The 142,565-nt window shown below is 37.5% G+C and overlaps 12 protein-coding genes across 17 annotated transcripts in view; 6 read left to right on the top strand and 6 right to left on the bottom strand.

The window, feature by feature from the left end:
- Positions 1–9,652, bottom strand: part of LOC116258187 (recQ-mediated genome instability protein 1) — a 12,532-nt gene extending 2,880 nt beyond the window's left edge. For both annotated transcript variants that reach the window (XM_031635338.2, XM_031635339.2), the window contains exons 1-6: positions 8,991–9,652; positions 7,113–7,283; positions 5,890–6,035; positions 2,724–2,860; positions 736–892; positions 489–628 (exon numbers count right to left, since the gene is read on the bottom strand). In XM_031635338.2, the coding sequence (XP_031491198.1) occupies positions 489–628; positions 736–892; positions 2,724–2,860; positions 5,890–6,035; positions 7,113–7,283; positions 8,991–9,632 (1,393 nt within the window). In that variant the 5' untranslated portion in view covers positions 9,633–9,652. The remainder of the gene's footprint in view (positions 1–488; positions 629–735; positions 893–2,723; positions 2,861–5,889; positions 6,036–7,112; positions 7,284–8,990) is intronic.
- A 9,195-nt stretch (positions 9,653–18,847) lies between these two features.
- Positions 18,848–20,829, bottom strand: LOC116257725 (transcription factor TCP20-like). Its single transcript, XM_031634689.2, has 2 exons — positions 19,240–20,829; positions 18,848–19,115 (listed from the first exon to the last, which is right to left on the bottom strand). Exon 1 carries the CDS (start codon positions 20,323–20,325, stop codon positions 19,411–19,413), a length of 915 nt encoding a protein of 304 aa, XP_031490549.1. The 5' UTR covers positions 20,326–20,829; the 3' UTR covers positions 18,848–19,115; positions 19,240–19,410.
- Positions 20,830–59,267: 38,438 nt separating this feature from the next.
- LOC116258060 (ACT domain-containing protein ACR4-like) lies at positions 59,268–62,563 on the top strand. Of its 2 annotated transcripts, none has more exons than XM_031635137.2 (7): positions 59,268–59,494; positions 59,796–59,841; positions 59,948–60,062; positions 60,198–60,265; positions 60,790–61,395; positions 61,838–61,942; positions 62,054–62,563. In XM_031635137.2, the coding sequence occupies exons 1-7, from the start codon at positions 59,421–59,423 to the stop codon at positions 62,396–62,398; spliced, it is 1,359 nt and encodes a 452-aa protein (XP_031490997.1). In that variant the 5' UTR covers positions 59,268–59,420; the 3' UTR covers positions 62,399–62,563. The 2 variants fall into 2 exon arrangements, with proteins under 2 accessions (XP_031490997.1, XP_031490998.1); XM_031635138.2 differs by lacking the exon at positions 59,268–59,494 and adding an exon at positions 59,519–59,687.
- Positions 62,564–65,814: 3,251 nt separating this feature from the next.
- On the top strand, positions 65,815–69,567 carry LOC116258154 (photosynthetic NDH subunit of lumenal location 5, chloroplastic-like). Its single transcript, XM_031635303.2, has 7 exons — positions 65,815–65,965; positions 66,085–66,297; positions 66,477–66,627; positions 66,767–66,855; positions 68,794–68,848; positions 68,927–69,012; positions 69,123–69,567. Exons 1-7 carry the CDS (start codon positions 65,939–65,941, stop codon positions 69,273–69,275), a joined length of 774 nt encoding a protein of 257 aa, XP_031491163.1. The 5' UTR covers positions 65,815–65,938; the 3' UTR covers positions 69,276–69,567.
- Positions 69,568–83,915: 14,348 nt separating this feature from the next.
- Positions 83,916–87,784, top strand: LOC116257401 (ACT domain-containing protein ACR6-like). The gene is made up of 7 exons (XM_031634114.2): positions 83,916–84,179; positions 84,723–84,768; positions 84,870–84,984; positions 85,122–85,189; positions 85,986–86,594; positions 86,930–87,034; positions 87,111–87,784. Exons 1-7 carry the CDS (start codon positions 84,124–84,126, stop codon positions 87,453–87,455), a joined length of 1,344 nt encoding a protein of 447 aa, XP_031489974.1. The 5' UTR covers positions 83,916–84,123; the 3' UTR covers positions 87,456–87,784.
- LOC116257400 (SWI/SNF complex subunit SWI3A) lies at positions 87,131–93,800 on the bottom strand. 3 transcript variants are annotated; one of them, XM_031634111.2, is made up of 8 exons: positions 93,627–93,800; positions 92,533–93,077; positions 90,785–91,255; positions 89,601–89,767; positions 89,454–89,503; positions 88,990–89,153; positions 88,661–88,844; positions 87,131–87,270 (listed from the first exon to the last, which is right to left on the bottom strand). In XM_031634111.2, exons 1-8 carry the CDS (start codon positions 93,769–93,771, stop codon positions 87,245–87,247), a joined length of 1,752 nt encoding a protein of 583 aa, XP_031489971.1. In that variant the 5' UTR covers positions 93,772–93,800; the 3' UTR covers positions 87,131–87,244. The 3 variants fall into 3 exon arrangements, with proteins under 3 accessions (XP_031489971.1, XP_031489972.1, XP_031489973.1); XM_031634112.2 differs by lacking the exon at positions 93,627–93,800 and adding an exon at positions 93,452–93,605; XM_031634113.2 differs by lacking the exon at positions 93,627–93,800 and adding an exon at positions 93,249–93,436.
- Positions 93,801–98,014: 4,214 nt separating this feature from the next.
- Positions 98,015–98,815, top strand: LOC116258166 (TPD1 protein homolog 1-like). Its single transcript, XM_031635317.1, has 2 exons — positions 98,015–98,097; positions 98,371–98,815. Exons 1-2 carry the CDS (start codon positions 98,031–98,033, stop codon positions 98,682–98,684), a joined length of 381 nt encoding a protein of 126 aa, XP_031491177.1. The 5' UTR covers positions 98,015–98,030; the 3' UTR covers positions 98,685–98,815.
- Positions 98,816–102,172: 3,357 nt separating this feature from the next.
- Positions 102,173–103,311, top strand: LOC116257188 (TPD1 protein homolog 1-like). The gene is made up of 3 exons (XM_031633800.1): positions 102,173–102,179; positions 102,593–102,694; positions 102,998–103,311. Exons 1-3 carry the CDS (start codon positions 102,173–102,175, stop codon positions 103,309–103,311), a joined length of 423 nt encoding a protein of 140 aa, XP_031489660.1.
- Positions 103,312–106,442: 3,131 nt separating this feature from the next.
- Positions 106,443–109,805, bottom strand: LOC116257569 (uncharacterized). 2 transcript variants are annotated; one of them, XM_031634446.2, is made up of 2 exons: positions 109,666–109,805; positions 106,443–107,422 (listed from the first exon to the last, which is right to left on the bottom strand). In XM_031634446.2, the coding sequence occupies exon 2, from the start codon at positions 107,378–107,380 to the stop codon at positions 106,682–106,684; it is 699 nt and encodes a 232-aa protein (XP_031490306.1). In that variant the 5' UTR covers positions 107,381–107,422; positions 109,666–109,805; the 3' UTR covers positions 106,443–106,681. The 2 variants fall into 2 exon arrangements, with proteins under 2 accessions (XP_031490306.1, XP_031490308.1); XM_031634448.2 differs by having other exon boundaries at positions 109,671–109,796.
- An 84-nt stretch (positions 109,806–109,889) lies between these two features.
- On the top strand, positions 109,890–113,161 carry LOC116257568 (uncharacterized). The gene is made up of 10 exons (XM_031634445.2): positions 109,890–110,164; positions 110,282–110,353; positions 110,623–110,702; positions 111,329–111,428; positions 111,586–111,639; positions 111,774–111,851; positions 112,043–112,140; positions 112,221–112,278; positions 112,532–112,653; positions 112,825–113,161. The coding sequence occupies exons 1-10, from the start codon at positions 109,970–109,972 to the stop codon at positions 112,976–112,978; spliced, it is 1,011 nt and encodes a 336-aa protein (XP_031490305.1). The 5' UTR covers positions 109,890–109,969; the 3' UTR covers positions 112,979–113,161.
- Positions 113,162–114,195: 1,034 nt separating this feature from the next.
- Positions 114,196–125,007, bottom strand: LOC116257260 (uncharacterized). The gene is made up of 11 exons (XM_031633868.2): positions 124,543–125,007; positions 122,929–122,991; positions 122,618–122,709; positions 120,888–121,739; positions 119,202–119,298; positions 119,031–119,087; positions 118,119–118,949; positions 115,601–118,036; positions 115,454–115,505; positions 114,894–115,030; positions 114,196–114,812 (listed from the first exon to the last, which is right to left on the bottom strand). The coding sequence occupies exons 1-11, from the start codon at positions 124,616–124,618 to the stop codon at positions 114,487–114,489; spliced, it is 5,019 nt and encodes a 1,672-aa protein (XP_031489728.1). The 5' UTR covers positions 124,619–125,007; the 3' UTR covers positions 114,196–114,486.
- An 8,995-nt stretch (positions 125,008–134,002) lies between these two features.
- Positions 134,003–141,759, bottom strand: LOC116256999 (uncharacterized). The gene is made up of 10 exons (XM_031633571.2): positions 141,467–141,759; positions 141,206–141,378; positions 140,591–140,749; positions 139,359–139,508; positions 138,209–138,352; positions 137,852–138,008; positions 135,723–135,895; positions 135,504–135,559; positions 134,713–134,815; positions 134,003–134,305 (listed from the first exon to the last, which is right to left on the bottom strand). The coding sequence occupies exons 1-10, from the start codon at positions 141,699–141,701 to the stop codon at positions 134,216–134,218; spliced, it is 1,440 nt and encodes a 479-aa protein (XP_031489431.1). The 5' UTR covers positions 141,702–141,759; the 3' UTR covers positions 134,003–134,215.
- Positions 141,760–142,565: the final 806 nt, after the last annotated feature.

The following is a 142,565-nucleotide window of genomic DNA, read 5'->3' as shown; positions in this document are numbered from 1 at the left end:
TTTTCAAGGCTTTGTTTCATCATTAAAATGTGCAGCAAATAGCTGGTTCTCACAAAAGAACAAAATTTGGTCGTTGCCACCCAAAACATGGACAGTCTGCTTGACTTTAGCATCATAGGTTTCCTAGAAGCAGGTGACACTATCATAATATCATTTCCTGTGCTTGCATTCTGTCACCAAACCCAACATTCAAAATTCGACTCATAGTATTATTTTCTATTATACCATTCATGATACCAGAATAAATGGATTGGGCATGTTAGGCCATCTTTGGCAGGAAGCAGAGTGAATCAATTCAGGGTTAATGTAACACCTTAAAAATTACAGGGTAGTTTATCATCTAATAATCTCTAACTGGTGCCGTTATGTGTTTGATTGCAACTCTAACAACGGATTGGAAATGCAAAACTAAAAGTTCAAACTTGGCACCATTTATCTGACCAAACTGTACTGAAGGTTCACCAAATAATAGGCAAGATCACAAAGACCTTGATGTGATGACGGCACTGTATCCGGATGTTCTGATGCTACAGCATCAGAGATTGATGAACCTTCAAATTCAACTCGATGACTTGTAGAAAGATGAGCCCGTTTAGCCAAATGAACCTCTTCTTCATTTCCATGTCTTCTGAATTAAGGGGAAAAAATGAGGCACTATATCAGAAAAGAGGACACAAGTAACCCAAAACTTACATATATGAAGCTGTGATTCACAAGACATGGTAAAGAACATACACATTAACTTGATCAATTTCGTGATCCATACTGCCATCTACACTGGTTCTGGCATTCGGCAAGTGGTTAGAGATAATGTTCTCTGTGACACTTCTAGAAGTGAATGCCTCAGAACCTCTTTCTTGGTTATCTCCGGTGGGAAAAGATGATAAATCAGCTGCATGTGTGCATGACACCAAATGCCAAATTCACATCTATAAATTTTAAAAACACACAAACACACACACCCATGCATATACATACACACTGAGTGGAAGCTGATGTATATTACATCCCAAGGAGATGACATGATGTCTCAAGAACTTGCAGATGAAAGGCAAACAAGCATTGATCTAATTTAAAATTGTACTATCAACAGCTGATGCTACAAAAAAGTAGGGAACACTAACACAACATGCTCACAAAGAAACTCCTATAGGCATACAGCTTTTAGATTGAACTAGCAGGAATCTCCATGGAAAGAACAGTTTTTAATGGTAAACAAATAACCAGCAAACTGTAAACAAATTATCCTCTTCGGTTTGAAGTTTGAAGAGAAACTATGAAATCTAAATCTACCATTCCACATAAAAAGAATGGTTTACCTAATCCCTTCTGATAGTCAGTGAAGCGCTTAAGGCAAAAGGCATGGTCATATTCTTCTGACCTGCTCAATTGTGCCAGTGCCTATGCATACAATTTTCCACTTCAGATACCGGCTGTTCTGTGGGTCATGAACAATTAAGATGCACAGTTGCACATTAAAAGAACTTAGAAAAGAGACAAGGTCGTCTCAGGATAAGATCAATACTGGTTACAGGCTGAATAACTGACAGAGGTGGTTAGTACTATGCATTTGGAGATGGGACCTTACAGAATTCAGATGCAGTAGATGGACTCCAGGTTGAGGTAAATAAGCTTCCAAATTTAACCAACAGAATCATGTTTTCAATTTTCAATACAGTTGCATCCAGTGATCCAGATAGACACAGAAAGGAATGTGAATCTCAATCAGACCATGCATCAAAATTCAAGATGCCACAACCCATAACCAGTAAGATTCTTTCCAAGCCATAGACACCAAAATACATGCAGAAAATTGGTGGATGACCTAAAATAAAAGAGATGCTCAGGCAGTGCAAGAACCATTGGAAGCCCATCTCTTAGAAAATCATGCATCTTATCCAGCCCATGGCTATAACTAAATTATGCTTGAATTACTTCAGGAGCCTAAGAGAAGGGATGAAGCATTCCCCATAGGGTCCAGATGATTTAAGGAATAAATTGTGGGACATCAGTTTAACTGTAATAATCGAGTCCGCTCCTGATGTAGTTCATTACTAACCACAATATGTGAAGTTGCCCACAGGATCAAAAAGTGACCTGTCTTGGACTCTATTTATAGAGACCTGAGTAAACCATTACAAGGTTTCAAGGCAGTCATGAGTTTGGGACTTTGTGAGTATAGACCCTGCCCACCATCATCCTCTCCAAAATCTAGACTGGGAGATGCATCAAGTGGTTGACTAAGTTGAGAGATAGAACAACTGATGAAGTCGTTGAGATATAACCATGTGATTCCTTTTCCCCATAAAAGCAAAGAAGGTTCACGTAGATGCACATACAGATTTGCGACAAGGTTAATCCTCAAAGAAACATATTTTTCTAACAGGAAGACAGAATCATGTAAACGGACAGATAATAAGAGATACATGCAGAAATAATTGCAGAACATGTCAGAAACAGCTTGACAAATTAGTTTCTGAAAGTGTGTAAGAGAGTGTTTGACTTGCTGTCCACAGAATGCACATGTTCCATGGACAGATAAACAATGCAAACATTGGATGCGCAAAACACACAGTGCATTCTGCATTAACAGATGTTTCACATTACTGTCGATCATCACGTTCCACTTGATAAAAAGGCACAACCACACCTCGATGCCAAAAACAGGCTGTCTTAGTCCTGGCATCCCGGGAACAGACAATGACACATACTCTAAATGGTACCTTGGTTTGATGTTGGTGTTCGTAAATTCAAATGTTCTGATGAGCTAAGGTCTGCCAAGTCATCTAACATACTTGGAGGCCAAGCAGCAAGACGAGCCCGTTCAACCAAAGAAGAAACCACTTCTCCTCTAGGCCTTCTGCATTAACAAAATAATACAATTGAATAAGAAAGTGGACAATTGCCTTCAGGCTTCAATTAGTCATGAATCTCACATGATTCAAAACTTTAACATCACTAGCAAGACTGAATCAGCATAAGCAGTAAGCACGCTTTCCAGTCTTGTAATAAGAAATAGATAAGAAGATGATGGAAAAGCAAGAAAGCTCAGTAATAATAAGTTGTTTCAACATATATTCAATGAGGACAGTTCTACATGATCCAGCAGGGAAAACATTTCCCTAAGTATGCACTATGCAGTGCATTTTACACATAACTGACATAAAAAATACCAAAAATATGCAGGCAACTGTCCGAGAAAGCACAGCTCATTCCATAAGTTAATTTAACATAGGCACAACTCTGTGAAAATGCAACCAAGGTGAATACAGTGACTTCAGATAAAGTGCTTATGGTTATAGCTCAAGGCACTTGAGAAAAAAGATATTTTTATAGTTTGAATACGGGCTGATTTATAAAAGTAGGGTTACAAATTGATGGGATCTGATTTATAGATTTTTGTTGTCTTCCATTGTGATCCAATTCTGACCTGCCCCCTAATAATTTAGCAGTTCTGAATCTGACCCATTTGTAATCCTATACAGCAGCCATCAGCCTCCTATAGTCTTACAGATTTTGGAGACTGGCATTTATGAGTATCGAAGAGCTACTTAATCAAGGCAGTTGACACTAGCTAGTAGCCAACTTAAATCAGTGTTGCATATATATGACCTTAGGCCTCACTTGCATTTTTTTTGCTTTTCAAAAATGCTTTTAGTTAATTTGTAACATGCAGAATATTTACATACTCTGGTTCTTGTTAACTCTGTGTGGATTTTTTTCACACATCACACTGATCTCGCAGTAGCAACATGAAGTAACGGGTGATAAAATTTGAAATCTTATATCTGGCACCAAATTACAGTTATACATACCACTTACCAGCTCTTGTGGCCTATCAGAATCTAATGGTTTCACCAAATGTTTTTGCCTATGACAAATATTGAAATGCCAGAATAGATCCAAACTAAGTCACCAGGGTGTGCCCTTTTTGGCCTCGCACCCGCGTCGACGCGATGAGGGTGAGCCTCCGATGCGCACCCAAAGTGGTCAAACAAGACCCGAGTCGGGTGCAGTCAAATGTGAGTCGATCTATTTTCGTCCAATTTTTAGGTTTTTTTTTAATTTTTAACAAAGTCAACCGCCCACGTCGACCTCGCCCCTTGTCTCTCGCCCCTCCTAGATGTGCTTCACAATATATGCTAGAAAATTTTGTCGATGTCCTGTTACTGAATTTTAAACTGTTGCTACTGCTTTTAACTATCATTTGCTATGCAGTCTAAAATAAATGGCGAACTTGTATGTTTTTTTAGTTTTCCCTAATAATGAAACTGGCTCAACTACTTAACATCAGCTTGATTTTATTGGAATGCTTATTTTCTTCGTCTTCAAACTTTCAAAACTACTGGGTGGAGACTAACTGAGTTAATTCTGATTTTCGTATATGAATAAGGTTGTGTAAATTAATGTGTACTTGTATAATTGTGTTATTCAAGTGCATGTGCATTTGTTAGTTCATGACTGAGTGAACTATAGAGACTATCTATTCTTAAATTTATTATATTTAAAAAATTTTATTTTGAACTTTGAAGGTAAAACCATAAAAGATAATAATAATAATAAAATATTCTCACCGCACCGCTGCACCTAAATTTTATGAGATGTGCCGTGCGGGCACCCGCACCCACATTCAGGTGACACAGGTTCCAAATACAAGTTGCCATGACAGAAAGTAGTAAACTATGTAAATAAAGATAAAACATATCCACTTCATCCATGTCTAGATCTTCAGCACCCCGCTTAGTCTATAAGGTAGATTAATATTTTACATATATAATCTTTAAGAACTAATTTCAACCACAGTCACAAAAACTTTCTCAGGTTATAACCGGCAAGGTTTTTCTTGGGTATAATACAACAAGCATGACAAAAAAGGAAAAATGAAAAAAATAAGGTAAATTTTTAAAAATTAAAAAAAAAAACTAAAAATGAGAGAAAATAAAATAAGTGAGAAACAAATAACACAAACATCAAAAAACAAGTAGATTTGCAACAAATAAAAATTAGAAAACAAAAAAACACTGTTTAGAATTAACAAAACATGAAAAAATAGGAAAAAACGTGTTTTTTCACTTTTTTCATTTTAACATTTTTTTCAAAACAACAGCATTTTTTTAAAGTTTAAACGGCAAATTTATTTACCGCTTTTTTTTTTTTTTTGAAAACATGTTTTTTGTGACTACGATTTAGACATCCATCATGGAAAAAAATGTGGTGAAAATTCTCAAGTTCCAAAAGCTGCAAGCATGCACAGACACTCTCACACATCTACATGCATAGACCAGCACCTACATACATTCACATGTCCATACACCTAAGGCTTTATATAGATAAGAATGCACAATTGCAAGCTGCTTACTCAAGTATCAATAAACTTGTCTCGGAAAATAAGATAAAGCAATTTTGATATCGGTCATATGTCCTGTTCATGCTTCAAAGTTCAAACATCACAGCATAATAACAAACATGACAGTGAAATGAGTAAAAGATGACAGCAATGCCATATCCTGCAATGTCAACGCTGATAGTCAGTAAAATGATCACTTCCAAGTAAAGAAGCATGTCCATATGCAGATACAAACAGTGGCTATCATGACATCGATAAATGATAATGATGTTTTAATGCTGCCGACAGTAGCAGAAGCTTATGTGGCTGGGGTACTGCTAAAGATGGCAGTGGAAAATGATAATGATGCTAATGGATAATATGATGAGGCCACGACATGGGGCCAAGATAGACTGGCAATCACAATTACTAGCATGAGATGATGATGACTAGATCAGTGATGGTTTACACCAAGTGGAACATTTTTTGTTACAAGCCGAGCCTACAGTTCAATCCCTGACCTTGATTTAATTAATCAAAAAGAAAATCATACATATGTTTACCTTCTTCCTCTTGGAGGCTTATTTACTTCATCAACAAGCCTCCTTCGAGCTGCATCCAAGTATTCAACTGATCCTCCTAAAACCTCCAAAACTTCTGCAACCAGCATGAGAAGTCCACGTCGTACATGAACATTCTGAACTGCAACCTGCAACCATAACATAGATCCTTCTCAACCAGTATAAGACAAGTTCATTGACATAATTCTTTGTGAGTTCATTGTGTTTTCATATTGCAACTACCTATCAATTTGCAGATTCTACCAAAGCATATCTCAAGTACTAAGTATCCCTTTAGAAAGCATGCAAGGACCAGTATCAAGAAAATATGATCATAGCTTTTTCTCAAGAACGTTTAAATGCACAGGATGAGTTAAATAGTTTTTCAGTCATTTTCTGGAAAACTTAAGGCATTTTTCAAATGAACATCTCAAGACAACATTAATAGGCATGTCAAGAAAATGTCCAACAAGTATTGGAAAATAAAAAGATTTTGGAGTTGTTTTAGGATTCATTTTTAGATAGCTGTTTACTAACAAAATCTCTAAAACAGGAGCAACTTATGTCTTTAATTTCATGAATAATAAATCATTGAATTGTTGCTTGCCAGTAAGCAGCTTCAGTCTGATAACAGTAGACACTGCATGCACATACAATGTGTAATAAAGGGCAATCCTCGCTTTGTGTTTGCTTCTGCAAGGATCTGACATTACACAGCAGTCTTCGACTCTTCAGATTAATGATGCCAAAGTTTCGTAAGAAATTGTGAATGGTTAGCTAGTATTGCATGAGATATCAACTACAACATGCGTGATTGGCCCTTCAAATGACGTAGATGAAGCAGTCATCTGCTGTGGGCAAGCTGAGCTTGGAGGTATTTGAGAAGCCATGATGCTAAGGAATTTAGATCCTTCCCCAGACCTATTCAAAATAATTTAGAAATACACTTTCAATTATTCTTCAGTTATGTCATTCCATCTGGTGTTACTGTCACAGGAATCAACTTACATGAAGATACGTACATCAGCAGTTGACAAACAGAACTATGAATAACCCTTACCCATGTAGTCGTCTACTAAAGAAATTTAAATGCACCAGGCCAAGCAAATATTAGCCCAAGAGTGCACAATAATATAAGTTACTTCTTGAAAAGATGACTTCATGTTCAGAAGACACCATCATGACTATGGGCAAATTTTAAGAGGCAAGGGGCACAAAATAGTCACCTTCAAACCAGCTGGAGCCAGAACCTTAAGGTCCTTTATTGGACGGTATTCAATGCCAAATACATGCTGAATACCATCAGTCATGGACAGTTTGAGGCACCTTTTGTTACTAGCAGGGGCTTCCTTATACCTGTCCCGTAGAGGAGAACCCACATTAACTATTTCATCCACCTAGAGAAAATTCTATTCAGCATTAGAAGAAGGGACATTACTACATGTATAAAGCAACTTGAACATCTTGGAACTTAAAAAGCATCAATTCCTAAGCATGCATTTGAGAAAAACTTGGATAGTTATCTCAACCATGTTTCTTAGAAGCAATGGTATGTGAGGGAAACACCAAAGCAAGCAAATACCTGGATCTTGACCAAGTGTTGATATATATTCCATGAATCAAACCATGTATAATGTTACAATTACAAAACAATCCCTATAGCATACCAAAGAGTTGGAAGAGTCATTAACAACAAATTCTGATCAGAGGAAAGAGTTCAGTGGAAAAATATTACAAGTACTACAAGAAGTTTTTTGCATCAACAAAATCAATCTTTCAATCTTCTTGGAGAGGACCTCCATTCAAAACAGAAAAACAAACTCTAGTTCCATCCCCACCAAGGAGATCTAAACAATTAATACGGAAAGAACAAAAGCTTGATTAAGAAAAAAGGCAGCCAGTGTCACATGGAACAGACATGGACTCTTTGCACACACTTATAATGGCATGAGTTTAAGAACAGGACAGATGGAGTGTCATGCTCATTACAAATTATTGAACAATGGTTCAGAATCAGTCAAGTTTTACAACACAGCTGACAAAATATGCTGCTGTTAATAGTGTTTGTCACATGATTGACAGCATCCATGAAGTGACATGGGGTGCATTTATGGTGTCTAACATGTTGTAGTTGTTGTAGGTGACATAAGGTGCATTCTAAATGTACTATGTTGAACATTTTCAGAACCTTTGAAGGGTTTATATACTCATGTCTCATACTACCAGCTGTCTTGGTTAGTAACCTTTTCAAAGTTTTAAGCAAAGCCAGCCATTGGATGAATTGGGATCTGTTTCACTGAGCACTCGGGTTGGTTTTGAGCTGGGCTGTTATAGTTGATATCAATTTCTGAAAACCAGGTTCAACTCTCAAATCTGGGATCCAATATGCACCGATAAATGTGCCTAAAGGGTAGTGAAATCTAATATCCTGAGGCAGGAATAGTTTGGCATTGTGAAATTCACATTCCAATCAAAGACCAACTACAGGACGGGTTGTACCAGAACTTGGGTCAGTTCCGGGCCAAGTCATTAATTAAAAAAAGCGTCTGTATGATGCAAAAATATTCAAGTCCATGATATTCTGCTATAATCGGAATGAAAGAATAATAACGACCTAAACACTAAAAATGCAGAATGTAATAAAAGGAAAATATTCATCCATAATAGCACGTTATCCAGGAAACTATGTCGTAAAATCTCTGTGGCAACTTATTAATTATCGCATTTGTTAATGAATAGGTGCACAAAGAAAGTAAGGCCTCGTGCATTGGATTTAAGTTACCCCGCTATACATGACAGACAAGGGTATCATACTGCAGAGCACAAAAATCATTACAACCTAATATATTTATCTGGAAAGTGGTTTCATCTAATTTGTCCCCAAGAGAGACACAGGAGCAACGATAAAGTGTTCGCGTAGAAACTCTGAAGATGAGATGAAGCAGGAAGTGTTGAAGAACACATTAAAACATGGGAAAGAATGGTTGATCCGATGTTCTTCCGGGCCACGAGAAAGTGAAATGTAATAAACATAAATAATTGATTATCACCAAAGAGTTAGGTAAAAGCAAAAAACGAGAAACTAATTTTAGCTCAGTGGTTACCTGCAGAATGAACGGGCCGCCAATTTCAACGGCATGCATCGTGTGGATGTTAGGAGGAAGAACGCCAGCACCAGCTAAATTGAAATCGGCGAAGAGATATTGTTTAAGACAGAGATCTGCCTGCTCTCGGACGCTTAATCTGGCAAACCCGGGCCGAGCATCAGCTAACCTTCGGATGCAAGAATCCAACCATTCCCTGCGAGGCCTTGCTCCTATTCCACGAAGCAGTCCCGCCACTGGACTATCGCCAGATTCTTCTTCTAGAACGGCGGATTCGGGAGGCATTCCAGAGGAGGCGCCGCCAAGATCGTCTTGGGCGCGAGGAGGGGAAGACGAAGGGGGAGTGAAGAAGTCTGGGACATCGATGAATTCATCATCGTCTGATATCTCAACGGTGTGGTCCTCCGTCGCTGCTGCTGCCGCAGGCGGCGCCGGGGGATCAACCGGAGGACCGCCACGCGCTTCTTCTTCCTCTTCTCCGTAGGGCGAGTCAAGGATCTGGAGGCGCCTCGAAGCCCTCGCGTCCTTCCTCTGGTCGACCCTAGCTCCGTCAGGGTTCCGGCTGCTGCTCGCTCGGTTACGGACGCCTCCGCCAGAATCCTCCTCTTCATCGGAGGAGCTCGGCAGCCGGAGTCTGGCCATTTCGAGAAGGGTTCCCGCGGTTTCAATTTTTCCCTCCAATTCCCTTCCCTCTCGTGGACCCATATATATACTGCAGGCGCCACCGATATTTACGGAAATTTATCCGTTTTTATGACGATAATTTCAAAATCACTTGGAATGCCGACAAGTTAGCGGACTTTTGAAGTTATTTACACTTTTAACAACCTGTTTATTAAAAATCTTTGCTACCTTTTTTTTTTTTCTTACACACCAACTTTGCTACCGTTGGCAAATATACTCCTTCCTTCTCAAATTTTCACAGACCCACAGCTAACTTTTAATTATTACACACATAAGGGTGAAACTATATTTTCAAATTTTTTTAATATTGAAGCAATTTTTTTTTTTTAATTATGAATTCATTTTCAAGGTAAGGGTCGACTAAACTAGATAATTTATTATTATTATTATTATGCAAAATAAATATTTATGAGCTGCATAACATTTGATTCTTCAAAGGATCAACTGTTCATGGCTAGTTTAAGCACTCACCGCCATGGATTCCATATAATTAGCCAATCAGCAAATGATTAAGCAAGTTAATATGATTTTGTGTTTGATTATACCCAACTCACATTATCAATCAATTGCACATTATATAATTTAATAATGTTTAAGCAAGCACTAATCTTTATGCATTCAAAGTTAGTTGACCAAAATTTTAGTACCAATAATGTGATAGTGGCTGTGTGGGCTCTGCACACACTTAGCTAAGTTGAATCATCTTAGAAGCTTAACGTAAAGTTCAATACCTCACTATGCACCTTTGGCATTTGGTTTGTGAACGGGTCAAATGCAATCCAATATTAAATTTGAATCCGAAATAGAATAGTTTGATTTGGTAATGAGATCCAAATCACGAGTAACTGAATGAACATTATGCATGATGTATGACTTTTCTTACCAAATCTAGCACCGGAATTGATTATACATGAACTTGAATGTAGTTTATATTTTGGATGTCTACTTTTTTTTTCATTTGAATCCGAAACCTATCTCAAATCAAGTTAAGCAAATATCTAAATAGGCAGATATGGGGTTTCCCACTATTTGATAGAAGGCTACCAAATCTCTCATCTGTATAAAGTATATGGTCTGCTTTTGGTGCATCATGATGCCGCTTAGTGCAACCCTCCCTTTTACATCAAAGAGAATTGATGTTTCGAACATTTGAAACGGAAACTAACTGTCTACCAACCCCGGCCTCGTTATTATGCCAACCCCCCTTAGGGATGATAGTTAATATCATTAATTGACTTCCTTACTTTTGTCATGCATAAAGTTAAAAGGAACAGGGAAGGGGTGGGGTGCAGAGCCAGAATTTTTTTTGCCAAAGATCGCTCATTCAAGAAAATATTAAACATAATAACAAGATTAACATAATAAAAAGATTAAGGAGTACTAAATAAATAATTAAGTGCACACAAAAAATGGATAAACAAATTCTTGAAAACCACCTATGTCAAAATTAATAAAATATGCAAGATTGTGTGGGCAACTGCCCACACATGCCGACATGTGGCTCTACCCCTAGAACGGGATCAATGACCTTCCCAATAGTTTGGCTGAATGGGAACAGCATGCATTTCCCCATTTGAGTGAGAGTCGAAGCCATGTCTCCTTTCTCCTTCCTTTTGGCCGGAATGTCCAAAAATGTGTGGTGCTTAGTGTGAGGCCCTCAATGGGTGGAAGCTGGTAAACTGGTCCCACCCAATGGCAGAAGTTGAAATGTCAATATATCTGATTTGAATCGAATATCTGATAGACCGATCCAAAAAAATCGGATATAAAAAAAAATTATTATCCGATTAAGAAATTGGATCGGATTCAGATTTAATAAATGGCGTCCAATCAGATTCAGATTTAGATATACATAAATATCTGATCGGATTCAGATATAGATTCGGATTGGATTTCTTTTTAGACAAATATCCTGTATCTAATGCTATTAAATTTTGAAAATGGGCAAAATTCGGTTGAAAATTAAAATTCTGATTCAGATCGGAATTGGATTGTAAAATCAGATTTTAGATTCGGATTCGAATATGACTTTTCTTTATTCAAATTTGAATCCGAATATGTGAATATCCAAAAAAGCAGATATGCTTAATAATATATCTGATCTGAATACGATCTGTTGACATCCGTAGGCAGAAGCAAGGCCGACACCCATGTATAACTCGAACGAGTGTCCTGCTGCTTACAAACCAATGATCTGAGCAGTGCGCCAAACCCCCTAAGACTACTTTCCTCGTAGTTAAAAGTGAGGGAATTGATAGTTTTAAGCTGAGAATGAACATGATAATGCAGAAATGTTATTCATGCTTGAAGCACTAAGAGTGGTACTCAAGCCACTAGACACAAGAGTAGCAACATTAAAAGCTAAACCTACACATGAGAAAGCCATTTAAAGCAGGAGCATTGGTCAATAGTGGTGTGGCATGTGCAATTGAATGATCAAAAGACACCTCACAAAGGAAAAAGGGCAAGTGGGAATAGGTCCCACTTGACATTTCCTTTTTTTCTCTCTCCACTTTCTTTCAATAGTGGAGGTCTCATGGGGATACTAATTGCTTATATTAGACAAGGGAAACCCACATGACTTAATGCCTTCCTTACTGCTAGGTAGTACTGTTATATGCCATTTTTGAACCCTATTAGTTGTGAATAAGCAGAAAATATTTAAAAAAAATTATTTCTTGTTGAGAAAATATAAAAGAGTAATCAAAATAAAAGAAATATATTTTAAATTTGACACATGGCACTGACGTCCAACGAATCGAATTGGTCTGCCACTGATCCGAATTCATGCTGATTCTGACAACACTGCTGCTGGGGATGTCAATGGATTGGACATATCAAAGTCGTAATCTTTCAGATATTCAAGCGACCTTTGATAGAACATGTTTAGCTCCTTTTTGGGAGATGACATACTTAAGGCTCTTGTGGTCTGTGTATACTTCAAATTTCTCTCTATATGAATAATGTCACCATATCTTTAGTGCAAAACCCACTGCTGACAAAGATTCGCTTATTTGGATCCGGTAACGAAAATGATATCTGAATTCTGATCATCAAACTTGCATCTGTTTATGTTTTAGGTGAGTGGATCCACTTAATTGAGTTTGAAATCTGACAAGGATCCAGCCAGATTGTAGGTAGATGTTGGGTCTGATGCATGTGCCCTACCAAGATTTTAGAAATTCAAGCCCAAATCTGAGTTGAGTCACAATCCAATTAGGGGACCCCAAAAAAGCCACCTACACTCTCTTTTCAGGCTTAAAGTTGAGGGTTGCATACTCCATGAGAAACATGTTAGGAGTCATTTATAGGCTGGTAAAGAGACCCAATGACATAAAAAGCCATTCAGCTAGAGCTATAAAAATCGGCCGAATTCGAATCGAATCGATGGCAAACCAATTGCATTGAGTGGCTGATATAGGGGCACTGGCACATGTCATGTTTTATTCTTTTGAATATATTTATACAGGTTTTTTATTTTTTAAGTATTTTTATGTTTTTTGAAGAATATAATAATACTTTTTACGGATTCACGACCAGTTCAATCGACACCTGGCCAATTCTGTAACGACCCAAGTGGATTGGGATCTGTTGAACCAGGGGCCCAAGCTGGGAAGTGGGTCAAGTCATTATAAATTAGATTTCAATCTAATTTTATAACACTGTTTTAGGTCTTAGGCTTTAAGCCCACAATTTGAACTCTAAGCCTACTCATGAATCAAGCTTGAGTCAGCTAGGTCCAGACACACATGGATCTTATATATTTATTGCAAGAGAAATCTTCACCCACTTGTTTTACATCACACTCTATGAGATAAAATATATGATCTATGCCATTCATTGATTTTTTTTTTCTCCTCTCTCACTAACAAGTTTGATGGTGAATCCCAGGCTTAATGAAATTGATCCCTTGAGAAATTAAGGAGTAAAAGATTTCAAATTTAACCTTCAAGTTAAGGAGGTACACCACACTTGCTTCGGCTTGCGCAATGGGTGGCGTCATCCACAGGTGTCGAATCTTGACTGCCCTTCTAACTGACAAAGCCCGGCCGGCCCCACTACGGCATCCCGATTAATCGATAATCAACATTATTTTGGTTCAATCAGGCTTGTTGGTGTCCAACATGGCAAACTAAATGCATTTCATAAGCTTAAACCCATCAACTCAAACATCTATGGCTACATGATTATCATTTGCTAATTAACCATGGTTAGCGGCCGAACCGGAACTAAGCTGTCACACCATTCTTTTATTACTTGCTCATACAATAAATTGGTTGGTTGGGAATTATATAGCAATGCATCAAGTCATCAAATACGCATGCACTATTAATGCTTTCAAGATAGCAAGCTAGGTCAAAACCCAAGATATGACAAGGAGCCAGTGTTATAAATGGAGAAGCATGTGATAGAGCACCAGAGAAACAACTAAGATCATAATAATAGTGAGGGGTTTTGCAGGAGCGCTTCAGAGATGGATGACAAGAAGCATGTGATGGTGTCTGTCCTTGTGGTTTTTGTCTCTAGGCAATTTGGATCATATTGAGTACTCTTGATGCCTTATTGACATTGAACTCAGTTCATGGAAAGGCCTCAGAAGCAGCTCAGTTGTTAGCATTATGTGCATTATTGTTTAGGTTGGGACGGATATCATGTGATAGATGCATCTGATCATCAGACCAAATATCCAGATTCTGTTACTTACATCAAGTAGGGATCGAGATCTTAATAATGTTTAGGTTGACACGGATATCATGTGGTAGATACATCTGATAATTAGACCAAATATTCAGATTCAATTACTTACTTCAAGTAGAGATCAAGATCTTGAGGGTTCGTTTGATAAATGGAATAGATGTAATTGTTCCATGATTTCGGCCCAAAGATTGAAGTTGATTCGTGGAATTCCTTAAAAAAATGTTTTATGAATGTGCCCGAACATTGAGGCAGATTTATAAAACAATACAAACTATTCCATTTGTCAAACAGGACTTTTAAGAAACATATAAATATGATTATATGAAAAGTTTGTACATCAAGGCCCGAATCGAATCCACCGCTAGGTCCGAATATGTAAGTTATGTAAAGTATCTATCTAGTTAAATGTGGTAATATATTGCATCTGATTCGAATATGATATGCTAGGTCCCCTTTGTTTATTTTAATGATATATGCAAAAACAAACATTAAATGTGTGTCCACAGCAGCCTATACATTGTGAAAATTTGAAAAAATAAAATGGTGTGATTTTATTGGTAAAGTATTGATATAGAATTAATGAAAACATGTTCTAACTTCACGAAGAAATTGATTGATTTATTTATTTTTTATTTTTTACTTTATAAGTTCTTTAAGCGATGTAAAAGTAACAAAGAAAAACAAAAGACAAAAAATCTACGTATGAAACAATGAACAAGTGGATCAAGAGACGGATATCAGATAACTCATGGGCCAGTTGGGACCCATGTGCTTGGATCTGGAGCACCACAGCATGATTCAGAAGGTAATAAATGGATACCTGAAGTAAGTTGGCAATCCAAATATATTGAGACAAGCGATTCCCTCCCTTAAAATAGTTGCATCCCAAGGGACAGAGAGTTGCAGACCACCATGAATGTTTTTCTCTCACAGCACATGGCCCGATGCATTTGCTTCCGGTGGTGTGTTTAATCACAAGCTCTTAGTGTATCAGGCGGCATGCCTGCATTGGATGGCCGTGATTGGATGAAGCTCAGATAGCCAGAGGATTTTTGCTCAGTATGGGAATCCTCCAGCCATCACAATATCTATCTAACAGGCCGCCAATGGTGTGCTGTGAGGAGCTGGAAGATTTTTCCGTTCATGTTTGGATGGAGAAATCCACGAACGTATATATTGTGTGTATAAGAGAGAGAGAGAGAGAGATCTAGAGAGGGAAACCAATCAACCGGCTCGACCAGTGTTGCTATGAATACGTATATATAGATGTCCATCCAACTACGTAGATGGATGTGATCTTAATATCTGATCAAAGCGTTGTAAAATTCATGTTCTTGAATATTTAAGATGAGTTTTCTATGCCAACAGCATTAACTGTTGACTCCTCGATATATATATAAAATCTTATCTAAACCATGAGTTACGTAGATTCTGTCTCCATGAAACGCGCAGTTCTCTCTCCCTCTCTCTCTCTCTTTCTAACAATCTTACAGAAAGAGAGAGTATACAATAGCTTCATAATCTTTGAGTTTCTCAGAAAAAGTGGTAAAGAGCGTATAAGATCTCAATGATTCTACAGAAAGAAGCTCTCTCTCTCTTTCTAAGACGGTGCTGGTTAGGATGGCTTTCCATGGCTGCTCTGGGTACATGGTAAAATCGTGTTTTTTTCCACTGTACTGAACATCCTGATGGGAAACAAAGCATCTGAATCAGTGCAGAGGGTCGGACCCACAACCGGCCTTCTGCCACCTGCTCGTTTTGGCTTTCATGAAACCCAAGACGGACCAAAAGATGGAGGAAACCAACATGACATTATCATTAGCTCCTCTTCATCTCCATGTGAATATGATTCCCCAATATTTGTTCTACTGTGGAGAATCCAATATAATATGCTGTTGACTGCTTGTTCCTTCAGCATTACCCTATCCCACAGATAAGTTATGTTTTAGTTACAACCTGCAGAGTTCCATTAAAATGCAGGTCATGACAAGCTCTAATGGCCATTGCTTGACTCAATGGCAATAGTTAATTCAAGAAGGTTTCCAGCGTCGGCGGAGATTCTAGTCCTGCCGGAATGATTTCCGGCATCTGCTGCCGGTAATTCGAGCCGCACAGGCATCAGTCTCAGGCAAAGTCAGGAAGCTAACTGCTGAGAATTAGACCCATATTCTGATAATGCAACTGAAAGCCATAATAAAGAAGATCAAGCATGGGGTTAGCAACTGACCCCATGTTTTGCATGAGAGAAGACAAAATTTGCAGAATGTAAAGACCTCAGGGAAGAGAACAGTAAAGAACAGACAGGAAAAACTCAAACGTGGGTTCACAGATAAAGCACTCCATGTGAGTTTGACAGCAAACTTCTAAAGCTTTAGATTCCCAAGATCCACAAGGATCAGAGACATAATCATTCTTTCATGTGTGTTGCTTTTCCATTAGATAAGCGCGAAATCTGGACTAATCTCTAAGTTTGAGCAATCCTTGGACAGATGAGATTTCTGTGGGCTCCATTTGCCAGAATGAATCATCACCACTGTGAAATGGTGATGAGGCCAGCAAGTGATTGCGACACCAGTTCTGGGTAATTTATCAGTACTTGACAAATCAGTGACCTTTAATAATCTATTAGTGATTAATGATGCATTATTATCTCTTTGAAAGCGAAACTCAATTATAAACCCAAAATGACTGTTCGTTTTCTCATTTTTTTCATCGTAGTTTTGGGCACTCGAACACACTTACGAATGCGCGTAAAATGTCTTTCTTTTGGAAAGATGCCATTCAACTGTAAGTTTTTGCATGCCAAAACTTACAAAACGGAGGAATACATTTTCATTTCGCATTACAAAATAAGCACTTTGTATCTTAACGAGAGCTTGGAGTTTTTCTTCGTGTAAAAAACTGTTATTCCAGGAAACCAACAATGTGAATAGTGAAGGGCATGGTTTAAATGGCAAAAGAAAGAAACCAGAGGAAAACTTATTCGTTTGGCTTCGTGGTAAAAACTAATGTGTGCAAATAGTGATTCATGATATGTCTACATTTCTCCTTTCACTTACTTTCACTGAGGTAGGTTCAGCGCCAGAAGCTTAACTGGTTCATTCATGATGGTGATGCTCAGTGTCCTTTGCTCGCATAGCACAAACTATCACAAACAGTGTACAGATAGACTGTGAAAGATATTAATGATCTCGAAGTTAGGAATGATATAAAAGAATGCCAGTCTTGCCTCAAATCTTGAAAAAAGAGAAAAAACCTAACCGCTGAATCCATAGACAGATTTGACTGTGTTTATCATGTTGTTCGGAAGAAAAAACAGATAGCACAAGATTACTCCTAACAATCTAAAGAAAACAAGCTTAGGAACTAGTTTACTTGACCAAGAAATCCAATGGAATCGAACTGTTCTGTTTCAATTTTATATGCTGCATTTCTTAAGCAACCTTTTTGAACAATTTGCTCTGACAGTGCAACAGAACAGACCCATAAATAGCAAGAATTTATGACACAACAGAAAAGAAAAATAGTTATTTTCCCCGTCAGCTCAATGATAGTTGGCAACTTGGTTTCAGTGTGAATTGCATCAAGTTCTCCACTAGAAACCAAAGATTGTGGAAAGTACTGTTGCCTGATTCTAGTAGAGAAGCAGAGTTACCTGTGGATGGAAACAACTTGACCTTGAGAAGGAGAAGCTTGAGGCAAAAGGTCAGGTACTAAGAAGAAAGTGGCATCGATGAGATTGGTTTTCAAAACTAAATTTGTTCTTTGGATGATGGAGTGGATACAGAAAAATGAAAGAGGAAAACTTAGAGTAAAGCAAGAGTGAAATTAGTAAAGCAAATATATGTGGGTAGAAAATCCGCCTCAGTGAACTGGAAGGTTCAACAATTACAAATGAAGCTCTACTGATGACCAGAACATGCAGATAACAGTGTAGAAGAACCAACGTTGTGAAATCCAATAATTTAGTGTGATAACAAATGTGAAAAATTTTCAAGGCTTAGTGTTCTTGTGAAAAATCAATGCGGACTTCAAACTAAAAACCATTGAAACGAATGCCCCAAGATCCGTTCTTGCTGAAATTCAGCATCACCAGCAAGACCAACAGTGTTTTACCGTACCTGGTTTTGATCACCTGAAGAAGAATAAAAACTCACCTTTTCTGCAGTGAAGTTTCATATTGCTTTCCACCGTTCCATCTGAACTTGATATTGCAATGAGAGCAAATTGAGATATACCTTGTTCCCTCTCAAATTGGCATGGTTCTCAGACATGGAAAGAATATCAGGGTAAAGATTTCCACATAAAGCATAGAGAGGGGCACTTTAAGAGGTAACTGGGGCATAAGATCCTGCTTGGTTCTATGATCACCATCATCGTGGATTTCTTCAACTGTTTACACAGGTAGGATGATCAAATTTATAGGCAAAACAAGTAACTACTGCTTATTGATCTTTGTAGTACAACTCACATCAAATGCAAAACAGAATATATATTATTTCTGTACTTTACAAACTCTACCTTAAAAATTATATAACTTGCATACTTCTGAGTCTTGAATCCTAAGTTCTTTGAAACCAAGCCAATCACCAATCCACCTAAACTTGATAACGAATAACCAACAATGGTTTTTTTTTTTTTACCGTTTTTTGCTCTTATGAACACACCTTGACATAAAAGATCAAAGACAAAAAGGGAAAAGAGATCCAATCTCAAGAAGCAATCCATCTTTCGAGTGTTCCCCTGCAAATATGACACAAGCAAAAGGATTTTGTAACTATTTAAGCCTCAAGGAAGAGAATTCTATAAACCAGTATCAGTTATTTATAATTCAAGCAACAGCAAGAGAATGAGCAAAAGCAAGTACCTGTATTTTGAGACCTTGATGAAACCTTTGCAGGGAAAGAAAGCAAAGCACAAGCCCGATTCCAGCATAGATGGCAATTCCAACAAAGACTGGATCAGCAAGGTCTCTTTCCACTGCTTTAGAAAGATATGTGCAGCTTGTGTCTTCTCAAACCAGCAATCTACACACTCGCTAATGTCGTGATCCCTGCGAATCATCCTTACTAGTTTGCTGCTGCTGCTGCTGCTGTTGTTGTTGCTGCTGCTGCTGCTGCTGTTGTTGTTGTTGCTGCTGCTGTTGCTGTTGCTGAATTTGACCACCTCTGTTCTGCCCCATCTGATGGTAGTAATTCAATGCCTGGGAGGTTAGTACCCCAATATGACCATCAGGAGAAAGCCCAAGCTCCAATCCTGGAAGAGATTGGTTGTGGGTACCCAAGATTGAGCTCAGATTCACAGGCCCAAGATGGGTGCTTGGCAATTCAAACCCAGAAAAACCAATTCTTGGTATGAAATTGATATTTTCAGAACCCAAGTTAGATGTTGAAGGGGCAGAAGAGTGTAAAAATCCAGATGTGAAACCACTGACACCAGGCCATAGACTACCAGTAGCTGAATGAGATCTGCCCACTGTCATCGCCCAATTGCTCCTTCCACCTCCAACTCCATGGCCCAACTCATCCATCTTCTGATGGAGGCCAGCAGACACAGAGCTCCCCTGTGCAGACATGGAGCCGCCGGCAGCTGCAAGGGCTGAGGCGGGGATGGTGCCGGTTCCAGTGGCTGCTATAATGGATGGCTCCGCCTGCTGCAGTAACCACTGTATGGTCTCTCCATCAGATTTGTGGCCTAATTCTCTTGTGAGTTGAAAGATCCTGGCTGCACACAGAGCAGGCATCCTGATCCTCCTCCCTCTCCCATCCACCTTTGTGTGCCTGTCCTTGTTGGAGCTTCTTTTGGGGGCGAGCTGCTTCTTTCCTTCTTCTTTCTCGGCCGCCACTATCTGCAAATCCTTGGATTCCATCTTGTTGTCCCTCGGCAGGCCCAGCGCTTGATGGAACTTGGGCACCTCCTGAGATGGCCCCTTTGAAGAACCCTTGGGATCCATTCAGCGGGAAAAAAAAAAAAGATAGTCCTTTTCTGCGTAAAAGACGGACCTCCAAAGATTAAATTTTCATGGGTTTTCACTGTTTGTTTATACCAGTAAGGGTCTGTGATCAGGACGAACTCCGGGGGTTTCAAAAGAAAGAATAGGAAAAGCAAGCAGAAGGAAAAAGAAAGGAAACAGCAAGAGGGAAGAAGAGAGTGAGGTACCAAAAGCTATTAGAGAGAGAAGGTAGACATCTATGGTTCTAGATAGAGAGAGGGAGGGAGGTACGAAAAGCCACTCGAGAGAGAAGGTAGACTTCAATGGTTTTACCAAGATGCGAGAGAGAGAGAGAGAGAGAGAGGAGAAGACAGAGAGAGCCGAGCTTTGTACCAAGTTACTAAAGAGAGAGATTCTATCCAAAGTCAGAGAGACAGGAGCCACCGAGTTACTAAAGAGAAAGTAAGCCTTAAAAATTCTACTCTTGTGAGAGAAAAGGCTTTCTTTACCCGGATAACAAGTAGAGAAAAAGACAGTAGATTTCTACCCGAATCTACCCAGAGTCATTACAGAGAAGATGGGGAGAGAGAGAGGGAGAGAGAAGTGTGGCGGAGCCTTTTTATTTTTAACTGTCTTCTGCTGATACAACCTTTTTGACCGTTTGGGGAGAGGGGAGTTTTGACTGTTCAGCAAAAATCAACTTTTAACTGCCATACTCTTCCCTAAAGAGCCCTTTCCCACATTCCATGGATCCCCTTCTTCCCCTCTTCTCTCTCTCTCTCTCTCTCTCTCTCCCTCATTATTTCCTTCCCTCCCATGGCTGCTGCTGCCATTATTGCCACCATGTATCTCTTACAAGCAACTCAACATCCCCACGTGGCACTCTGCCAATGGTACAGCTGGTGAAAGAGTGGTAGCAGGTAGCTTTGATTGCCACTGCTCCCATTTCCACCTCCTTCTCCCTCCTCCTTTCTCCTTTACCCCTTTATTATTAGTTTCTTTTCTTTTATGCTTCTGCTGTACTCCAGAACGTCGCAGAGGTGCAGAAATAATGAACGAACCACCTCCCTCTCCCTCTCCCTCTCCCTCTTCCCCTCTCTATATCTCTCTATAAGAAAAAGAAAGAAAGGGAAGGTCTCTGCATTCATACTGGTTTTCCCCTTTTCCCTTTATTCTATGTTCATATCTCTCTTTTTATCTCTTCTTTTTCTTAAGGACCAAAGTTTGCTTTTTTCATGGCTTCAACTGTTTGGAGTGAGTAGATTCTGACAAAATGAATCCTTTACAAAGTTGCTGCTTGCCCTTGTTCTCTCTCTTTCCCCCACTTTTTCAGATCCAAAGCTGCATTGTATTAGCTAGCATGTTCACCTGATAATCCTAAAAAATGATTCCTGTGGAGGAGAAGGAGTCGGACATGATCATGTTTCTTGGGGGCCATCTCCCCACATAATCCCTAATGAATCATTCATTCATGGTGGTTTTGCCGCTGGACAGGATCATGTTTCTTCCCCCTTTCTCACGGATACTTTAGATTATTCTTCTAAATGACTTTTTAGATTATTCTAAGCCCCCTGAACAGTGACTCCCCACATCCCCATACATAATCAAGATCTACCAAACATCAAAAACAGACTCTGTTTGCCTCCATATAAATGACAAACAAGTACCATCCTCTCACTTTTCCTTACAGTGGCTGTATCATATGAAAATGATGAATAAGACTGTGGTTTTTGTGGGTTGGGCCTCTCTGTTTTCTAGTGTAGGGAACCCATGGGGAGGTCCCATGCCTGCCCTGCTTGTCAAGAACAGCACCAATTGAGGAATTGACTGTACTGAAAAAGAAGGGATCTTTCTTAAGCTTTCAGTTTCACCATTGTTGGGAGCAGGTCTGGTTTCTTATTTTGAAATTTGAAATCCACAGAGGAGGAGGTGTGGGCAGCAGGGTTCCCTCTTTTCTTCTCTGCCTGCTTTAGTGTGGAGAAGGCAGCAAGGCTGGGTGTTTTTTTTTCTTGTGGGTGTTGATAATTATGACAGGCGTGGATAGGTGTGTGGTTGGTGCTTGCATTGCTTGTCAAATTTGTTTCCCACCTTGGGGACATGAGGCCCCTCCACTTCTTTGTCATCTCACTGTGGATCACATGAATTTCAAATTTTGAAAAGGGAGAAGAAAGAAAATGCATGCCATTTATGTGTTTTTTTCTGGATCATATTCTTTCACCGCGGCTGTTGAAGCTTTCTCATGAACTTCATTTTTACTCTTGTATTATTGCTCTCTATCACTAAATTGAATTTTACCAGTATGAGTTTTTATGAGAAGTGTTGCTCTTATTAAGGAAATTACCCCCATTTTTTTATAACTAAAAACAAAAAGTATGCACAAAAAAAAAAAAGACTTTTTCTTTACTGGAGTTTTCTTATTTCCAGTTTTCATTCAATTTTGTTAAATCAAGTTAAAAGTCAAGTGTACCCTCCTCGGATTGTACGGTTTTACCATGGCATTGATAGTATTTCATTAGATCCGAGGGTTTTACTACACTTGGATCGATTCAGAAGACTATAGGCGGCCAGTCATCGTTTCAAATCTCAAATAAACCGACATATACCGAGACCATAGAGACAAGTTAGAAGGTTTATGGTTCAAGCAAATGGTTTATCCCAAGCACTATGCTTTCTTTTTCTACTATAAAAAATAAAACGTTGGGTTGTATGGTTAATTTTTTTCTCAACTCCTTAATAATCTTCCATCTGTTCTAAAAAGTTTTTTTTGGTTCCTTCTAGACACAACCGCTCCAATCTTAATGCGAGGATTTTGTTCCTTTGTTTATAATTAATATCTAATGTTTTATTCCTTTGTTGCTGCTGCAGTTGCTATTAAAGAAGGGTTAATGAATATTTAAAACCATACAAAGACATCATATCCCTTCCTTTTCTTTTTTTCATATCCTTTTCGCATCACTTTTAACCTTCTAGATACAAGGCACTAACTAACCCCATTATGAAATATATTCACGTTGTATATATATTTTTAATATCTTCCAATCTATAGCATATTAAAGCCCTATACCGGACGCATCAAGGAATACAGACCGTCGATTTTCCATTCTCAGCTCATTGGCTCGGCTGCTCGGCTAGTTTGCGTCTGGACTCGGCTCGGGCTCTTAGACCCATCTAGTGAACCAAGCTTATCGGGTCGAATTATAATTTCAAAATTTTAACAGCAGCTTATATATAATTATTCAAAATTTTTATATAGGATAAATACATTTTTTTAAAATTTACAAGACCCTGCCGGCTCCCACTCCGCCCCATGCACAAAATCAGTTATCAGGCTAAAACAAATTTGGAGAAAACCTATCTATATGCTCTCCAATGTCTATGTTGAAAAAATCTAAGTTGGGTGCCATGGGACCGCATCTACCCATTTCCACAATGAATTTATACCCTAGCATTCTTAATTAATAAAACCCAAGGCTCTATCTCCGATGAGGTTGGCACTAGGGGCGAGCTCGACTCGTTAAAGCTCAGCTCGTGAATGAGTTCGAGCTGAATCATTTGCTTAACGAGTCAAGCTCAAGTTCAGGAGTCGACTCGTTCAAATAATCGAGTTGAGTTCGAGCTCAATACGTAGCTACCGAGTCGAACTCGAACCTTAATCAAATTGATATATTCAAACGAGTTTACGAGTTTGTCGAGCCTCCATCGAGTCAAGCTCGAACTCAACATGTAACCATGAATATCAATTCTATTCAAACGAGTTTGTCGAGCCTCAATCGAGTCAAGCTCGAGCTCAACATATAACCAGGAATATCAATTCCATTCAAACGAGTTTGTCGAGCCTTAATCGAGTCGAGATCAAGCTCAACACGTAACTTCAGAGTCGAGATCGAGCTGCTTCCGTTGAGCTATTCTGGAGCTCGAGGTTTCATTAGTCGAGCCCAGCTCGAACTGACTAAACTCAAGCTCAACTCGGCTCATGTTCACCCCCTAGTTGGCACAAAGGTCATGGCAAGAGTTGGTGGACGACCATTTTCATTTCAAATTCTTGGCACAACAACTTCTTGTGCTACAAAAAAGACTTCGGCCCTCTTGTTGAGTGATAAGATGAAATATTTCTCCTTCTCATTCAACAAAAACGAACGATAGGCACTTCTTACCCTGAACAAAGTTTTGCTTCATATTGGCAGCAACAAAAATGTACCTAAAGAGGTAGAGATCATGGGCGGCCTAATCTAAATTCAAATTCAAATGCCAATGATTTTGCTGCTGGAAATCTATGCATTTTGGATTACTAGTGGGGGAGCTAGAAGTTTTGGTTGAATTCAAAAATTTAAGAACACTAATATATGTATAAATAGTAAAATACTTGAATTTATTAATGTAAAAAATAAATATATTTTGGTGGGCGGATGTAGACAACTGCCAACACCAACAACGACATGTGGGCTTCCCAGTCATTCACTATACATGAATCCGGCTGGCACGATGTCGGCTATACCAAACATCTTTTCTTTCGAGTCACATACTTGAGGTTCTCAAACACATTCTATGGTATTAATTATAATGCAATTTACACACAAGCGGTGTGTCTACGCAGGCAGCTGTGTATTCAAGGTAAGCGCGCACATGTGGGTATGCATGCACATGCGTGTTTGAGAGGATAAGTTGTCTCCAATTAGATATCTATACTGTATCAATGAGTAGAATCTTGACTATTTATGCATTTAAAGGAGATTCTGATCACCACTTTATATAAAGTGTCACATGTAAAATTATTTTTAGCAAACATAAGTAACATTAAAACTCAAAAGCTCTCTCTCTCTCCCTCTCTCTAGATACATGCATATATATCTAGAGAAAGAGAGAGAGACTCTTTCTTAAGAAAGAGTCAACTTGTTTTTAGTGTTTATTTTGAAGACATACCCCACTCAATTTAGAAAAAATTAAAACTACATTCAGCTCAGGTGAAAATTTTAAAAATTATATAATGGCACTTCTAAGGAAAAAATTTTGGCTCGGCAAGTGCTCAAGACAATATCTTTATATCTCCAAGGTTCTAGCTTAATCCGAGGACAGGGTAGACCTACGAATGTGACAACGACCATGGGATTCGAACATGGAACCCCTTTGGCTTACCACCTTATTGCTCCACTCCCCGAGATGCAAGAGAGAGTCAACTTATTTTTCTTTAAATTTAATGAAAAAGAGAAAAAAATTATTTTAAGAGTTATTTTGACAATGTATTGTCCAAATTATTACTCTATCTTGACCATCCATGGCTGCAACAACCTGTAGAAATAAGTAGGAGAAAGAGTTGGGTTTCCATTAAAGGCCAGTCAAGCTTGGCAATGGATTTTTTTGGTTGAAACAGCAAAATAAGGCCAGAAATTGTTGAACTTTATCTAGCCAGAAAATGTTGAACTTTATCTAGCCAATCCCTCATGTCTCCATCAACTAGATGTTTCCCCTTGACCCCTAACCCTAAAATATATGCATCTTAGAGAGAGAAAGAGATCTAGAGAGAGAGAGATCTAGAGAGAGAGAGAGAGAGTAATAGATGGTAAATATGAATTTTGAATCAAGTTCCATCCTGCCGCTCCGAATGCTCCACGTGTCATCCATGAGGACCCTACAGTTACCACCCACCGCAGTTCAAATCGGTTGGTTTGATAGATCAGATATGAGTCAGATGAAATTTGACCCGAATCCAGATCAACATGACAAAAAATGAGGTCGAAAAGATCCAATCTACTGGACTAAAAAAGAAAACGAAAGGAAAAAAAAAGGGGACGTATTGGAGTTTTGTATTAAAAAAGTCCATATCGATCTCTTCTATTGGTCGAGTCCATTACTTCGTCGATTCCGGGCAAAGTAGAGCTAACCCGAACCGACATAAAGTCAGATGTCGCAACAATATCAAACTCCAAATTGCCCATCTATTTCTATGTTACGATCAGCAGGTCTAAGGGTGAATACAAGCTGAGTCGAGCTCAGTTTAATTAATGAAACCTCGAGCTCGACTCAGATTGAACTCAAGAATAGCTCGAGTGAAGCATCTTGACCTCGACTCGGCAGTTATGTGTTGAGCTCAAGCTCAACTTGATTAAGGCTTGACAAACTCATTTGAATATAATTGATATTCATCATTACGCGTTGAGCTCGAGTTCGACTCGATTATTTGAATGAGTCGACTTATGAACTCGAGCTCGACTTGTTAAGCAAATGACTCAGCATGAACTTGTTCATGAGCCAAACTTTGACTAGTCGAGCTCGAGTAGCTCGACTCATTGTTCACCCCTAAGCAGGTCTAATGAAATTCAGGTTATAAATTACTATTTTTTCGAGTGAGGGGATGAGTATTTCACCTTACTACCCAACAAGAGAGTTGAAGCTCACGGCTTTCCTCTCGTCCTCCCAAAGTATCGGGCCTGCTTCCAGTATCTCGGGGGTGACACCTCCCTTACCTTTCAACTCACGTATGAGTGTTTCCTTTTTACAGTACATGAAGTTGACGCATCACAAGTTCAAAATGAAGACTAGTTGTCTATTTGCCCCTACTTGTACCGACCCATTTCATAATTTATAAATTTTGGTTTTGCCTTTAAAATATATAAAAGAAAAAAAAAGTAGAGTAAATGCAACGTTGGTTCAAATTTTACCAATCCAATATAAATAGTTTGATGTTTTGAGTTCACATTCTTTGGCGCCAACTTTTAGGGTACATCTGCAAACACGAAATCTTAAGGATCCGATGTGGCAGGAGCCAAAAGCACTTTTACAAGAATTAATTCATTTTTCTTATTACTAAAAAATGAAAAAAAAAAACTTGTCTTTTTTCAGAAAATGAATTTGCTTGTGACTGAAGCTAAGTAGCTAGGAGACTAGCAAGTTCATTGTTGGGGAGAATAAGTTTGATTCCCCTAGCTTGCCTCCCTAGGAAGGTACAATTAATTAATTATTATAATTTTAACCGCAATAATTTTCCATAAGAGTAGAATTCGATGGCTAACTTTTTAAGCAAGGTTGGTGGCGAAGCAATGTAACCAATTGCTTGGCGTTCACGGAGAAAGGGGTTCGACAGAAAACAAAATGATAAGGTTTATCCGAGGAGGGATCAAATCAATCAAGGTCACACATAGGACATTATTGATAGTGCCCCATTCTATTTTCGCTTTATAAAAGGAGAGAAAAAAAAAAGGAAAAAGCATTTGGATGCTTTACTCATTGCAGGTAAGTTTGAGACTTTTGATGCCAAGGAAAAAAAAATACCAACCTAATATTTTAAAAACATGATTATTTAAGATCAATTATAATATGCCAGATGTCGGGTAGCTAAAAAATTTATAATCTATTACTGTATTATAAGTTCTTGCTAACGTTTTTATAGGAGTAGTTTGGTAGCAGAAACATTATCTAAGTGTCTCACAAATTTATCTCAAAAATCAAATCAGATTCATAAATATGACCCAATCTTTGAAGCGAACTAATGTTTCATGAATCTGACCAAACTTTTAAGTAAATTTATAGAACACTTATAGAATGTCATTGCTGCCACATGCTCTTTGAGAAAAGTAGCATTGTGACCTATAAATTGTTTATATTTATTAGACACTTTAAAAAGTGTTTTATGAATCTGCTATACTTTTTAAAGCAGATGCATGAAACAGTAACATATTCTTACTGTTGTCGAAACAATTCCATGGTGACTCCACCGTTCAACAAATTAAAATCTTCCAAAATAGAAAAACTGAGTAAATGCGAACATTGTTTATAGTTTATCATTGAAAGCACCACATTGTACCACAAATTGTTGCTTATGCTTCCATGGTGACCATTTGTTTGTGAATCAACTTTTAATTTTTAGCGATCTGACAACAATTAGCATCTAATTAAATCTTGGAGGATCAAAGAACAAGTAAAGGTGCGCACTATTGTACCACTGAAAAACGTGAATAAAATCTGCCAACTTAAAAGACACTGGCCAACTAAAAAAAGGTGGATTCTGAATTGAATTTTTGGAAAGTTATTTTACATGTGTTTCTTATGAGTTGTTTGATGCGTCCTCATGGATCCTTGGAATTGGCATATCATTTTATATCTTGCTTCTTGTCAACTATGCATCAACCTGAGGGTCAGAACTCATAATCATCGTGTATATTGTCCTTTACTTTCCATGTTTCGAATATATATTAATAATATATACAAAAGTCCTTCATAAGAGGAAAAGAATTTTTCTTTTTAATTGGTCAACATGGGAAAAAAACCACAGTTTTAGTTGATATCTATTCAATTTATTGTTTGAGGTCAAGAAAAAATGCTATTATATCATTAATTAATTATTAATATTAATCTAGATAAGCGTTTATATTCTGTTCATGTCTTTTCTTTCTTTCTCTCTGTCACTATATATATATATACATAAAATGAAATACAAGTTAAGTTTTTGTCATGATAGATGAAAAAGAGTTGTATGAAGTGAAATTTAATCTCATGAGCAATTTTTTTAGATCATCCCTAAAAAGTTTTGTCTGCCTTGCATTAAACATATAAAGGATAAATAGTTTCTATTTAAGCAAAAAAAAAAGTTAGAATCAAATGTCAAGTCTAAAACTAAATATGACATGACTTTCCTAGGCTTGCACAGTTTTGGTTTTATAATCACATCAGAGCTAATCTTTTAAAGTCAAAGTACTAGCTATGACTCACCTGCTCAAATAGTTGCCTATGCATTTTTTCTCAATTTTTTTTTGGTTTGTTGGTAAATGAAAGTTGAATCTTTGTTTAAGCCTTCGGTGATTTTACATCAAATTAATGGTAAAATCTATAATTATAAGGACAATCTACTCATTGAGTCTATATATATATATATATATATATATAAAAGTCAAAAATCTCTTTCAATATTTACAAAGTTATAAAACCTTAGGTTGCATTTGATAGCCACGGATCTTAAATCCGAGGCTGCGTTAAAGTGTGTGTTCTTGAGAGATTCTCATTTTAGACAAACTGAGGATCTTAGCAGCATGAATTTTAAATTCATGCTAGCTGCATGTTGAAAAACACGTTTTTAAAGGTCGGAGGATGGGGGAGGTCAAACCTTAAATTCATGGATTTGAGATCCTAGGGGTCTCATATTACGGCATATCTCAGATCTGCAGTGAAACCAACACAACCTTAAGGAGGATGAGTTTAATAGCACCAGGTTTCAGATTTACGCTGATTTGAAATTCCATTTAGGTGGGCCCCACACAGTAAACAAACACTAGATTTCAGATCCGTAGAAAAATGAAGATTTGAGATCTAAGTATGTAGCAAAGACCTCGGATGTGAGGTCTGATGGGAGGATGTCTAACCTCAAATCATTGAATCTAAGATTCCCAATGATCTCAAATCAATTCGGATCAATACCAACCGCACCCTAAGGCCCTTAAAGGCTGTTTGATATTAGGAATACTGAATATCATAAATATCATAAGAGCGTTTCATGAATCTGTCTCAAAAATTAAAGTAGATTTATGAAACATGTGAACAAATGTTATATGTGTAGACTCTAATTTGATGTATATCCATGAGATACTAACATATTGCCCTTAATGTCAAAGGGCCCCTTACAAGGGCTGGCACCCTCGAAACTCGAACCAGCGACCGACTCTCTGTCAGCCACTGCACCAACCAGGTGTGCCAAGGCCCCTCGAAACTCTCCCTCCGTATTAACCATGACAACACCTAATAACGAGCTCAGTGCGTGACACTATGCCAACAATTCCTAGATAAAAATCAATAAAAGTTGGACATAAGTAAAAGCATGGAGAGACTTTTCTAGTCAAAAGAAGGGAGTGATTAGGCATCAAAGCAATTTTGAATTGGAAAAATATCAAAATAATTGAAGACAGTTGGGAATCTTTTGGAGAGAAAATTTGACACATCTAGAAAAGCCAAGATGGTTCCACCTTAGGGGTGTCTTTTTGTTTACTTTAATCACTTTTTCTTGTTTCTTTTACTTTTAAAACTAATTTAATCACTCTCTCTCTCTCTCTATATATATATATATATATATATATATATATATATATATATATAAAAGACCGCCATTGATCATCTTAAATCCTTGCGAGCTTTTAAAATCCTCCAAATGCCTTCGTAACTCAAAATTATCTTCGATTTGTTCGGATTTGAAAACCGTAGGACTCGAATCAAATTCTCCTCAAATTTGAAAAGTACGCAAATGAAACTTACTGTTTAATAATCTCTTTCAGTCAGTATGATCTCAGATCGCCGCGGATCAAACGGCATTGTCTCTTCCTATTCCTTGAACACACACAATTAGCCAAAATGGGGGTTGAGAGATTTTTGTTTTTTTAAGAGCAATGATAAAACTTTGATACCTTACTTTATAATTGATTGTGATGTTTGTCTATGGCAAGTCATTCGAGCGAAAAACCCTTTATAAACGTCAGTGCATCCATTTTGGCAGCTAGTGGTCAAGTAATTTTCGCTTGGAATATGATATTTTTAATATTTGCTTCGCTTGGGATTTGGAAAATTGCATTTATCAAGTCCCTTTTTCATAACAATACAAGTCATTTCTTTGAGTGAATCCCATCCCATCAATCCTTTTGCCCTTTAACTGTGGTTTCTTCGATGAGATTAATCTAGTTTAGCACTTTCTTAATTTGAGACTTTTGAACCAACTGAACTGTTTCGGGTCAGGTGTGGAGCTAGGATTTCGTCCATCAGAGATCAAATAAATCTGGGTAGGGGTGAACAACAAGTCGAATTACTCGAACTCGGCTTGTTAAAGCTCGGCTCGTGAACGAGTTCGAGTAAAGTCATTTGCTTAACGAGTCGAGCTCGAGTTCATAAGTCAACTCGTTCAAATAATCGACTTGAGTTCGAGTTCACGGAACTCAAACTGTTAAAGCTTGACTTAGCTCAAAAATGATGTGTAGCAATTTTTTAAATACCGGACTCGTTTTTTTAATTAAAAAACCGGTGTATTGACGTTAATTAATTATGTAAGTTTTTACAAAAGCTCCTTCAAGTTTGTCGAGCCTTAATCGAGTCAAGCTCGTTTTGTAGCAAAGTAATAGTCCATACATTCAAACGAGTTTGTCGAGCCTTAATTGAATCGAGCTCGAGCTCAACACGTAACCGATTCTGTTGAGCTATTCTCGAGCTCGAGGTTTCATTAGTTGAGCTGAGTTCAAGTTGGCTGAACTCGGGCTCGGCTCGGCTCGACTCATGTTCACCCTTAATCGTAATTTTTGAATTTTTTTTAACAGAGGCCAACTTCTAGTTTTTCAAAAGCTTTACCAAGACAGAACTAAAATAATGAAAATTTCAAAACTTGGGGGAGGTCCATGGCCCCTGCTAGCCCCTTTCCTTGCCACTTGTTAAGAAAATAAACGAAAGGGCAAGCTCATTCTCGAGCCAAGCGCGAATCGTGTGAGTTGTTTGTCTCATCTCGACTAGGCTCACATGTACATTTGTATTCATGCATATGCATTTGTAGAATCTGATTAATTGATTGTATTTGATGGATTTGGTAGACATAATTTACTTAGAAAACAAGTTTTGAATCACATCACTGGAATGCGCAAGAAGGAAGATAACAAAGACAAAAGATCGGCGACTTTGATTGACTGCTGGACCAGCTAAAAGGACTGATGTCACTTGAAAGAACTCGCTTCAAATCACAATCATTAATGATCAAACTTTGACGAATTTAACAGCACCATTAATAAAAGTAAAAATAATTGATTTTTGAATCTAGGACGCACGAGAGCTTGTTAATGAGACTTCTTTTATTTGGTGAATTATATATATATATATATATTAAAATTGAATGTCGGCTTACCATTTAATGAACTTCTTCATTCAAGATGATTAAAAAAAACAAAAGAAAAAAATGACAAGTATTTTTTATTCTATAATAGCTCACAATTCTCTGCTAATGTTTTTCTATTAACCATCACTATGCTTGGCCTTGATTATATATATATATATATATAATTTTTTAAATCCGACAAATTGTGCACAATATTCAAGATATTAAATAGCCCATTGAGCAATTGATGAGACATGACAAGTCCATGCAGATTCCATGCACAAAATTTTGGCCTCTAAGTTTTCCTGTCTTTTAGCGATGGCGGCAAAACCGCCACCCAAGTAAGAGACCTTGTTCGCTTATGGTCAGATTTCGACAAGTAACAAATTTCATGCTTCGTTCAGGAAAGGAAAAGGCGTAGTCCTTTTTTCTAAACTCGAAGTAATGTCAGATGTTAAAACTCGACAATTTCTGTATGATGATGAACTTACAGATTTACTATCGTCGATATCTGTTTTTTCTTAAATAATTTCTGAATTGGGAAGATATATATGTGTACTATACTTTTTTTTCCTTCCTGTTGTTATAAAGCCCTCGGATACCCCTTCCCGATAAGTACCCCCATCCCTGTAGCCTGGTTGTACGGTATGAAAGATTCGAGTCAAGAATATTTTATTGTCTTCTAACTAGAACAATTTAACCATAAGGCGGCTGATATGGTTTGGTAATTATATGTGTAGTTTTGAGTGAAAATGAGTAGGGTTGAAGTCGATCTCGAATTCAATCAGCTCAAACTCAACTCAATTAATGAAACATCGAGCTCGATATAGCACGACATAAATAGCTCGAGCTCAACAAATCAGCTCAAACTCTACTCAATTAATGAAACCTCAAGCTCGATAATAACTCGAGCTCAACAATAGAAAGAGTTCGAACTCAACTCGGCAATTAGGTGTTGAGCTCAAGCTTGACTCGATTAAGCCTCGACAAACTCGTTTGATTATATAGACTATTACTTTGCCATAAATTGGGCTCAACTCGATCAAACCTTGACAAACTTGAAGGAGCTTTTGTAAAAACAAAAAAAGTTACATGATCAATTAACTCCAATATACCAGTTTTTTAATTAAAAAAACGAGTTGGATATTTAAAAAATCGCTACGTATCATTTTCAAGCCAAGTCGAACTTTAAAAGTTGGAGTTCATTAAACTTAAACTCGACTCGATTATTTAAACAAGTCGACTCGTGAACTCGAGCTCGATTCGTTAAGCAAATGCTCCTTTCTTAAGATCTAAGAACTGTGGATTTAAGATAAACGCTCCTTTCTTCAATTTTGAATAAGATATTTTCTCAATGCAAAAAAGGTAAAATAAAGATTTAAAGTATTTACCTTAATCTGCACCAAGATCTTTAATTTGACGAACAGTTTATTCTACCATTGATCTTTTGTCACATAAGTAAAATCATGTCATGTCATATTCACATTAGGTCTTCAATTTGATGAACAGTACATTCTACCATTGATCTTTTGTCACATAAGTGAAATCATGTCATGTCAGATTCACATTAGGTCAATATGTTTCAAATATGAAGTAACCACACGCCCTCTAAGGGAATGAGAATATTGATGAATCTATGGACTCGCTGATTTAGTTGAATTTGCTGTGAATTAGTCAAAATAATGAAAATTTAGCTTAAAAGCAAACAAATGACACCTTTGAATCAGCCTTAGAATATAGGCTTTTGAGAGGATAGGAATATCACTAAACTCTTCATATGCCATCATGAAAAAGGATCACTACATAGCCGAGAAACATGGCTTGCTTTCGGTGCTTCAGGTTGCTGGGTTTCGCATCGCCCAACAGAAAGCCGAAACCTGTTTTTGGTGCTTCAAGTTGCCACCCTCTCTCTCTAGTGCTTCAGCTTGCACGTCAGTTGGTCCTCCATTGCAACACAAAATGTTGATGCTTCGAGGATACCAGCTCCTGTCCCAACCATTACACCAACCCCATCAACAATAAAAAATACATCTTCTTTTCCTTGATACTCTTTTATAGGACCACATGTGACAATGGTTCAAATCTCATGGGCGTCAAGTCCTTGCACAACTTAGGGCTGATGACGTGTGATTAATGATTAAATTGCTGCTTTAAAAAAAATTCTTCATGCCACTAATAGCCATCTATCCATAGACTAGACAATTGCACCTCTATTTTTTGAATTTATTCACCTCCTTATAATTACTTTTTCCCCAACTCCATTTTTCAGAAGAATAAAAAAAAAACTTAAAATTTTATAATTAAACATTCTATTTATGTATGTATGAGTTATATTGCCACAAGCAGATCTATCAGGACATTGACTTGTACCAATACATAGCTCATTTGTCAAATATGGCCTGCTTATAGCCTACTGAATTGACTACACTCTAACAAGGACAAGAGAGAGAGAGAGAGAGATCTAGAGAGAGAGAGAAAGAGACTTGGCCTGAGTCATCAATGAAAGACAAGTGGGTGTGTGGCGCCTCAGTACCAATTAATTAAATACTCACCACAGTTTGGTGAGGGTGATGAAGACAGGGCAGAGAGTTGACTCTGTGCATGTGGGCTTGGGCATCAAGCTGGTGTAGGTGCATCATGGGTCACATTCACTTCACAACGCAACTACTGCAAGGTCCAGAGCCTGATGTTAACAGTTCCTCAGTCAACCCCCTTGAAACAGTGAGGCCAGGCCAAGACAGCCTTCTCAAACAGGACAAGGACCAATTTGAGGTGGCCTAAGAAATTGCACCTAAATTTAGATCCTTGCCTGAATCTGGGCTCAGGCAATCAGCAATCTGCTTCAGACTGCAAAGCACTGGTCCAAGAGCAGCTCTAGTAGTTGGTCGATGCATAAATGCTATTTTCATTTCACAAAACCCTAATAGCACCTGATGTGTGTGTGTGTGTGCGAGTGCAAGCACACAGTATGAGCAAGAAGAGTATTTCATCCTAGTGCCCGGATGAGAGCTGAATCCTCCACCCAACCCCTTATCCTTGTAGGGTATAAGACTCGCTTTCGATGCTTCGGAGTGCCGCTCCCACCATAATTTAGCTTGTGTGTCAGTGATTTGCAACATAAAGAGTTGGCGCCCATAAGATTTGAAATGTAAACTAGTCACCTACGAACGCTCATCCCGACCATTGTGCCAACCTCCTCAGAGACAGGTTCATGCACACAATTGAACTCTTTGAAATTAGAAATTTGTGGCTGGGAGGTGCTGGTATGAAAAATCTTAGATGTGAAGGAGGGGCATCGGTATATAATACACTAAATTAAGTGGTGGAACTAATATATAGATAAAAGAAATTATGCAGACCTGTGTAGACAACTGCCCACACAAACCCACATGTAGTTCCGTTGCTGAATGTGTGAGCATGCATGCTCTTATGTGCAGGCATGCACAAGTTCTAACTTATTTGGGTAGCCCGAGATAAGCTAGGGTTAGGCAGACTCCTACCAGATTAGATTATGCCAAAAAAAGTATGCCAAAAGTATCAAATAATCTTGAGGGAATCTAATTAGTCTGGTCTTAAGCTGACTCCCTAACAAGGCGGATGGATTTTTTTGTGGGCAATTTCTTAGATGAGTCAATATTTGTCCTTTTTTTTTTCTCTAGTTAAGTGGACTCTTTCAATTATTAAATATTTTTAGGCTCTGCAGAAAATGTGTTTCTTCAGCAGTACCAAAGGGTAGGTGACAATCTCATTATAAATTTATGAATGTCCAAAATCTTATGCACCCATAGTATTAAAATATTTCTATAACAGCATTTAAATACTCAAAAAACAAAAAATTTCTCTGACCGCTTTGCATCCAGACAGACCTGATATCCGAAAGATCATGAGACCATGCACAAGACACTATAAGACATTTAATAGACACCTAATTAATCTGTCTTTATTTAAGAGAGAGAGAGAGAGAGGCTTTGCTTGGAATGAATGGAAAGAGATAAGAACAAAGGGAGGCAATCTAGCATAGCAGTGTCCGCGTTTGACATGAGCGATTTGGCAGAAAATGAACTGGCATCACCTCGTCAACTATGGGTTTTTCTCATTTGAATAAGAAAAATTTGTCCCTTCTTTTATAATATCTTTGGTGTTCCGAAGTACAGACGGCTTTTTTTTTCATAAAGAAAATGATTTGCTTTTAAGTTATTCTTAAACTCACCACTTTCTTTAAATAAAAATATTAGTACAAGAATGTATACGACATTAGCTATTTTTTATTAAAGACTCTCTCTCTTCCTATAGGGAGTGGGGAGAGAGAGAGAGAGAGAAAGAATCTCTCTCTAAAGGAGCTATCTAAATGGTATATATATATATTTAACAATTTAGATAGCTCATCTTCTTCTCTTTCTCTTTATCTCTCTCCTTTTATATATATATATATATATATATATATATATATATATATATATATATATATATATATATATATATATATATATATATATATGTATGAAATTGAACGGTCGTCTCATTGAACCATCCAACTCTCTCAGGAGACCGTCTTATTTATCATTAATAGTTGAGAAAAAAACAGAGAAAAATGTGATGGACATTTTCATTGTTTAATATTAAATCATATATTTTTCTCACTGTTATTTTTTTCTCAACCGCCAATTATTATAGATTATGTGACCCTCATGAATGAGCTGGATGATTATGGATAGTTTGAGTCACCATCCACTGTCTCTGTATATCTTTTGCTGAAAATACTGCAGACTATTGTTAAAAGCACCATGAATTGCACCATAAACCATCACCAACGCTCTTGTGGGGATCTTTTTAGCCATGATTTTTTATTTTTATTTTTAATTATCCTGTAAATTGGAAATTATATATATATATAATATATCAATTTCATAAAAGCGTCTAATCATATCAGATGACTCTTGTTTTTCATGCATGGTATTTGTATTTGTTAGTGTGTATATATATATAAATATGAGAGATTGATTGTTGACTGATGCGCAAGAGAAAGTCAAGTAACATTAATTTTCCTTGGACGGATGATGATTTTCTTTGGTCGTAATAATGATAAAGAAGGGCCACATTTCATTTGTGTACAAGAATCAAGGAGCTCTGACTGTCCACGATCCTTGTCATCTTCCTGCGGTAGATCAATGGTTTCCTCCTTCCCGCCGTTACCTACTGCACTACTGTTTGTGGGAGAGAGACATCGCATCTTCTTTCTGCAACTCCCCAAATAATTTTCTTACTGATCATGGCGGTCGTTATAATTGAGAGCTGCCACTGTCGTCCACTCCGAAATTTTAGCCGCAAATTGATGCTCTGATGTTAATGGAGGCAGAATCAAGGTGCGTATTGACCATGTCTGCGTCATTCAAGATGAGTATGTTGACCTTACACGCCTGAAGTTTCCGCAAGAAGGCTAGTTTTTCTTGCAGAGAAGAATCAATGGCGGCAATATTTTACCAAAAGTTTTGGATGGAAAAAGCACTTCTCAATGAATATTCAAGAGAGCACAGTCAATGCTGCTTGGGTCTCAAGCTTTGTTGGAATGTGGAACTCGATCACAATTTAACAGGCTTCCCTTATTTATGCAAAAGGGTATTATTATATTTTTCTCTTTTTGCTCTAAATTTTATGTTAAAAAAGAACAGGCAGGTCTTGTGTGAAAGGGGGTTATGTACACCATACCATGATAAAAACACCATTGGTTAATAAAAAAAAAGATTTTTTTAAGGGACAAGAAAAGAAACAAAAAAAAGTTAAAAAACAAAAACGACATTCATTTTTAAATAATTTTAAAAATAATGCACCTTCCTCAGCCTAAGCAATGGGCCTGAGTACCCCATGGATACCAGGTAACCGGCCCCGAAAAAACTGGTCCGATGAGGCTTGATTATTTTTTATTATTTTTAATTAATAATAATATATATTATTAAAATATATTTTATATTCAAAATTTTTTATTTTATATTTAAAAAATATTTTAATCGGGCCAAGGGAGCCGATCTCGGGCTTGGGTGTCGGGCTATGCTTGGGCTAGGGTTTTTGGTATCGGTTCAGGCCGGCCCGATGCCCAGGTCTACACCTCCCTACCCTTTTTCTTTTGGTTTACATGGATTGAGTGCCCCAGCCCGAGCGGCACGCACAACTCACTCTTTCTTGTTTTAGTTTTAGTTTTGATTGTGTTAAACTCAAATCAAAGGGAGCCGGTCACAGTGACAGAAGCATATGGTGGCCACTTCAGCCTCACAAAATTTATTTATATTTATGTTAATAATTTGATATATTTGATTGTTTATATATATATAAGTTCCCCTAAAAGCATTAAAGTAATTGAATTAGCGCTCATCCCAGCAAAAATTTCTGATTCTGCCATTGGCTGGTCGGTTTGAGTTATCGCTTTGACGGCACATTCTTAATTTGATTCCTTTGAATGCTATTTTTTTGAACTACAAACAATAACATGCAGGACACTCAATTTGAAAGATAAACCATAGGAATACACAGGTCCCGAAATAATCTGGAATCCTACAATCACGAACCACCAAATAGTGTTAAAACTCCGCGCCCAAAGCTGTAGATGCAGGAAGAATTTGATTTTTACTAACCACATAAATCCTTGTGTTCTTGTATGTTTGTTTAGTTTCTTTCTTCTTGGACTCGAGGTGCAAGAAGGTCTCCTTCTTAACCAAATCGTGATTTTTGAGTTGAAAGATGGCCGAGCAAGGGCTTGGTACGTGGGCTGAGTCTCTTGGCATAATCTTAATCAAACCTACTTATCAAACACCAAAAGGGCTAAAAGAAAAAGTTTGGGAAAACTTTTCCTCTAAATTTCTTTTTCCAGAAAAAAAGGCAAAAGAGCACCAATAGAATAATTCGGATCCAGAACAACTGTGCTCGGTTAAAATAATCGCACATGATGCGGTATAGCAGGCTCCCAACATGGGCAACATATCTGGAAAGCTTCCCCTTAAATAATTCAAAACATATGGCCTTCTAAATTAAGTAGCCATTTGGTACTGCCACCTTGAACAATGGGGAATGTTCCCTCATCCAAGTTACTTTAAACAATTATTTTTTACCTTAAAAAAAACAATGTTATTAATATCAGTACATATCAATGAAGGAGTCACAATATGCCCACTGAAACAACGGGTTGTTCTGTCTTTGCGGCATCCCCTTGATATTATTCTTCATCAAAAACTTTTCCGTAAAAAGAATAATATGTTCTGGAACACATGTTTTTAAAATATATGTTTCAAGAACGTTATGTTTTTATTTCGGCAAAAAATATTGTAAATGTTTTCAAACTTACAATCAAATATTGGACATAATCACATATATATCAATGTTCATTTAAACATAATGGTTTTCCTATCAAACGCCTTTTAAAGGGTTGAACATAAGGTCTCTTTTGATGGCGGGGTAAAATTTGGAATGGTAAATTTACTATAGAAAAAAGTTTATAGTAAAAATTTCTGAGGGTCCAATTTTTTTGCAGAGTAAAATCATTCTAATCCATCTAATTCATCAGGGTAATTTTCCTTGTGCTGAAAAGTCGTACAAAAATGGTAAGTTTTCTCGATGCAAAGTAAAATCGCTATGCATCAAACGAAACATAAAGGGCAGAAAAGAGGTGTTGGACCTTTGCTAAGGGACTGTTTGATAAATCTCAAACCATGAAATTTTAAAATTAAAATGCTCATTTTTTAGGAAATTAGAATTATTAAACAAAATGGGTATTTTTGTTTATGGAATTAAGAAACTAAAGCCTGGATTTTTTATTTCATTTCAGTTTGAAGAGGAATTATGACTTTAGAATTTTACACCCCCTAAAAGTATTGCCATCCATGCATTCAAGCCCTACTTATTTATGAAACCCTTCATTTTCGCGCTTAGCATCAGTTTGTACACAGGAAGTTGACACCCATAAAAATCCGACCAACTATTCCAAACCCTTTAGTACCTTTTTTTTTCGCGCCTAGTTGAAAAGTCTTCTCATTGCTTCGGCCTTGCGGCAAGAGACACGACACCCATTAACCCACTGTGAAGGCCTTTCTTTACGATTTTCGAGAACTTCGCATCCAGCCTTGAATTCGGAATGTTTGACCTTATTCTAATCCGGAAAAGACGTTAATCTCATCTTAATTAAAAACAAAATTAGAGAGGCTTTAGCGAGAGATTGATTAAAAATTAGGCACCCATCGTCACAATGATCGTCAGCAAACACTAGAGAGTGTATTGTAGCCATACCAACCGCCATGAACAAAGAACAACAAAACGAGATAAAAGATTAAAAAGGGGAACTTAGTTGGACACAAGGCAAGATACCCAGTGCTAATGGAAGATCAAATGTTAATTTAACGACTTTTATATTCTTAAAATATTTAAAATTAATTTAATGACTTCTATATTGTTGATCACATGCTAATGGGTGCTCCTTACCTGCAAGAAGGGATGCAGGGATTCCGAAAAAATTATGAACGGATGGGTCGTTGGAGACCGCAACGAGCTGCTTAAAATGTTTTTAAATTCAATGTAGGAAGTGATTTTTTATTTTTTATTATTGCTTTATATATATATATATATATATATATATAAAAGGATGCATGAAGTTGGCACTTATTTGTCCTACCAAATCCGCCTCGTCCACTTTTCCTAAAATAATAAAAAAATATAAAATTAATAATGTGCAACCAACATGGGTGAACCAGGTTGGAGTGTATCTTTATCGATATCTGATTTGAAACAAAAGAGTTTAGAGCCCAATAGACAAGTTAATGTTTCAAACTCAATGCTATGAGATTTGATAGGAAGATACCCAAAAAAGCTGAAGAGCTTTTTTTTTTTTTGTGTTTGAGGTCTGAGTTGATTTGAAATCTAGGTATTGAAAATAAAATCATTAATTAAAATGTTATTCATCCAACATTTGCATATAAAAGAGTAGTGCCTATAAGAATCCAACTGATAACCAAACTTTTGCAGAGCAAAAACATTTTTCTAAAGGGGTACCGACGGAGCAAAAACATTTTTCTAGAGGGGTACCGATTCACAAGTTTTCATACTTAAAGAGACACTTAAATGTATAACAAAGTAAATATTAAACAATTTTAATGTAAAAATAAAAGAAAACTGAGAAGTTGATGTGGACAACTGTCGACACCAACCTATATATACGTGGCTCTATTTTACATGTTACATGCCCGTAGGGCTAATGCTATTAGATAGGTTGAGTCGATTTCATGCAATGACCATTTAAGGGCATTGTTTGTCATATTTCCTTAATTATATTTTAAGTACTTTAATATTTTTGTTTTTTTCATTTTTTTTAAAAAAATTCCAAAACCGATTTAATAACATTGATCTAAGTCTTGAAATAAGAATGGGAGTGAGGGAAAAGATGGCCAATTGGGGTAACAACCGGTTGTGGGTCCGCAGTCGGACTTCGGTTCAAATCCGGACAATTATTTTTTATACACATTCAAATTAACCTTTTCTTATATAAAAAATGACATGTAGTGTAGGGAACTTCTTTTGTTTAAACGCAGGAAATACAAACTTCAAAGGCAGTCTCTCCCCTTGTTCTGAAGATAAACTTCGACTCATTTTTTTAAAGACAAACAATGTCAAATAAAATAAAATAAAATAAAAAATTACTCTAATAAATCAAGTTTAAATACTTCGTGCAAAAGTCTAGTAAATATGATATTGCCTTAACTTAGTAGATTTAGATCATATTAGCGTTCTAACACCACATTAATTTTGCGATAAGTTCAACTGCTTCGTCCCACTTCTCCAACTGGCAGTCTCCCTTCCTATGATAACACGGTGCCGTGGCCGGCCTCCCCAGTTTTCAAGTATAACTTATAAGAATTGATAGTTTCGCCAATGCTTGACACATTGGAGGAGCCAGAAATTTTTGGCTGAGAGGCACTAACCAAATCCGGAGGCCGACTAAGATGGAAAACTTTCATGTTCATTATTTTCGTTGAATGGAAGCTCCAGCCGGATTTGACGTCCAGTGGAAGCAGCCCAGATGGTTGGACTCAGTCTGGATTTCTCTCTTTGTTCAAAAACCACAGGCCAGTGCGGGCAACTGCTTACACAAGCCCACATGTGGCTCCGCCCATTGTTTGGTGGACCTTTGGAGACTGACGAAGACTTGTAGGCTTTTGCCGCTGCTGGGTTCAAACTCGATTTGACTATCAAACAGTAAACACATGGAACTAGAAACAAACAACAGATGCAAGTGGCTTATATCATTTGAACTAAAGAGCCTAGTCTAGATCACCTTCTTGTGTTCATACTGAGCTAAAGCTAGCAATTATTGACCAACACTGAGTCATTCTCAACTAAAATCTAGCCCCAGCTCGCCTATCTGCTGGTCCCTACAACCAAGCCAAGATTTGATATCTTCATATAGAGCCCTAAGATTAATTTAAAATGTTGCCGTGCTTAAAAATCTAAGCTACCCAAATTTCACCAAACATAAAAAGACATTTTTAAACTGTTCAAAAGATTGGTACTTGAGGAATATTTTTGATTGGCACAGAGTGTGCCCGGAACACCAAGAACATCATGTCTGGTTTCCCTTCCCCACGGAAATCAAACATACCCATTCTAGTACAATATCGCACTCCAGTACTCTACTAACCCATTTGGTAAACATAACAGACATATGCAATTGTTTCATAAATATGACCTAAATATTGAGATAGATTCATGTAACACATTAAAAAATATTTTATGAATTTGCCTTAATTTTTAGGATAGATTTACGAAACAATAACAAACTGTTCCATTTGCCAAACTGACGCTACGGAGACCGAAACCTTTCAGGTATCAGCCTTTGATTAATGGGTCACTTCTGATTAATACAAGGGCAGGAGGCCAATCCCCTAGCAGGGTTGTTTTTGGGAGTGTAAATGGCTCAAACTCGGATAGAATCACATCCAAATTAGTTTGGCAGATCCAAATAAATGTTATTTCAGAGTGTTGGTTACAGGGCTAGCCACTTAGATGGACTCAAAATGCCTAAAAAGGTAGAATATAAAGAATAAGAATTTTGAATGTCTAAGTGGGATTGTGAACCAACAAAACTAAGAGATATTGATTTTAGATATGTCATACAATACAACCCAACGCATCAAATTTTCATGACTTCTTGTGAGTTCTCAAAGGAGACCACTTTGCTTTTATAAAGGATGGATCAGTCCAGCAATATTCATGAAGAACTCACGTAGATTTAATTTGCATAAACAAGGACCGCCTAATTTAGAGGGCAAAACGAGGCCCTTTGAGAGCTGGTCAACTTGGCTTTGCCTTTAGTTCTCTGTCTACATTGGACTTAGATCTAAATTGACTAGATTTGATTGAATCTGGATTCAGCTTTGATAGGTTCTGGCTTTAGAGCTTATCGTTTTCAACATTCCAGGTTTACCCCTTTTTTTCCATCCTCGAAGGGTTAATGCAATGGATAGGGTAGAGGCTGATAGACAATTAGTCTCTACTTTGAGTTCTTGAAACATCAACTCTCTATACTGTAAAAGGGGTACTCCAATATGGAAGTTGAAGCATAGCAGGGGTGCCACTCTAAGACACCAAAAACAGGTCTGGCACCGAAAGAGATAGGAGAAAGAGTGGAGACTTCGGCTCTTTTATTGTGTGGCAGGAGCAAATACTCCTCATGCTCATCTAACAAGGTTTACCATTTTTGTGGACATGAGCTTAACATTCAACTTATCATTGTGGAACCAGAAATCTAAACGACGGCAGACTTAAGCATCCGGACAGTTTGATTGGAGGAGACCGAGATAGAATCAAGCCAAGAATAAACACTCAAAACTCCTACCTAAACCCTCCTGAAAGCAGTGGTATTCCAATACCACTATGAGGCACCAAAAGCATATTTGGTACCCCGAATGGATAGGGGAAAGAGTGGAGACTTTGGCTCTTTTATTGAGTAATAGGATAAAATACTGATCATGCTCATCTGACAAGGTTTACCATTTTCGAGGAGATGAGCTTAACGTTCAACTTATCATAAACACCAGTAGCAGAACCTGAAATCTAAACAACGGCAGACTTAAGCATCCGAACAGTTTGATTGGAGGAGACCAAGATAGAATGAAGCCAAGAATAGGCAGTAAAAACTCCTACCTAAACCCTCCTGAAAGCAGTGGTAAGTCTAGAATAGGTACTGAAAACTCCAACCTAAACCCTCTTGAAACATTGGTAAGTCTAGAATAGGTACTGAAAACTCCAACCTAAGCCTCTTGGAAGCAATGTAGAAAACTCTTGGGCATAGCTCCTTAGCTCTTAACAGCTAGGGCTTGTGCAATGTGTATCTTACATGATCAAACAGCATGATTGCTACAGTCTACCCCACTATGCCCAGCCCTTTGGGTCTTAATCAACATGCACTTTAAAAGGCAACCCATGTCAAATAGTGATTGAGAATGTAAATATAAATGACCTAAAGTGAAAAAGCCCAAGCTTTACAGTTGAACAGCTTGTAAACCTTACAACCAGATGATATGAGATCATGTTCTACATGGTTTTATATCTGTTGTCAAGAGCGAAGACACATGCGGGCAGTTGCCCACACAGTTCAATAAATTTTTTTTATATTTACAAATTGACTGACCCCAAATGTAGAGATGTCAATGTATCCGATTTGAATCGAACCAATCCGAAGAAATCAGATATGAAAAAAAAAATATCTAATTAAAAGATTGGATCGGATTTAAGAAATGACATCCGATTGGATTCGGATTCGGAAAGACATAAATATCTGATCTGATTCAGATACGAATTCAAATCAGATTTATTTTCACAAACATTCTCTATCGAATGCTCTTACATTTTGAAAATTGACAAAATATTCAAAATTTGGATTCAGATTTGAATATGAATATAAAAATTGGATTTGGATTGTAAATCGGATTCCAGGTTCAGATTCAGATATGATTTTATTTATCCCTATTTGAATGCGAAGATATGAATAGCTGAAAAGGAGAATATGGTTAAGGGTATGTCCAATTCAATCCAATCCATTGACATCCCTACCCAAATGTGTGTGTGTAGGGTCTCCTTGATAATAAATTTCACCTTAAAACCATGCATCTTTTATCCCAGTTTACAGTAACCAAGGGAACTGTTTTTGCCCTAAAGTAGAATTATGTCCAGGCAGTCAAGGTGAAAACTAGTTCCGCGTAAAGTTCTTGGTGAAAAAAAACAAAAAATCTGAGTGAAAAGAACCAACAGATTGAATTGTCTTCACGGATCCAAAAGGACAAGAATTTTTATCTTAGTCAATTCAAAGTTACGTGATATGAATTGATATTGTTCCATTGATTTCTCATAGAAAGCAGCCCTGGACCAGTAGAATCCAGACACCCTTCCTTGTAATGTCTATCTGTACCATTGATGCCTTAACTATATTCCATGACACTAGCAGAATAATAATCTGATTTTGAATTCATTTAGTCGGATGTGGCAAAGAAATTTGGATCTGTCTACTGGTCGGACTTGGATTAGTTATGCAGTTCATACAGTCTGATAATATATATTTTCCCCAATTACATATAAATGTCAGATCTTATGGTATCCGAATTGAGTATTAAATAAAAGCTGTGTAGATTCAAATCCAGCTTCATAGAATCCAACTAATTGAATTTCGTCAAGTTTGGATCAAGCCTAATCCAGACCGTTTACATCCCTTGGGTCATGTTTCATATCATACTAGTTAAAGAACAGCAATGGTGAAGCATAGGGATGTGAATGCTTTAGATAATGGCTCTAAGATTTTGGTCTCTTTGGGTGCCAAGATCAGCACCATTCCAATGTATTCTAATAATCCAAACAGTCCTAATCATTCTGCTTCTTTGTACTAATTGGCTCACCCACATTTAATTTGCTGTACTGAAAAGCTTTATGTTTGATCATATATATCAGAAGGAGCATACTCTTAATGGGAAGCCGCAAGACTTTGATGCGAAGTAACCCGTGCTCGGTGAAAGCCAACTAAAATAGCAGTGCGAGAGCTACATGTGGGCAGGTGTGGGCAGTCGGCACACCAGCACCTCAAAGTTTCTTTGATTTCATATTGGTATCTTCAAATGTTTGCTGTTTTATACATGAGTGCCCCTCAAGATATGAGTTTCATAGTTGGTGCCTCTTAAGCCAAATTTTCTGGCTCGACCATCTACTTAGTTTGTGGAATAGATCACTGCTAACGGTGACCAGAGTGAGGTTCATGAGGGCAAATCCACTAAGGGCCAAGGAAGACCTAAGCTAGTTTAGTGCATAGTAAACACACAAACCTCTTTTAGATAGATGGGGCTCATGGGGTTCATGGGCAGACCTCTACCAGTTTATGCCAAGAGAAGCACTTCAAGCAATGAACTCTTAATCTCTTTCAATGCAAAAGTCCCAAGTCTCTAACCCCATCTAGGTCCCGACGCAGTCTAGGACCCTGAAGGATGGAAAAATGGAAGGACCTTCGGGTTTCTTCAGGTAACGGGTTGTTAACCTCCTGTTGACTTGAAGTCTAACTATAGTCAGTTTGGACGGACAGATCTCTTGTTTGCAATCAACATAAAAGCCTGTCCAATCCGTGAGCTGTTTGGTTGTTCTGATTTTGCTTGCTAAAGTGTGCAAAAGCTGTCAAGAACAATAGCATTGATGGATTCTCGATGAAGAACTCCTTTCTCTAGAGGAAGGTTTTATTCGTCAAAGAATATCCTTGCAGAACTTATCTAGTTAGATTTGTATAAGGAAGGATCACTTAATCGGGGATGCATGCAATATAAGGCCCTTTGAGGGCTTGTGCACTTGACTTTAACTGTAGTTTTAGGTCTATATTAGACTTGAGTTTGAATTGATGAGATTTGATTGGAGTAAAGATTTAGATTTTGGTAGCTTGTAGCTTTAGTTTGGCCTTTTTGCCTTGATATGCTTGCTTTTGATCATTCTGGCAAACAAGTTTGACCATTTTCAGAAGCAACTTCATGACAGCTTAGTTATCAATTCATCATCCAGACCAGTGGCGGAGCCAGAAATCTAACTAGAGTAGAATTAAGTGTCCGAACGAGCTCAATAGGAGGGGACCAAAGGCAGTTCTTAGGCCAAAAGCGAGCCAAGAATAGGAACTGACCACCCCCAGACTGGTCAATTCTATTGACATTTCTCGCGAGGTGCCGGCCACAAGCACAATGTGGTCCTAAGGCAGCTCCATGTCTCCAATTCTGACTGGTCAAAGATGTAGGTTCGTAGGCCTTAGGCTGACTAGTACATCCTATTTTGAATGCATATGCACACACATACACGAACACACACACATGCACACACACGCTCTTACATTCACATGACAAAGTGAATACAATAACATTCTAAATAAATCATACTAAACACACACATGCATACATGTATGTATGTATGTATGTATGTATGTATGTGTAGGAGGTGAGATCCTCTGGCCATCCAGACCTTTGTTTAATCAAGGTTGCTCGATGCATTGTATCAGGAGGGCATGTTTAAAACACATCTTTGGATGCAATGCATCAGACAGTTTGTTGTGAGAAGCCAGAGGGTTTCGCCGTCCAAATCTATATAGAGGAATCCAAAGATCTTATGTATACGTATGTATTTATGTGTGTATACACCACCATAAGATATAAATGAAAGCTCTTAGAACACAAAAATGGCCAGGCACTACATGTCCAAAGAATTCCTCATGCTCTCTTATGAAGTTAATTTTCTTTGCCAATAAAACCCATGTAGCACAATATGCCTTATCCTCTACACTCGTACCCTCAACATCATAAAACTCATACTTGGTACTTCTTCAACCAAATCAGAGCACATAGACAAATAGCTACCAGTAAACGAAAAGGATATTGTAAGCAGTGTGTGAAGCCGAAAGTCAGGAGACAGATGCCTCGAAAGGTATTCCATTATAGTTGATGATAATCGAGAAAGCAATGAGTGAATTTTTGGGAAAGAGAAGTGGATTTCTTGGTAACTATGGTTCAAAATCACTAGAAATACATGGCTATTACTTCGTTAAAGATAACAACCTTTTTCTTGCCAATGATTTAAAGGTTAATTCATATCAAATCAACAGAGTTGAATCTGTTCATTCATTTCAATTGAAACAGTGCACAAGTATGAGCTTTGTGTAAGTGCAAACTGAACGACAGGAAAATACCCATTTGTTACTGCAGAAAGTTTTGGTGCAAAGAAAAGCCTCAGTGTTAGTTCAGTTCCCTTGTTTGTAAAGAGCATATATATACAATTTTCTCAACTGGCAAGCTGGGTTCAGGCAGATCATCTAGCAGAATATAGGCCAACCGATCAAACTTTAGCTGGTTTCAGGCAGATCAGCCGACAGCCTATCAGATTAAGCCAACTGACAGACCCAAGTTTTGACCTCTAACAAACCATCTATCAGATTAAGCCAAATGAAGCACCAAGTTGTTGAACTCTTGACCTTCTTAAGCTTGGCCGTCTTATGTCCCATGTCGTGGCCAGGCGGCCGGAGTTCTTGCCGGCATCTGTACTTTTGTCCCGGCAAGAAAGCATATCCAAATTGTGTCCCATCGATGCGCCTTCATGAATCTTCGTCGGTACATGCTGCCATCAATGCCACATTCACGTGGAATCCACATGACAGGCGAAGTCTCCCTGTTGTTGCTCCAGAAAAGAATCTGCAATTGCTGAATGGCACTAAATCCCATTAGATCTTTGGCATTCAATTCACAAAGTGGTAGATGTAAATGTCTTGGTACGTATTACTTTTCCATATATGAGCAGCCCCTTTCCCAACCATCAATGCCCATATGAATTCTCTGGTTCTGTCCTAACTTTTAAGACACTGGCTATGTCGACGACCCAAAGTAGGTCCATAGGTCGGCTCAGTCCGCCCATAACTCCAATTGTGGAATCTTTGCCTTGATTGTAGCAAAGTATCCCAAGTTCCCAACTCTGCCAAAGCTTGGACTGTGCCACTTCTATTGTCTCTGTTTATGTGCATATTTAAAGTGCCCATCTTGTACCAGGAGACCAGTAGAGAACTGTATGGCAAGACCAGTCAAAGCTAGAAAAACTAGGTTCTGCAGAGATTCAGTATGTGGTATTAAAATTTTAAGGAGTATGTTGCTTGTCACATATGAAACTGCAAATACAACAAAAGAGTTCAGTAGTTTTTACTTTTTATGTTTTTTTTTTTTAACCAGGGTAAGAAAAATGAAACCTAAGTTTACAGAGGACTAAGTCTTGGGAAACTGAAGGTAAGAACAAGATGGATAAAGAGAGAATGGGCGGGAAAATGCAGGAAGAATGATGTTCTCTGTCAGTTTAAGGAGCAGGAATGTATAAGACAGTGATGCGATCTTAAGGTAAATTGGTGTTTGTGTTAAAGTGATTAATTTTCATATGAAAATATTTGGCAACTCCAATAACCCATCCTCCGTTCGGATCCCTAATTCCTCATAATCAACTTTCACGCATAGTGTCAACTATCCTGAGTCAATGAGAAATTGCTAGGCACAGCCAATTTGATTAGATTTAAAATTGCATCACATCCCATGTGACCTTGGCTTATCAGAATTATTTACTGTCTACCTATGAGTAGGTGTTTGAGTGTGAGAACACACACACACACACCGAGAGAGAAAGAGAGAGAGGGAGAGAGAGAGTCACATTCAGTACTTTCTTCTGCAGCAAAACTAACTAGCATGAGAAAGATGAGTCTAGTTTTACATCTAATGAAGGAGCAGTCTTTCTAAAGTGAATCTTTCTTTCGACATGGATCAATTGAATCAAGCCCACCTTCCACATGCAGAGAATGCCAAGATATTAGATCACAAGCAGCCAACAGCATCACAAGACAAGGATTCCCTGTTGTCCAATTAAACTTCAAAGAAAGGTGAATTCAGGTCTGACATATAGAACCTGATTCTTGTCAGATTCAGGAGACTTGATGCCATTGATCCCCAACAATCCCCATGAGACACAGAGAGAGAGAGATAACAAAGCCACGCATATGGAGCCATATGAACAGCAGCATGGACCCTCTCAATACCTTGACAGTTGCAGAGAGAAGACAGAGAGCATCTTGTTGCAGTTGTTGTGCAGAAGATGGACCAGAAAAATTACATTGACTGACCAGTGAACTATGCTATTGAATCTGTTCAATCCGCCAGTCGGTAAAAAAACCAAAAATCCTTAATGCATCTCCACAGCAAGTGATTTCTGCAACGCAGTGATTTTAAAGAACTACGTGATCGGAAGCGTGTTTCAGAAAGCTTGTCATCTTGGGTCTTGCGGTCAAATTTGCATGGTTTTCAACAGCTAATTTTTGTGGGTGCTCCTTGTTTGGTCTGTCCTTGTTGTTGAGATCTGTGCTTAGTAAAAGCAGCTTGAAAAACAGGAATTTGACAAAGGAAGTAAAATAAGAACACTTGGATGACGAGAACAAAAGTCTGCGCTCTGATCATCTTCAGCGCAGCTTGCTGTGTCGAAGCACAGCGTTCAAAATCCATGCCCCAAAACAGAAGGGAAGCAGATCCTAAGAAGCAGAGCAATTACACTTCAGAAATCAAGTTCTTCAATTTCTTTTCGAAATTCTCAGTTCAATTTGAAAGTCCACTGTCACAAATATCGGCATTCTTCCTAAAAGGGGGCAAAAATGAAAACAATATAGTAACACAACAGTTGGAAAAAAATCACAATATCCTACCAAAAGAAAAGAGAATACCATGTTTTTACCGCGGTTTTTACAAGAAAATGATTCTGATATAATATTGTAATTTTATTGACATTACTTTTCACACGTTATTAAATATTTCGAATTTTCATCAGTGTTTATGTAAGAAACTTAGTAGAGCACTCAAAAAAATTATTTTATTATTTTGTATTTTTTGACAAAAAAATCGGACATGTTACAAAATCCAAGAATTCACTGTTTATAATTGAATATCATACATTTAGCTATACGTATATAACTGAAAAAATGAAAATGGTTTTAAAAAATTAGAAAAATATGCTTTGGCTTGTGTAATATTGACAAATACGCGCTCAAATTTCAACTAATTTCATTTTACTGCTTAAGTTGAATCCTGCACCTTTCTTTACAAAAAATTTCACAAAATTAAAAAAAAAAAAATCAAAACTTTATTTTAATTTTAACTTTTTGTCGCTTCAGCATAACAGGTGGAACAGGGTCAGTAGAAATTAGGTCTTGGGGGTTTCAAAGGCACGTGGTGCGTCACAGAGAAGCACGTGGGATCCAACGGTTAGTGTGGAATGGCAGCTTTCGGCAGAACTTAACGTGAAGGAATAAATCAAAGTTGTAAATAACGGTATCAATGCCGTTTTATAAGTTTCTCTATTGTTCCAATGAGTCAACTGAAAATAAAAAATAAAATCCTTGTATTCATTTGTGAATGCTTTTTTTTTTTCTTCGCCCTTTTTTAATTTCCCTATTTATGCATGTTAATTGAAAAAAAAAAATTAAGCTTCATTTTCAAGTTGAACACACATATATATACATATATGTACAAATGACCCAAAGTCAACTTTAAATTAAAATAAAGGTATATTTATAAGTTATTTTTTGTCACTTATTTTTTTCTTTATAATTATTTTAATAAAACAAAGCCTATGAGTTTAAACTATATGTAATTATATGTATAAAGAAATTAAATTTATTGAATGTTGCTGCATGATTAAAAATTAAAAATCTATAATTAACAAATAACCACTGCAAAAGTGACCGTTTAATGTTTCATGTATAAGTTTTTTAGCAATGATATATAGCTTTCAATGGTTATTCTATCGGCATGGTTAAAACTTGATATACGGTTTTCAACTTGACAACTTTGCTGTTTTTTTTTTTTTACCACATTTTTACTAATTATAATATTTTTTTTTCAATCCTAAAGGCTTCCCACATTTACGATCCACCACCCAAACTAAGGTACCAGTGATGGTTGTGAAGAAAAGGGGAAAAGAAAGCCTTAAGGGGATGAATAATAAAAGAGCAAGTGGGAAAAAACAAATAAAAGTGCAAAAGTAAGTTTAAAATGAAATTGGCATATATATATATATATATATATATATATATATATATATATATATATATATATATATATATATTTATTTATTTATTTATTTATTTATTTATTTATTGGTAAAAACTAAACGATTAAGTCAGGGATAAAGACTAGAAAAATTGATTTTTTTGTTAAAAAATTATTTTAAATAACATATAAATAACTTAATATGTTTATAAAGACTATTTTGATATAAAACATGTTTTGATTCAAGTAGTTTTAATGAAAAATGTTGATTTTTTATTATCATGCCACGGGCCGTTCATTTTTTCTTATTATAAAAAACTATTAAAGTCTAACAAATAATCAACTTAGTATGTTTTGCATTAACCCATTCTCAAGATATTATCAATAAGGTAGATTGGTAACAAAACATTTTAAAAATCAAAATCAATGAGCTTCCTTAACATAAATGTCTGCCTCTTATCAATCTCTTTCTCTCTCTCTCTCTCTCTCTCTATATATATATATATATATATATATATATATATATATATATATATATATATATATATATATATATGTGTGTGTGTGTGTGATTGCTATCTATAATCATCGGGCCACCTGGCAAGAGATTGATGATTGAGAGAAAAACAAAGAGAAAATTATGAACTAATACTAGTCGACGAGAATGCACAACATTTTTTCTCTTTGTTTTTTTTCTTAACAATCTATATCTTGATAGATCAAGCGATCCTGATTAGATAGGTAGGTAATTTTGAAAAGCAAGAGTCACCCTTCAATTGTTTTTAGTCATTTAATAATAATCCACACATTTTTTCATTGTTTTTCTCTCAATCACCTATTTGTTTTAAATGGGCTGCGGCTGAGTGACTCTGGATAGCTAAAGTTGTTCACTCACTTACGTGTATACCCTAAAAAATGCCAACCGTTGATTAATAGATTTTATAAAGTCTTAATTACACCATAAAAATGCTCATTTTATATGAGTTTATAATGTTTTGGTTTGGGAGATTAATTACATCCAATTACATGAAAATTAATCAAACCTGTTCAACTAAAATCTTGACTGGAGCAAACGCAGGACAGCTCAGTCCTGTCCGCAGGCTTGGCCCCAATGAACAATGTTCCAAGGACTGATTTGTCCCTTTCTCACACCTAGAGCGCGGAATAAGTCACTACGTTTCCCCTCCTAAGGGGTTTTTTTTTTTTAAAGAAAGCTTTCCTCGTTTTATCCTTACATTAGATCTTGTTCTAATTTTTACACCTAAGGCTATTTTAGTCATTTCGGTTCCCAAATATCTTAAATAGTCATTTTGGTTCCCGAATATCTTAAATAATTTATCTCAGAAGAAAAAATAAATCATCGAATTGCAAATATTGTCAAATCTCATTCACACATTTGAATGTTACCATTTTATAAGGACAATGTTGTTTTAAATGTCCAAATCACAACGAAGAAACAAGAAAGTGTTTCATTATCATTTTTTCTGATCGTTTGATTTTTGGTGCTTCACATTGTTTACTTAATGTTTCATTATCTTTCTTTTTCTTCTCTCAACCATCCACCTGGTTGTTTTAACAAGCCTCCACATACTTTTAATCCCCAAATGTATGCAATTTTCGAGAAGAGTGAAAAATTTCCATTGATTTGGACCTCTCATAGTATTCCATCAGGTTGTATGTCGTGAGAGTTGAGATAGATTGATGATTGAAGGCTCCTTAATATATATATATATATATATATATAACATTTTTTTCTCTCCCCTTAGAACAATATATATATATATATATATATAAAACATTTTTTTCTCTCTCCCCCTTAGAACAAGGTAGAAAACGAAGGGAAAGGTGAAAACAAGGAAGAAAAAGGAGTTGAGGAAGGAAGGGAGACTTATTCTTCAGCGGCTATTGTTGGTAAATATTTATATACATATATATATCCTTTGAGGAAGGGAGAGAGGCTTCTTTTTTCGGCGGCTATTGTTGGTATATATATATATATATATATATATATATATATATATAAATAAATGGAAGACAAAAGGTTGGTGGAGAAGAGTCAAGAATGGCGATTGAAGACGTTGACATGGCTGAGTGTGTGAGGTGTAGAGGTGATCCGTAGGCTAGCATCTAGCTTAAAATGAAACCAACGATTCACAATGGACAGGACGGAGAGCCGCCTCCCATCGACCTTTCCCATCCTCTTTATTTGTCCTTGGCTGCCTTTCTCTCTCACCTCTACCTTCCCTTCAAGTTGTCGTGTGTTTCTGCGTGCCCTGCATTATTTTATATATATATATATATATATATATATATATATATATATATATATATATAACCTTATGATTTGAGACGCAGAATTTTGGATCAGAGAGTTGAATGCAGCCGTTTCTTGATTTGTCTTAATTGGATTTTTGTTTAGTCGGATTCATATTGAGCCTTGGATTTTCAGACCCCAAATGCACAACTCAGTTTGGATTAGCGTGAAATGAGACATTTATGTCTGATAATGAGGCATCGGTATTGGATTCAAATCCAGTTGCGAAATTCAACTTAACCGAATTTTACCGCCGAGAACAGTCTGAATCCAACGTCCCATAATCACTAATTTTACGTATAATATAACAAGGTGGTGTAAATGAGTTTCCTTGATGTGCAAAAAAGTTTGGTTTTTAGTTGGAGCGGCTCCTAAACGATACCAGTACAGATCTGGATAAAGAAATATGGATCCCATTCAGATCTGGTAAACCTTAATGGCTAATCATAGCGACTCTGACTTGGTGAGTAGCCGCCATTGTAGTGCATTTCACATTCAAGGAACATTTTGCCGTCGTCATATGAGGATGCATTGACGACGTCATCCCTAAATTTTGAGTGGGTATAAGTTCGCAAATGTCATCGTCAAATTCTCTAAGAGTGGTAAGAGTGACTGATGAATTTCATTTTCATTCAATATTCTTGATAGTGAAGGTCTATGATTCAAGTCAGATGATTCGAAATTACTTGAAAAATCCGTTTTTTTATTTTATTTTATTAAGATTTAGAGCTACTTTGAAACCTGAGTAGCCTACCATACATCATTTCCTTCAATTGTTACGTCCGCTACCATTTGCAGTTCAAAAGAACGACACCAACAAGAATTAAATAAAGAATATGTTCACAACACACCCCAAACAAACCAGATATGTTAAGCCCCTCGAGGCTAAACTTATTCATCAAATTCAAGAAAAACTCAAGTGTCACACATACCACTGTTTGCATGCGGTATAAAAGATAAGTCTGGACATGGGGCTGGACCAATGCCGGACACCCAGTCCGATTTGGGCCCGGGCTCGAGCCTGAGAAAACGTGACTCGGGCGTGCTGGACTTATTATCAGGCCGGTCCGAGTGAGCCTGCTAAGCTCAGATCGGGCCCGATAACTATTTTTCTTTAAATTTTTATTAATATATATATGATATTTTATTGACATTAATTATTTATATGTATTATTTTATATTAAAAAAGTTTTTTTTTTGTAATGTAATAAAGTCAAGCTCCAACTCGGGTTTTTTAAGTCGAATCGAGCTTAGGTCCAAGTTTTAAATGTCGGACTGGCCCAGGCTTAATAAGAACAACACCCACAAGAATTAAATTGAAAACACATCCATTAAAAATCACCGGATATGCTAAGCACGCCAGGCTAAACCTCTTCGTCAGATTCGAGAGAAATGAAAAAAACGGAAAACATGATTGAAATGAATAGTTAGAAGCAAATAAATCAAGAAATATGTTGCCTTCAAATGTTACTGAAATTGGGTTTGAAAATCTAAAAGCTTCCATTAGAAATCTCGGAAAGGAAATTCTTCTCTCGATTGAAGAGAGTTTTTCCTTTTCTGAGAGTATTCTGCATTAAAAACACACGAAAAGCACCTCTTAATAGTGAAAAGTATGGAGAAATCGTATAAAGAAAGTAGGTGTTTTTCTACTGTAGTGATAAACAGCATTCAAGAAAGATGCGACAATCTTCAGCAAATTTAAATGCAGTTTGCCGGCTTCTTTTGGGAATGTATCGGGTTATGAAAGCGTCTCGATATTAAATACGGCAGTAATAATTTTCTTCATAAAATGGATTGATGTAGGAGCAAAAACAGCAATTATCCTGGCTGCCTGTAGACTTATATATATATATATATATATATATATATATATATATATATATATATATATATATTATAAAAAAAATTGATAGGTATATGACCCTTAAGTGAAAAATCTGTAAGGAATCACTTTGATTTTCTATTTTTCCAAAAAAGGCTTAAAGAAAGTAAGGAAGAAAAAAGAGACATGATATATATGGGTAAGTGGTAAATAAGCGACTACCTGAGTAAGAGATAAAAACCATGTATCTTAAATTGTACTAAAAAGTATTTGAAGCAAAATGTGAACCTTTTAATGTATTTGTAAATATTAATTGAATATAAATAATGTTTAGTTCAAGTTATTTTTTATTAAAAAATTGATCTATTTGCTATCTAAATTTGGAAGTTATAAGAGCTGTTCATTTTTCGATTATTAAGAGCATTATTAAAGTAAAAAAAGTGACTGCCTTGATATAGGTTTCTCACCAAATCATTATTAATTAAAATCATCATTGCAAAGTTGGATTGCAAAACAGTACTTTTAATGGCAGAGTTAAAAAATTTTGACTGAAGGCCACTGTTATAAAATTTTTCATTTCTCATGAAGCAAAATATATCTAACTAAATAGATAAATAGTTATAAGACATTTACATAAAAATAAAAAATCTTTGTCGGTGTAAGCAATTGCCCACACTAGCTTATATGTAGCTCTACTATCGGATACTTGAACAATTAACTTCAATGGATATCATTTTGTCTCTTATCCAAGTTATGTTTTGTATATATATAAAAGGCCGAAATTCTCTAATTATCTTGAACTGTGCTGCAATGATAAAGGTAGATGTCAGTGAATTTTTTCATCCAAACTCTCTCTCTCTCTATATATATATATATATATATATATATCCAAAAAAGGAAAATTCAAACTTCCAGCCTCGACCGTGTTTGTAAACAATTTTAGAAAAAAAATATACGAACACATCCGTTTATGCCTAAGGTCTTGAAAGCTTGCATGAAAAACGCATTTCTTTGGCACATTGAATGAGTTTAGAATATAAGACAAAAAAAACCTTGACTTTTTATTCTTATTATAAAAATCAACGGATCGAAATCAATGCCATAAACATTTGATGTCATAATCAGGACATATCGTACGTTTGAATTCCTGCACCATTTCTTCTGGGCATGCAGAAAATAATCGTCCTGTTCTCAAACTAATGTCGACGTTGATACAATCGAACTTGTCGTCCAAGGACGAAATGTCTCGGTATCGCAGCTGCAGGACAGGGCAATTAAACGTGGAAAGAACTGACAGAAGAAGCGAAAAGGGAAAGAATTATGTGGCAGAGATTAAGTTGGAATTCGTGTATAATATCAGCAATTAAAGGGTTGGATTCTTGTGTCTCCAAGCCGCTGCCTTTTCGAAGCAGCAGTCTCTTTACTGCCAACGTAAAAGCAAGCGCAGAAAGGTAACCGATACAGTGGCTAAAATGGCACCACGAAAGTGTGAAGAACTTCAAGTACAGGAAAAGGAAGGAGGAGGCCGCTTTTTCCATGAGGATGACAAGGCTTGCAGAGGGGAAAAGGGTCGGTGGGGATCCACACAAAGGTTTTGAAACGGCTGGCAGTTTCTAAAAGAGCTAGAAACTGTGCTGCCAAAGCAGTAATTAAATCCACCATTAATGGATTTTGCAGTTTCATGGCATCTCTGCAACAGAAGCAGGCTTTGTTCGCTGCTGCAAATCGAGATTCCTTTCTATTACTGCTTAAAGAGCATTATAAGAAGCTCACCTCCTCTTGCAGACCGTGTTTGATGGGTGAGAACTAGATTTGCTTAAGGATTTTATCCCATATTAAGCACTCTCTTTAGAGCCATAAATAATGAAGGGTACAAGTACAGACATGAAAGATTAAGTACTAATGTTTGTACTGATCACGGCATAGTGGTCTATTGGCCTCCTTTCATGAAGTTTGTAACATTTTTTTTCCATTTTTTGAATTTAAAAGTAATTTTAAGTATTTAATGTCAACAGCTATACCAAATATAATGTCGATAAAAGCACATGTTGCACATTGGGTGTGAATTTTTTACATTCTTTAATTTGAAAATCTTAAGCACATTATTTCTTTACCATGTGCTACATACATTCCAATACGTCATTCCAATACGTAATATTATGCTCTACTAGTAAGCAAATGAAAAAGGATTGGTGTAAAATTTCAAAAAAAGACACAACACATATGAACTTGAACAAGGTATTCAAGTATCTGAAACACCATTATCTTATATCAGTGCACTATATCATGATAAGGTCTATGAAACGCCAATTGTCATCTAACGAATCAAAGTTAAAATGGCAGAACTTGTTCTCATGAGGGAATCTGATTTTTCAGGAACCTGCTTGCGTTCGTTATGCAGATCAATGGCAGATGCAGACATTCTCAGAGTACACCAGTAGGCGCTGCATTTGTTCTTCCTGTTCAAAAGCTGCCAGAAACTAAATACAGCAAAAATGGAAATAAATGCTCTTTAACAGTCCAAAAACATAACTATATGCCTATAAAGGTCGAAAAATATATGATTTAGGCACTTATATATATATGTATATATATATATAGGTTTGTTTTGATAAGCATTAGAAGCTAACGGTGACATGATATATCCACCAATGCAATCGAGACTGCTTTTTAAAGATACGAAAAGGTTTCACAAGGCAGAGAAAAGCACGTACACGACATGGTCATAAACGAGAATGCGTTACTTGACACAATTGGAGAGGGGCAACCTTCGAGGAAGGAAGAGGGAAGAAGGCAACACATATTTCCAAATCTATGCAGACACACGTAAACGTGAGCGACTGAAGGCCCACGAGGTGGGGCCTGATAAAAAGGCGCCGACCCACGCCCACATTTTGAAGGAGCCGTCGGGGCATGCACCAACTCTCTCTCTTGCCGTCTCTCTCTCTTTCTCTCTCGCTCTGTCCCTAGGATAACATTGGGGAGCCGATAAGTAGACGCGGTTCTCTTTCTCTCCCTCCCTTTCTCTTCCTTTCGCTCTTTCTCTTGTAAGCTATGGATGCGTCATGGACGGCTGTAGACGTAGATGACGAATATGAGAAGCTTGTCATCAGAATGAACCCACCAAGGTCAGCCTTGTTTTCTCATGTTTCAAGGTTCTAGCGTGGTGGGAAGACAAAATTCTGGCCGTATTGCTCCTACCCATTTGAGCTTTATGAGTTTAATTATTTTTTGTGGGGCGGGTGTCCATGCATTTGAGGGAACACAAGTTTTTTGTGGGTAATTTGGAGATATTGGTCTTTTCTGTTTGTTGGTTTTCCGGTATGTGGTGGTTCTTGGTTCGTGTTTTCTTGCTTTATGGTGGTTTTGGGCAATGACATTCGGTATCTTTACTCCCTTTCTGGTTTTCTATGTTTTGGGGCGTTACAGGGTTACTGTTGATAACAGTTCGTGTGAGAATGCAACCTTGGTGAAGGTAAGAGCTGTGAATTTACTCCATTTTCTTCTGTGTTTAGAAACTATTGATGTTGGAGAGATATTGGTTTGTGGTTTGAAGGTCTGAATCTTGGGAAAATGTCCAGGTTGAGAGTGCCAATAAGCAGGGGAGCCTGCTTGAAGTTGTGCAGATTTTGACAGATTTCAACCTCACAATAAACAGAGCGTATATATCCTCTGATGGACAGTGGTTCATGGATGGTAATCTTTCCTATGCTTTGTTTTTCTTTGATTGAAAAGAACCTATGCTTGGCTGAATATATTTATGAAAGAGAGCGAAAGCTGGAAGTCCGTGAATGAGGTCTCTAATTCTGCGTTTCCCCTCTTATTTTCCAGTGTTTCATGTTACGGACCAGGAGGGCAACAAGATCGTCGATGACGGTGTCATCAGCAGAATTAAGCAGGTTAAATGCATAGACCGTTTGTTGGAAACAATTATTAGTGATTACCTGTTGCAGACTTCAAAGAATGAGTTCATTTAGTTCTTCTTTGATGAGCTATTTCAATCCTTCACCTTATGTAACAAGAAGGTTATCTTATTGTTAGTCTCTCCCTTTCTAGTTAGTTCCAGAGAAGGCGATTGTGTGTGAACGTGATGCGGGCAAATCAAGTGCTATAATGTGAATTTCTGTAGTTTAAATAGGATTTCAACCTTTTTACATTTATATTGTTTTCATCACTCTTGGTATCTAATGTTTACCAAGATGACTAGTGCAGGATTTCTCTTCAGTTTGGGCAGTTCATGCTGTTTTTCTCCCTTTTCTTTTCTAAAAGACGCGAGAAAAAATTGGTCAAGCTTAGCTGCAATCTTTGTGTTGCATTTCTGTTTCTGCACTTCCTATTATTGTTTTTCCATCTTCCTAGATTTACTTGGAAACAGGAAGGTTAATGGTACCTGTTTTTCATGTATTCTTTCTTTTGATTTCAGTATTTAGGAACCTGGCCATGTACGGTTCCATGTTTGAGGAGGTCAGTTGGTGTACAGGCTGCTGCAAAACATACAACCATTGAACTAACTGGTCGGGATCGGCCAGGCCTGCTCTCTGAGGTTTTTGCAGTCCTTTCAGATCTGAAATGCAATGTAGTGGCCTCAGAAATTTGGACTCATAATTCAAGAATGGCTTCCCTAGTTTACATAACTGATGAATCCACTGGGCTTCCAATTGACGATCCTGATCGGCTTGTCAAAGTTAAGGAGATGCTGAGAAATGTGCTTAGGGGTGACCGAGACAAGCGTAGTGCCAAAACAGCGGTGTCAATTGGTGTAGCTCATACAGACAGGAGACTTCACCAATTGATGTACGCTGACCGTGACTATGAGCACAACTACGTGAACACGAAGCAGGAAGATGTGAATGACAGGGGCCAGCCTCTTGTCACCGTTGAGAATTTCTTGGACAGAGGATACTCAGTTGTGAGCTTGCGGTGTAAGGATCGGCCTAAGCTCCTGTTTGATGCAGTTTGCACATTGACTGACATGCAGTATGTTGTTTTCCATGCAACTATTATGGCTGAGGGATCAGAAGCATTTCAGGTATCACTTCATTTGTTTCTGGATTTATGCCATTGTTAACATGCAGTTTTCATATGGAAGACTTCTTTATAGCATATTGACATTCACAAAGTCAAAAAGCCAATCCTTTTGAAGATCTGTTCTGGAGCTATGAAAGAAACCCTTGAGCTAAATGTCAAACTTTTTTGAGAGCTATGCTTCTGAGAACCCTGTTCTTGGGGGAAAACAGTGTAGCAGTATGTACTGTAGAGACATTTACTTCTTGCAACGGCTTCTTCTCCCTGTCTGGTTGAAATTAAATGTGCATCACTCAAGACCCATTTACTCATGGTGAAGTTCCATTTAGTTCCATTTTATAGCATTCTGTATTGGTGGACCAAGCTTCTGCTCTTTTCTTTTTTAATCTATAGCATCTTTGTTCAAGTTCACAAAAATGACATACTTCCTAATTCATGAAATTTAGGAATACTACATTAGGCACATGGATGGTTGCACCGTTAGTTCGGAAGCAGAGCGGCAACGGCTTATCCGGTGCTTAGAGGCGGCGATCCGAAGACGAAGCTCCGAGGTATACATAGCTCTGTGAGGCTTGCAGCTTTCATAGCTTATATCATATTGCTTCCGGTCTTCCAGATAATCAGAAACCTGAACCAGTTCATCTTGTTTGCATAATCTGCAGGGCCTGAGACTTGAACTGTGTGGTGAAGATAGAGTCGGACTTCTCTCAGATGTAACGCGAATTTTCAGGGAGAACGGACTCTCTGTTACTCGGGCAGAGGTCAGGACTCAAGGCTCACAAGCAGTTAATGTGTTCTATGTCAAAGATGCTTCCGGGCACCCTGTCCAGAGCCAGACCATTGAAGCAATCCGCAATCAAATAGGAGAGATCATTCTGCAAGTTAAAGACAGCACTAACTCAAAATCCCCACCACAGGAAAGTGCAAGATTTTCCTTGGGCAGTCTCTTCAAGTCAAGATCAGAAAGGTTTCTCTACAATTTGGGCCTTATAAAGTCTTATTCTTGAAGCCTCTCTCTCTCTCTCGCACTCTCTTAGTGGCTTTAAAGATGTTCCATGAGTAGCAGTAGAATCAAGCCCATGTTGGCATCAATTTCAAAAGGCGTGGCCGTCCCTGTCCACATGTAATTGTATATAGGAAAATTCAATGCATGCCATCCATGGATTCCAACCTTTCCTTTTCAACGTGTTACTGCCTTTTTTGATAGAATAGAACCTTTAGACGGCAAAAGAGGGTCAAGGACTGCTGTGGGGAATCATCCTACGTAATTATTCACGCCAATGATCTCCGATGGATTCATGAGTTCCCACCAGCTGTCAGCAACGCCGCATAGACGTCTTCAAGACGTCAGGAAGATCACCACCAACCGCTCCGGTCATCTCCGCCCACCTGAACCAGTCAAGTCTTCTATCTGCACCGGCCTAACCGGCCAGTCTAGGACTGTAACACATGGTGCTTGTTTAGCTCACACATGAGTGGAACTCTTGTACCTTTGTTGAAGATCTTTGAATCTCTGCGGCTTTAGGATCTTGCGCTCAGTGATGCCATATGCACGAGGATTCCTCTTAAGCCTCGCGAAATCAATGAATCGACAAATTCAATAATTCAACAACCAAAGAGTAAATTTGTAGCTAAATGTAATAACAGAGAGGGGAATAACCCGTCTAAGATCTATCTACGAGCTATACAAATGCCCCTCAAGTATCATAGTTTCATGTTATGCTTACACCTAATCTATATATACACTATTTACAAGGTGCGAGTCTTGTAAAGTTTTCGACTGTTGCTAGATTTCAACATGTATTAAAGATTCTATAGAACATTGACTATGGCCAAAATGCAAGAAATTTGATTTGAAAGAAAAGAACATGTTCCTGCATTCCTACAAAAAGGGTTAACAAGGCAAATTGACATGATTAAATTTCATCAAGATAACATAAAAAAGCTAAGATTTGAAAGAAAGGAACATGTTCCTGTTTCAATTGTGATGTGTATTGCATGGAATGTTTGGATCAAATCTCAAACAGTGAGAATGCTGGAAGTAGTCATTTTTTTTTGGGCACACATGCACAAGCGGTTAGGGTCACAAATGGGTAGGATCTCAAATGGCTAAGCACATCAAAGTTCAGCTCAAACTTCAAAATCGAATTGAATACAACAGAAAATGACAAAAATTCTTGAACCAGATCCAACCCATTTGTAACCCCAAGAAGTATGTATGTTAGGTCATTGTTTTGTTGACTAGCGGGTGGCCAGTATTGGGTTTGGTTAGCTGTGTTGTCTTCTTCAGTGTTTGTGTGTGTGTGTGTGTGCATGCGCACGCACGAGTATGTGTGTTTTATATATATATATATATATATATAGGAAGCGGGGGTTAGGTAGGATCTACCTAACTCTATCAAGAGAGAGTCTCTCCTATCAAACTCTTACGTTCCCCAATTTGAAGGTCATAACTGACTCCGATGCCAAAAGATTGAACTAACCGAACCTTTCAAGTTCTTTCATGCAAGCTCAAGCATTCCCATGAGGTTGTTTGGCAATGGAAGCAGTAATGAAACGTTACATAAATTTGCGCCAAACATTGAGGTAGATTCATGAAATATTGTAACATAGCATTCCATGAACCTCGGACATGGTTGATGGAGAACAGTTTGCTACTATTCCTATGATCAAACAACCACTAAGAAATACATAACAATGGTATTTACATTCATATAAATGATCGTTCTTCTTTTATTACCAAAGGACTATGAAAAAAGACCATTTTAAGAACAAAAGAGTTTTGATAAGTCTAACCCCTCAGTGTAAAACATTTTCGGCCCAGGCTAATGTTTATGTGTGCAGAATAGTTCCCGATGACTAAAACTTAAAAATTCATCACTAAAAGAACCTATAAATTATCATTAAAATTACCATAAACCATGTTATTACCAATCTATTGACTGGCTTTTAGGGACAAATTTGAGCACATTAAAGTATTAAACTTTCTCTCTCTCTCTCTCTCTCTCTATATATATATATATATATATATATATATATATATATATATATATATATATATATGTATGTATGATTGAGTGACTGTAACTATCCAGAGTCGCTTAATCATCTAACCAATGTCGTTCATCAAATGCAAATGGATGATTGAGACAAAAACACGAAGAAAAAGATATGAATTGATGCTAGATGACAAAAATGTTCATTATATTTTTCTCTTTGTTTTTATCTTAACTGTGTCATGATAAATCAAACTCCTTTTAATTAAGTAGTTGTGTGACTCTAAAAAGTTAGAGTCGCTATTCAATTTTCATACATGCATATATATATATATATATATATATATATATATATATATATATATATATATATATATATAAACGTGTTTGTGTGTGTGTTTTTTTATTTATAAATGAATAGAAACCTATTTAACTTCATGAACTATTTACATAGGCCAAATTACTTTGCGAACTAATGGGACTTGGAATACCAAATCAAATCGTAGCCATACACGCTGACGCTGATAACTATGTAAAGATGAATGTAGCCCGACGTATGGGGCTCCACCTATGATGATCATGAAAAAAGTTTTAGCAAATCAAACAAATTGCTGAACGAAGCTTCAAACATGTTTTATTCAGCATGGTAGCGGTGATCTCTAAGCTTGTACTGATATTTAGCCGGGCATGAACATTTTAGCGGTAGGAAATTAAAGGAAAGTTTTCATTTTCGGACCTGCTTTCAGTTATAATTTCAGAAAAATTAATCAGTTTATTAACTTTTTAGTAAGAGCCTTAATAGAACGAGTTCCATGTTAGGTAGCTAATATAGGAACGTGTGTTCCACACTTTCACAAGAGTTTTTTTTTCTCTTTAATTTCTCATTTTATCTTTCTTCTGATTTAGCATAAGAATATTTTTTGTCATTTTTACCACTTGAGACATGGTCATTTATTGAGAACCTAAGCTTTTTATTCAAATGATTTGGGTAATATGATATTTCACATTGATTATAACATTCAATCGTTGTAAGTAAAATGCTATATTAAATAATGTGCTCTATCAAATTCGGGGTTGAAACGAATTTTTGATTAAATTGTGAAATAATATACGTGTGCTTGATGTTTAGATGATATATTTGCTGTTGCAGTATTTTCTTTAGTTTTTGAAATTTACAAATTTTTTATTAAAAGCATGGTCATTATTAAAAAAAAAAAATACTATTCAGAAAATTACAAAGGAACTTTCTCTGGAATTGATGGGCCTGTGTCTGAATTTCAAGGCGATATGAGTAGATAATTGAATTAGGTCAAAAAACTGAGCATGAAGCTGCAAAATATGTCATATTTCCAATATTACCCCTCATCCGCTTCCAAATATCTGCACTCAGGAGAGCTTCTTCCGGCCTTCTTTAGCCTCGCGCAGCCGAAGAATTGGAAACAATCCCAAGGGCTATTGTTGTCATTCACTGCTCAAATAAAACCCCTGGAGAAATGCTTCACTAGTTATCTGAAACCACTCTGGAAGGCCCCTGTGTTCCTGTTGATAACAATGGCTGCCTCTCTCACTAGTGCTCTGGTACTCCTTTCCCCAAATCCTAATGCTTCTTCTCTCATCCGCCTTAGTCCTCCTCCGCCTTCTTTAATTTTCTCATTTTCTGACTTGGGTAGTCGTTTTTCTCTCGTTTACTTGCGCAGGGGAACGTGGGGACGGCAATTTCGGGCACCCAAAGCGCTTGCTCGCGTCGGCTGCTTCCCTCTCCCTCGAGTTTCGTCAGGTTGAGAAGATACCCGTCACCATCCGAGTGTTCGTCCTCTCTTTTCTACTCTGTTTCGGGCGGTCTGCTTCCTCTTTCTTCGACTAGCCGACGAAGAGCCACTCTGGTGAGCTCCACTCGTGCTGCATTGCAGGTAAGGCGTCGGCATGTCCACTGTAGCTACTATGTTATGGTTCCTTTGCGTTGGCTTTCTCTTTGGAGTAGCGTTGTTGCTGAAAAACGTGGACCATTTGGGTTTTTCTTTGTTGATGAATGGATTGGGGTTCAGATGCTTGTATGTCCTATTGAATTTCTTTTATTTGGGATTTTTAGGAAGCTGAAGTGCAGGGCAAGGTTACCAGCAAAGTTTATTTCGATATAAGTATTGGGAATCCGGTGGGGAGCACCGTCGGAAGGATTGTGATTGGGTTGTATGGTGATGACGTCCCTCAGACCGCGGAGAATTTCCGGGCCCTGTGTACAGGTCTTGGTTCAATCTTTCTTTTACGTGATAGCTTTCTATTTGTTTGGTTAGATGAAGGTTTTTTGTGTTTCTTTTATTAATGTGTCTACTGCTGGCGTTCTCAGACTTCTTGTTCATAATATTTTCTTGCTTCAATTAGGTGAAAAGGGGTTCGGATACAAAGGCTCTACGTTCCATCGTGTAATTAAGGACTTCATGATTCAAGGAGGAGACTTCGACAAGGGAAATGTGTGTTTTCTCCTCAACTTTTGTCTACCACTTTTCTTTCTTTTTTCGCATTCTGTCTGGCTATTATTTTGCTTTCGCCTTCGAATACATTTTTTTTAAGATTCTGATGTGCATTTTTGAGTTAGTGTTTCACTGTGGTCTAAATTTCGTAACGTCGGGAAATCTTAAGTGTTTTCTTTATGGTTCTTTTGGTTACATTTTGTTTTTCATGACAAAATTTAAAGCTTTCGAGCATGTTCTACAAGTGTGGGTATCATGAATAGACATGATGAGAAGTCGTCCGGCATTTTCTTCAAAGCTCTATTGATGGGAAAGACATTAAGAAAAACCCTTTTTGTATTTTGCTTTCCTTTTTCAGGAAGCACTAGTAAATTTTTGTTTTTCAGTAGTAACATTGAGGGTAATCTGTTCTTTTCTAGCAGTTTCGTGGAAAATCTGATCATGATTGAGAATTGTTCTTGCAATTGCCTTATGCAACATGTTATTTGTTGTCAATCTGGTCCAGTTCGTAGCGGTGCTGGGTCAGTGGAAATTGCAGCTACTAATTGTAATTTAGTAAGATCTAAAGATAAAAGGGAATATTGAACATAAAACAAAACAACACAATGAGTTCCAAGTATGGTAACTCATGGACTGATGATTTGATGACTACAGTATCTGTTTTCTCTTTCCATGAATCTGAATCGAGATTAGCACTATCTGCAACTTAATCTCTACATCTTGAATCTCAAAAAAGTCTTTTCTCATGAATTAACCTATCTAATTCTTCCAAGCTGGGTTTTTCATGGGTTAATGATCTAAGACAATGTTTTTCCACTTCTTCAGTCCAAACCTCGATCAGAACTACCAGTACCATGCTTTATTTGAATATACTGTTTGAAGGTTAAGACTATGTTCTTCATATGTAATTTCCTTCTCTTGTGCTTATGTGCACGTCGTCTGTATGTTACTGTTAGTATGAAATGATAAAATTCTGAGAATGTATACTTCAGTCACAAGATACCTTCTGGTACATTTTCATGAGTTGGGTGGTAAAATCATATTTCGAGAATGCAACATCAAATGCATCACATGGAACTGTAATAATTTTATTGGAATAGCTAATTCTTTGTCCAGAAACATTAAAACTGGAACCTTCAACCTTTTGCTTTAATTACGTCAATCAAAGAATTGGACACTTTTAAACAATATTGAATATGGTTCCATAAGCACAACTTTTCACAGTTTGGAAAGGATGACAAAAATGTGAAAAGGATGATCCTCTACTTGTTATTGGCTCTTGTATAGCCAGTAACACTTTTTGATCAGTGAAGCTTTTCCAGATGCTCATTGAGTCAAACCTTTCAGGAACAAGTTAGGGTTGGAAAGGAGAATAAAAAATGGAGGAGGAAAATGTAATGTAGCACAAAATAGGAGGATGAATAAAAGGTAATTTTTCAGTTTAGTGGAGGAAAGGCAGGCAAATAGAGGGATAATTGGTTTGTTTTTTCTGGTCTCATGACTAGAGAATAGTTGATTTTAATACGAAAAGAGTAATAATGGATTTCAGTAATGATGGTTGATGTCTTGTTGTTCTTTTTGTTGTTGTTGTGTGAGTGTGTGTGGGTGCATGCATTTCCAGTTTTCCTCCATCACAGATGTTTGTGTGTGCATGCACATACCAAGTGATGCTAAAACACTATAAACAGTAGATCTGAAATTAAGTTTCTAAAAATTTAAACGTCAATCAACCTAAGGTTTGGCACTTGTTCATCCACCTGAAGCTTTTACTCTTGCGTTATATCTGTAGATTTTGGTCTCTATCACATGAGTTTCATGTTGATGAACACAAATTAATTCAAGAAGTTAAACCTGAAGCAACTTTCTGTTATGATGTATTGACCATTTATTCCAAGCTGTCTACTTGGATCACTGAGCCACATTTGCTCTCTCTTTCAGGGAACTGGAGGAAAAAGTATATATGGACGTACCTTCAAAGATGAAAACTTCAAATGTAATGACCTCGGCATTCTGTCTCGTTAAGTTTCACCCCATTGTTTGAGCTTGCTCATATGATAATTTACTTCTGCAGTCGTCCATACGGGGCCTGGAATTGTTAGCATGGCAAACGCTGGACCCAACACAAATGGAAGCCAGTTTTTCATTTGCACTGTTAAGGTGCCTTGAGATTATTTAAGAAAGCATTTCCTTCTCTTTCCCTCCAAGTTTGGTGAGCTTATCATTAATCTTGCCTTAAGAGACTGAAATGGTTGTTGCTTATATTGCAGACGCCATGGTTAGACCAGAGGCATGTCGTCTTTGGGCAGGTGCTTGAGGGTATGGATATTGTGAAGCTGATTGAATCACAGGAAACGGACCGAGGTGATCGGCCTAAAAAGAAAGTAGTGATCAGTGATTGTGGCGAGCTTCCTGTGGTTTGAAAGAGGATATGCGTCAGAATAAAACAAGCCAACCCAGCATTTTGTTGTGTTTGAGGAAAATGTTTTGTTTCTCAGGAGTTGCACTATATAGAGATTATGTTTCTAATTATGAGCTAAACCCAAGTGAGATTTCCTGAAATATTTCCATCATTTTACAGGAGCTGAAGTTCTAAATCCATACCTATGGATCTTCGTGTTGTATTGATTAGTGCATTGTGCATGCCTATTCAGTGCTTTTCCAATACGAGGTTCATCTAATAGAGTAGAATGATCCTAGAAGCAGCTTCTGTAATTTTCTGTTTATACTCTCTCTCTCTCTCTCTTTCTGTTTGATGGGCATTCGGCAAAATGGAGAAAAACAGAAACATTGCTTCAGCAAAAAGTGATAACTTGTTGAAGATACATTCGAAAGTGAATATTTTATGCATTTTTGAAACGATATTGATGCTATAAGTTTTTCATCAAAACCGAACACCTTCTGATGAAACAACAGTAGGAAGCTCAGAATAATCAATAGACTTCCATACATCTTGCTGGAATGGAAAAAAACTTGAATGTCTGAGCAGTTCTCACATCCAAAACTGTAGCAAACATGCTTCCCAGTTTTTAAGGGAAAACATATACTTTTTGAAGAGAGAAATGCAAAGAACATTATAAGCTGCAACCCATGTGGAACCACATCCGAGTGCTGTAAAAATCAGTCTCAATTGGTCTATTCAAATCAATTCGAGTCAGTGGGATATTAGTTCGATTCACTGGTCGCTACAAGGGTAATATATTCGTGCTTTCTTTTTTTATTATTTTTGAATATGTATAATGTTATCTAATTTTTAGTATCTGTTTCACTTTCTTCGTTTACTCTTATCGAAAGATGAATATAATATCAAGTTTCTCCCATAAACGACCAAGTCAGCTGGATCGCTTAATTGACCAATTCAATTCAAGTTCTTTTTGTCTACAACATTGATCTGCCATTCTTGTACCTACTTTTGTCACACTTGGGTGCTGGAAATGGTCCGATTTGTATGCTTTTCCATGGGAAATAGTGATGTAAATGGTTGGTGTACTTTCGGAGCTTAGTCATTATAAGCCGAAAGCCTCATAAAAAGAGAAATACATGAATATTTGGAGTTCAGCAAGAACATATACTATTTTTTATATATCCAATATAATAAAATAGGAAAGTTGGTAAAAACCAGACCACTTGGGTAGGGGAAAAAAACTAGACCCATTAAAATTAAAGTTTTTTTTTCTACAATCTAATGTTATGGATGTGATTTTAAGAGTGATTTGATGAGACAGACACATTTACAATTAGTGTTTATAAAGACATTAGGAGGTTCACAATTTATTTTAAAACTTTTTTTAACACAAATTTAAGATGCCTGGTATTTATGCCTTATCCAAGTACTCTGATATTTACCAATCACTGTAATAAAACATGTAAAAATCCTCAAACTGAATCAGACACATTTACAATCCTAATTTGAATAAAGAGATACTTCAAATCTTCAGTAATTCTTTTTGGGGGACAATTTTTTGATGCAAAAGTGGTTGATTTCAGCTATGAAAAATTGGTTTGCATTCACAAACTTGAATCAAATTAGTGGCAAACCAATTTTTTTAATGAGGGGTATGAACTGCAGTTCATTCTCTATTTCTTAATAGCAAAATTTTTAATAGTTACTAATTTAATTATGTTTGTATGCGCAGGGGTGGAGCCTGCATGGTCCTAGCCTTACCTCAAAAAAAAAAAAAATTACATGTTAATTTTAGAAAATTTCACTTGTTGTATATAAAAATTTTGAAAAATGATAATTCGGTCCTGTCAAAATTTAGAAACTTTAATTCGGCCCCCCTCATATGATAATATTATCCTGTCGGCATCATATAGTTACAAGGACGGATGGTAGACTTTCTATACTTCCACTTTTCGCTTTCAAGCATACCAAAATACAGCCATACATGTGTCATACACTAAGGCCGAGTAAGGGTGGAAAGCAGAACTCATTGGAAACCAATTTTTTGGTACAACTCACAACTTAGTTTTGAGTGATTAGATGAGAAGTTAGGTTATGATGTGGACATGTGTGGGCAGCTGCCCTACCAAACTATTTCATTTTCAATTGTAGGCCATGTTCGTCTCTATGGGGTGCCAATGGGCTCAGGCCAATGCTGTTAAGTGTCTGTGTGCTGCTCCTCCATGGTTAAGAAGCCTGCCTGTGTTAAGACTGTTTTGTCTTGTCATTCAAACATATAAACCAAGTTTTAAGAACTGGTTTTTGCCACAAAATAGTTTTTTTTTTTTGTTAAACAAAAATTGTCTCAATATTAGGTTTTTTCATATATGATTTGGGAAGCATGAGTTTCTTGGTGATTAAATTATCAAATTGAGTTTTGCCGCGAAGTCGTTGTCCAAGTCACATGAATACTGGTACGGGTGCAGAGATAATGGTACAAACACGCGATAGGATAAGGCAAAATCTGCATATGTGTGTGTATAAAATTCTATAAGATAAAAGTAAAACTCCACAAAAATGATAGAAAAGACCACAAAAGATATGCAAAATTTCAAAATTCTAGAAAGAATCTACAAAATTCCACAGAAAACCTGCAAAATTCCTCAAAAAGTATGCAAAACTCAAAAACTATCGTATCCGACATCCGTGTCAGCTGGTCGACAAGTGTACAACAGCCTTTTAGCGGTGTCCGTGTTACTTGGTCAATATACATTATACACTACTTTAACATTAAGCTTTTTTCAAATGGATAAATTCAAGTTTGAAAACTTCTTGGCCCCAAGGAGGAGAAAGTCTGATGATCAATTTGATTCTTCGGGGCACTATTCTTTACTACAAATGATGATACTGTGATACTCTAATTGATAGGTACACTACGGATCCACCAAGAAGGCGGTGTTGCCCCTTCTTGTGGCTTCCGCTTAACAAAACCTAAATAAAGTCATTTTCCAATCTTGAAGGAGCCATAGAAGTCACATTTGCGTTCTCATAAGGTTATTGTTAACGTGGCGATCTGCGAGTCAATTGATAAAATTCGTAAAACGACTAGGGCTCTCCATGCTTCCCAATTTCCATGTCTATGTACATCGCATGTCCGAACATTAAGCACTAGGCCGGCAAAAGGGTGCCAGGGGAGATCATCAACGGCGGTGGCCCTTGGGAGCACCAATCGAAAGCTGGTTATGTACGCCGTGTTAGGACGAAATTTCGCGTGTCAGCGTGGTTAACGACAAAAATGCCTTTAGAAAAACAAACTTTTTATAGGGATAAAAGAAGAAATCGAAAAAAGTAAAAAAACTTATCATTGCAAAAAGAAGTTTTTACATGAGCGTCACTAAAAATCACTAAATCGTCAGTAAAACACTTACAGACGTTTCTATTGATGCAATTACAAATATCAATGAAGAGTTTGTCACTGATACTTTCATTGACAATGTAAAAATCCAGTTGGTGGATTCCAACTCCTCTCATAATAGTTTCAGTTACAACTTAAAAAAGGCTATTAATAAAAACCTCTTGTGTAAGTCCTTGAAGATTCTTTACAATTGTAGACACCGAACTCAACTCTTAATTGTTAACCTTTAAAGCACAAGCCAAGGAAAAGCAATCACTTAATAACACTAGTATTTAGGAAGCCAAAGGCCCTATCTTTACTGACATTTTATTTTATTTATGTCACTAAAGAAATAGGTGCCTCCAAGTGACATAATCAAGCTAGATTGTCAAATACACACACACACATATATATATATATATATTCACTTTCTTGAGCTCTAAGCTTAGACATGGAACTGTCAACAAGAAAAAGTCCAAGCTTACCATTCAATGTGGAGATTTGGGATCTGAGTGAAAGCAACCATCCACATTTTGGACCAAGTTTTCATTATCATGATGGCCCACCAAAAAATGATAGGAGGGGTCCTTCCTTCAAATTATTCACAATTTGGTATCCCTAAAATTCAACATCATTATCCATTCCAGAAATGTCCACAAAAATATTGGCAGATCTTGAGAATTTGTTGCTTGGAATGCAACACTACTTAGACTAATTTTCATGAATTTCAGAAAAAATAAGAGCAAGTTTTACAACAAGTTAGGGTTGGGCAGATCCCGAGTAGGACACAGCCCAAGTGTTGAACTTTTGACCTCGCTCCTCCAACTCAAACGTGTTCTTAATTACAAAGACCTTTGTTTGAAGAAATATATTGTTTTAGTCCCTTCAAGCATGGCTTGAAGATTCAATTCATGTTTGTGACTCCCATTTCATCAAAAAAGACTTTAACTTAAAGTTTTGTCCTGGTTGAGCAAACAGTTGGTAGGCGGCCAGTCGCTGGTTCAAATGAGGCAACGATCTCTTGTGTGTACGCTCAGACCATGAGAACATGGGCTTGGACTTGGAAACTCTACACCAAGGTGAACGACGAAGTCTCTCAACTTAAAGAGGTCCGCCCCAAATAAAATTAATTAAAAAAAATAAAAAAACCTAGAGTTTTAAAATGGTAAATGCATATTGGTAAGCCAAAATCACTTTTCATTGTTATAAGGAAAAAAAAAAGGATGCATGATCAATTTTGTAATTCTTTGTGCCACTTGTTTTGCATTCTTCATTCTTGGATATGCTCTCACAGCTCATGAGAATTGCAACCATTTGAAAGAACTGTTCTCCCCAAGAACTATTCTCCAAACACTTAAGAGAGAGGAGAGAGATTTTTTTTTTTTTGGTAGGCGGGTGGTTTCGGCCTTCTCTTGGGAAGAGTGGTGAGTTTAGCCTCTCGCTCACTTGATTCCCAGAACCACTGAAATGTTTCTCTAACCAACTATAAGTTGTCAGCATGCTGTTGATTCAATTATAGCTTTTGAATTGGAAAAGTAGTTGTGCAAGTTGGGTGGCCGCTAAATGTCATCAGCAATCAATCAACTCACTCTTCTTCCTAACTCTCTTCCGTTGACCTTCCCTATTTTAAAAGGGGAGCCGTTGACACGTAAGTTCAAGCGTGGCGGAGGCAGCACCCCAAGAAACTAAAAATAGAACTTATATCCTAAAGGGATGAGGATTTGGATGAGAGCTTCGGCACTTTTCTCGGTGGGACAATGAAATACTCATCTTCCTCACCTAAAAAACGTTGTCTAATTCCTTTCCCTTGAAAATAGCCCGAAGGATTTCTCCATCTAAACCTGGATAGAGAAATCTGCAACACACACACACACACACACACACACATATATATATATATATATATATATATATATATATATATATATATATATATATATATATATATATATATATATATAAGAGAGAGAGAAGTCTGCTTGATCCATGAGAACATGCAGGTTGAGTGAAAGAAAGGAACTTGGGAAAACCAAAACAATGCAGGTGGGTCAGCCATGCAGGTGAATTTCAAGCAACAATCTATTGACTTGCAGACCTTGTGAGAGCGACAAGAGTGCTGTTTATAGTCAAAAGCAAAATCCAGCACTTCAATATATTGGAGCATCTGTGGCACTGTGAAGGCCAAGAGATACTAAAAAATTATTTGAGAAATTTTCATTTTGGCTTACTTTTTCAAATAATTTAAGTTAGGAGGATGATTAATATTTTGTTTTTTCTAATAAGTTCACACTTTTAACAGAACCTGCTAAATAAGGGCCCAATGTAAATATTCAGTATTTTGGAGAAAAAAAAGAAAGCTGCATTTTTTTTTTTTCTAACTTTACTATTCTTTCAGTAGATTATACTGTCATCGCTTTAACTAACTTTTTTTGCTTTATAGGTTAATGAAAATTGACTCGATGCCCTTATTTAACATTTTTCTTGAAAAAATGTGACCCTTTCTTGGGTAATTGAAAATTTTTATCTTCTTTATGAAATTACGGGCAAAAAGTTGGCCCCAAACTGAGAATTTCTCTATTTATTAAGAGTTTCATGTCTGAAAGTTTATCATTAAAAATGGTACCCTGGCCAATTTTACTCACTAAATATTCATTTAATTTGTAATTTTATGTGCCCATGATATGTTATAGGCTTCTTGATAATAAAACTGTTTATTTAAGTACATATAAAACAGCCCAACTCTTTTTGGGCAGTCTATAAATTAAATCAGGCTAACCTAGGAGCTAACTCTATGTAGGGTTTTTGATAATATAAAATAAATGATGCATCGAATTAAATGATCAATTTTCTGGTCGGTGAAATCATTAATAGAAAAAAATTGCTTTTTGGTGTATTTATGTTCAACTATAAATCAACTAAAAGTTGCAGAGCTCCCAACTACCAGCCGAAGAATTTATTTACATCAAAGGCATATTTCTTGTGCATTTATTGGAGGGAATCATGCATATTTTATTGGCGCATACTTTCAAGTGTTCTCATGTTTATCCTGCAGATACAAAAAAGCATGATTCGATTGGAATAGTTAGGCACATCCATCTCCATGCAGAAACCCACCTCTTATATAAACCATCTTGGCCCATGATGGGGCTCACCCACTTGAGCCATTGGGCTTGGTAGGAACCCACCAAACAGGCCCAGTGCTGGCACCAAGGATCATCAAGCACCATGATAGTGACAACCCACTTTAGCAATTTCAATCTTGTTCACACTATAATTTGTCTAGTTTTAGTCCTATTTCAAGAATATTTTTCTATAAAATGCTTCACTCATATATTATATTCATGCATCTTCTATTTAGGAAAATTGGCAGCGGTACGCGAGAAGCGAAGCCACCCTCCATTCTCTCTGCTCTAGAGTCCAGGGCTGTTTCGGGATCTGAGTTGTTTTATGGTACACCTTTCAACCTACGGTACACCTTTCAACTTGAGTGTAGCACATACCACCGTTTGCAGTCCAAATGAATAGCACCAACAAGAATTGAATTGAGGACTCGTTGTCTGCGCTTCTCTTAGGTCAACCAGCTATGATATGTCCATCGGGTTATTTATAGAAATTGGTGATTTTCGCCTTGACTTACCAAAAAAAAATTACTAAAGAAGAAAAATGGATTTTTTTAAAAATTCTCGGAATACGTGCACATATAGCACCTGATTCAAATTCTCTAAGTTACATACCTATAACTTGAGCGAATGATGCTACTAGAATCAAACGAAATGGCTGCTGCATCTCGTCTGCAACCAAACCACTAGACAAAGAAGTGCATATTCGAGTGACCTCATATCCGACAAGAATAAGAATCAATTCGAATCAAATCAGTGCCAAATCAATTCAATTTAGCGGCAGATTGAAAGGTTCCACATGTTGGCTTTTAAATTTATTCTTAAATATTTAAGAATTTTTTTTAATTATTTTTATTTTTGTACATTTCTCATTTATTTGCCAAAAAATTACCAATCCATATTTTTTAAGGGTTATTAGTTCATTTCGCTGGCCCTTAGAGAGGTTGCTGCCCCTCCACAACATAACCTCCGTCTCAAGGATTCAAAGAGCTTACTTTGGGATTTATTATGGTTTGGAGGAGGAACGCTTTAAGACGTGACAGTGACAGTGACCACTTCAAGATTCGTACATAAGTCTCTTTAAAACACGAAAATGGATTTCTTTTAATCGAATCATTCAACATCTACGCAATCGCGTGGGATGCAAGTAACCAGAGGGAACATAATTTTAAAGCCAAACAAAAATCGCGACCAAGTTCGTGAATTCGAGGTAGGAGATCAAGAAATTCGTCATGCATGTTGTTGTTATGGGGTTAAGCAGAAAAAGACCTTCACCATCATGATGGTGACAAAGTTTGTCTAGGAGCTCTGCACCATAATGAAGGTCAATTAAGCTGATAAACTGCTTCACCAATAGTGAATGATGGAATGCTTAATTAAGTAGATTTTGATGAGGACAAGGAAAAAGAGCAAGAAAAATTGGAAAGGGGTGAGTGGATAATGGCTGGATTCCTGACAGGTGAGGAAAGGTTAACATCTTCTCCCATGACAATTCATTCCATTTGATATTTCTTTCGCACTTGTGGCTTATGGTTAGATATATATATATATATATATATATATATATATATATATAGAGAAAGGAAGAGAGAGAGAGAGAGGGAGAGAGATGATATTATTTATAAGAGTGCCTTTTCTGGCTTTGTGGGACCTTAGAAAGGTAAACATGATTATACAAATATTGAGTCTTCTAATAAGATTTGTTCAACTTTAGCTTTATAGTTCCTTTCTAGACATAGCAAAAAGTCTACCCATCAAATATTACAGGTGTAAGTGTACAATTGGGTCCAATTGAATCGGAAAATATTAATTTTACGTTTGTGGAATCTCCTTTATGTACATAATTCTTATACCTTTTTTATAATAAAGGTCGGAAGCCTATCCCCTAGCAAGCGAAGAGCTTCCCAACGGTAAAAAAAAATGCATCTCTTGTTTACGGGAAACGGAATGGATTCTAAAATTTGAATCTTCGTTCTTGGTAAACAATAAATTTTTCGGAGAGCAAACACGTCATATAGTTGACAAGTACAAAAAAAATGTTATCTCTAGGTCAAGGGATGAGAAAAATGTTTCTCCTCTACCAATGGGGGTTGAAGACCTTACTTTCCCAGTTGATATTACATTACGGGACTATTTCTCCCTGTCATCAAACATGCTCCTGAAAAACCAGCATGAAGGGGCAGCTGACTGATTACTTTGTATCTGGAAACCATGGATCTAATGTGGATCTGAAAAGATCCATGGTAAAATCTGTGGTTGATCAAAATAGGGTTCTTAGCTCCAACCTATGAACTAATTTAAGATCTTTATTTTACTTTTTTGCATTAAATAAAAAAGATGTCCGGTTTATGATGAGAAAAAAAGATCTCATCTTAAATCTACAGTTCCCTCAAATCCGGAACTCGGATAGAAAGTGATCCGAATCAAATTTGTGGATTTTGCCAATTTTCATTGTGCTGGATTTGTTGTGGATCTAACTTGTAATGCATTCTGCTCTTTCAGATTGGATCCGTTTGCAAATTGCAAGGTTCACGTTGAAGTGATACTCCGTGGGGACTGGGACATGCTTGCGTAGTGCGTACCCTTCTTTAGAGTTGTAGATATTTTTCTCCTTGGATTTTTCATGACGTGGTTGATTCGGAGGGAGCGTGCGGCCTTATCCTAACGTCAGCGCTGGCCTCCGAAGCTCGCCTTTTAGGCTGACTGCGTGGTTCGAAATAAGCCCTATAAATAAATATACATCACAAAATTATTCAAAATGGTGTTGGATTTTACGAGTATCATCCGAAAATTATATTTACCAACTTCAAAAACATTTTCATTTTTTTATTAATAATTTTGATTTCATTTTTCCTTAAAAGTTTAAAGATTTTGTGGAGTTTCAAACGTAAGGTTTTTCTTCGGTATAATACGGCAAACTTGAAAAAAAAATGAGAAAAAAATACTTTGAAAATTTTTAAAAAACTAGAAATGATGGAAAAATAAAATAAGTGAAAAACTAATAACACAAACAAATATATAAGTAGATTTGCAACAATAAAAAATGAAAAATGAAAAAAAAACTTTTGACATTAAAAAACATGGAAAAATTGAAGAAAATATCTGAAAAAAAAACGTTTTTTTCTGTTTGTGTTTTTTAAGTTTTAAATATCACGCTTTTTTTCAAATGCGTTTTTTGTGACTATCTCTTAGGTTGTTGCAAGGTAAACAGTGACAGCAGGAGCAAAAAGCTAAAATTTTTTCATGAAAAGGACGGAATTAAAATTTTTTCATGAAAAAGACGGAATTAAGTTTCTAAATTTTAATAAGAACCGAAATAACATTTTTTAAAATTTTTATACAAGACAACTGACCAGAAATTCCCGACTATATTGTGCCCCTTTAAAAATATCCTTATAATATAGTTCAACCCAATAATCACATTTTTTTTTTGCAGAAATATTAATTACATAAAAAATTGTATCGACGACCAAAGCGATCTTGCCACAAAGGCTCGCCAATCGCCATCAATGACAAATATGATGGATCCAGATCTGGATGAGCTGGGGCTGGGCCCGACCTGTTTGGAATCTGAGAAAGAATATTCCGTGCAAATTTTAAAGAGGTGCAGATACTCTTCTGAACCAGAAGATTTGGGCACCCATTGCTCGCAATAAATATCGATTAAAATATCCGGTACGGAAGTACCATTTCTTTGTACGCATTCCCTTTTTCCTCCTTAAGAAATATGTGGATCCGGTAGTTAGATCTTGGTGTGTTATTGTATCACAACTCATAGCCCGAAGTTGAGCTCTCTTGATTTGAAATCCAACAAAAGTTGTTTTCAGCTTATTAAAGAAATAGTAGACTGAGAATTGAATAAGGAAAAGTCCATTTCAGGGCCCACTTTCTTCAAAAAGTGCTTCAAAAGCAGGCCTCACATTTTCAATTTTCTAGGTACACGCCTCGCTTTTGTGGGCAATTGCTAAACAAAGCCCCTAAATTAGACCATTTTTCTCTCCAGAAAATGGGGTAGATACTAGATCCATCAAAAATGATCTTAACAATTGATTCAGTAATTTGGTGTTGAGTTTCATCTCTTTTGAAGCCCAGGTTATATATATGCATGTGTACCTTTACAGGGTGTTTGATTGTTGTCCATTGAGACAAGACAAATAGGACGTTCTGTCCATCACACTACTGTCATTTTTTTATAGACAATTATGTTTTTTATCCACCGTTTGATGATTTTAGAAACAAAACACCACGTTCTTTTTGTCTGACGTTTGTTTTGAATATGTCTGCTATGTTCTGTTCTGTCATATGTTTCGCAAATGTTTGGTTGGCATATAGCTTCGTATCACGTTCTACCTCTGTAGGATAAAGAGAGTAGTGGCCGCGAGAATCGAACCAGTGACGTACTACTTAATGCATCACCAGACCAACCAGCAACCCTAAGATTGAGTCCAAAAGTGATCAATTTTCTACTTTCTCTTTTTTTTTTTGAATTTAATTGATACTTTATATGGATGCCCTTGCTTGGTGAAGACTTCATGTCAAAATGAGAGGAATGTTAGGTCCCCTTTTGAGTGGCAGGGTCAAAAATGTAAATTTCATTAAAATAAAAGGTGACTCTTAGGTTTGTAGAAAAGATCAAATCAAGCAGTGGAGAAATTATGTCTTTTTCTCTTGTGACACAAAGTAAGATGTGTCTTAGCATGTCAAACACACATAATTAAGAGGTCACATTGCGTGTTATGTCCTTTCACCTGCGAATCTCGAAAGAGCTCAATTACCTGATGACACGCAATTGAAAAAGTTCAATTACCGGACGACACGCGGCTGCATGCGCGTCGTCAGGTAGTCGAGCCCTTTTAGTAGCCGCAAAAAATTATAACAAACAACCTGCTCGCGATAATTAATATGATATGAGAATTTGGAGCATAGCCAGGCAGTTGACTGTTAGTTTGGTGCTAAAATGTAAAAAAGAAACTACATAATGCACTAGATGTGAAACTACCTCATTGGTTACACCCTCATATATATTAGTCCAATGTTATAAGTATTGGTGTACATCAAGGGGAAAATGTAAGATTTTTATTTTTTCTTGGGAGATCAAACTTGACAAATGAATGAAAGAATTACAAAACAACACAACAGTTAAGGACCAAATATACTGAAAAGGAAAGGGGCACAAAAAAGTTGAAATCAAGTTTCAAACTTTAGACATATGGTCTCACTCCTTGAACAAAATAAAAGAAATGTAAATATTAATGATTTGCCATTGACCTTCATGGTTTTCTGAACATTTTTTTAGCAGAACCACCTTGTTGAAATTAAACAAAGATGCGGAGGCAGAAAGTAAATTACACTAATATTGACATAGTTTATTCCCTTGTTTTAGGTACACCAGCAGGCCAAACTTCCTTTTAGGTAGTATCAAACTAGAATAATTTATTGGCAATCTCTATTCAGTTGACTTCATATACTAATTATTTGGGGTGTGAAAGCAATCCCAGATGCTGGAATTCCCTTCTTTTTTATATCAGCTGTTGAAACCAGCATGTTGGAATGTTATTAAAATAAAGCAAATCATTCTTTTGTGTTTGTTTCTCATTCATTTAGCTAATAAAGGCGCACTGCCCATAAGGGAGAGCAGTGGCGGAGACAAGTGTGGGCTGATGCGGGCGATTGCCCATACCATTCCGTAGAAATTACTATATTTACACATTAAAACCTCATATACTCGATGGGTACCCGGTACTCGTCCCAACTTGAACGTGAAAAAAGGCATCGAGTTGACTCGAGTGGGCCCTACTAAGTCTGGTTTAGCTTGATAAGATTTTTTTAATACATATTTTATTGATTTATAATATAGTTACAATATTTTATTAGTATAAATTAAAAAAATATATATTTTTTAATTTAATCGAGTTGAGCTCGAGCTAGGGTTTTAAGTGTCGGGTCAGGCCCAGGCCTGAGTTTCAGGTGTCGGGCCAGCTGCATGCCCTGGCTTAATTCCACTGCCTCTTGAAGAGAGGCTACTGCCTCCTTCCTTGCCCATCACACCTAGGGTTTACAGAAGTTGCTTCAAAACCTATTACAGTGCAGTGCAGTGGAAGAACCCAATTTTTTATATGAGTTTTATAGGTGTATCTGTTGTAAACTTTTTTTGAACAGAACACTTATAAAATCCTTCAAATCTTTAAAACTTATGATCTAAACCCTACAAATATTTTTTTTAAAATAATAGTAGAGCAATGTGAAAATTTTTCTGAAAATTTATTTATTAAAGCCATTGGCCATTGGATATACACCAATTGTTTACAATAGTTGATTAAATTATACACAATATTATATGCTTGGTGTAACCAATGAGATAGTTTCACATATAGTGCATTAAGTAGTTTCTTGTTTACATTTGAGCGCAAAACTAACATTTACCTGCTCCACTGTGCTCCAAATTTTCTAGACCACATTAATTACACATCTTACTTGTTTGACAAGTTAACAAATTGCCAACTTTTATGAAAACTACTTGATTTGATCTTCTATACTAACCTAATAGTCACCTTTTATGTTGATGAAATTTACATTTTTTACCCAGACTCTCAAAAGCGTGCTTCACACTCCTTCGCCTTTTCACATGAAGTCTTCACCAAGTAAGGGCTTACTTGCACCATCGTCTCTAACTATAGATAAAGTACCAACTAAAATGAAAGAAAAAGAAGAGCTAAAACATTTTTAGCTTAGGAATTCAGTGCATATCTCCAACTATATATGTATATTGGCCTTGGGTTGTAGCTTAACTAGTCAAAGCTGGTGGCACAATAAGCAATACATCACCAGGTCGATTCTCAAAGACATTATTCTTTTATGCCTTATGAAGGTGGAGCACACTACCCTACAACAAGGATGCAAAAAGAATATATTCAAGTGATAACTTAGTCATCACTTCAATATATATATGTGTGTGTGAGAGAGAGAGAGGGAAGAGAGAGAGAGAGAGTAAACGATGATTTTGTTTATCTAGAGTTACCCAACTATCTAACCATGACATTCCATCTAAAGCAAATGGATGACTGAGAAAAAAATAAAGTGAAAAATATGTAAATTAATATTAGATGACAAAAATGTTCATAATCTTTTTCTCTTTATTTTTTTCTTACTTGTCTATCATGTTGGATCGAACGATGCAAAGTCAGGACTGAGACCCGAGTCGGGCAGGTGCATGGAGATAAGAGTCGCGGTCACTAGGGTTTGCCTTCTTCTCCAAGGCATGTTGATGTCTCTTTTGCTGGTCGTATACGAGTCAAACAAGAAAGGAAGCTTGAGAAAAGGGGAGAAAGGGGAGAAGGGTTGGAATGAGAGAAGCAGATGCCAAGAATAAAGGAAGAAAAGTGAAGGGTTTCTTGTCGTAAGCCTAATTTATTGGCCAATTTTGCAAACGATTTTTATACTCAAATTTAGTAACTTGTCACATAACTTGCAACATGGAGGACAATCGATAAAAAAAATTATGTAAAAATTTTAAGGCCATGACACCCAAATCTTAACTCATCTATATTGGTTTGGATTAGAAACTTTTATGGATCTTGGACTTGGATCCAGATTATCTGTTAGATCACGTATGAGATAGTTTGAGTCTAGCTTTTAATGGATTTGACATAATTAGATTTATATTTGGATTCATGCCATATATTTCAAACTTGAATTTGTCATCTGACATTTATATCTAAGCGTATCAAATCTTTTATCAGATCCCAGTCAATTTAGTTATGAAACTCCATAGAGTATTCAAATTAAATCAGCATATTGTTTTACCGGATTTAATTTGGAGAGCCGGTGGTTCCGGCCGGCGGGATGGTGCGCAGCTCCGGCCAGGTGGGTCCCTGCTGGTGACGTGGCTTGAGTACGGCTCTTAAGAGAGAGAGAGAGAGGGAGAGAGAGAATAAGCATGGGAAAATGAATGATAATAAATTTCAAACAGGAAGAGGAAAAAGGGAAGGGAAGAAGAGAAAAGAAATTCAAGTCATCGCCATTGACACGCTTTAGTCTGGGCGGGCCCGGGGAACCAGGAAGCTGCCCGCGGTGGACGCCTGGCCAATGGCCTGGTGACACGTTATTTCGGGCAGGCCGACCGGAATGCCGGTACAAAATCCAGTCTCCGTTCTTAAAAGCAACCATGGAGGCATGTGGTAGACTGTTCTGAGTCTGAAGTGAGGGGTGAGAGGAATACTCTCTCTCTCTCTCTCTCTCTCTCCCGAGGATTGAGGAAAGTTTTTTTTTCTGATTATTTTATCTAAATTTTAAATTTCCACTTCTGGGTTTCTGGAAAAAGTGTGGGAAATTCTACCCAGTTTGTATTTTCTCTGGCTTTTCCCTTCTACTTTCCGATGCTGGACATGGACGATGCATATGAGAGACTCATCAGAAGGATGAACCCGCCAAGGTATGCTTGCGACCTATCTTCTCACTCTCTCTCTCTCTGTGTGTGAGCCTGTCTCGCCCCTTCTTCTTCTTCTTCTTCGAGACCAGATTTCATGTGGTGAATTTTCTCGCTCCATATTGTTCTCCTTTTTTGTTCTGTGATTTTCACTGCATATCGCTTCTTGGGGAGTCCTTAATTTTGTTCAGTTTGATCTACCTTGTAGTTTATGTGGTTGCCGCTTCTTTCCATCATTTTCTCTTTTCGTTTCTTCTGATTTTCAAGTTCTTTTGGTTGGTTTTTCTTTTCTTACCTGCTTGGTGCTTTTCATTATTTTTAATTAAATCATCCTTTTCATCTCCTCTGATTTTTCAAGTTTTTCTTTTTGTTGGTTTGTGTTCTCGAACCTGTTCATATTTTTAATTCAGTATTGCTTTTCTCTCTCTTCTTGATTGGGTGTCTTTTAACTTGCTTTTCGGGCTAGTTGGGCTTTGATTAGTTGATCTTTTTCTGAGAATTTTCTTTCTGATCAGACTGGTTTTGTCTTCTTTCTTTACACTTTGGCAGGGTTGTTATTGATAATGACTCTTGCGAAACTGAAACTGTAATCCAGGTATGAATTGTCTAAATTTATCCTGAAACTGATATTTTCAAGAAATTTGAATGTTGCATGGGTGCTGAGGAAGCCTTTCTTTTGTGCCTTTTCCGGTGTAGGTTGACAGTGTTAATAAACATGGAATTCTTCTGGAAGTGGTTCAGATTCTTGCAGATCTCAACCTCATCATTAAAAAGGCTTATATCTCTTCCGATGGAGGATGGTTCATGGATGGTATGTGTTCAACGAATTCCAGAGTTATTTTTTCAGATCTGTAGAAGAGGAAATTTATCTATTCGTGGCTATTTCTCTACAGATTTTGTTCTGAAAATTCTCGTGTTTCTTTTTTTTTTGTATTCTTTACTTATCAGTATTTAATGTAACCGACCAAGACGGCAAAAAGCTGATGGACGAAAAGATCATTGGTTATATTCAAAAGGTGAGGACTGCCTCTCTGTTCTGTTCTTATTCTATCTTCAAACTTCTGCCCTTTTTTCTTTTTTTTTTTTGTTCTCAACCCCGTTTTCTTGGTTGTGGGGAAAAATGAGATTTGAAACACTATATTTCAAATTTCAAAACCCAGCCGACTAAGTAAAGGAAGTTTTAAACAAAATAAAATAAACGGAGTTGTTCACGTGATCTTGAATTTCTTTTCTTCAGCTTTACTTCATAGCAGTAGTAATTTTCACAGGATAAAATAATTCTAACGGTTGGTACGCGTGCTGCTTATTTCTTGTCCATCCATCTAATCTTGAGATAATTGTTGTACTTGCCGTCCTCCTTTTCATGCTGTTTTGGCTTTAACATTTGGGAATTGAAGAGCACTTTTGCTTATTTTAACAAAATTCAACTCTGCAATTCGCCGATTTCAAGGATAAATATATTAAAGGAAGATATTCCAGAATCTAGGATAGCTTTTACACTCCCAAATAATTAGTATTTGAATTCCCACTGAATGGTGGATGCCAATAAACTATTCTCACCAGATACTGCCCGAAAAGAAGGTCCTTTGGCCCGTTGGTTTACCTAAAACAGGTGAATAAAGTAAAACTATGGGAGTTTATGTGGAATTTGCCTTCTGCCTCTACATCTTTGTTTAATTGCAGCAGGGTGGTTCTGCACAAAAATGCTAAGAAAACCATGCATGTTAATGAGAATCTAGAGTTCCACTAGCAAGTTTGGTGTTTTCTTTTTTCTCTTTTTGGTTGTTGAAAATTTTGGAACAAATTTTGCAGTCCCTTGGACCTGATGCAAGCTTCTCTCAACCCTTGATGAGATCAGTTGGAGTGACGGCTGACAAGAAGCACACTTCCATTGAACTGATCGGCTCAGACCGACCTGGCTTACTGTCCGAAGTCTGCGCTGTGCTAACAAACTTGAAATGTAATGTGGTCGAAGCTGAAGTCTGGACGCATAACGCCAGAGCGGCGGCAGTAGTCCGTGTGACAGACGCGACGACGGGCACCGCCATTGAAGACCCCAAGCGGCTCTCGTCGATTAAGGAGCTTCTCTGCAGCGTTCTGAAAGGCAACAATGACTTGAGCACTGCTAAAACCAGAGTCTCCCTGGAGGTTGTGCACAGGCAGAGGAGGCTGCACCAAATGATGTACGAAGACCGAGACTACGAACGGACCGAGAGAGCGGCCCCTGCGAGGGATGGAGATGCTACGGGCCTCAGGCCTCAAGTCACTCTTACGGACTGCTCAGAAAAGGATTACTCTGTTGTGATGATGCAGTCCAAGGACCGGCCAAAGCTGCTCTTCGACACGGTCTGCACTCTAACTGATATGCAGTATGTAGTCTTCCATGGAAAAGTTGATACAACGAGGATGGAAGCTTACCAGGTATACCCACCAGAATTCAGGCCTCCACGCACACAAACACACATGCACACACAGATAGGGAGAGAGAGAGAGAGAGACATGGTTCACTAAGACTCCCCATGTAACCATTAGCAAAGGAATCATCAGTTCAGTTTTTGGTGATAACAGATTAGTAATACTTGAGTACAACAAAAGTAGACCCGAAACCCTTATGCGTTCTGAATTCCCAGTCGGTTTTGACCCTTTCGCCCCATTTTTGTCAAGTGTCAACCAGTATAGTTAACCAGTAGGAGCAACCCGGATTCTGAATTTCAGCATGGCTGTTCCCCTGATCATGCTTCGTGTTTGATTTTCAGGAATACTATATCAGACATGTCGATGGTTTCCCTATCAACTCTGAGCCAGAGAGGCAACGAGTGATCCAGTGTCTGGAAGCAGCTATCGAGAGGAGAGCATCAGAGGTATGTATTATCTCCACTGGCTCAGCTTCGGATCAACGACCAACTTCCCTGACTGAATCTGATTCTGGCTGTGCAGGGATTGAGAATAGAACTGAGCACAGACGACAGGGTGGGCCTTCTCTCTGATGTCACAAGGATATTCCGTGAAAACAGTTTATGCATCACAAGAGCAGAGATCACAACCAAGGACAGCCAAGCAGTCGATACTTTCTACGTCCAAGACATCTCCGGTAATCCTGTTGATAGTAAGTCAATAGAATCAATACGTCAGCAACTCGGTAAAATGGTTATGAAGGTGAAGCAAGGATCCGCTCTCCCTCCAAGCACTCCACCCCAAGAGACAATCACTGGATTTCTCTTTGGGAACCTATTCAAGGCTCGGTCACTTCATAATTTTAGATTGATAAGATCATGCTCATGAGGACCTACGCAGCCTTCAAAACAGCTCAACTATATACGAAAACACAAACAAAAAAGACAAGAAGAATCGAGGCGACAGAATGCAGTCAAGGTCATGGCATGATCTCTCCATATACCATCGAAGCAAAGACTGCAACACGGTGCAATACAGTACATATGTGTATATATACACTTGTATACATGTATATATATGTATATTCAGTTGTGGAGATAGTGTACAAAATGTTATCACAGCAGTGTACATAGACCAAACAGAATAGTCAAATACTTTTACTGTATACTGTATATATATTTTCACTTTTTTCAGAAATTCAACTTCGCTTTCATGCATGTGTTCTGATGTCCACAATGCCAACATCAACATTGGCACTTGATGTTAATTGCAGCAAAGTCTATTCAGTCGTAATTGCAAAAAGCTGGGGTAACTAAAAGTTTGATCCTTCAACAAGTGCTCGGCCAGGAAGCTCCGAAGTTCCAAACCCATTTTATTTCAGTGAGCAAAGATTAGATAGCATAAACAATTGAAACAGGTTGCGGCCTTATGAAGACAATTAATCTCTTATTCAGTGGCGGCTTTTTGACAAAGGAGCAAGCCATCAACCAGTTCCACTCTTGATCCAACGTTTTTTGGAGTTGATGTTTATAGTGCCATAGAACAGCAACCAAGCCGCTCCCCCAAATACCTAATGTCATCTCCCTACCCTAGGTGGCTGCAATTGATGAGAAGCCCCAGTCAATAGAAAAGGAACCAAGAACAAAAAAGTCCCACTGATTAGGACTTATTTAAAAACTAATCCAACCTATCCCGCGAAATCTAATACAAAAATTACACCATCCTACTTCAGAGAAACAGATGTAATTTCCACCCTAACTGTCTTTCACCACCAAGTTCCCCTGGAGCAGGTTGAAGCAACAAGCATATGTAATCAAGACACCACATGCCACTCTATCATGAACATGAAAAAATGAAGAAGCAGCTCGCCTTCATTTTTGAGAATCATTCCATCTAAAGTTGTGACTAACTAGCATCCAGCCTTTCTGAAACAATGTAGATATTTGACAATTCTAGATTTTAAACGATCTATGCTATTTGGAAGTTTCATCAATTTAAGATGCCACGGGAAAAAACAGAAGCTACTAGACAACAACAGGCCTATCACTTTCTGGTGCTAAAAGAGAAATTCAATTAGTGTAGGGCATACACACCCACAAAGGGTTTGACATATGTCTGATTACTCCCTCTCAGAATTCCAGCATTTAGGTTTCTCTGCAAAATATCAAGATGAACAGAGAGAACAGAATCTTTCACGTTTTGTGTATAGACATATTCATTGTCCATTATCTGCTCCAACTCCTCGAAATGCTTGATCTTGCATTCAATCTTCCTAACCTGTCAGATCAGATGCAAGCAGAACTTCAGACACCAATATTTGTATGTTGTATGCATTAGATGTCACAGAAGAAAGAGGGAGACAGTGAGAGTGAGAGAGAGTCAGCGTGAGAGAGAGAGAGAGAGAAAGAGAGTGAGAGAGAACCTGTGCTTCAATGATACTTGACACTAAGTGTTCAATCTCTCTGTCTTCCTGGTCTGCAAGTAGCTTCGCATTTGCAGCTGCTGCACCCAGTGCAGTAGCAACAGCAGCTCGCATTCGTAACATTGATGTGCCAATTTTTTCATCAATGCTGACAGGCGGTTTACCTTTAGGATGAATGAAACGTGTCAAGGCAATAGGGAGGTGTAAGTGAGTGAGATTATAAGAGAATAGAAGCAAAGCAAAAATAATCACAACTGGTCACCAATTCATTCATATTGGAAACAGCATAACCATGCCACTTCAAGCCCATGGAGGTCCAACCACAAACTTAAAACTGAGTTTGCAATTAGGAACCACCTTAGTCCACATATGTACTGCTTTCTAAAAATTTTATATGTTGAGAGGAACTAGGAACTATAGTTCAAACAGAAACAAGAACCACGCTTAACATTTCATAATGTTACCTAATTGTTCATCTCTTTTTCCAATCTTGCATGTTTCCACAGCCTTTGCTCTGTCAAATATAAAGTTAATGCTTGAATAACAGTAAAACAGACATAAATGAAACAATAAAAACCAAACAAACACCCAAGAGCATCATGTGCAAAAACCTTTCGAACTCCAGCAAAACTGCAGCACCATAGCCATGAGCCCTTTCCTCCATGTCAGTGCCTAACAACATCCTTGCAGATGGGCTCTCATTGCATAGGGCAGAAACAGCAGCCTCAGCTGCAGCAACTGCCACAGAGGGGCTAACCATTGTGGACAGGGAAGCAACCTAACATGAAGCATAATTATGTCAATTTTGGACTGAACAGCTATTGATGCTTCAGTTAAAGACTTGACACCTAAGCAATGTTGTAAAAAGCGTATCGTAAGCCGTATTGGTCCAGCTTTAAGATACGCTGTATCGTAAAATATCATAACATATCGTAATCGTATCCTTTTTTTTTAATAAATCAGAAAAAAATTCAAAAAAATTCAAAAATTCATAAAAAAGCAATAAAAATCAAGAATAATGTGTTCTACATAGAAAACACATAGATTCATAAGTCATAAGGTCCATAAGTCTATGAAACACCACATCAAAAAACAAGTTTTAGAAGCTATGTATTATTACATCACAAGACGGTAACGAAATTGTGAAAATGTTCAATGTCAATACATATAAAATGAAAGCACTCTCGACTCACATTCATAATCTTCATCATATTCATTCTCATCCTCATCTCCATCTTCTTCTTCATTTTCATCTTCATGATTTAAAAAAACCTCTTTCCTTCCAATGGGAATCAGCCACCCACGCACAAATCCATAGTTTAATCGATGATTTCATTTTGAAAATTGATTATTTCCCTCCACAGCAGCACAATCTCTAGGTTAAAAATGAAGAAGGGCCGGGTTTTTACAAAAAAAATAAAAAATCGAAAAAGAGGGGTTCCAACCCCCCTTTTTTGAAATCAGCCCGTATCGTACGATACAGGGTGTATCGCACCGTATCGCACCGTATCGTACGATACGTGGTGTATCGCACCGTATCGTACGATACGGGGGCCTGTATCATATGTATCGTAAGATACAGGCACGATACACCTCTATTTACGATACAGGGGATGTATCGCATGGTATTTTTTAAAAGATGTGTATCGTATCATACGATACGGCCCCGTATTATACGTATCGTACAACACTGCACCTAAGAATCCTGACAAATGCATATAAGTTGTTCAACTTGTTGCCCAGAGTTCCAAAATGTAAAGGAGAAGAAGATGTTCATAGGAAACATAACAGTTACCTGTGTAATCAATGAGGTGCCAGCATCAGCAAGTGGTGAAAGACATCGCCGCTTGACAGAATGGCCTTCCACACTTTCCAAGGGTACCGTGGTCCCTGCAGAATGTTCATCATCTTGATCTTCAATCTTGGTAACCTCAAATGATGTAGCCACTGCTCCTTTGGTGTCATTATTCCTATGGTTAGCTCTACTATTAGGGTTGCTCACCATGTGGTCAACAGACGGAAGCTGTATGAGCTTTAAAATACAATCATGTTTACTTTTCGTTTTCACATGACCAGCAACAAGGTCCCAGTCATCCCCATACTTGAGAGCACCTTCCAAGAGAAGTAACACTTCTGCATCAGACCATGACTCGGACACATCATTGCTGGTGTTATTAGCACAATCTTTGAGAGAAAAATCATCAGCAGACCTTCCTTGACCATAATTTCCACTCTTGAAGCAATTTGCACAAATCAAAATCTCTTCCTACAAATAAAGCCACAACATTCAATTGGATAAAGAAGTTATCAAAATTGGAACCCAGAAATAAGTCAGTTGGCCCCGAAAAGGACCAGTTGGGCTTAGTCAGTCCAAGTCAGTCAAAATTCATTGACTGAAATAAAAGTCAACGAAAAGTATAACAACACTCTTCCAAGTTCCAGCTCATTCGAAAACCAAAATCCTTCTTAAGAAGAAGTAAATTGCCTTCTTAACTAAAAAACAAAAAAAAAATGTAGGACTGGCTCAAAAAGTAAATTGTCCTCACCAGCTACCAGTGAGCAGCCAGCCTAATTGGTTGACTAATACACGTTCCATATCTCCATTCCCCTATTGTGTATATGGTCAACTGGCTACTGACTAAAGTGACTAGACAACTAGGTAGCCAACTCATTTTCTAGATTGACAATACAGAAGAGAAAATAACAGTAAAATAGTTCAACTAGTGCAGACTGATCAGATAACAGAAATATATAAGGCAACTATTGTTAGTGCAGCCTATTTGGAACTGCTTAATATAATAAGTGGAATCAACATACTGGAGATAAAAATGAGGACCCATCACAAAAATTGTACTTGTCAAAACAACATTATTTCCATAAGAAACTCATAGGAAGAGCATAAAGCATCTTTAGCTTAACAAATATTTGAAAAGCTTCCTTATTTCAATATGGGAACAATATTGCAATTTTCTTCTTTTCCCCTCATTCTTTTTATTCATTAAACATTCTTGTAATGTTATCATCGTTATGTACCTACATAATCCCCATATCATTATCAGGAAAACATACTTGTGACAGCTTCATAAGCTTTTAGGTGTGTCAAGAAAATCCAAGAGCAGATTGTGTACTGATTGATTGTTGTGCAAAATTGCAAGCAAAATCACCATCCTTTGCTCTTGTATCAATTAAGTTGACGCCTCAAGGTCAATTAACAATCCAAGTAAGCTACTGAGGTTTTCAGGCAGCTTTGAGATGCTTAGACAATAACTGCTAGATCATAGAAAAGTATGCAGAAGTTTCAGACAAGGTCCACATCCTCTATGTTTTCTCCACACCGCACAACACATAAAAGATTAAAGAAAGGTCATTTCTTGGAGAAATTCAGTAAGCAAAGGCTTTAGATAGGGGAATCTTTACTCGTCCAGAATTTTGAATCAAAGGGAAAGTTCAACATACTAAAATTAGTGAAGGATCTATAAGAAAGCTCATTAGTTAAGAACTTAAGATAATTAACCAAGTAAAACCCTCAGATGAAGAGGATACCTTCTCAGAGAAGTAGTGACTGGAACCACACTCCTGCAAACAATTGACGCAAACACGTTCAGATGGAGAGTGACGCTCTGCTCCTCCGTTTTCTTTAGAAGTTTTTGAACTGTCGAACACATCCACATAAGATGTCAACGGCGGAAACTTGAACTTGTCATCACCCTTCTCTCCGGTACTACTGGAGGAAGAACTCTTTGCAGGATTCAGAATCACTCGAATACCCAATGGAATTCCTTCTTCAACAACCAACGAGAACTGTGCTTCTTCACATTCTTCCTTAGACTGATCAGAGCTCTGAAAGTTAATCAAGCCCCAACTGTCCAAGAAGTCGTACACTTTGTGAATCAAACAAACATCTCCAATCAACATTTTCCTCAACTCCGTGAATGTTAATCTTCTTGTGGGGTCTTCCCGATATTTGTTAATCATGAAATCACGGTACTCCTTGTATATCCGGGGAGTTCTAGAAATCGAGCTACCATCAAAGAATTCCTTAAGATGTTGCTTCTCTATTTCATGAATATCATCCCAAGAAAACCAACCTAAGTAACCAAAAGCACAAAACAAATATCAATAACTGAAGAACTATCTTGCTTTCGGATTGTCAGATAATCGTCCATTAATCGAACAGACAGCCTCCGCAAAATTACGGCCATATCATCAAACAAAAGCAATTAAAAGCCACGAAACTTCAAGCTTAAACGACTTGATACCTTGTCCAAAGAATTCCCCCCTAGAAACGGCTTTGTCTATGAAAAAAAAAATGTAGACATAATGAACCGAAACACGTAAAATAATTCACAGGCACGGGTAGACCCAAAAAGAGCAAAAGTACGCAAAGAAACAACAGAAATACACAAAATGAAGCAAAAACAAGCAAATAACTCCCGAATCATCATTATCAGAACCACCATACCAAAAAAATCACTGCGAAATCGTAAAAGGAAAAGTAATTCCAGGCAAAGCAATCATGGCCGTCAGATCAAATCAACCCTGCTCAAACGCCCATCCTTGCCATTTTCACATAAACCCTAACGAACCGAGCGAATCAATAAGCGGGAACGCAACGAGAGTGCCTAAGTAATGCTCACTCGAGTAGCTAGGGATCGTGTACAGCTCCCGCGCCGACTCGGACGAATCGGGCACCAGCTCCACCTTGCGTTCGGCAGTCGAAGGCATCGATCCGCCATCGTCTCGGGGAATGAAGTTACTAAGCGGCTCGCCCGAGTCCTGCATCTCTCTCCCTCGACCTTCTCCCCCTCCCCTTCGACTTCGAGCGGGAGACCAAGAGCAGTCCGCCCCATAAATACTAGGCGCGGTAAATTATCTAGAAGGCCCTCCTCTTTTTTGGTAATTTCGTAAATGCGAAGCTTTTATCATAAATGCATTTTACCGGCGCCAAAGTCGGGTCTCAACCTGAACCGGCCGGTGGAAATAACACATAATATTTTTATTTGAATTAATGGGGATTTTGTGTTAGGATATTCCTATCCAGTAAACACGAGCTCGAGTCAAGTTGAGTCATGAACTAAATTTTACGCATTAAAATTTTCAAAAATGTTAGTTTAACACCAGTAAAAAAAAAAAAAAAAAAAATCCTCACTCACATATAACCCTAATGGGGAGGATCTAGAAAAAGTTATAATTGGGAGTACTTGGATTTTAATCCGAGCTGGATAAGCCAAGTTTGACTATGTCCAAATGTGGGCACCGAGTTGAGTATTCGGTTTAGGCATGCATTAAAATATTAATTTTATTTCAAAATAAATATATATTTTATTATAATTAATTATATTTTTATATAATATTATTTTTTTATATTTTTATTATATTTTATATATTGTTTATTATAAATGAGCCGGCTTGGGCCCGGGCCCATGTTGTAGCCCAGCCTTAACCTAATTTGTTATCGGGCTGGCTTGTTGTCCAGCCCTACCTTCGTACGCAGGCACTTGATTAACTCTACAGGCCCGCCCAATCTTATGTATCATATTAGTGTAATTGCTCATACAAGCTCACATGTGCATCCACTGCGAATACATTAAGAGACCAGATCTGGGCCGTCCGTTCTAAGATCAGACAGCCCAAATCTGATAGATGTCATTAAAATAACAAAATCACCTTTCAGTTTTCCTACGAATGCGATGTAAAGCTCGAATGCCCAATCAAGCATAATACCTGCAACCAGGGCCGGAACTAGAAATTTTTCATGAAGGGGTCGAATTAAAGTTTTCTAAATTTTGACATGGATCGAAATATCATTTTTCAAAACTTTTATATAAGACAAGTTAAATTTTTAAAAATTTACATATAAATTTGAAAAAAAAAAAATGAGGCGAGGCCAGGGCTCATCCAACCAGCCGAAGCACGAACACATCGACTCATCCCTACCTTTGCCCAAAATAGAACATGTGGGCAGTTTGTTATTATTCTCATTGCTAAATGGCCTTAATATTATTTATAATAAGTATTTAATGAATATATGACACTTATAAACAAATGGATTAAGAAGATATATATATATATATATATATAAAAAGACAGTCAAGGAAAAATTAATGCAAATTTCTAGTAGTTAGAATGTTAATGGCATTTAAAATTTGCCATTAGAAAATTTTTAGTGGGAGAAATTCGCTAACCACGGTTCAAGCCGTTTCCCTTATACAATGTTTGTGTCACTGTCAACATACTATTGCCATTTAAATCTCATTTTAAAATCAAAGAGAAACTATGACGCATATATAACGCCAGTGAGTTATGCATGCAACTTCGTCAAAAGAATTATTCAAGTCACAATTAATAAATTAATGGCATTCGAGGTTTTGCCATTAAAAGAGCTTTAGTGGGGTTTATTTAAATTTATATAAGTTGACAAAACTTTTACGGCATTTACCTGCACATATATATTTGCCACCATTTGCATCTGAGAGTTGATCATGGGATTCGAACTTTGAATTCCTTGAATGTGAGCGTCTTGCTGCTGCCCCCGATTGTGCTATGTCTATTGAGGCAATGCTCCAAAATTAAGTCCACTTATTATTTTGAGAAATTTTTTTTGGTTTTCTTATTAAGGGCATTTGATTAATCCGGATCTTAAATATGATGGTTAGAGTTAAGACGAGGCTCATCCTAAATTCGTGGTTCGCATCGTTGATCATGTATGTCTTGCTCTTCAATTTCCTGACTAATTTATTTTGAAAGTATTTTGGAGTCCTGAATTACATTTCCGCCATCGTCGGCTGGCTCTCCATTACATTTGCCCGATTGTGTGGTGCCTTGAGTAAGGGTGAACCCCAGTTTAGTCAGCTCGAACTCGGCTTGATTAATGAAATCTCGAGCTTGACTCGGCTCAAGCTTCAAAATAGCTCGAGCTCGACAAACTCGTTTGAATAAAATTGATATTCATCATTATGTGTTAAGCTCGAGCTCCACTCGATTAAGGCTTGACAAATTCATTTGAATAGAATTGATATTCATCGTTACGTGTTGAGCTCGAACTCGACTCGATTAAGGCTCGACAAACTCATAAACTCGTTTCAATATATCGACTTGTTTAAGGCTCGACAAACTCAATTAAGGCTCGAGCTTGACTCGGTAGTTACGTGTTGAGCTCAAACTCAACTCAATTATTTGAACGAATTGACTCATGAACTCGAGCTTGACTCGTTAAGCAAAATGGCTTGGCTCGAACTCGTTCACGAGCCGAGCTTTAACGGGTCGAGCTCGAGCTGTTTAACTTCTGCCACATGATGAAGATTTCCCATCTGTAGCTAATCTTCCTCAATTGTCACCTTTTCTTTTCACAGTTTGCTGCATATGTATGGAGGAGTGTTGATCTTGGGATTATATGTCATTATAGAGGCGTAAATGGGGTTCTCTCTCTCTCAAAAGTCGTGAATTGGGAATAGGACTGAGAACCCATGGATTCAAATGCTTTGATGTTTGCAATTATTTCGTAATGCCTCCAATACTATTTGTACTTGTCCAGTTTCATGAAATTTTTTCAGCTCTCTCTCTCTCTCTCTCTCTCTCTCTCTCTATATATATATATATATATATATATATATCAAAAGTTGCCCAATTAGGGATCGGATTTATATATTCAAATGCATTGATGTTTGCAATTAATTCGTAATAGTACTCATTGCATGCGTCTTTCAAACACATGATCATACATGTCTTCATTCCAAATGAAGGATATGAAATTTTAAGGTCTACAGCTCGAGTTTAGGATCTAAGGCAACCAAATATAGTCTAAATTAAAAATTAAATATTATATTCTAACAATTAAGCAATCGAGATTTTTTTTTTTAATTTACTTTGTCAGATCCCATGAACTTGTTAGGCATGGAAATACATATATTTATGGAAAGCATCAACAGGGTTAAGAACCTGTAAATGGATGGGGAATCTAATACATGATTTGAAAAAATGAGCTCAGAAAACAAGTAGAAAGCATAGAGAAATTGATTTTGGCACAGCGTAATTAGAGTCCAAAGAAATTCTTTCAGTACTCCCAATCTTGACATTTGCCCAATTGATGTATATATATCTATATATATATATATATATATATAATAGGTTAATAGTAACTCTAATAATTCAAAGTCACTCAGTTAACTAGGTCGGTCCACGTAATGGAGATAGATAGTTGTGAAAAAAAGGTAGGAACTCACATTAAATGATGAAAATGCTCATCACTTTTTCTCTTTGATTTTTTTTAACCATTAATCTTGATCAATCGAACGGCCTGGTTAGATGGCTGAGTGATTATTAAAAGTCAAAATCACTATTATATATATATAAATATATATATATATATATATATATATATATATATATATATATAAAGAAAGAAAGAATCTATACAGAGCAGCAAGTTATTTCCTGTCCTTTTTAGGTCCGAACCTCTTTAATTTCAATTGTTTTGATGGATATCCTTTTTAGGTTCGGACCTCTTTCTCCTTTTGTATAATCTGCTGACGCATCCAGAACAGCGACACTAATTGAGTGTTGGTTATTTTTATGAAGCTTTTCACGATGGAGGGTTTGTTGATACTCTTATGATTTTACTTTAGAACATAAAAACAAGTTATCATGTCAAAATTTGCATCTTCTTCGCCACGTATATTTCTTAGTTTACATCAAACATATGAAAAGAATATAATTAAACTGAAAGACATGTAACATTAATATATGCTGCATATAAAAATTTCTCAATATTGAGCAGAAATATACGAAGGATCGACATTTAATCTTGTCCATTATAAATTCACATGCACTCGAATATGGCAACATCAAAATTTCTTTCCTCGTGTTGATCAGTTATCCCTCTGTATGTTAACAATGGCACCTACCAAATGTGCAATATTGCGAATTACAAGCTTTCCAATTATTGATAAATGGAACATTTAATGACATTTACTGTTATCTACGTATAAATTACATTCTCTGCATCAGAGAAGAAGGAGAAAGAAATCAAGGTACCGCAGAACATGTCATCCATGGCTGCTTCTAAGAATCTCTTTCTTGCGTCTCTCCTTCTAGCAATCCTGCTTCGTGGTTAGACTCTCTCTCTCTCTCTCTCTCTCTCTCTCTCGTGCTGTCTGTTTCTAGTTATGTTTTCTCTTCAAACAAAGACAACAAATCTCCATTCCTAGTGAAATTTTAGACGATACCCAATGAATTGTTTTGATTTTTTTATCGTATTCATCTGTCGCCATAATTTAGAAGTTGGTGATAACTTGAAATCTGAACTCTTTGAGAAATTTGCATTTCCAAGGGAGCAGTACTTATACAGTGTGATGTTTAATGTTTTGATGGTGGTGATGGCAGCCACGGCTCAGTGCCCGGAAGGCAAGCTCGACATCGCCGTGGTGGAGACCGGCCGGACGGTGGCCGGAAAGAGGGAGTGGAAGGTGACCGTGACCAACATTTGCTTCTGCACGCAATCGAACTTGGTGCTGAACTGCCCCGACTTCTCCACCGCCGAGGCGATCGACTATGCCGTTTTCAGGCAGGTGGACCACGGCCACTGCCTCGTCAGGGGCGGAGAGCCCATCCACGGCGATGAAACCGTCACTTTCAAATACGCAGCCGACCGCCAGACTCGCTTCTCCTACTCTTCTTCCACAATCTCCTGCTCTTAGTCGGCCGGAGTCGGATTCTGTCCTGGCCGGCCGTCGAGCAGCAATTCGGTCGTTCGGATTTCTGATAATAATGTCGTCTTTTTGAGTCTCAGATTTGATTTGAGTTTTTGGTTAATTTCTACCGATGCAATTCATAGTCGAGATGCTTCCATGTTAATAAAATTCTCATTTTACAGAGAAAAATCTGAATCATAGTGCTAAAAGATCTAAAATGGTCGAATTTAATTGATTATTGATTGAGAACGAGTCCGATTTTAGCTGAATTCAGCGAAGAAATTCAAATCCAAATTATTTGGATCACGACTTCTGGTATAGATTCATAACGGGATCCAATTACTCCAAATTAAATGTCTGAGAGAGACCCGATAACAATCAGATTGGGTTACATATAAATGTGATGCTAATTGACTCTGGATTCGATTTCAAAAAGTAGCACCTAAAATAGGATATTCCAAGTGAGTCTGAACTCGTTTAAGGTTCGATCCGCCCCGGATCCAAATCATTCAGTTGTTTACATGTTTGGCCGTGAGGCAATTCAAAAAAAAGATTGAGTCCTTTTATCATCATTATAAAGAAAAAATAGGTCTTGAGCTAAAGTTTCCTTCTGGTTTCAGCGTTTGGTGCGTGCATATCTAATTTCTTATTGTAATCTTCCTTCATCTGCAAAATCTGCCTGCTTTGTTGATTAAAAAAATGTACTTATCAACTGTATCTAGCCTTGTGGCGGTATGTGTGTTATATATATTATAGTTGTGACTGATTTCCCATTACATCTGATTAATTTTCATCTATTTGCTCTTAAAATGGCTTAGCAAAGCAACTTTTATTACTAGATCTTATGTGCAAGAACTATCTGCATATATAAAGTCATATTTTAACTAACTAAGCTGTAATAAAACACATTTACCCGTTAATCTTACGGGGAAAAAAAATTAACATCCAAAGTATGGCTACCAGAAGCGCCTTCGATCGTTAGGAGTGCAACCATGTTGTAAATCATTACTATACTCCTTAATCCTAACTTGCTTAATTAAAACCAAAAAGAGAAAAAAAAAAAAATAGATGCTTCAAACAGAAAGATTGGGTATCTTCATTTTAAGTACTGCGTGAAAGTCAAGACATTTTTTTTTCAAAATTTCTTTAATTATTTTCTACTTTTTCTTTTGGCATTTTTCTTATCCGCAGCTCCCACAGTTGATTCAGCATCTCCAAAGTTTTCTCAATGCAAAGAAGTAAAAGTTATTATATACCTTTTCCCACATCAGCAAAAACATGTCATATTAGATCCATAGATCTCAAATTCGAAGTAATCAAATGGACCCTAAAAGATTAATCAAGACTGATAATCGATCCAGGTCAGTTCGGGTCGATTGACTAAAACTAAAATAAATATATATTTATGCAAAGAATAAGTACTACGTACAAACACATAATATTCTCCGTTAGAATGCATAAGCTCAAGAGTTAGTGCCCTGACCCACAACTAAGCTCATTAATTGACTAACCAATCGATCAGTTATTTGAAAATACTAAGTCGGCCAACAACCGATTAGTTGGGATTTTAAATACTGAGCTCTCAACTTGTACTTGAATATTTTTTTACATCACATTCTGAGGTCTATAAATTAGCCATGGACAATAGAATTGTTTGATTATTTTTTCATTTTACGATTTAATTTTTTGATGAAGAATCAAAATGCTCTAAAAACTCCATCCCACCCCATGGCCTTATGAGCACAATAGCTCAAGCTTTCGATGTTTGAGCTTTATTCAACATCAATCAATCCTTTGGCATGTTACTTCATCATTCATGGTTGAGAATTTGGTGGGATTATTTTTGCTATTTTACCTAAACTTTCTAATGTCAAGGAACTGCGGATCTCTAAAGACCAATCCATTTAATTGACCTATAGCGTTCCATTACAAGAAATTTTAGTCCAATACTAGAGATTCTTAGAAAACTTAGAGAGCAACAGTTTATAAGGGAGTTGGCTAAATGATTAGTTATCCTTATATATGTCATTATAGAGGCTTCTCTCTCTCTCTCTCTCTCAAAAGTCGTGAATTGGGAATAGGACTGAGAACCGATGGATTCAAATGCTTTCATGTTTGCAATTATTTCGTAACGCCTCCAATACTCTTTGTACTTGTCCAGTTTCATGAAATTTTTTCAGCTCTCTCTCTCTCTCTCTCTCTCTCTCTCTCTCTCTCTCTCTCAGGACTGCGGTTGGGTGACTGTGTTGTGTCGTCTTCCCTCTTCTCTCCTATTTTTCTTTGCATTGTATTGTATATTTGTTCCTCCTGCTTGTGTTTTTTGCGTAATTTTGTTCTTTGCGGATTGTTTTGTATTTAGGGGACCTCTTGTCCCCAAATTTTGTTATATATTACCATTTTATCGGCTCTCTCTCTCTTTCTTTCTCTTTCTCTTTCTCTCTCTCTCTCTCTCTCTCTCTATATATATATATATATATATATATATATATATATATATATATATATATATATATATATATATATATATATATATATATATATATATATATATATATATATATATATATATATATATATATCAAAAGTCGCCCAATTAGGGATCGGATTTGTATATTCAAATGCATTGATGTTTGCAATTAATTCGTAATAGTACTCATTGTATGCGTCTTTCAAACACATGATATCATACATGTCTTCATTCCAAATGAAGGATATGAAATTTTAAGGTCTACAGCTCGAGTTTAGGATCTAAGGAAACCAAATATAGTCTAAATTAAAAATTAAATATTATATTCTAACAATGAAGCAATCGAGTTTTTTTTTTTTAATTTACTTTGTCAGATCCCTTGAACTTGTTAGGCATGGAAATACATATATTTATGGAAAGCATTAACAGGGTCAAGAACATGTAAATGGATGGGGAATCTAATACATTATTTGAAAAAATGAGCTCAGAAAACAAGTAGAAAGCATAGAGAAATTGATTTTGGCACAGCTTAATTAGAGTCCAAAGAAATTCTTTCAGTACTCCCAATCTTGACATTTGCCCAATTGATGTTTATATATATATATAATAGGTTAATAGTAACTCTAATAATTCAAAGTCACTCAGTTTAACTAGGTCGGTCCACGTAATGGAGATAGATAGTTGTGAAAAAAAAGGTAAGAACTCACATTAAATGATGAAAATGCTCAAGACTTTTTCTCTTTGATTTTTTTTAACCATTAATCTTGATGAATCGAACGGCCTGGGTTAGATGGCTGAGTGATTATTAAAAGTCAAAATCACTATTCAATATATATATAAAAGAAAGAATCTATACAGAGCAGCAAGTTATTTCCTGTCCTTTTTAGGTCCGAACCTCTTTAATTTCAATTGTTTTGATGGATATCCTTTTTAGGTTCGGACCTCTTTCTCCTTTTGTATAATCTGCTGACGCATCCAGAACAGCGACACTAATTGAGTGTTGGTTATTTTTATGAAGCTTTTCACGATGGAAGGTTTGTTGATACTCTTATGATTTTACTTTAGAACATAAAAACAAGTTATCATGTCAAAATTTGCATCTTCTTCGCCACGTATATTTCTTAGTTTACATCAAACATATGAAAAGAATATAATTAAACTGAAAGACATGTAACATTAATATATGCTGCATAAAAAAATTTCTCAATATTGAGCAGAAATATAAGAAGGATCGACATTTAATCTTGTCCATTATAAATTCACATGCACTCGAATATGGCAACATCAAAATTTCTTTCCTCGTGTTGATCAGTTATCCCTCTGTATGTTAACAATGGCACCTACCAAATGTGCAATACTGCGAATTACAAGCTTTCCAATTATTGATAAATGGAACATTTAATGACATTTGCTGTTATCTACGTATAAATTACAATCTCTGCATCAGAGAAGAAGGAGAAAGAAATCAAGGTACCGCAGAACATATCATCCATGGCTGCTTCTAAGAATCTCTTTCTTGCGTCTCTCCTTCTAGCAATCCTGCTTCGTGGTTAGACTCTCTCTCTCTCTCTCTCTCTCTCTCTCTCTCTCTCTCTCTCTCTCTCTCTATCTATCTCGTTCTGTCTGTTTCTAGTTATGTTTTCTCTTCAAACAAAGACAACAAATCTCCATTCCTAGTGAAATTTTAGACGATACCCAATGAATTGTTTTGATTTTTTTATCGTATTCATCTGTCGCCATAATTTAGAAGTTGGTGATAACTTGAAATCTGAACTCTTTGAGAAATTTGCATTTCCAAGGGAGCAGTACTTATACAGTGTGATGTTTAATGTTTTGATGGTGGTGATGGCAGCCACGGCTCAGTGCCCGGAAGGCAAGCTCGACATCGCCGTGGTGGAGACCGGCCGGACGGTGGCCGGAAAGATGGAGTGGAAGGTGACCGTGACCAACATTTGCTTCTGCACGCAATCGAACTTGGTGCTGAACTGCCCCGACTTCTCCACCGCCGAGGCGATCGACGATGCCGTTTTCAGGCAGGTGGACCACGGCCACTGCCTCGTCAGGGGCGGAGAGCCCATCCACGGCGATGAAACCGTCACTTTCAAATACGCAGCCGACCGCCAGACTCGCTTCTCCTACTCTTCTTCCACAATCTCCTGCTCTTAGTCGGCCGGAGTCGGATTCTGTCCTGGCCGGCCGTCGAGCGGCAATTCGGTCGTTCGGATTTCTGATAATAATGTCGTCTTTTTGAGTCTCAGATTTGATTTGAGTTTTTGGTTAATTTCCACCGATCCAATTCATAGTCGAGATGCTTCCATGTTAATAAAATTCTCATTTTACAGAGAAAAATCTGAATCATAGTGCTAAAAGATCTAAAATGGTCGAATTTAATTGATTATTGATTGAGAACGAGTCCGATTTTAGCTGAATTCAGCGAAGAAATTCAAATCCAAATTATTTGGATCACGACTTCTGGTATAGATTCATAAACGGAATCCAATTAGTCCAAATTAAATATCTGAGTGAGACCCGATAACAATCAGATTGGGTTACATATAAATGTGAGATCAGATGCTGATTGAATCTGGATTCGGTTTTCAAAAAGTAGGACCTAAAATACGATATTCACAATGTCCAAGTGAGTCTGAACTCGTTTAAGGTTCGATCCGTCCCGGATCCAAATCATTCAGTTGTTTACATGTTTGGCCGTGAGGCAATTCAAAAAAAAGATGAGTCCTTTTATCATCATTATAAAGAAAAAATAGGTTTCTAGCTGAAATTTCCTTCTGGCTTCAGTGAATGTCCATTATAAGGCTTACCAGAAAATTCGCAATAACCAAAAACACCCTTAGCATTTTGCTATTGTCAAAAACATACCCAATTTTTGCAGTTCAAAAGTAACGCTTTGGCAATTAACCCTAGGTTAATCCTTACATGATTAACACATTTGAGTTAGTTTTTTCTCAATATGCAAACTATTTAGGTGAATATTTTTTCTTCTTAATATGACCTTAGAATCCTCCCCCTATTCGGTTATTCCCCTGCCTTTGAGGTCCGAAGCTGCATCAGTATCAGTGATGGTAGTGCACTTTGTAATGTAGTTATCATGTGCCGCTACCTCAAGACGCAGAGGCATAGCATCCAACGGAATCGAATTAGAGACTTATTTTCACCAACTACGCAAATTAGAGACCTAGGTTGAGCGGTCTTTTCTTCACCACCCGCCTCTTTCTCTCTCTTTCTAATATATATATATATATATATATATATATATATATATATATATATATATATATATATATATATATATATATATATATATATATATATATATGTTACTGGATTCCTCCAGCCCGGTTCAAAGAACTCCAAAAAAAAAAAAAACTATCATCTCAAGTTCACAGAAATTCACTTCAAACTTTTTGAACGGATTTTATGAAATGTTGACAAGACGACTACAAAAAGCAATCTCTATTTTGAAATTGTAGCGCAAAAGATGGATCCAGAAATGAAAAGTTTCGCGTTTTCATCACTAAGAAACAAAGTTTTCTAAGAAACTTTTGTAGCTTATTTAAGATGAGAGCCGTCTCTCATCTTTTGTTTTTGTCTGCGTTTTCAGCGTTTGGTGCGTGCGTATCTAATTTCTCATTGGAGTCTTCCTTCATCTGCAAAATCTGCCTGCTTTGTTGATTAAAAAAATGTACTTATCAACTGTATCTAGCCTTGTGGCGGTATGTGTATTATATATATATTATAGTTGTGAATGATTTCCCATTACATCTGATTAATTTTCATCTATTCGCTCTTAAAATGGCTTAGCAAAGCAACTTTTATTACTAGATCTTATGTGCAAGAACTATCTGCATATATAAAGCCATATTTTAACTAACTAAGCTGTAATAGAACACATTTACCCGTTAATCATAAAGGAAAAAAAAAATTCAAAGTATGGTTACCAGAAGCGCCTTAGATAAATCATTAATATACTCCTTAATCCTAAGTTGCTTAATTAAAACCAAAAAGAGAAAGAAAAAAAAAATAGATGCTTCAATCAGAAAGATTGGGTATCTTTATTTTAAGTACTGCGTGAAAGTCAAGACATTTTTTTTCAAAATTTCTTTAATTATTTTCTACTTTTTCTTTTGGCATTTTTCTTATCCGCAGCTCCCACAGTTGATTCAGCATCTCCAAAGTTTTCTCAATGCAAAGAAGTAAAAGTTATTATATATCTTTTCCCACATCAGCAAAAACATGTCATATTAGATCCATATATCTCAAATTCGAAGTAATCAAATGGACCCTAAAAGATTAATCAAGACTGATAATCGATCCAGGTCAGTTCGCGTCGATTGACTAAAACTAAAATAAATATATATTTATGCAAAGAATAAGTACTACGTACAAACACATAATATTCTCCGTTAGAATGCATAAGCTCAAGAGTTAGTGCCCTGACCCACAACTAAGCTCATTAATTGACTAACCAATCGATCAGTTATTTGAAAATACTAAGTCGGCCAACAACCGATTAGTTGTGATTTTAAATACTGAGTTCTCAACTTGTACTTGAATATTTTTTTACATCACATTCTGAGGTCTATAAATTAGCCATGGACAATAGAATTGTTTGATTATTTTTTCATTTTACGATTTAATTTTTTGATGAAGAATCAAAATGCTCTAAAAACTCCATCCCACCCCATGGCCTTATGAGCACAATAGCTCAAGCTTTCGATGTTTGAGCTTTATTCAACGTCAATCTTTTGACATGTTACTTCATTATTCATGGTTGAGAATTTGGTGGGATTAGTTTTGCTATTTTACCTAAACTTTCTTATGTCAAGGAACTGCAGATCTCTAAAGACCAATTCATTTAATTGGCCTACAGCGTTCCATTACAAGAAATTTTAGTCCAATACTAGAGATTCTTAGAAAACTTAGAGAGCAATAGTTTAGAAGGGAGTTGACTAAATGATTAGTTATCCTTATCTATAAGCTTCTTTGGGGCAGAAACAGAAAGTTTCTAAGTTTCTAGAGGATGGGTTGGTATCTGTCAAACTAAGAGCCCCAACTTAGTTTGGATGTGAGCCAAGTTGTTATGGTGCTTCCAAGGAGGTCAGCCTAGGAAGAGCCCAACCACCATGGCTCGTCAGGAGAAGGCTATAAGATAACCTCTCTAATGTGAACTAATGTAGTCTGAAACCCAAGCTACATATCCCATCATAAAGAAGAAACATCAATTAAGCACCTAAAATGCAAGCATTTCCATCAAATTAACTAGCATTTCTAAGGCCAAGTTCACTCGAATTAAGAAGGTTTCTTGAGCATATTAAATTATCAAGCCCCTAGCAAAATGCACAATTTGTTCCTTTGATCTTCTTCCCCTTTTATTCTTAGTCAAATTTATAACATTCATAGATCGAGAAACATTTGGGAAGAAATCAACCTCATAATCCAGCTTCATTTTACATGATCATGACAACAAAGACCAGAAAGCAAACCTTTTTGAGTCCCAAGTTCGTGCAGCATTATGAGTTCACCCCTGCTGCACATCCCCAACTACAGTTCCCGATTCTTCTGCTTTAGGCTCAACGTTATTATTCTGGCATGCAGTTGTTTCGCCAACACTGTTCTGATTCAAGGACTTGTTTTCTCCTTTTTTCAAATTTGATTTACGCATATGCTCCGGCAGCCTTGGCCTTCCCCGCTTTCTCTTTATCTGGTTTCCATCCGTTGTGTTCGTAGCAGCATCTGAAGATACCAATCTTTCTTTCACTTGATTGTTTGCCTTGCGAGATCTTTTCGATTTACCACTGGTTTTAGCAGTTTTGGGAACAGAGTGCTTATGATTGAGGAACTTCAGTGATAACTCATCCAGTGGAATTGCAATATCAACAGGCACAAGTACTTCCTGCAACTCATGCCATTCCATGTCTTCGAAATCATCATCTTCATACACCACCCTGTACCAGTTTGTTTCTCGGTCAAAATAAGTCACCTTGCCAGAATAATACTTCTCTCCAAACAGCTTTTTAACTTCCCTTCCTTCTAACCATTCACCAAGCCCATGATCAGCATTTGATTCTGCATCACTTCTAACATCAGAGCGAGCAGGACAATCAGGAGCAGCATTAAGATTTGGGACCCCGTTTATCACAACAGCAGGTTCCCCGGGTATTTGAAAGGCACCATCAGATGATGCCTCTGGTTTTTTATCATTGAGAGTATGCTCCATCAGCCAGCAACTTCCTTTTTTATACTTCACTTGAAATGAAACCTAATTTGCAGTTCATGTAAAACAAAAAAGGAAAAAAATATAATCACATTAAAAAACATATATACATTTTGCATGTCCCCATGATGCAGCTTATCATTATCCGAACATGACATGGCATATACATATTTCGCTACAGTGCAGCAAATTTCATCAGGATTTGTTTACACTGAAGTGCATATGGTGCAAATTTAATCAATCTTAACTGTACAATGTAATGTTAAGACTTTCAAGAAATTAGATGACGATCTAAACCGCCCAAAATTGATCTCATAGGCAGGAAAAAAGGAAAATGTGAATGGTAACTAAAATGGAAAGAAAAACAGTAGCTACTACTGTGACGATTCAACTTCTGAGACACATTAAGAGAAGCAGATAATAACAAAAAGGTCCTCGCTGGTATTAATATCCTTCCCTTTCACCTTAGTATGGCTGTTATCTAGAAAAGTAAGTGGATATTTAAGCAAGATTTATAATAGTGATCTCCATGATCTAAAATACAGACATCACAATCCCATAACATTCACCATTATACAACTGTCCTCTTGGATAAAGAAAACCAGTGGGGGTATTTAAGGTGGCTTCTCCAAACTTGGAACTAAGGAATTCAAGGTTCGTACTCCTCCAACTCTTATTTTGTTACTACAACAATATCCCGCGAATCCGTCACATGGAATACTTTAAGGAGCAATATAGCAAGTCTTTCATGAAAAAAGCTGGAGATACAAACAGCATCGTTCGATATTGGTAGAGTCCTACCTGAAACCATCTGGGTTTGCTTTTGTCAGCTACGAGAAATTAGCAAATAACTAGATGGTAATTGGAAATAAAATAGAGAATAAGAATACCATAGTACTTAGATGCAGATTGGAGTTTATAGCAACATTTGAATGGAAACTTTTAGGATGCTTACACAATACACAAGAAAGTAAATTATGTGGAATGCAGGATTTTCTAAATCCGAGAGTTGGAGCTTCATGGCTGTGGCCCCTGTGGAAACTTTCAGCATTGAGTGAGAACATCTTACATGATTCCGGCTAGAATTACCATTCCCAACCAGGTGGTGGCCAAACCAGGTGAACTTTCTAGATATTCATGCAAGAGAACTCGAACAGCTAGTCTTGAATATAAGAAGCTGAGTTGGAAGTTGGAACTAAAGAACTAGCCACAGAAACAATATTATGTTTCTACAGGTATTTATGTAAATAGAAAGAGAACTTGACAAGTTCTTGGCTATGTGATAAGTATCGGAAAAACAAGATCTCGTGAAATGCAATTGAACATTATGATTAAAAAGCTAAGTGGTTTCAGCAAACATTGTTCCTTATTTGAATTTCGTTTTTCTAAATCTTCTTATTTTCAAATTTGTTCAGGTTTTATAAAATATAGCGTATAAAAGGTCACAAAAAAAGTTAGATATGAAGAAACAAACATTCCGCTGACCGTAAGACGGTAAGAAACGAATCCCCAAAAACTCGGTGAGGAGGCCCATTAAGCGACCTGGTCCTTGAAACTTCATCGCCAAAAATTTTTAAAAATAAAATAAAAGACCACGTACGCAGCATGGTTGAAATGAAATAGGTAACATAAGCTCCAACTCTCAATCAGAAACACACAAATAGTCACATAAACCACATCCCAAACATGGACGACCAATCTAAACTCTGAAATGGAAAAAGAAGAAAGACTCCAAATATGATCTTTTCAACTGACAAGAATACGACCAATCATCACAGAAAAAACCCCAGCCCTATCTTTCGGCATGTTGTTCTTTTGCTTTTCACATGGGCATGCTTGGAGCAGGCCGAGTTGTTGCAAAATCAAGCCAAAAGAATCGCAGATTAAGTGAAAAATGACGTAATTTTGGGTTTTAAACTCTTATCTTCCTCCAAACTGAAGATTTCAAGCTGAATTCCAGAAAGTGTGGAAAGCTCTATCCGGCAATCCATTCTCGTCGTCCTTTTTGCCCAATACCAGCAGAAACCAATCCATCATATAAAGCCAACTGACAAAATTTGGTTGGCAAAGGCGTGTTGCATAATATGATCAGAGAAACACCGGCTACGAACAAGAAAAAAACGGCGGCGATAAACATCCCGGCCGGAAAAGGAGGATGCGTGCTCGGAAACGGTGCAGTCTCGATCCTTCCTGGTATCTGGCCGCACACACCCACAAGAGAGAGAGAGAGAGAGAGAGAGACGCACACACCCACAAGAGAGAGAGAGAGAGAGAGAGAGAGAGAGAACCTGACCACAGCAGAATGGTGTAATTGCCGGATGGTCGCCGGAGGACGTGGTACGTGATCGCCGGCGTTATGCCCTAAAATTCCTGGAAATATCTAGGGCATTTCCTATTTTAGCTGGGAGCAAGAATTTCCCACTACTATGGGAAAGCATCTAAAAAACAAGCCAACGCGGTAATAATGCCACGTCTACGGAAGCAGGATATTTGCGAAAATAAAAGAAAATCTAAGGAGCGTTCGGTGAAAAAATCATGACACTGTAGATTGCCAGAGCAAGGAAGCTCGAGAATTGCTCGTCTTTGGTCTAAATGGCCTCCGCGCTCAAGCCTCTAATCTTCAAATGGAGGCATCACCACCTACACTTTAACCGGTTTGTCTGCCGGAGAAAACGGCAATCTCTCTCCTGTCGGAGCATGGCTGCTTCCTCTTCAGTTTCGGCTTCTGCCCCTTCCTATTCGAATATCATTGACTCACATTTGCATATCTGGGCTTCTCCGCAAGAGGTAAAGAGTTTCAAACAGAAAAGGAAACCATACGGTTCCTGCATCCAACCATCATTTTCATCTTTAGTTCAGCATGTCTTTCTTCTTTTGACATTTCCTTTGATGCTAAACTGCTAGGCGGCAGGCGAGTTCCCGTATAGCGCCGGCCACGAGCCTACTCTACAAGGGGACTTGAATTTCTTGCTTAAGGTACTCAACTGATCTCATTAGTTATCATAATTTGATGTTTTCGACGTTCTCTGTGATGAAATTGAGAGTGTGGTTTTCCAACTGCGAGTGGACAACACACTAGAAGGCGGCGCCGAACCGTTCAACTGAAGCGCCTTCGAAAGAACTTACCAAGTTACTCTAAATTTGCAGCTGGGGTCACGTTTATTTATCTCAGAAAGATGGGAATTCAGTGGCAGAAGTGAATTTACTTTTTGATATATTTATGCAGTCTTCTTTTTCTCGTACAGTGCATGGAAGATGCTGGCGTGGACGGGGCTCTGATTGTGCAGCCTATTAATCATATGTTTGATCATTCTCTGGTAACAAGGTTCGATATTAGAAGATGCTGGCTTTCTCCTTCCCAAGTTTTTCATTAACTCTGAAATTTAACTGTTTTTAGTATGATGGAAGATATCCAGGGTGATCCATATGCGAATGCTTACGTAGCTAGTGTTTCTAAGATAAGGAACCTTGATTCTCCAAGGCGGTTATTTTACAATCTGCAATGGTTATGTTGTGCACGATTGATGGTATCACCGAATCAAACAGATTTTATTTCGTCTAATGACTTCGATGTAAATAATTTAATATCTCTAAACCAAGATTTTTGTTTTCTTACTGCATAGTGAGTAATGGCTTCTGGCATCATCAGCAGCAGGGTTTTCATCTTCATGATTGTAATATGATCCAGACAGCCCTTCTGGCTTAAACTGTATCTAAATTAAAATGAACTTGACCCTTCTGCATTTGGCCGAGTTCATTTGGTACCCATACTTGTGCACGTATGTCTGTATCCATACGAGTAATTGCCTTATGTCAATCTTATTTATCTACTTTGAGTGGCTCAAAGGTCCACAGTTCTGTGTTAATCTGACAAAGCATGTTCATGGAGTCATGCAAACATGTAAATTCTCCTCAAGTCAACTTCTACATTTATGGGTTACCCTTAAACAGTGCATTGAGGAGACACCCTACCAAGTTTGTTGGCTGCTGCCTTGCGAACCCCGCCGATGATGGAGCTGGAATTCGCCAACTTGAGTATCTTGTTATAGAGGTATGCATGGCTAATATGTTCTCTACAAGTTATCATAGGCATATGCAGCTGTCCTGTCCGCCTGCATGTTTTTTGCTTTTAAGTATTTTGAACTTTACATGAATTGAAGTGGCAGAAACCTTTTGGTATGACCATGGGAACTCTTTTATTTTCTTAGGAGGGTTATAAAGCTGTTCGGTTCAACCCATATTTGTGGCCTTCTAATCAAAAGGTACAGAAATTCTTGTAGTCTATGCTTCAATGGTGATGTCTGAAGGTTTTAAGGTGGTGATCCTGAACACACAGAACTCATACCTATTGGAATTTAGCCAACATGTTAAGTGATGAATCTTCCTCGCTTGGCAGATGACAAATGAAATAGGGAAGTCCCTCTTCAGAAAAGCAGGTGACCTTGGTGTGCCCGTGGGTATTATGTGCTTCAAGGTAGAGACAAGGCTCTTCATTTATTTAATCTTCCCAGTCTTTTTTCCTTGACCTCACAATTAAATTACCTCTCATTTAAGCTCATTGTAGAAAACGGCCTCTTTTTTTTTTCCCCCTTCAATGATGCAATTGAGATGGTAATTTTTCTGTGAATTTAAATGTTTTGATCTGCATAATCTGGTCATTTCCAGGGACTCCATCTTCATCTTTCAGAAATTGAGGAGCTCTGCACTGAATTCCCTTCCACAACCGTTATAATTGATCATATGGGATTCTGCAAGCCACCAATGTAAGGCTTGATGTAAGAAACAATTAATCTTTATACGTGAAAAAGCTGGTCCTTGTCCTGATGATTATCATCTTGAACAGAAATGAAGCTGAACGTCACACCTTTGCTGGTCTCCTAGGACTATCTAAATTTCCAAGGGTACTGCTTGATTTGTTCAGATATGGATCTTCAAATATTAAGCATGAACTACACAATGAGAACAATTTGACAGATTAAGAAAAAAGGAAGCTGAATTTTAATAAGAGAAGCACTGAATTTCAGTTCTTTTATTAGCCATTCTCTGTTCTGGTATCAATTTTTTAAGCATTCTGTGCACCAAAGGTTGCTTGAAATTGTTTTACAACTGCTGGCTGGTTCAAGACGTTTCTGAACATCAGCATTATCTGGACAGGTTTACGTAAAGTACAGTGCTTTGTTTCGCATCTCGAGAAGCTCTTTTCCATATGAAGATACAGCTCCCCTTCTCTCTCAAGTCATCACAAGCTACGGCATAAACCGCATAATGTGGGGCAGGCAAGTATCTTTCGACTCCATAACTGTATACTTTGCTCGTACTTCAGATTTAGCAAACATTGGATAAAGATCTGAAACATTTGATATGAGTTAAACCCATTACTAAACTAAGGATGCATCATTATGTTGGAAATTAGAAACCTTAATCTTTCGCTCATTGAGCTACTGCAGTGATTTCCCTTTTGTGGTCGCGGAATGCGGTTACAAGGAAGCGAAGGAATCTGTTCTGCACATTTCAAAACTTTTATCGTTGACATCGACAGATATGGAATGGTTAATGGGGAAAACAGCTCAAACTCTCTTCAAAAATGCCTGGCAAAGTTAACGGCTAGAGAAGGGTCAACCACTCAAAGATAATTCCTTCAAATATTTCTCCTGTTGAGCTGTTTTTTGTAGTGGGCTGTGAGATGAACAAGTTAGGATCTGGTGCTAAATATAGTCTTATTTGTAATACATGATGTTTTATAGAACACTGCAGTTTTATGGATTGTTTCCTCATTATTGGTCAGTGGAGTCCAATGCATCAATATACATGCTAACAAATGAAATTCTTTTGAAGCCAATCTAACGAGTGTGACCGTAGGAAAAAAAAAATCTCATTTCCTTGATTTTTATTTGTTAAGTATCCCTCAGATACTGGACCACTTACCCCAACACTTTACGAGTTCAAGAACATTCGGAAACCTTCAAACAATCCTTACAACCGATCCAAATATGACTAATATCAGTTATTAACCAAATTTCAAGTCGTTACAAATTGTTTTCCAAGCAAATAAAGAATTTTAAGGAGTTGAGCTTCACTTGAAAAAGCTGCTACTGATTCGAATCGAGGGGGAGGATCTTAAAACTTCTTTGAAGCCATCTCCATTGAGAACTTAAACAAAAGGATAAGAAAGAAGACCCAACCCATTTTCTGCCGATCGGCTCATATTGCCTACTTTTCAATGTCGGGAATTCAATAATAATTTAAAATATTACAAACTATTCTTAAAAATGAAAAATAAATGGCGGCAGGTGCGACCGATACACACTGAGCAAGTGTGCGGGGCATCTGTGTGCTCTTAATGGTGACTGCCCAAAATCTTAGAAAATAGCTGGATCAATGGGCTCGAGTTATTTCGATACCGTGCAAGATGTATATAAAACGCCGCGCGACCAACGAGGACAAAGAAGCAATCTCGTCGACAAATGGTGCACCAGCGCATATCAGTCCGATGATTGGAGTTTATAGTCTCACCTCAAGTCATCCGCCAAATAGGTTACCTTCACAAAAGAGTTATTACAAAGTGCTGCAATAAGTTGACACAGATATCACGTGATCATCATCTCTGAGGAGAGAGAGAGAGAGAGAGATGGCGACGAAGAAGAATTGCCTATTTTATAGAGGAGTTTGTGAAGATCACCGATTTCTAACGTCCTTAACACGAGGACCTGATCGACCTTACCAACGCCAAACAACGGGAAAGATGAAAAAGTATTCGAAAAGCTTAACCTTACCAACCGATGACGGAAGTGTTGAACCACGCAAAGCGACACGATCACTTTCTTCACAAGATCCTTATTTTTAATCGACAATGTTTCGTCCAATAAACATCTACAAGGTTACAAATTATACAGTAGGGGAGGCCGAATCTCTTAATATTTCATGGCTCTCGCTTCACAGAATTGGGGCTCGGGCTTTTTTATCATTTCTATTGACCTACAAAAAGATTTACATGCGTGCGGATGCACCTGTTGCAGCGTTCCAGAAGATATTGAATGCCTGTACAATTTGCACAATTGGGGAGGAAAAAGAGAGAGAGAGAGAGAGAGAGAGAGAGCAACGACGAACTCTTAATCCTCCAGGCGATGAATCTCGCCCATCATGATCCGATTGCTTGATACCTTGAAGCCAAGAAGAGCTGGGTCTATCTGCCTTCCTTTCTTACCTTTCTTCTTGTTGCTTCGGGCCGCCTGAGAAGCCATTTCGGTCCCCTCATTGGTCTCAGTTTCTCCCACTGGCTTCTTCAGCATGTCTATGAAAGATGCCTGAGAAACATCCGCATCGCTGCCATAGGAAGCAGCTCTCCGGAAACCACTGCGCATGTCTTTAGCGCTCGCAGCCGGGACTTCAGATGGCCGTGCCTTTGGTGGGCTTCCAGCAGCATCTCGTCTTCCATCTGGAGTTCATAGAATAGCCTCGGTGAAATTTACAGAAAACATTAATGAATCTTCGTATTCAATCCACCCACAAAATATACCTGACAGTGATGATGAGTTCACAGACGTAATTTTCACTTTGGATTCAGGCAACACTTGGTTAGCTGACAAAGATTGTGAGCTAGGTTGGTGTCTTGGAATGGAGTCGCCAAGACTTCTTGACAAGGATGTCGCCGACCTGGGCCAAGTAAATTAACTTCCTCAGTCGAGAATATAAACCACAAAACACCAGATCTACACACACCCCTCCCCCCCCCAAACTCCACCACCAACACATCAAAAAAAAAAACCTAGGGTTCACAAAAGTATGTTTCTGGACCTCATTACGGTTCAGGACAGTAGTGTACTGGGCCATTATCGAGGGCTCCATAAAACGGACCACCTTGAGCCCAGTGCACTAAACCTTTCAGGGCTACTACATTTTTAACCTTGCAAATAGATTTAAAGGCCCGGTTTTACTGTAGGATATGTACACTTGGCCAACGGTTTGAACTTGAGACGTTCAAGCCGAAGGAGGTCCAAGGCACAATATGCAAGTGACAAGAGGCATAAATTGGTAAAGCACGACCCAATTCCTTTCTAGAAAAGAAAAAAATAATACCTCCCATCAGGGACCCCATCAATACCCAGATCCTGGCGCTGCGAGACTGCACCTGCAGCATCACAAAAGTCCGTAATTAAGCAACAAGTATGAATGTTTTGAGCAAGTCTTTCAAGCGGTATAAAGCGCAAAAAAGGTCCTACTCACCAGAGCTACCGAAGGAAGTATGCCTAGCAGGAGTGTGAATTATCAATTCCCCATGATCTGCCCCTTGATCAAGAGCGATTTGTTCAATATCCAACTTGTTGGAAGACTTAATCCTGGATCCCCGCTTCTTTCCCTTCTTCCCCTCCTTTGCTTCTAGAAGTTCCATACTGTCGGTCAGTGACTCTGCAACTAGATCTGTATTAAAACTCTGGGATGCACCTTCAGCAGCAGACAAGACCTTTTCGTCCTCCATCAAAGAATGAGAGTCAAATGTCGCTCTTTCACCAAGTCCAATACCATGTGCTTGCTCTTCAGGACCTCCATTAACCAAATTTTCCTGCATTGGCAGCCCATGATCAGAAGGCAACTCTTCTGCAAAAGAGTTCCCAAGATGCTCCTGGCCTTGAAGGATTGAATGATGGGCTGAAGCAGCTTCATGGTAAAGCCAATGCGGCTCTTGTCTTCCAAGAGAAGAAGCAAAGGCAATATCACCAGACCCCAATGAATGCTCGGGAGGAAGATGTGACTTCTGATGCAGCAAATCCATCAGGTGATTTGATACTGGTTCCTCACTGATGTGATTGACTTCATTATTTCTTTGCTGCAGCAATTTTTCTAGATGCAATTGCTGGAGATGTGCTTCCATCCAGTTATCTGGTTGCTGCCCAGGCTGCACCAGATTGCTAAATGGCAAGTTCTGTCCAGGCCAACGGCCATCCATAGCATCTCTCTTATCGTGGAATGAACTAGGAAGGGATCGAGAATTTGGAGGGTGAATTTCTTGATTAAATGAACCCATCTGACCTGCAAGGTGCATTTGAGCCTGCCTCTCCTGTAAATCAAGACCTTGAATACGAGCAAGAGTGTTTGCCAAATCAGCATCCACACCAGAAGCAGCATGTGGGCCAGAGACCAGTCTCTCAAAAGGCAGTGAGTTGTTGCCATACATCCCACGCTGCAGGTGCTCTTCTAGTAGAAGGCTCTGTTCAAGCTGGTTTGGTTGCTCAAATCCCATAAATTTTTGTGGCTGCATAGGTTTTTGCTGTAGATGCTGTTGATAAAGATCCAGTGGACTTAATCCAGCTGATACAGACTGATGCAGGTTCGGCGCAGTCCTGATAAACTGACCTGATTCATCAATAGACCAACCGCCTCCAATCCGTCTCTCTTCTTCCATAACCTGCTGATGGTGCCTGGAATGCAGAGGAAACTGCTGTGCGGCCAGTTGCTCCTGACGCATTCCCAAGAGAAATTGCTCTTCAGGAGACAGCTTTGGCTCATGCTTTGCCTGTAACAATAGCTGAAGTAGGTCGTTGTTTTGTCCACGGTGAGAGCCCTGACCAAGTTTTGCTTGAAGAAGCTGCTCCATCATAGGATCAGGGAATCGCATAGATGGATCTATTGTAGGTTGAACACCAGATTGAAGGCTACCATGTTGCCGAGACAGCAATTGGTCAAATGCACTGTTACCTCTCAGTAGATCAACTGGATGCTGCCCAAAACCTGGGTCATGCATACCTCGCTGTAGAAGATGTTCAAGTATATGGGACTGCTGATGGTGGTGAAGATGCTGTTGCTGCAGATGCATTTGGTGTTGGTGGAGCTGTTGCTGCTGCAAGTGGCGCTGCTGTTGTTGGAGCTGCAATTGATGCTGCTGTTGTTGAAGCTCCAATTGATGCTGCTGTTGGAGCTCAAATTGGTGCTGCTGTTGAAGCTGAAGTTTAGCCAAATGATGCTCAATATCAGACAAAGAGTGACCATGTGATGTCCGAGAAGAATTGAATCCATGACCAACAGATGAACCCGCCAACTCTATATTTGGCCCTCCAAAATGCATATTTGGATGAGACAAGCTGTTATGTTGCCGGAGCTGCTGCTTTTGCAGCTGTTGTGAGATCAATCGGTCCATAAGGTCCAAATGATGGGCTTCCTGTTCAAGTTGTAATGACCAATGAGCATCCATAGTTTCACGAACAGCAGCATTAAGGCCTGTATTTTCATCCATTTGTAACAAGCGGCGAGAATCCAAAGTGCCTTGAACAGCATTAATCCCCACACTTCCATCTCTTTTGGCAACATGAGTCCATGCATCTCCAACAGTCTCATCAAGGCCCGAAGCAGGATTCTGCCTAACATAAGCTGCATCTCTTCCAATCTCTTGATTTGCAAGGTAACCAGCACTTCCAGCACTAGCTGACATGCTTGATGGCTGGAAAAGTTGTTGTTTAGACCCTTCAAATTCAGACCATGGCAAACCAAGTGGGTGTGACATGCTGCCTTTCGAAGCAGGTAAGATTGGGTTCAGGCCAACATTTCTTGCTGATTCATTTGATGGTAAATGTCTTTCCGATAGATCTTCTAAAGGATCAAGAAGACTTCCAGTTGGCTTTCTCAATTGTCCTCCACCACTTACTGGTCGCTTAGGAAGTAATGATTCTGCAACCAAAGTAGATGAATTGGATTAGAAAAAACCATGAACAGGTCAGATATGTGGTAAATTATGCTGAGAGACACAAACCGTCAACACTTTGTGCAACAATATTGCGATTGCTTTGCCTGTCATTGCTATGAATGCTTTGTGTAGCTTCAGAATTAGCATCATATGAACCACCATAAACAGCTTCTATTGGCACTTCGTGTGTAGATAATTTTGACTGCAGACGGTCCTCCAGTTCAAAAAGTGGCCTTGTCTGGCTGTTTTCAAGAAGAGACAAAGAGTAGTTGAGGCTATTGCTCCCTCCATTTTCTTGTACATCTGCCATGCCTTCCTCATTTCCAATATCTGCACTGGATATTGTTTTGAATTTCAAATGAGGCATGACATCACCCAGCTCCTGAAAAGGTGTTCCTTCAGGGGCATCAGAAAGGCATACAGGCAAATCTGTGCCAAAAAAGCCTTGTTCAAACCAGGACATAATGTCAACACCAAGGAAAGGCCCCTGTACAACACCCTGGGGATCCCTGTAAAATAAACTCATATCTTCAGGGTTATAGCTTCCACCTGAGAACTTCGTATCACTACCCCCAGATATCTGTTCCTGCACATAGACAGAAGTTTCCTGGAAACCCGGTAGATCAAAAACCAAGTTTTCATCACTTGGTAGTTTGCCCTGTATATCTGGTGGTAGTAGAGTATCTGAAACACTAGGTTTTGAAGGCTGGAGAGAAATGGCAACAGCATTTTCTTCATCCTTGTCCACAGCACTCTTATTATCGGTACTGCGTCCTAAATCATTGTACTTGGGAAAACTTTCATTTGTATTACTAGCTGTCAAACTCAAGCCATCAAGGCCAGTCCCATCCACAGATGTAGAAACTTTCTTTTCTTTCATGCTGAAAGAGTCATGTTCTGAAAATCCAAAACAAAAACATATGAAAAAAAGAAAAAATTAGGGGCCTGACATACTCAACAGAAAGAACACTTGGTTACCTGTAAATATGTTTGCCTTTGTAGAATTTCTGCCAAGAACATTGGGATCTCGGACACCTAATGGTACATCACTTGTCACTACCCTCACCAAAGAAAGGATAAAAAGAAAATAGGAAAAAAAAAAGATGAAAAAATTCTGCTAGTACATATCAAGTGGTTAATTATAGTTACCTGACTCAGGTTCGTACTTTCCCACTCTATCTCTGAGTGGAATATGTAGCACACCACTAGTAACAAGTTTTCCCTTCCGTATATCTTCTAAGACAGCCTGAAAATCAAAGAAAGCAAATAATTGAACACCAGGAGAACAACACCAGGAAAACAAAAAAGAGCTTGTTGGACACTAGATAAAAAGTAACATCACTTGTTTGAAAATTTTGATCTCTGGACAAGTACTTTCTCCTTAAAACTTTCAGGAAAAAAAAACATTGAGAAAAAAATTGGAACAACAATAAAATGGCCACTGCCTGAGAAAGAGAAAGCTGGATAATCACATAATTGATTTTGTAACACAACAGCCATGATGCTCCTACAACATGGAGAGCATCATATACTTCTACATGCATTCAAAGTATGTCAGCAGACTTTAAGCAATGGTAAATGTGCTAACTTGGTAACCAATAGATGAGATATTAGAACAAAGAAGGTAACTTGAGCATGGTACCTGAATGAAATTTTTTTCTCATTTTACATTTGTTAAGAGCCCTACAAATCACAATGAGTCCTTAGGATCTATACCACAAGTTTTAGTTTCAGACAAGTGCTACCTAAGAACAATTAGAGAGAGAGAGAGAGAGAAAGGAACTGTGCGTACAAACAGCAGAAATAGTAGCATGAGTTGGATTCTAAAACATAAAATAAACTATTTTTCTTTTCTTAAGTCCATTCATTCTCCTTGTGCCATAGAAAAAAACATCTTTCTAAGTGCTTATGCTAACAGACGAAATCTTATCAAAATCCATCATAGAACTTCTTAAATCAACACATGTGCAGCAATTTCCCAATTCCTAAGTTAATTCAAAAACAACTCCATGAATTCTGGAACGAAGTCCTTTTGAGAGTCTCAGCATCACTAAGTAAAAATGGTCCTTGACATAATGTATGGCATTGTGATGGCAACTCACCACATTTCTCATGCTAGGAAAATATTATGGAACTGCACAAAATATTTGCAGAGGCGAAGTTAACCAGAGTGACACTAAATGTTGACAAGATTAAAAAGGTAATAAAAGATAAATTAACCATATTGCAAAAAAATATTTCAAAGTAATTGTCACAAATTTCATCGTCAGGTTTTTAACAGCGAGGTTTTTCTTGGGTATTGTTCGGTGTTGCATGTCTAGGGAAAATATCGTAATTTTTAGAAAAATTAAAAAATTCCAAAAATTAAGTAAAGAGAAATAAATGAGAAACTAATAAAAACATAAAAAATAAATAGATAAAAAGACAAAAATGATGTTTTAGTAATAAAACATAAAAATAAATAGACAAAATAGCAAAAAAGATGTTTTAGTAATGATACAAATGAAGATAAATAATTTAACTCAATTTTTTAACTTTAAATAAAAAAATAACATAAAAATAATTCAAAAAAGCAAAAAAATGTGTTACACTCATTTTGGCATTTTTACCAAAAAACATGCCTTCTTTGTGTTTTTTCCTTTTCAATCTTTTTAAAAAAAAATATTGATTTGTGACAATGTTTCAAACACCAGATATAGTTGTTTATTATGGGGAAGAAAGTGTATGGTTAAAAGAAGAGCTACAAAAAGAGAACCTAGCACCAAGTCCCATGACTCTTCTCAAGTACCAAGTTGATAAGTGCCGACCAGCTTCCCAAGAAATAAAGTAGCTTACCTCCTCATCTGCATCAGGTGATACAAATGCTAAAGGTTCTATAGGATTAGCCTCGGTAATTTGGGGAACTTCTTCACGAAAGCCATTTGAGACTGTATCGGCAGTAGCAAAGATATCACGTTTCCGGTAAATGTCCAGGAGTTTGCCTCTTGGGTAACGAAAGCTCTTGGCAGACAGACCAAACTTCCCTTGCCTAGCTTCACTTGCATCTAACAGTGGGGCACCAATAGGAGTTGAAACAGACAGACCAGCAAGCTGCTGGCTTCCACTCGATTGAGACCTCCCTCGCCCTGGTGCAAATCCAACATTGGTACCATCAGACCGTGCTTTCTCCAAGCCAAACCCTGGAGCAGCTCGATTAACATTGGAACTTGTTGAGTGAAGTTCCAGACGGTGGCGTGGCCTCCACTTGTCACGGGAATCAGTCTCTCGCTCACGGTTATTTCCAGGGAGAGACTGCTTTTCATTAGAAGGTTCATCTTTGTCAAACTCCATCTTTTTTTCACTTCGTGTCTCCTTCTCTCTCTCTTCAGGACCCCATCTAGAGGACCATTTGCTGTCACGCCTTGTTTCATGTCCAGAATAACGGGCATTCACATCATACCACCTATCTGATGAAGGAAGGGGTCTTCCATCAGTACCTTCCCTTGTTGAAGCATTTTCTATGCGACGATCAGTTTTGCTATCTCCTTCTTTGCGGCGCTCTCTCCGAGTAAGTGCAGCAGTTTCTCTTTCCTCTTCACGCCAACGACGGCCACTTTCAATCTCAGCTATGTTCCTTCTCCAATCTTTCTTATCCTGAGAGTTATCCAAACGCCAAGCCTCTTTTTGAAGTTCAGCAGCACGAGCATCCTATGCAACACAAAAGAAGAGAAACTACAAATTTTACCACATGATAAAACAACTCCTAAGAACCCCTTCTTGTAGAAGCATTAGAATAAGCAAATGATACAGTTCTCAAGGCACTTGAAAGGCAATCTCCTTTTCCATAAGCACTAGAATGAACACATGGTCAAGCAACTCAAAAACAAGACAAAGGAAATACAGAAACAAATTCAAATTTTTTAATAATTGTGAGAAATAGTTCGAACAATTAACTAATCCTGAGATATAGGAATACAAATCATCCACCAATCACATTAATGCATAACTTCCAAATTGGAATTCAAATTGCCCTGATTTTGCTTCTACCAGTGACGACTATTAATATGTGTTTACATGTGTTTGCATGAGAGATAGAGAGAGACAATTGGGAAACATAATTGTGTTAGTTAGGCCTGTGAATGAAGTCAACAGATCTAGTTGGACGTCATAACTGGGTTCATAAGGAAAACATAATAGTATAGTCTTCGGAGCCAAACCTAACCATGCCCATCTGGCCACAATATCCAACTTATTACATCACTATGCAGCCACGCTTTTGATTTCACCTACTTCTATATGCAAAGCTTGTCAAGAAAATGAAACTAAAAATAAGTTAATGTGAACAGAAAATACAAGCATACAGCATGTGCTACTTTTTTCAATAGCATATCTGTAGAGGAGAGAGAAACAGCATGAATTTTTTTATTTGCAAATTTAACGTCAATTTTGTATGTACAACAAAGCCCCATAAAGTGAATGCCGAATGCGTAACTGCAATTTGAAAACACTGAAGCATGTCACACAAGCAACTGAAGATCAGCATCAACCATAATCAAAAGAACCTACACAGGGGGTGGCCTACATACCACTGATGCTGCAGAAAGGAAAGGCTTGCCCTCATTAGGCCTTGAATAGAGCCACTGTGGTGACAACGGTATGACCTCAGATGCTGCTTGATCTGAATCAAGTTCACACAATTAACTCACTCAACCGGGTAAGAAAAAAAAGTTTAGTTGAAATTTACAACCATCATAGCACAGAAAGAGAAGAACATAAGACTAATAGGTGCATCTATAAAATATGCGAGAAACAAGAATCATAGAAAAATAAACCTTAGTGCACAGAAGCCTATATCTGCAGTTGAATCATAGGACAAGATGAATAACAAGCTAGTTACCTTTTGACTCATCAAAAAACCCAAGCAACGTTCTCTCTTGCTCATGTCCTCCAGAAGCTCCATCTGTTAGTACAAGGAATAAATGTCATAAAAAAAAAAAACAGCTAGAACAAAAATAATCACAAGAACAAGCAAAATGATCAGAAGGGTTTAACAAAAGGCTGGACTCAAACTAGTTATTATGAAAGGTAAAGCTTCAGGCAATCATCCATCCAATAAGCCACTGACATGGAAGAAGCATCGTCGATGCTAGAAAACCAAGCAAAATGTGCAGTTTTTCTTCTAATAAAAACGGGCCTGACACCTACAACAATATGGACTTTTGAAGCACGTAAGTTCACACCTTGTCCGCAAATGTATCACTTAAACATCCAAAAATGGAACTCGGCTTCTCATTTACAGAACTTGGCTTCTCATTTACAGGGTCACAGACGTGAAAGAGAAACATTACAATATATACAAATTAATTTAGTTTGATTAATTTACATATGCAATGCCTCTTCGGATGCATGTGAACTTATGAACTTACGTTTTGCATATTTTCTAGCACAAGAATGCCAAATTGACCAAATTCACAAGGCACTTCATCATTTGTGAGAATTAAGGGCCATGCAAACAACGCCGAAAATGCAACACTCTAAACCAGAAGGAACAAGAACATGAAATCCTTATTGGCATTCCAACCATTAAATGCACATGCTGGATCAGGATGATATACATGACAAGAAAAAACAAGAAGGGTTATAACAAAACAAGGAATCAATAGACGGGAAAATACTTAGAGACAAACAAGAATATTCACTTTACCACTATTACCTTGTAAGACACATGTACATAATGGACTCAGATGACCCAATCGGCGTCTATTATTTTCTGGTTTCTACTTATGCTAATCGGAAGTGATTTTCCTCCACCAAGTTATGGCCATCAAGTTACATAATGATATCAACTCATCACCTAACAACTAGGAAAAATAACTTGAACAAGGGAGCGTTGCAAAAGATTTTGATAATCGACAGACCCCTTATACTGATCAAACCCTAGCAGAAATCCTAGTGAATTCCTTCATTCGCATTTACCGTCCACGAAATTGTGTAGGTCAATTTGTTTACCAACAGAATGAGTAAAATAATTCAAAAAAAGTGTCACTGAGATGTAAAGCATAAAATAAGCAAGGCCCAAACGCCATTCAAAAACGATATATGAGCAGCGATATACCTAAGAGACTGACATGTGCATAAAAGGAGAAAGAAAAAGAAAAACGTCCGCTAAAAGAGAGCATATGCAATGCGATGATAAGGCAACAACGAAAAAACTGTCCGAAAAGAAAAGGGATGGAGGATCCAACGATCAGCCGAAAATGGACATCTAATCAGAATGTTTTTCGAGAACAGCATTAAAACCCCCAAAACTTAGACGATACGCCAATTCCCGCGCATTGGACATCCAAGACGCCGACAACGCATAAAAACACCAAATCCGCCGTCACATAATTCCAGCGCACCACAACAAGTAAAATGAAACCCTCGACACTTCCCCCTCCACGAAGCATCCAAACCGAATCCAAGAAAGAAAGCAACGGCCACGAAACCCGCCAAAACAACCCTAAATCACCTCTCGCAGTCCACGCCTCGTCAGGAGCTTTCGCGCCAAGGAGATCATCCGGCAGATCGATCTTTCCGGCGGCCATCGCTTCAAACCTTCGCGCAGGAGATCGGAAGAACCAGAGGCGATCCGGAGAAGAGCGCGCGTGCTACCGGAAGCTCAGACAGCCCGATAAAGGACCCGGCGACGAATGGCCGGAATTGTAAAAGAAAGGAACCGCGAAACCGGGGGAAGGGGGGATTAGGGCAAGAAGAAAGGGAAGGATCCGCAGGTAGGACGACAAGGCGCCTACAGATCGACGGAAAGGAGGGAACGGAGGCAGAGACGCATTACGGAGGAAGGCAATAAGGAAGAAAGCGGAGATGATAGAGATGAGACAGGAGAGGGTTTTCTTCGGCAAGCGAGGGAGCGAAAGCGAGAGAGAGAGAGGGAGAGAAAGAGCGGGCGAGCGAGCAGGAAGAGGAGTCCTTCTGCGATATCGAATCGAGGCGAGGGGGTTGAGGTTCAAATAAATTTGGAACCCTTGTCTGCCCTTTTTTCTGATTCAGCACAACCATTTGACGGTAATGCTAAATACAGGCCTCTTTCAATTATTCTGCGATAGGTTTTGTTTTTTTTTTTTTGTTGCTAGTCTACATCATTAATCATTATTATTCCCCCAAACCCCTAATTATTAAACTACCAGTCTATAAAGTTGAAGTAGATGACGACCATGCTTTTTCTTGTATAGAAATGAAAATAAAACAAGAATTTCCTAGTTACAGACATATAATCCATGAGCATGATTTTTTTTCCAACTTTCTTTATTCATTCCTCGTTTTTCAGCCCATATTACCATGTGTCCATACTCATAATGCTATCTTTTATATATATATATATTGGAGTTTTAAACAATTATGTTTTTTTCACTTATTATAATACGATCAACTTGAAAAAAATAAAAAAATATCGAAAAAATATGATAAATTCTTTTAAAAATTTAGAAAAACTAAAAATAAGAGAAAATAAAATAAATGAGAAACAAGAGATAAATAAATTTGCAACAAACTAAAAATGAAATAAAAAAATATTTGACATTAAAAAACTAAAAAAGATAAAAAAAAAAGTGAAAAACACGTTAAAAACGCATTTTTTTCGTTTTTAATGTTTTTTTAAATATGTTAAGTTTTAAATAGTCATTTAATTTATCATGTTTTTTTGAGAAAAAAATGTTTTCTTTTTTATTATAATGTTGAATGTTATCGAATTGCTAAAAGTTAAAAGTTTATTACTGTCTGTTGTAAAAATGTTATAAACTGATGTTGCATTATAAGTTGTCAATAATATTTTTTTAGAGATTTTTTTTATTTTCAGCATTCGACAATGTCTTGCATCCCCATATTTAAACTCCTGTGACAATTTTGAAAATTATGCATTTTCAGCTATTTGGGTATCAATGAATTAAATTCCCCCCTTTCTTATTAGTTGACGGCAAGAAGTATACTTCGTATGAAAAAACGACAAGCATGAGGCGCTTTTTGAAATTCCATCCGACATTTAGCCCTTAAGATGAGTTCCCCTTTTCTCTAAGCTTTTGTTTTCTCTTTGGGATTGATTTGGTTGGAACGGCATTTAGCTAACAAGTATTTCTCGAAGGTCCATGGACAAATTTCCTTCTCCAGAACACTGCTATACGGTTTCCATTTCACCAAATTTGGTGCTCCGAAGTTGCCAATAGTTTTTGCTTTTATGCCCTTTTAAGGGTTTGGTCATACTTGGGCTATATTGGGTTCACATCAGTCCGAGTTTGGTGCCGGCGTGGACATGACTTCCAGTTGAGCAGTTTCATGAAATGTTCTTCCTACTTACCCTTCTTATTTAAGGGTGAATACGAGCGTGAGTTTAGTTAGGTCGAGTTCGGTTCGACTGATAAACCTCGAGGTCAAGAATAGCTCCACAGAAGCAGCTCGAGTTCGACTCGGCAATTACGTGTTGAGCTCGATTAAGGCTCGACAAACTCATTTGAATAGAATTATATTCAACGTTACCGTTACGTGTTAAAGCTCGAGAAACTCGTTTGAATAGGATTGATATTCATGGTTACATGTTGAGCTCAAGCTCAAGTCGATTAAGGCTCAAGAAACTCATAAACTCATTTGAATATATTGGCTTCATTAAGGTTCGACCAACTCGATTAAAACTCTAGTTCAACTCGATAATCACATGTTGAGCTTGAACTCAACTCGATTATTTGAACAGGTCGGCTCATGAACTCGAACTTGATTCATTAAGCAAATAACTCGGCTTGAACTCGTTCATGAGCCGAGCTTTAACGAGTCGAGTTGTTCAACCCTAGTCTTATTAGGTTGGCTTGTGACAATTAAACGTTGAATCCAATAAATCAATTAAGTAATTTCGTTGAATCAATTGAGAATCGGCAAAAAATAACATGTGACATGTGGCATCTTTGTATCTGCGATTGAATGTAATCATTTTGTTACCAATGCGATTTGAATTGTCAAATCCAAGCTAATTAGGTAGAACCAATCCATTGTTGAGCTCGATCTTGGCTTGTGGCTCGTGCAGAGATGAGCCAAGCTAGCTTGGTTCATACGATCAAGCCACCGGCGGAAAAGGGTAGGCTCGTATAGGGCACGCTGCAATTTCATAACCTATACCATGAAAAAACTATAACCGGACATTATGTACCCATATCATGCAAGCCATATTTCGAGGCCATATAATACCAAATAGAGGCTATATAACTATCCTCAAATGTTATATATGTTCGAGCAATTGAAGTCACAGCGAAAGTTGTCGTCGTCGCCTGTGCAGCGAGTGTTCAAGTGAGAAGCAGCGACTGTCCCCTGTAGAAAACAGCAAAGCAAGAAGAAAAGGAAAAAGAAGAAGAGTAAGTCAGATTTAGGGGTTTCCTTCTAAGGGGCTCCTCACGATCCTCTCTTGTAGAGTGATTAAACATTAAGCATTGCTGGGTATATATAGCCAGCCCCTTAGGTTTTCCTCAAATCCCAGCAGCGGTTAGCGTGAGAGATTTTTTAGGAAAGTGTTGAGATAAAGATGAACTTTATCTTGTGAGAAGTTTTGAGTGAATCTCCTTGCAGTTACGGATAAGGCTCAATGGTAACTATCCAACAATATATACATATTTTCTACCTGATACAGATAACGTGAAGTTCTAGTTTACATGTGAAATATACAAGTACATACATACACATACTAAAGCATTGAAAATCAGCACATTGTGGATAGTTGGCTTTTAAAGCTAAAGTGTTCACGTTTATGTTGCAACTACGTAATTTAAAAATATTTTTCCACTAAAAATTGTACGATATTATTGAGAAAAGGCACAACATAAGAAAAACTAAAGTCTCTATCAAGTGGGTGCAACTGCAACATCCGTAGCACCTTATTACTAATATGCGAAGAGGATTATAAAACTATGTTAACTGCCATGAATGTAGATTAAATTGTCTTTTATAAAGCTAATTGCATGGATGAATTTAAAATATAAAAAATTGTACCAATAGAAAGAAATGTGTTTAGATGAGTAACTCAAATTCATGAGCCAATAAAACTAAATCGACGAACTTTAAACGCTTTCGTGGTTGTGTTCATCACCATCTTATATACTTTTAGGCATTTGTAAGTTTCTATTTTCTTCATAAATCGTACGTGTAGATGTATGCATAATTACAAATCCGTCATCACCATTTCCATTATAAAAAAGAAACACAGAAAAAATGAAAATTAGATGTCCACATTTTTTTTGTATATATTAACATATTGTTTAGATCCAACTGGTTTAATATAAAAGTGAACCTTTTTTCCAATATGAAACTTTGTTATGATCGTCTTTGTGCGCTACTCCTCTAGACTACAAACTGTAGATGTAAGAGACTCTACTTGATGAATGTGTCGCTTTTCACCCTGGTCTCGAAACAGCTCTAAACCCAAAGGTCATAAGGAAAGAGGGAGAGGCATCGGCCTCTTCGGAGTATCCCCACATCACTTCCACCAGTATTTGGAAAGATATTTAGGCCTACATATTAATATTCTAACAATTTGTCGGTGTTTTGCAATTTAATCTGAATTTATGGGGGGATTAAAAGGTATTGACAGTTTGATTGGTTATAATTATCCTTAATTAATTTGGTTCATTGATAGAAGGAATCTACTAATGCGTGATTGAACTCAGGTATAATAGGTTTGAGAATTTTGCAAACGAAGATCACAATCTTGGTAGATATCAGGGTCCCATTTATGCGGCGGCCAGTTCAACTGAGTGATACTCTTTTCAGTTTCCATATCAAAACTGAATTAGTTTTGTCAATATCAATTTAAGTTTTAGACGTTTGAGGAGGAATATAAGGATCTTATGAAGATCGCATTCCCATGTTACTGGAGCGTTTGATTTCCAGGGAAAAGTTATCGGGTGCACAAATTCAAGTGCACAAGTCCTTCAGTAGGACCCCTCCCCCTTCAGTCCCACTGGAAATCCAGAGAAGTCACAAGCAGGATGCAATGATTCTGGTTTAATTGTGCTTGATAGATGTTTTCTAATGCAAACACTTTCTCTTCCCGGATTAATCATCCGAGCAATCAAACATGCCTCGAGTGTTGATTGGCAAGAGTAGATTCTCAATCTCAATTGGCCAATTTGGCATGTTTGGGCTTCTTAAATTAAAAAAAATGTGTTTTTAAAAGGCCAATGAACCAATTTCTGTTTTTTTATTTAAATAATTCACATTGTTTATGATGGCCATTGTATTATTCTTGAGCATAGATGTAGGGACTCATTAGGGGCTGTCTCAAGTACTGGACACAGGAAGTTGTCTGGTGCTTGGAGGGCTCCTTCACATTTAGGAAACAATAGATAAAATTTCTCTCCAAGTTGGTCCAATGTTCATATTGAATAGGTCCTTAAAGTGGATGTTTGATTCCTGTTGCTGGAACGCTCATGAATTGGACACGGTGTTCCCCCATATCTGGACGTTTGAGGAACGAACCAGCCCCAGGAGGCATTCCTACAAGGTTGCTCGTACGTTGCCTTGTTGTCTCGAATTATGGAACAAGAGGGGAGATGCCTCGGATGTCGGATATCAAACCAAACCAATAATCAGATATAGAAAAAAAATTAATATCCGATTAAGAAATCAGATCATATTCAAATTTAATAAATGGCATCAGATCGAATTTGGATATGCACAAATATTCGATTAGATTCGGATATAGATTCGAATCAGATTCATTTTTTGACAAATATCCTATATCTAATGCTATTAAATTTTGAAAATTGGTAAAATTTGGCTCAATATTCAGATTCAGATATAAATATAAAAATCTCCTTAACTCGGAATACAGTGTTTTGTGCTACAAAAAATGCTCCAACAGAACGATGCTACAACTAAAAATGCAAACAAAATAGTCACTATCTGACAAGTTTGATGGGGCCGACATTTTAATGTCGTTTAACTTTTGGAACTTTTTTCTAATGAAACTACCAGTCATGGATTTCTTCTCTCTCTCCATTGAACCATGTTTGGAGGAAGCCTTACCAGTGGGATTTTTACAACCCACCTGCTACATGGCCAATCTTGGGGCATGTCATTCTTTATCAACCAATAAATACACAGGATAACTGGAAGAAGATGGTTTTAGCTGTTACCCAAGTGGGAACTCTTTGCATCCTTACCAGCCACAAGAAGGCAGAAGAAGCCTTTCTCTTTTTGTCCTACGATAAGACTGTTTGATCGGCTTGGTGATATGTGATCCCAGCAGATTTGAAAATCATGGATCTTAGATCAGAACTTGCTCCCCCATCAAATATCAGGGGAGTTGAAAACCGTGCATCTTAAATCCACTGTTTGGTTAAACAGTGAATCTTCTCAATGCCATCTGAAGCAAGGACTTCAGAAAATTTCAGCATTTGTTTGCCTCAGATTTAAAATCCAAGGTGATCTGAGACCACCTCCCATCAGACCTCGAATTTAAATTTTTGGCATGCTGAGGATAGCTATTCCTCATTTTTCATTCATCTGAAATCCAGTGTTATTTACTTTGTAGGCCCTACATAAAAGGAATTTCATGTCAGCCTTAGATCAGATCAGAAATTCGACGCTTTCAAACACACCAAAATTACGTCCTAGTTTTAATTTTTAGTCCACCATGGTTCCTTCTTATCGTTTAATTGCCTCAGACAAGTCATGCCACGACTTCCTGGAATATGCTTCCCAAGTTACCTGGCAAACGGGTTGTAAATCTCACCAAATTTTAGTAAGAACTAGCTAAACACAAAATTTGCCAAAAACCTCCTGACACTTAGGAGTAAACTCACTCACTAAAGTTGCTTTTGAAATCCAAGACTGCATAAAAGGTGCGGTTTAGGAGAGATCTCAGTAGCAAAGATTTAAAATTCATGCTACATGTTAAAATCCATGGATTTAAAAATCTGATGAGAGGTAGGAAGGGGATTCCAACCTTAAGCCATGGATTTAAAGATCCAATGAGAGGTAGGAAGGGGTTTCCAACCTTAAAGCCATGGATTTAAAGATGTGATGAGAGGTAAGCAGGGGGTTCCAACCTTAAATACATGGATTTGAAACTATAAGGATCTGAAATCACTAAGGATCTTAAATCCATAGTGAAACAAACTCAACCTAAAAGAATCACAGACAATTTTTTTTTTGCTCTTGCACTTTTTGACAATAAATGCAGATGTAAGGACTTAACCGAAAGTGCATAAAGTTGAAGGTTGAAGCTGGACTTGCTTAGCAGAGAAGAAATCCTTGGAATGGTTTTGATCCAAAAAGCTAAGGACGAGGGCATGTCTATAATTTGAGCAGACCTGCTATTGTCTTGAAAATGAAAGCGATTAGAATGTGCAAATGGATCCAAGAATGATCCAAATTGAAACATTTAACCCATACTATATGGTGCTTTTGCTAAATTTAAATTTGGGGTCATTTCATTCTTAGCTATAAGGGTTGAAATCCTTAACATTCCTCAGATCCTTGGATTTTAACATGAATTTGGTACACATACTTCAAATAAAGGATTTCACATCCTTTTTAGAAATCAATGATTTGAAATAGTGGAACTTACGATCTGAAGATCACTTCAGATCTTAAATGTAAGGTAATCAACATCCTCCGTTAAACAAAATCAGTCAAGATATGAGCAATACAAACAAAAAAAAACATGATCGTACCTAAACAGAGCCTTCGCAGTCAAAAACAGCAAATAAATATATTGATATCTTTTCTGTTCCTACATACAAATTTTAATGGCGTACTGTTATCCTAAGAAGTTGGAAGGCATATTAAGCCTACCCTTTTCGGAGATGCGGTAAAACTCCACCTAGATAATGCACTTATAATCTCATCTTGGGCAAACACGGGATACTACTTTCGCAACTGCAGAATATTCATCATGATAACTACAACCAGAAAAAAGCAAGTCCGGTCTCTTCTAGAAACCCAACCAAAACCCCACTCGGACGCATGACCGGATCTCTCTATCCCATTTACCGCCAGAATTTGAATACTAATCTGAACCTAAAACACAGGACCTCATCTGGTTCCACTGTCCATGATCATACCAATGTTATGATAGCCCATTGGAGACACAGCAGCACAAGCTGACAAAAAAAATTGAAAAATGTTATCTTTATTGGTTTAGTTTATTTTTAAACTGTATTTTTATTAAATAAAAATATGGAAAGAAAATAGGAGTTCGGCTGCATCAGTCAGCAAAATGGTACGGGTCCTATACTGATACAGACACTGGCTCGTAGACCCCCTATAAATCGAATCAAGAAAAGTTGAGAAGTTGAAAGCAACATCAGAAACCCTTTTTACATCTGCAGCACCAGAAAGCAGAGATACTTCTTCTGCACTGTGTAAGGGTATCGAAAGTGGTTAGAGCAAAATTTGGGCATCTTTCAGTAGGGACGTGAAGGGAAATGTCTAGGTTAAGACCTTAGTGCTTATCAAGCCCAGCTTAGTTGGATTCGTTCCAACTCTGGGGCTTGAACCTGGGAATTTTAGAAACTGGATACATATATATATATATACACACCTCTGGCTGGAACCTGGGAATTTTAGAAACTGGATACATATATATATATACACACACACAAACAAGGAGGTGAAATCCTCCGACCAACACACCACCTGGTGCAATTTATCAAGTGGTGTGCATTGAGAGGCTAGAGGATTGAGGATTTTTCCATCCAACCTGAATAGAAAAATCTATGATATATATATATATATATGTATATAATGCAAAACAAGGAGCAAAGGAAAGGCCCTTGAGATATGTTGGGGTTGCCTGAATCACTTTTCCATGGTACGCAAATCTAAGTTAATTGGTTCAGAATGGCAGTCATCAAGTGTCGTATGCATGATACATTACATGATGTAACTGAGAAAAGGGACATGCATCAGGAGGTAAGGTATAACTTCTAGGACACAGTGTGTGACTTGACGTGAAAACTTGAAAACGTAAGAAGTGTTAAAAAAAAAATTAAACAAAGTTACCTAAATTTCTATTAAGATTGAATACTATGTTCGACATGGAATGCATTCTTACCCGTAGAATGAAAAAAACACGTAGACTGATCTCGTGCAATAAAAATAAAGTTTTATCGTGTAACATCCTATGTTTATTCTCGAAAGCCTTAAAAAAATATTAAAATATGTGACCAGAAGATTCTTAAAGACTCCAATATATTTTGATACTCATTTAAGTATGCAGAGCAATTTAATTATTCATTTTCATTGTTTCTGATGAATGACGCATGTTGGAACATGTATCTGTTGTTCTTTTATGCTTACACAATTCAGGTTTTTCATATATAGAGTACTTCCTTTCCTATGTTATTCTGTAATTTTCTGATTTTCCGAAAAATCATTGTAACTTTTTTCATTAAAACAACTAAAGTTTTTCAATTTTTTCTATTACGTACCTAACTTCGGATCCGGCTGATAGGGGTCACATTGTACATTTCACAACATTGGGCCATCCAAAAGCATTGCCTTTTGCATCCCATGTTTCCCGTGAATCAGTTATTCAAGATCTTTTTGTGTTTAATTTAACGGCATTTGATTAAAAAATTTTAAGTATCTTAACTGAAACTTTTATAAGATTAAAGCAAATGTGTCAGAGTGGGTAATCAAACCTAAGGAAACAAAATGATGGAATTTCATGAATCCGGGTGACAAAGTCGGACCTGAGGGACTTCCAATTTTTTTCACCAGGTTGTCGTCCCCATCCTCGTGTTTCACCGCGACAAAGTTTGAGCTGAAGAAAATCTGAATAGAAGTGTCCGATGACAGATTTGGTGTTTGTTTAAGCATTTGCACGCTGCTCCTAATGATGGGTTCCCCTCAGCTGAGCTGAGTATGGAAGACGGCTGCTCTTAGCTGCAACTGCAAATCACAAATACCACACACAAATAATACAACACAAATAGAGCAAAAACTGCAGGACCTATTGACCTTAGTATTGCATTATACATTACAAGGATCTTAATACACTCAGTGATGGTCGAAGTTCTTCTGCTCTTGCAGACAGGATGTGTGAGTGATCTCAGCAAGACCAGCTTTCAGCCGAATGGTTTTATTTTTTCAGTAGTTATGGAGATCAGACGCATGATATTCCAGAGTGCATGCAAAGAAATAATTTACAGGACATTCATTTTTGGTGAAATTTTTATTCCAGCTCTTTTCAGAAGTTCAATAGAAGCATGCTTTGCCTGAGCAACAATTTGATCCTGCACAATGTCAAACGTATTCATCAGTTGTCAATAAAATAAAATCCAAAAATGCCTCAATTACACGTAAGAAAGGAATTTACTACGTTGGAAGCCCCAGGTCTGCCTATTAAATTTTCTCTAGTTTTATCTTCTATCGGGACAAGAAAAACCCAGAGGTCATCTGCTAATTTTCGTACAGAAAGATACCATTTCCTTGCCATAATCTACATATAGTCATATGCAACAGCTACTTTGCTTCAGGAAAACAGAATTTGAGGAGGGTGCACGTGTCAGAAAGGCAAGTGCCTATAAAGCAAGGATCTGATTTCATGGCATCGGAGAAAATATTAACTTGAGCAAGATCACAAATTCCCGCAAAGCCTAGGTGCTGCTTTGGTTGGCAATGTAAGTGAGAACTAACTTACCTCCCCTATGGTGAGGATCTTCTGGTCCCGCATGATCCAGTGACCGTTGCACATAACAGATTCAATGTTTTCAGTCCGCATGCAATACACTAGGCTGGAGATGCTGCAGAAGAGAACCATCAAATATCATGACTGTCTTTGAAGCTTTCACAGGATATGACCAACCGCTTTCATTGTAAAATATCTAGGCTGGTTACATGAGAAACAACTACATTGTTGTGCAATATATTTACACCTGCGCACAAATACTCAAATAGCATATATTTGAACACGATACTGTAACAGAAGGTTGAGCAGGTTGTTTACTCTATTATTGTCAGAAACAGGTCAGGTTGATAGATTATGTATTTAATCTGCTTTCCATTAAAACCCAGGAGTACATTTTAGTAGCCTATTTCATTCCTTTCCCTTGCATATTCCTCAACAATCCACCTTTTTATACGATGTTATTTTACTTGTACGTTGCAGAAGGAGCATTCTCCAGATAAGAATGGAACCCGCCTACAAGGATGTACATGATAGAATCACAATGCTTAGTGAAGAAGAAGCAATATTACCCAAATAAAGATGTGACTATTAATCTATACTTTATCAGAAGCACAACAAACGACTAACTATAATTAAGACAAAAAAAACATGATAAACTAGCAGCAAGATTTTATTCGCCAAAATGATGAAGGAACCTAGATAAAAAGAAGAGAAAAGAAAGCACCATCAATCTATTGAAATGATTTATAAGGTAGTTGACAGAACATCTAAAAAGGAATACACACCGATAGATTGAAGCTTACCAATCATGTACAGGAACCATAGACCATGTAAAAGGTTTGACCACAACCAAGTCAGCCTACAAGAAGAAACACAGTTATAACTGGAAGATGATCCCATTTTCAGACAATGATGCTCTGTGTGTAGTTTGACCAAGCCATTCAGCTACAAGAAATGATGTCTAATCTCTATTTTTGCACTGGCAGCCACACTGTTTCAAGTTCTTGAGTAAAACCATATACCTTCTTGCCTACATCCAATGACCCAATCTCATCATCCCATAGAACTGCTTTTGCACCATCTATAGTCGCCATTTTCAGAACTGCTTTCGCAGGTACAGCTGTAGGATCTGTCGCTCCCTTCGTATAAGCTTCTCTTCCTTTGTTAATTAAAGAAGCCAAATACATCTCATCAACTGCAACAAGAGGGTTTCAATATCAGGCCAATGCTATCCATACCAATTAGCTCAGGTGGTCATGAATAACATAACTATAGGAGAAACCAATATGACTTCTAACGGTCAGACTACTTGGCAAAGTAAGTCTTGCCTCCAAAGATTTGTACCATTTGTTATCATACTTTTTCCTTGGAAGGCCGTTAGAAGGATTCATCTAGAACAGCCATTACAAATAAAGGTATAATGACAATTACTTGAATTCTTATGATACATCTCCAATCCAAACTTGATTACTACCAGATAATCCTAAAGAAGAGGGTTAAAAAAAGAAAAGAAGAAAAGCAGCTGCTTGAAAAGGGTCATGTGAGGCAAAGTGCACAGTATTTTGCCTCACTTCTAGTCTTGGGTTCAAAGAAGGCTCGTAGCACATATGTGGGTTATGGCGACCTTAACAAGAACAAAGTAAATAATTACAGCTTTTACCAAACATAGCACGTTATTGTCCCTATTAGACTAGTCAGAACTCAAGGTAGAGTGGATTAGAGGATATTCTGTAAGTGGTGGAAGGTGTTGGATAAGATTTCCTCCCCTCATCATGACCCCTCCCTATTTCCAACAAGTCTGTTGAAGCTGATTTATTAGGATTAACACATGAAATCTCCTCATTTTTAGTACCATTATGTTGAAATATAATGAGAAGAAATATAACTAAAGTATGCATGGTTTCATTTTGCCTTGCATTTTGGCCTTAAAAGGCTCATTCTAGTACTAAGGAGACATGAATAAACCAGTCCAACAGATAACTAAGGGATGTTTCCTCACTGTTTAGGAATGAAGGATTTTCTAGTTACAAAAATCTGATCGATTCTAGATCTCTTCATGCTCTACCACCATTCAAAATGTCAAGCTTGCTAAGCCAATGTAGCAACCTGGCCAAAAAATTAATCCAAGCACCCAGTTTAGTGGATCTCGATCCTTGTAGTCTAATTTAGTTCAATACACAGGATTAAAGACGAGGACAAAAGATAGTGACTAAACGAAGTATATGTGCTCAGAGCTCACCAATTTAATGTATCTTCAAACATACCTGAACCAAATCTTAAGTTCATCCGAACCATAATCAGTTTTTTCCTTTAAATTGCGTTTTCAATGTTAAAAGTTAAGACAGTAACATGTAGTTATAAAGACTGGGTTAGATAATGATCAGCCGGTTGTGGGCTTAGCTTAGATCATGACATTCACAAACAGCAATTTCTGTGAGAAAGCTAGTGGTACTTTCCTTATCTATTAATAAAAAAATACTAAATGACAACTGCTTTCCAAAATTCATTGATTTCCTCGGCCTTGTTTCCATCATTCTGCAGGATAAATAGCCAATAAAAACTGATACTCTTTCATTTCCACGGTCCAAGACAAATTTCATACCTAAATATAACAGAAGTCTAGGACCAAGGTGAGCAGTTCCAAGAAACGTAGCATTTAGTAGAATATATGCTATCAATTTTTTTCATGTGATACACATTTCTTTATGGAGAGATCTATGGTAAGCCATGTTCTGAACCTCAGACACACAACTGATGCAGTGCCAAACAGCTTCAATTACCTAGAGCCTAGAGCTTATAGCACTATTTAAATTGAATTTTGCAAGAATGTCATCACTTTGCAGCAAAGCTCATAGATTTTGTTTAACCCAAAACTTCTCTACATTTGTAGACAATAGAATGGAAAAAATTATTCTTTGGCCTCATGCAGTAATACTTCCATGGCAGGAATTATTACAAATAAGCTCTATGCAAAAAATTAAACATTTTGACATTCATAATACATTTAAATCCCCTTCGTCAGATTTAGGAAAAAAAGGCACCTGTAGATATGCGATGCCAACAAGAATAAACAGTAGGCTAAAAAATAGACACGATTAAAACAGTCGGATAAACTTATGTGGCGAAATATGGGAAGAAGCGAAGGACAAACCGATGCTCATTCTATTATTTGATGGAGCACCATCTGTTCCCAAGGAAACACAAAGACCAATCTGAAGCATCTCCTTTATGGGGGCAAACCCAAGCATTCGCATGGCAGAGGCAGGGCAATGAGAAACTTTAACAGCCGCCTTTGAGAGTAATTCTATCTGCCATGTCATAAAATATAACTAAGATAATAGAAGCCTCAAAAGTAACAAGCCATTTAAAAAACACAAGAAAAACCTTAGTTTCATAGACAATCTAACCATTTCCATCAGCAACAAAACAAGTAGAAACAGAGTATAGAAATGTAGCAGCAATCAAAGATGGTGCAAGGAAAGAATGAGAGCTAAAGGTTTGCAACAACCTCATTGTCACTGACCCAAACAGAGTGTGCTGCCAACAAGTTGCTTTGTAAGAACCCAATTTTCTCCAAGTATGTGACAGTTCCACCATTGACTCCTCTAGTATTAGCCACGTATTGATTCTCATATGATATCTCAGCTACATGCTATAGAACAGCAAAATCCAATGTTATAGACCTAAAAAAAAAAAAAGCAAAGCCACATGACAAACTTCAACAACTTACTGCAAGGATATATAAGATTAAAAAAAAGGTATCCACGTTTCATGAAAAACGGCCTGGACAGTACATAAATTTCATGCAGAATAACCTTGGAATGGATGGAGATAAAAGCAGAGGGCTATGATCCCCATGGAGAAGGAAGACCCAAAAAGAGAACATGCTTAGATGATAAAAGAACAGGATGAAAAGAAAGCAAGAAGAGATGAATGGAGTAAGAGTACAATAAACTAGTCTACATAACCTATTTCATTTGCTTCCACCTCATGGTTTCGCATTTCAAATTTAACACTCAAATGGTTCCACCTCCTCCAATCAAACTTTTCCTGTAATCTTAGGTATGGATTCGGAATACCCCAGAAGGGGATCCATTTCGCTCTACTCCCCCCAATCTTCACTTTAGGCCATGCCGACTCTTCGGCGTGGCCTTTGACCAAGGCGAATCTCCATAGGAACTAGTCCCTACTCTTTCGCATCTCTCATCCACGCTGATGAAAATGCAGTTCAGAACCACAAAATAAAAAGCAAGACTATCAAGCCTGCTGAGAGCTGCCTTTGGTTTTGGCGTTCCTTCATAGATCTCCGGATTTCACCCCTACACACGTCTTCTTTGTTTGATAAGTGTGCAGTTGTGGAAAGGGATGTTAGTCAGCTCGGCGAAGTTGTAGGTCCGATCACTCAAGCTTAAATATAGCAAAGGCAATGTAGCATGAGCAGATGAATTTTTACACCCTAATCTCAAACATACATACTTTAATATGCATCCATGAGATAATAGGGGCAGGGCATAAAACTTTGAAAGCGATGATGCACTAGGGAGGATCTGCGATAGACTATTCTTATCCTTGTTCCGACCTCTGAAGCATATGTCAAATTAACAAAATTATGCAAGAGATTGTGAATTTGGAAGAAAGAATAAGAACGAAGAGCATACCATGTGAATCCCAGTTTTCAGTTCTTTTGCTACATTTCTTGTTTCAAGCAGTAGTTGATCGGTTGCATTCATGATTTGCCTTATACCAAGCCAGACCCTAATGCGGCCATCCGCTGCACCATGATGTCTTGAGTAGAGCTCCCTTTGAGACTAAGATTAAAATAAAACAAACTAAATACTGGTGCAGTTCATATTTTATCAATGGAATGCTGTGAATTCTCCTTGCAGAAAAATTTCAGCATGCTGTAATGAGGAACCTAACAAACATACTAAGAGATCAACATGCAGTAGTTTCTCTAATGTACAACTAAGGGAAACAAAATGTGGCTGTCATAGTGAGTTGCGTTCTGAACCATTACTTCAACATATCAGAAAGAATTTACATTCGCAATCTGCAATCAGCAGACACCAACAACCTCATTTAGTTAAGAATTCTAATCTGTGCCTCTCTCTCTCTCTCTCTCTCTCTCTTTCTCTATCTATCTATCTATATATATATATATATATATAATCCTTATTTTTTTCTTTTTGCTGTCTGTTTTTCTGCATTAACATTGTTTTTTGTTTATGTGTATTTTGGTTCATTATTAGGAGAGCTTATGAAGCTCTTCTAGTGACTTAATTTGTGAGTGTTAACTTGGTGGAATACTCATTTCATGTCAAGACTGTTAATGGACATATATATATATATATATATATATATATATATATATATATATATATATATATATATATATATATATATATATATATATATATAAGAGAGAGAGAGACTTAAGCTCTTACAGAGACCCACCTACAAAGGCACCTGTGCCCTTGGTGAGTGGCAAACATGGGAAACGGTGAAGCTCCCTGTTTCCACTCCTGGGTTACCTAAGCGGATGCTGATGTCAGATATCAAGCATGACTTTACACAGACGGCGAGATCTAGCAAAAAAGGAAAAAAACTGCCTACTCAAGAGCGATTTTATGTGCAACGTGTGTGGTCATTGCGTATCTATACCCTAATTCGGAAGAAATTCTATTGCTACACTGATCAACATAGGCGCATGTACCTGCGTCCATGAGAGAGTGTACATAGACTTTAAGCCAACACGATATTTAACCGTCTTTGCGTTTGTCGCAAAGAGACAACGGACAGTATGGCAACAACGTGTTTTACGTTCTTTAGCATGATCAATGCTGAAAGGCAGTCTAGACTGCATGCATACGATCAACTCAAAACTTATTACCTGAATACAATCATCTGCACTACGAGCACTCCAACCGGATGGCAGACCCTTACCAGAGTCCATAGTTGACTCTGTTAAACATGCTCGTATTCCCAAGAGCTCCACTGCGCGTGCCATTCCGGGGACATGCTGTCCACCAGCTTCAGCAAAGCACGTCACCTGCCCAAAGTAGTTTGAAAATTGGAACGTTGAATCCGCTATCATATATAACAACAACAATAATAAATCGTACCATCCTTTAAACATGGGATAGCGTTTTTCTAGCTAATCAGCTATCCATAAATGAGTACATAAAACCTCCAGGGGCTAGTCAGCAGTTCTGATTTATTGACAGTAGATTACTATAGTAGTACAAAAAACACCCAAAAGGATGGGCTAGAGAGAAAAACAAATGTTTAGTTCTGCGTCATCCCTAAGAATCTAAGATTCATGTTAGCTCAATATCAAACTGAAGAAATCATTAAACTACAGTGAACAAGCAGGGGTTTCTCCGGATTCATGATCACACAATCAAGTGGGATTCATATCCAAACGCTGTAGTTTCATCGGAGTTCAAGCACAAGCAACTACAAATTCAACGCACAAATACCACTGGCTCACTGAACGGACGCCCACCCCTGATCGTATGAGTTCGATTCCGCAGAGCAAGGTGGAGAGATACGAGTCCTCCTCCGTCATGTTCGACTCGTACGGCCAGATCCGTTCGTGCAACCACGTCAGCAGGTCGACGTCATCCGCTATCCCTCGTGCTAGCTGCTGAGACGTGTGGACGTGAGTATTAACGAACCCTGTAAGAAAAGCCACAGCCCATCGGAATCATTAGAGTCGTCGACCGATCGGCCAAGGGGAAGCACAAGAATGGGAAGTACATCGGACCAGGGAGGACGATTCGCCCTTGGAGATCGACGATCTCGTCGGCCAGAGGGGAGAAACGGTCGATGATCTCGGAGGAACGTCCGATTGCTCTGATTCTGTCCCCCTCCACCACGATGGCTCCATTGGAGTAAACCCTAGAACCGTCGTCCATGGTGACGATGACGCCGTTGTGGATCAGCGTGAGGCGAAGCCCATCCTTCTCCTTCCTCTCCTTCCCTTCCTCGCTTTCCATCATTCCCGAAAATTGCTGGCGCCTCTCCTCCCGGGAGAATTTGAATTTCTAAGAGATACTCTTCCTCAAAAAGCATCCTCTGCAGAAGATGGAGGGAATGGGAGGGGTAAAAAGGGAATAAAATTTTTATATATGAAAAAGAAATAAAAGTCCCACAATTAAAATAAATAAAACATATATATTTCTGAAAAAACATTTGAGAGCGAGAAAATTATGTGTCCTAAATATTATAAATTTTCCCTAATTAATCTTTTTATTTTTTATTTTATTTTTTTCCAACTTTAAATACGAAGTTTTCTTTAAATTAGTTTCCACAAGAAATATAAACTGAATTCTCTTTTTGTCATTGAGAATAAATATTATTCTTTACGTAATTCATATAATTAAATATGTCTAGTGAAAAAAGGAACATTTTGATTATACACAGTAAAAAATTTCTCTGGTGCACAGTTTTTTAGTTAACGTGCACAATGTTATCAAAAGCAAAAAGATATTTACTTGAAAAAAAAGTTGTGTTTTCTGGAATATAATGGAAAACATATAAAAATAATTAAAATACAATAAAATAGAATAATAATTGGAAATAATTGAAGGTTAAAAGAAGAGAAAAATCCAACTTCCATCCAGATTTCAGATTCAATACCAAATTATCTCAACAAGTTCCATTGAACATGCACAGGCTGAATATATTTCCATAGTGATTATTCGGATTTAGTATTGGATCCAAATTCAAATACTCATTAGGTAAGGCAATTATGTCAAACTCTCGATTTCTGCCGCTGCATAAAGATACCCAAGAAAATTATATGTTAAGTTATAAAATTTTACTGCAATTTTGATGAAGGAGGCACTAGTATGTCAATGCTT

The sequence above is a fragment of the Nymphaea colorata genome, chromosome 7, assembly GCF_008831285.2.
Source record: "Nymphaea colorata isolate Beijing-Zhang1983 chromosome 7, ASM883128v2, whole genome shotgun sequence".
In the NCBI taxonomy this organism is placed as follows: Eukaryota; Viridiplantae; Streptophyta; class Magnoliopsida; order Nymphaeales; family Nymphaeaceae; genus Nymphaea; species Nymphaea colorata.
Note: the sequence above shows the minus strand (reverse complement) of the source record. Positions and strands in the feature narration are given on the sequence as shown.

What these genes read in the sequence shown, in the direction of transcription:
- LOC116258154 (XM_031635303.2), top strand. Translation starts at nt 65,939, where the DNA reads ATGGCTGCCTCTCTCACTAGTGCTCTG. An exon ending in CCACTCGTGCTGCATTGCAG is followed by an intron (nt 66,298 to 66,476) that starts GTAAGGCGTCGG and finishes TGGGATTTTTAG; the next exon opens with GAAGCTGAAGTGCAGGGCAA. An exon ending in CAAAGATGAAAACTTCAAAT is followed by an intron (nt 68,849 to 68,926) that starts GTAATGACCTCG and finishes TTACTTCTGCAG; the next exon opens with TCGTCCATACGGGGCCTGGA.
- LOC116257725 (XM_031634689.2), bottom strand. Translation starts at nt 20,325, where the DNA reads ATGGATCCCAAGGGTTCTTCAAAGGGGCCATCTCAGGAGGTGCCCAAG.
- LOC116257400 (XM_031634111.2), bottom strand. Translation starts at nt 93,771, where the DNA reads ATGCAGGACTCGGGCGAGCCGCTTAGTAACTTCATTCCCCGAGACGAT. An exon ending in GTCACTACTTCTCTGAGAAG is followed by an intron (nt 91,256 to 92,532) that starts GTATCCTCTTCA and finishes CTTTATTTGTAG; the next exon opens with GAAGAGATTTTGATTTGTGC. An exon ending in GCACCTCATTGATTACACAG is followed by an intron (nt 89,768 to 90,784) that starts GTAACTGTTATG and finishes GCTTCATGTTAG; the next exon opens with GTTGCTTCCCTGTCCACAAT.
- LOC116257568 (XM_031634445.2), top strand. Translation starts at nt 109,970, where the DNA reads ATGGCCTCCGCGCTCAAGCCTCTAATCTTCAAATGGAGGCATCACCAC. An exon ending in TGTGGCCTTCTAATCAAAAG is followed by an intron (nt 111,640 to 111,773) that starts GTACAGAAATTC and finishes CTCGCTTGGCAG; the next exon opens with ATGACAAATGAAATAGGGAA. An exon ending in GACTATCTAAATTTCCAAGG is followed by an intron (nt 112,279 to 112,531) that starts GTACTGCTTGAT and finishes TTATCTGGACAG; the next exon opens with GTTTACGTAAAGTACAGTGC.
- LOC116258166 (XM_031635317.1), top strand. Translation starts at nt 98,031, where the DNA reads ATGTCATCCATGGCTGCTTCTAAGAATCTCTTTCTTGCGTCTCTCCTT. An exon ending in TCTAGCAATCCTGCTTCGTG is followed by an intron (nt 98,098 to 98,370) that starts GTTAGACTCTCT and finishes TGGTGATGGCAG; the next exon opens with CCACGGCTCAGTGCCCGGAA.
- LOC116256999 (XM_031633571.2), bottom strand. Translation starts at nt 141,701, where the DNA reads ATGATGGAAAGCGAGGAAGGGAAGGAGAGGAAGGAGAAGGATGGGCTT. An exon ending in AGGGCGAATCGTCCTCCCTG is followed by an intron (nt 141,379 to 141,466) that starts GTCCGATGTACT and finishes CTTTTCTTACAG; the next exon opens with GGTTCGTTAATACTCACGTC. An exon ending in AGATCCTCACCATAGGGGAG is followed by an intron (nt 134,306 to 134,712) that starts GTAAGTTAGTTC and finishes GACATTGTGCAG; the next exon opens with GATCAAATTGTTGCTCAGGC.
- LOC116257569 (XM_031634446.2), bottom strand. Translation starts at nt 107,380, where the DNA reads ATGGAGCATACTCTCAATGATAAAAAACCAGAGGCATCATCTGATGGT.
- LOC116257401 (XM_031634114.2), top strand. Translation starts at nt 84,124, where the DNA reads ATGCTGGACATGGACGATGCATATGAGAGACTCATCAGAAGGATGAAC. An exon ending in TCATTGGTTATATTCAAAAG is followed by an intron (nt 85,190 to 85,985) that starts GTGAGGACTGCC and finishes CAAATTTTGCAG; the next exon opens with TCCCTTGGACCTGATGCAAG. An exon ending in TCGAGAGGAGAGCATCAGAG is followed by an intron (nt 87,035 to 87,110) that starts GTATGTATTATC and finishes CTGGCTGTGCAG; the next exon opens with GGATTGAGAATAGAACTGAG.
- LOC116257188 (XM_031633800.1), top strand. An exon ending in TCTAGCAATCCTGCTTCGTG is followed by an intron (nt 102,695 to 102,997) that starts GTTAGACTCTCT and finishes TGGTGATGGCAG; the next exon opens with CCACGGCTCAGTGCCCGGAA.
- LOC116258060 (XM_031635137.2), top strand. Translation starts at nt 59,421, where the DNA reads ATGGATGCGTCATGGACGGCTGTAGACGTAGATGACGAATATGAGAAG. An exon ending in TGGACAGTGGTTCATGGATG is followed by an intron (nt 60,063 to 60,197) that starts GTAATCTTTCCT and finishes CTTATTTTCCAG; the next exon opens with TGTTTCATGTTACGGACCAG. An exon ending in AGGGATCAGAAGCATTTCAG is followed by an intron (nt 61,396 to 61,837) that starts GTATCACTTCAT and finishes CATGAAATTTAG; the next exon opens with GAATACTACATTAGGCACAT.
- LOC116257260 (XM_031633868.2), bottom strand. Translation starts at nt 124,618, where the DNA reads ATGGCCGCCGGAAAGATCGATCTGCCGGATGATCTCCTTGGCGCGAAA. An exon ending in CGAGGCGTGGACTGCGAGAG is followed by an intron (nt 122,992 to 124,542) that starts GTGATTTAGGGT and finishes TTGTACTAACAG; the next exon opens with ATGGAGCTTCTGGAGGACAT. An exon ending in GATGGGGTCCCTGATGGGAG is followed by an intron (nt 115,031 to 115,453) that starts GTATTATTTTTT and finishes TACTTGGCCCAG; the next exon opens with GTCGGCGACATCCTTGTCAA.